Source organism: Euleptes europaea, chromosome 8, assembly GCF_029931775.1.
Source record: "Euleptes europaea isolate rEulEur1 chromosome 8, rEulEur1.hap1, whole genome shotgun sequence".
NCBI classification, from domain to species: Eukaryota; Metazoa; Chordata; class Lepidosauria; order Squamata; family Sphaerodactylidae; genus Euleptes; species Euleptes europaea.
Window position 1 is genome coordinate 50,326,773 of NC_079319.1, and position 144,179 is coordinate 50,470,951.

The following is a 144,179-nucleotide window of genomic DNA, read 5'->3' on the forward strand; positions in this document are numbered from 1 at the left end:
TGTGGTCACAGAGTGGGGGATTTAGGAAACCAGCGCGACAGAAGACAGATTGAGAGTCAGATATACACTCATGCCAAATGCAAGGCAACTTGCGAAAGGGCACTTTGCTTCCTCACATCAAAAAGGCTCAGGAGGCATCAAACAAATCCTGGGGAGGCAACCAGGCAACACATTTTATTCTGCCTTCCTGTAAAGTGATTGCCCAAACCTACCAACCAACCAACTGCCAATTTGCTGTGTGGTTGCAGAATCCATATTCTAGGTCAATTAATTCTATTAGTTTGAATTAGGGTTGCCAGGTCCCTCTTCACCACCGGTGGGAGGTTTTGGGGGCGGAGCCTGAGGAGGATGGGGTTTGGGAAGGGCAGGGACTTCAATGCCATAGAGTCCAATTGCCAAAGCCGCCATTTTCTCCAGGTGAACTGATCTCTATCGGCTGGAGATTAGTTGTAATAGCAGGAGATCTCCAGCTAGTACCTAGAGGTTGGCAACTCTAGTTTGAATGGGAGGCACTTGCTTTTAATTTCTTGCAGCACCATCATCATCCAAACAGTGTGTATTTTATAGCATTATGACTGAAATACATTTGACACTGATCTTTTAAAACTGTCTGAAACCAATCCTAAACTAACCTGCTGCGGAATAAAGTTCCAACTCTCTTTCTCTGCAGATATATGTGCTAATCTAGTAAATCCTTGAAATTATAGGGACACTGATTTCATAGAGACAGCAAATGAGGACATTGAATCCCCCTGCAATTGCTTCACCATTAATTTTAACAGAAGAGACAGCTCTGCACATGCAAAGGTCTGTGCATATGTACAGCATACATACAGTACAGAATTTATTTGGGTGGATCAGAGATTAACTGATCACATCATCATCTATTAAAAACATGCCACAGCTCCAGTTGAGATGTATGCTAAACTCCCCTTACCCTGTGGCTGCAACTTACTGACACATGGCTAGAATTTATCTGCTGTTTTAAAACTGTGACTCCATAATAAGATGTCATCTATTTCCGCCTCAAGAACTGGAAACTGTTCCCGTATTGCATAAGGAGAAGGCCCTAGTGCGACTCACTAGTCCCATTTAAAGTCAAGGGATTTCATTTAGTTATGACTATTTTGCTCAACTGATTCCAGTAGAACTTAATCACAACTAATTTCAGCAAGTGGCTTTTTATGCAGGTCTCATGATTCCCATCATAGCCTTTTTTGTGGTCAAAGTGGACCCCTTCTCACTTTTTCACCAGCAGAAACACTGGTTGGATTCAACCTATGTTTCCTCTAGAAGAGCCATCAATTAATCTAATCACAAAATTGTTTTGATAACTACTTCCTTTTATTCCCCTTTTCTTTTCAACTGAAGCATTCGGTCATAATCCATCACTCTGACATCAAATCAGTGGACTGTAACTTTTGTGACATCGGAGCAATTGATTATGACTTTTTTATGCAGCTCACCATGCAATTATTGTTTTCATCCATTTATTACAACCTCTTAAACCAGCTCTGGAGATAAAATAAAAATACCACTATGGAGGGCAGTCATAAAACTGTCATAAAAACTGTGAAATAAAAATGCCTTTGTATATGGCCAGCTGCTTATTAATGATGCCTCATGGATGGCCTTTCAACACAGGTGGAGGATTCTCATGTAGTCTTTAAGCGGATCCAAACACCACAAGCTTTTCTTTGTTGTTACCCTTTATGCTATGAGCCCCGTGGCGCAGAGTGGTAAGCTGCAGTACTGCAGTCCAAGCTCTGCTCACGACCTGAGTTCGATCCTAACAGAAGTTGGTTTTAGGAAGCTGGCTCAAGGTTGACTCAGCCCTCCATCCTTTCGAGGTCGGTAAAATGAGTACCCAGCTTGCTGGGGGTAAAGGGAAGATGACTGGGGAAGGCACTGGCAAACCACCCCGTAAACACAGTCTGCCTAGTAAATGTCGGGATGTGACATCACCTGATGGGTCAGGAATGACCCGGTGCTTGCACAGGGGACCTTTACCTTTTTTACTCTGTATGCTGCTGCAGTAGTCTGTTGCTTTTTCTCCTCTAGCCACATCTTCAGCACACCCTGTTCTGTCTTTCAGCCATACTGCAGATTAGTGGAATCATGATATCAATATAAATGGAACTGAATGCACAGCAGTGATTGACACAGGTTCCTCCACACCCTTATAGTTCCCCAGGGACTTGATCCACCCTTCCTGACCTAACCCCAAGCAGCAGCTAGGAACTTTAGGAAGCTTCTATACAAATAGATGCTACTTTTGACAGCATCTTTCTTTCTTTCTTTCTTTCTTTCTTTCTTTCTTTCTTTCTTTCTTTCTTTCTTTCTTTCTTTCTTTCTTTCTTTCTTTCTTTCTTCCTTTCTTCCTTTCTTCCTTTCTTCCTTTCCTTCCCTTTCCTTCCCTTTCCTTCCCTTTCCTTTCCTTTCCTTTCTTGCAGCATAGTTTACCCCTCCTCCATTTTATTTTCTCAAGAACCCTGGGAGATAAATTATGCTGAAAGAGTGTGACTGGAATAAGGTCATCCAGTGAATTTCATGGCAGAATAGGGAATTGTGGCTGGGTCTTCCAAATCATAATCTGGCACTCTAACCAGTTCACCACACTGTCCCCTGTTTTCTGTGACATCTAGTTAAACCTGGGTTTTGGCTCTTTCAAGGAGATAGCTTAACAAAATCAATAGGTTTTCAAGAATGGGACTGCAAATCCATTCTTCTCATATTATATTCTAGTACTTTCCAAAAAACACAGTGCAATCCTATGGAGAGTTGTTCCAAAGTCCATTGACCTCAATGGGCTTAGTCTAAAGTAACTCACCATAGGATTGCACTGACAAGGTGCTTTTTAAACAAATGAAAAGAAAACCTACAATAAAGTACAGAATGTAATTCACCACATTCCTAAAATGAGACAGATTCTCGCTCCCTATTATTCAAAATATAACATCACAGAAAATACATCATTAATCCTGGCCTTTCTTCACTGTATACGTCAGCGGTTGGCAAGAGGAAACCTATGGACTTTTTCAGGCAATACACTTACCATTAAATAAACAAGGTGTGAATACAATATTCCAGTTATGTTACTTCTTTGTTTGCATGTATACATCCTGGGGGACGACGACGTTGGGTTCGCTCCTATTTTGCTTGGTTACCACTGGTAGCATGTACCTGCCCACGAACTCTCTGTCTTTACAATGCCTTCCTTTCCCATGTCCATAATATCATATACCCTTGACCGAAGAACGGTACACTCTCTCCATCTGGGATGGCTGCCTTCCTCCACCAAGTGAGCAGCTCCAGGAGGGATGCACACGAAGTGGTGAGGGAGGCAGGGGACAATCGCCCAGCCATCCAGACCAGCTGAACCAACCCCAGCGATTAACGGGGAGACAGATGTCACAGCCAGGTCGCACTCACATCTATGTCCATAATATCAGATCGCTATATTACCGCTGAATAGAAAGAACATCTGCACAAATGGCTATATGGGCACAGGACTTTACTATGGAAAAGAATGTTTTTTGGATTATAGCTCCCACCACATTTCTTCTCAGAATCATGTGAACAAAACACATTTGGAAAGTAAGCATAAGAATTTAATTACAATTATTAAGTACCTAATCCCTATTTGTCACTACAGGAAGAATGTTGACAGGAGAGGAGGTATTATTGTGAATGTTATAACCTCAAGCCAAAGAGGGACTCTACAAAGATCAAAATTTGTGGAATATATTTACAGTTTGGACCTTTAAAAAGATTTGGGATTCACTGCAAGGGGAACTGCTCTGAGTTCAACCGTCACCATAAGGCAATGTCTGATGCTACTTGGGACCATTGAACCAGGTTCTTGGCAAAACCTAATTTATACATTGTCCACTAATCCAAATTATTTCACAACAAGCTTTCAAATTATATCTTATGTTTTATGCTACTGAAATTATAAATATGTTAAGATTTTGGCTTGGATCCTGCAGAAGTTTTCAATTTCATCTGCTACAAATGAATCCTTGCATTTAAAAAAAACTGAATCAGAACTGAAAACATTTAAAGACTAAAATCCAAAACCTGAAGCTTCATTACAGAGCAGCCCATCTTTTGACAGAAGGATGAAATGGTTGACTTGCATTTCAACCATGCTATACATTTTAAGGAGTAATTCAGATCAATAACAGCCAGGTTTTTTAAAAGGTTGATGGCAGACTTAATTCCAGTAATAATTAATAAAGGTTGATGGCAGACTTAATTCCAGGCAGTTTATTAGAGTTGCCAACCTCAAGGTACCAGCTGGAGAGCTCCTGCTACTACAACGTATCTCCAGCCAATAGAGATCAGTTCACCTGGAGAAAATGGCCACTTTGGCCATTGGACTCTATGGCACTGAAGTCCCTCCCCTCCCTAAAACCTGCCCTCCTCAGGCTGTGCGCCCAAAACCTCCAGGTATTTCCTAACCCAGAGCTGGCAACCTTACAGTTTGTACAGGGGGGAAGTGTATGTCTTCACATTTGAATGACAATTTCACTTTGTTGCTGTTCAAAATGATCAATGGCCAGAATATATCTTTGCTATGATAACGTAGATTTGTTGCCAGCCAGGAAACTGGCAAGTGCCCTTTTCCAGCTCAAGGTTGATTGCTGGGGAAGGTGAAGGCACAACCAGCCACGAAGAGAAACACAGCCTAGCTTTGAGACCACCTTTTGTCTCATTCATATGCAGGCCAAGCAGCGCCATTATTGTTCAGCTGGGGGCATATTTAATTGCTGAATATTCTGCAGATGTCTGCCAGGCTGTACCGATAAAGGCAGTGAACTTGCAGGCTTACGACGACACATCTTTTCTTAACATCTAAATTTCTCACTGTTTAAGGATTTTTCTTTTCTTTTTTTTTAAGCTGAAAAATAGTGTGCTCTTTGTTCCAGGTCTCTACGAGGATTTTAACTCTGTTGAACTTTTAAAATCACAGTGACTTTTACTTCCAAAGACAAGTTTTGTTCTGGTACCTAAGCAGCATTTTCAAGCGTTATGAAAATAAGGCAAGGTTATCCACTGTTAAAGGTTTTCATTCAGCATGCTTGTACAGATTTCTATACAGAGATTATCATAGCCCACTCATTCTTATTCTGTTTCCTGCCATTATAAAGCATCCAAGTATGCTACATTCCTCCAGAAATGTGCTGAGGGGTGAGATGCAAAGTCTGGATTTGTAACAACTTGATTACTGAAATGGAAAGAGGTGTAGGAGTGGTTCAACGCCGGTGTACAAAGCTTTGTAAAGAGCACAAAACCAGAAATTAGAGTCCACAGATGATACAGAACTGAAAAATAAAGAAACTTTCTACCCCAAACTATCCTGAATTTTATGCAGATTTTTTCTGAGTTTTGAAGGGTTGGCAACAGTGCTTTTTTTGGGGGCGGGGGTCTTTTTCTACAGCCATGATTACCAGAAATCTGTTATTTTAATTTTTGAGACTAGAAGTCTAATTTCTATTATTTGTGGCCTGATCCTATTACATGGATACATCAGGAATTACCCTGTGTCCCGATGTGTGTGCTTTTTAATGTGATCCACCACTGTAACTCGCGAAAGAAGAAGGCACAGGCCACACTAAGTACCATGATTGATCACTCATTAACTTGCACTGAAGAGACCGCTGTTTGAAAAGGGCTCTAGTGTTCTCTTTAATATCGCCTGGGTCTTACTCCAACACCTGGACCTGGATGGCTCAGCCTAGCCCATTTAAGTCAGATTTCGGAAGCTAAGTAGGGTCAGCTCTGGTTAGTACATGGAAGGGAGACCACCAAGAAAATGCAGGAATTGCTATTCAGAGGCAAGCAATGGCAAACCACCTCAGGTTGTCTCTTGCCTTGAAAACTCTGTGGGGTCACCATAGGTCAGCTGTGCCTGGACAGCACTTTCCACCATTACCTAATTGCAACATAAAATCCTAATCAACTAGTACAGTACTCTATTCTCAGCCAGTGTCCCATTGTGCCTGATTCATAACTATGGCATTTTTTAAAAAAAGAAATGCTGAATATACATTAGGTGGGTCAGGTATGTTTGTTGGATCACACCTCTGCACAATATAAGCATAGGGCAGAGAGTGTATTAGCCGGAATACTCTCTTGTTAGTACACAGGCTTGATGGGAATGACTGCAGGACCCGCATAAATTGCCAAATCTGCCTGGTCTCCTATGGAGGTACTCTTGGAACCAGCTTTTTTCTGGAGCTCCCCTTCATTCCAAACTATCACGGCAATTTTTGTTCAATTAGAAATGTGGGCAGTAACAGTCTGTGCTTACTTTTTGGTTGCTGAATGTCTTGCACCCAAACTTTGGGCTAGAAATTACTTGGAAGATGACTGCCTCAGCATTGCAGCTAAGAGTGTTCACCGGGAACTGGGAAGTTCTTGGTTAAGATTTCACCTCAGTCGCAAGCTAATTAGATGGCTTTAAACAAGTCATTGTTCTTTCAGCCGCTGTCCATACCCTACCACAATATGGGGGTGATATTACAGATCTGCTGTAAAGGGGTGCTGTAAAAATTTCTGAGTTATCTGTGAAGACATTTGAACATTTGCAATGTGCTAGATAAAATGATATTATTGCTTCATTTGCAGTTTTCATTTGCAATACCGATCACTAAATTAAAAACAAACACACACCTCAGCCTCACTTAGTTTTTGATAAATAAGGAATGCTAACATTTGATAAACATCTGTGATACACATGAACCTGCCTTCTACTGAATCAGACCCTTGGTCCATCAAAGTCAGTATTGTCTACTCAGACCGGCAGCGTCTCTCCAGGGTCCCAGGCAGGGGTCTTTCACATCACCTACTTGCCTAGTCCCTTTAACTGGACTAAACCTGGGACCTTCTGCATGCCAAGCAGATGCTCTACCACTGAGCCACAGCCCCTCCCTAAATAGCACACCGGATAGGACACCGGATAAATCCTGATGTATCTATGTGATAGGATCAGGCCATGAATAATAGAAATGAGACTTCTAGTCTCAAAAATCAGAGTGTTAAAATAACAAATTTTAGTAATCATGGCTGAAGAGAGTGTGGTATTGAGAAAATACTAACATGCGGTTAGCTTTGCTGTGAGGACCTACTGAAAGCAATGCCTTTTTTCATTTCTGTTCCATGCGTACGTTACACTTACATCAGGACACTTCCATTATGGCTACTTAGGTGTCTGACGGTTTGTAAGAAAGCTGGCCATAACTTAGGCAGGAAACTGGACCCCATTAAAAAACATAAAAGCTAGGAGGGAGCCAAGCTGATGTGGCATGGCTCCTGGCAACGAGAAAGCATGAGTGTATGCTGAAGCTTCGAAATAGAAAGTGATGTACTCATAAAAATATGGCTCTAGGCTGGTGTGCCACTAGAAATTCTTCTGTCAGTTTAGAATATTTAGCTCTAAGGGATCTCTACTTTCAAATGTATCTTTTGATGCAAAATAGGCTGCGCAGAGTGAGATAGTGTTCAAGATGGGGGAGAGGCCTTTGCTCCCACTTGCCGTTTGGTAAACTGAAGGTTTTTTTTCTTTTCAGATCGTGAAGCGTCGAGAGGGCAGGTGGATTACCTTACTGGTGTTATACAGGTCTCCAGGCCTTTGCAGCATAGCAAAGTGTTACTGATATCAAGACAGCTAAATAATATTGAAAGCTTCCAACACTGCTGGTTATCAGGGGAGCCTCTTAGCCTAATTTGAAAGCTTAAAGCTTCAGGCAACTACATTTTCCCCCTCAGTCCCAGGCTGTGTGTGTGTGTATGTGTATGTGTGTCTGCACACGTTCCATTTCAATGCAGTATATCCGATCACTGATGGAACATCACACACTGTGCCGTTTGCATAGTTGTTTATTCTCTCCCTCTTTCTACTTCGGCCACGTGTTTGGTATTTGACTTGTTAAACTGCAAAAGAAATTGGAGAAACAAAACAAACAAAAAACCTGGGTGGGAGGAGAGCAAAACACCTCAGGTCCTGGCTGCCAAAATTTCAAACAAGAAAACACACAAGCGTCGGTGCTCAGAGAGAAATGAAAGCAGCAGAAAGCAAGAAATGCATACATATGCATAGACATGAACAAAAATACAAGCTGCCGTCATGGCAATCTGGGCTCTGATGTGCCAAACAAAAGGAGTTATTACTGCAAGCAATTTTTGTGCCATGAATTTAGGGCATAACAAGTCTGAATTCTGATCATCTTTGCAGATTTTGCTGTTTAGCTGTACAGTAGCAGTACAGTAGATTCAACTGGGGGACAAGCGCAGAAGACACAGCTTCTTTCTTTTGGACAGCAGGACTGAGGAAAGATCTCAATTTAAAAGAGTCAGACGTAACAACAACAATAGCCCAGAAGTTTCTCAGCAATACTCATTTTCTACAAGGTATCCCCCATTGAATTTAATGAGGTTCTCTTAATCTTATACTCAGATCCTGCACATCATTGGGGCATTTGCCATTTTTCTTCAGGCAAGTGATTTGAAACAAAGACATCTTGAAAGGGAGGGAGTGAAGAAAATGTACAGGAAAAAATTCACAGGAAAAATTTTCTCTCCCAATGCTAAAATGTACAACAGATATTGTTCTTAAAACATTTGGATTTTTTTTGTTCCCATCAGCTGTATGATCCAAAAAAGCAAGTTTGAGAGTAAAGAAAATGACCGTAAGTCACATATACAGCTGGTGTAAACCAGACTGTCTGACTTCATAATACCTAACAACTTCATGTTAATTATTGCTGTAAAAGGTGTTCTTCAGCCTGAGGATAAAACAACGAGATGAATCAAGCTTACATCTTAAGTTTAAAAACAATCATTATTTGATAGTTGGGGCATATCTTGCAAAAATAATGGTGCGTGTAACATTTCCATCTTCTTGTGAGATGTTTCATCTTTTGAGAATGTGCTTATACAAATCTGAAAAGGGAGAGGCTTCAGTGCCATAGAGTCCAATTGCCAAAGCGGCCATTTTCTCCAGGTGAACTGATCTGTATCGGCTGGAGATCAGTTGTAATAGCAGGAGATCTCCAGCTAGTACCTGGAGAGGCAACCCTACACAAAAAAGGTCTGAACCTGCATCCGTAGGCCCAGATTTACTAACTCCCCTAAATTGCAAACCTATGGGGACTGCATTCCCATCTAACACAGGTTGACTCCTCAGTCCCTGGTTCACCATACAGCACCTCAGTCTAGATTAAGCTTCAGTTTATTGGATCTCATTCAGCCCATTATCACTTCCAGATATCTGTTCAGGACACAGACTCCCTCACCTGATTCTGTTGAAAAAGAGAACAGAGTTGTTGTTTTTTTATCAGCATACTGGTTGCATTGCACTCCAAATCTCTGAATGATAGCTCCTCACACAGTTTCATATGGGAAGAGCTATCAGCATGGGAGACAAAACTGAAAAGTTGTTGGACCCCACAGCATAAACTATGAACAGCTACCCTGTAGAACTACCTCTTGACCCCAGTCAGCTAGACTGGAATGGAACAAGCAGACTATGGAACAGGGTTGTCAACCTCCAGGTACTAGGCAAGAAAAAAACAGCACACAAATTGCAAGTATACAGAATAATCACTTATATTGAAAAGAAAATGCAAATTTGTGAAAATGAAACCAACACCTAAGAAAGCATACAAATAGACAAACATACAATGTATCAAATTTCCAACCTATTGTAAAAAAATATTCACTACAGAAGTAATTCATACGCAAAGTCCATACGAAGAATCCACAAATAGAAAGAAGTGTTGAGTTCTGTTGTGCTGTGAAATTGACCAGTTCTGGCGCAAATGTGAACTAAGAGAGATATATACAACCTTGTCTTCCAATTCAAGGTAACAATAGGTTGGAAGAAAATGGGGACGGTACGTGTTGTCTAGATCCTTGTGATACACGTTTCACTGTAGGCTTCTTCAGCCGCAATATCTCAAGATTGATATTCCATAATAGGGAATTGAAAATACAGGACCAACAGGTTCTCCAACAAAATTCTCAAAACAGCTGGAGATCTCCTGCTAGTACAACTGATCTCCAGCCGATAGAGACCACTTCACCTGGAGAAAATGGTCACTTTGGCAATTGGAGTCTATGGCATTGAAATCCCTCCCCTACCAAACCCCGCCCCCTTAGTCTCCACCTCAAAAACCTCCCATCGGTTGCGAAGAGGGACCTGGCTACCCTACTATGGAAGACATCCTAAGTGGGTCTACTCAGAAGTGAGTCCCATTTTATTCATTATGTCTTATTCCCAGGAAAGTGTTCTCATGCTTGCAGTTTATATGTCCTCAATTCCAATCTTGTCAAGCTGGCCAAACAAAATATAATACGAAATTATCAAAAGCTGCAGAGGGGCTCAGGAGAATATTAACAACTACTCTGTGTCTGTTTTCCACCAAAGATTTCCATCAGGGCAACCAAGACAGTTTCACCTTCCGTTTTTCAGCATCTGTTGCTGTCACTATGCCACTAGAGTGGTGCCAGCAATGCTAATGGCCACACATGCCTGATCCCATGACTACAAGGAAACAAAGTGTGAAATCCATTCTCACTAACTGAACAATTACGAGCGTGTACATTGCAATGTGAACAGCATCAGTCCTTCTCCAGTCAACATACCCCATTGTCAAGCTATCATTCTATCTTTTTGTTTGTTTCAATATGATAAATCATACGCTTCCTTGAATCCATTTGCAAATAGATAATTGCTACAAATAAACTAATGACTGTAATCAGACATTAAAATGTCACTGAAAGAATACATGGAAAGTACAATAAAAACAACACAGTATGGAAATTGTTTAAAGAAAAACAGTAAAATGCAGTGCTGCTGATAACAGATAATTTTAGCACCTTGAGACCACTGTAATGCTGGCAGGTCATCGCTGTGTGTTTTTTAGAATCACTTTCTTGACATCTCTCCCAGTACTTCTGCTCTCTGAAAATGCTGGAATTTCCGGCATTTGCCCTGCAGGCTAGATTCTTCCTGATGTTTGTGCACTAAAACAACTGTAGTCCTGGAGGAATTAATATGCTTCCATTGTCAGGTTTGCTGCTGTTCTCTTCATTACCCTTCTCAGAGTCAACCTTACCTGCAGGCAAATCTTAACACCAGCACTTTTGCTGCAGTAGATGTCCCCACTTCAGATTCTGATGCTTAGGTACAGAAATGAGAGGTCAAAGAAGGATGGTATGGCCAAATCTAAGGGAAGAAGTGTTAGCACTGGGCAAGTGATCACTTCACTTGGAGAAAATGGCCGCTTTGGTATTTAAGTCCCTCTCCTCTCCAAACCTCGCCCTCCTCAGGCTCCACCCCCCAAAACTCCAGCTATTCCCAACCCAGAGCTGGTAACCCTATTACACCCCTGACCTGCACTTTGAAAAGTGGTCTGAACATTTTTTAAAATTTATATGAAATTGTTTTATACTGAGTCAGAACTCTGATCTACCTAGTCCGGTATTATCCATGTTCTCAGGCAGTTTTTCCCAGCTGTGTATCATTTAATTGGAGATGCCTAGGGTGATCCTGTGCATGCAGAGCATGTGTTTTACTTGATCTATTAACAATGAACTGAGCTTGCTAATCAATACACCCCCCCCCCCCACACACACACACAGCTCCCTTCCCATTGCTCAAATTTCTTTTGCTGGTATAAAGTTATGACTACAAAATAGGCAGCATAACTTAAAGGACTCCTATTTGAAGGGCTCAGATGCTGATTCTACCTCCACCTTCCCGTCCCCTAGCTACTGAGGAGTTGGTCAGAAAGAATCGCAGCATGGGAAAACAGAACGTATACTAGGACATGTGGTGTTAGGGCTACATCATGCTGCCTTGTGTCTCTAGAACCATGAGTATACAAGAGCACAAGTAAGAACTTGAGGTGAAAGGACATAGAGCTCTGTCTGAGCTCTATGCTTTGCCTGAGGATTCCAGACACAACTACTCACTAGGAAACTCAACTCCAGTGCTGCAAGTGAAGAGTAAGGACTCTAAGCAAGAGAGGGGTTACCAAGAAGGGGAAGCCTTGTGCCTAATGGGGAATAGATAGGAATACCCAGAACAATCTAAGAACATAAGAATATAAGAAAAGCCATGTTGGATCAGACCAAGGCCCATCAAGACCAGCAGTCTGTTCACACAGTGGCCAATCAGGTGCCTCTAGGAAGCCCCCAAACAAGATGACTGCAGCAGCATCCCGCCTGTGTTTCATAGCACCTAATATAATAGGCACAATCCTCTGATACTGTAGAGAATAGGTATGCATCATGACTAGTAGCCATTTTGACTAGTAGCCATGGATAGCCCTATCCTCCATGAACATGTCCACTCCCCTATTAACGTCTTCCAAGCTGGCAGCCATCACCACATCCTGGGGCAGGGAGTTCCACAATTTCTCCCTTTATGAGATTGGAGGCAAGAATAAATTTACAGAGTTGCCTAATTATTAACATCAATAGGAATTTTTGTTCTGGAGTTCAGAGTAAATAAGTTCTGTGCCCTTAAAGATCAAGCTTTAGAAAAGAGCAAATTAGTTAGCAATCTCAAGGGCAAAGTGTAAAAAAAGAAGTTAAATCCACACATTCTGCCTGCAGCTATTTAAGAGCACCATATTAAAGGAGCAGATGGTTGGTATACCTCTGTACAAAATAAAATAAAATACAAGTAAGGAATAAATCCCAAACTGTTAAGCAGGAAAAAGCTGTCAGGTTATCAGAGAGAAGAACAAACATGCTTTAAAAATAGGGGTGAAAGCCTTTGGAAGAAAAGATATAGAAGCAAAAGGATCATAGTTCAATGCTGAAGCATATGCTTGCATGTATAGTGTTCCAGACTTGATTCTTGGTATCTCCACTTAAAGAAATGCAAGTAGGCAAGCTGGAAAAGACCAGAGCAACTGCCTCTCAGACAGACCGTAATGACCTAGATGGACCAGTGGTGTGATTCATTATTAGGTAGCTCATAATTTCCAGATCTTCCCAATGACATGCCATGAAGGGGAAAAAAGCAAAATATTCCAGTGGTTATTTAAGCAAGAGAAATCTAGGAAGATGCTAAAGCATTCATGTCTCCCAGTATCTCCTTAGCTACTCCACCACACATGCATACATACACACACACACACACAAGTTGGGCACCGCCATGCACCATCTGGCCTGGGAAAGAGAAGGCCGACCATCTACAAATAGTTACAGTTCATGTTGCTTGGCAGAACCCTTGGGGGAGGAGATTCTCCAGGGCTTGCTACAGGTCTTTTAAGGACAGAACAGCAGACAGATGACCAGAAAGCTGGACAGAGATTTTAACATTTAATTCCCCACTCCCCAAAGCTGCTTCACTGCCAAGAGATAAGCCAGAAGCCACAATCCATCTGGAGCTCCATTCCTTCTACTGTTTTAGTCTTTTATGAACTATTTTGGAGATCGTTTGATTGAAAAGTGAAGTATAAATAAAATAAACATAAACATTTTAGATTTTTTAAATGGAGTGCACATAGTATATCAAAATCTAAGGAGTCAAATTAGGGGACTTCTCATTTTTATTCTTTTAAAAACCCTAAAAACCATCCATAGAAAATATTTTACATTAACATTGCACACTTAATCACATAAAAGGCACAAAATAAGAAAATTAAGACTGAATGCATAATCTTAAGGCTGTCCTAATGCATACATGTATCTAGAGATGATTGCAGGTGTCATGTGCCACAGTGATTAACATCGTATAAAAATCAGAACAACACAGACTAAAACTCTTTACTTACCTGGGCACACATTCCACTGCAACAGTCACCACAGTCAGTTGTCCAACCTTAAGGAATTCAACGCATGAATTAACTTAAACAACCCCAGCTCAATTCAACAAACGATACTATCCTAGATTCAAGGCCGGTAACGCCTTGAAGACCAACAGGATTTCCAGGATATAAGCTTTCTAGTCAAAGCTCCCTTCATCTGTCTCTCGAAAGCTTATACCATGGAAATTCTTGGTCTTTAAGATGCTACTGTGCTTGAATATAGTTCTTCTGCTGCTGACCAACATAGCTACCCACCTGATGGGCCAATACCAGCATTGACTACTTATCTCACAACTGTATACCAGGGACATCCCAGCCCAGGGTTGCAAATGACTGCTTACATAAGTGGCACACTAGAAAACTCTGTCACATCGTGGCTTTAAAAATGGACACGTACTTCCTTAGGAAGGAATATTTGTGCCCATATGTACTGACTTTGCTACCATCTGCGAGAGACAGGTTTGAGGTGGGGTTTGGATACAGAGTGTGGGAACAAGAACAGAGATAGATATGCTAGAGTACCACACCCTAGTTTGATCTGAGGGATCCATTTCCGCCTGCTCTTCCTGCTGCTGCAAAAAGGGGGCACAATACGGTGGGTGAGTTTGCAACCTGGAGTTTGCCACCCTAACCTTAGAAGGCAGAATTATCCAGAGAGGCTTAATGTGAAAACTATTGAACATTGGGAGAAGGCTGTCCTTTTTAGATACCAAGGATGTTTCAATTAACACCAGCACTTTTACACTGAGTTGGAGTCAAACTGTGAGCCACTGGAGATATTTTGACAAAGGGGCACTATGTTTACAAAGGTCAGTGAAAATCAGTTAACAATCCAGCTGCCACATTTCACACAGTTGATGTTTCTGAACACTTTTTAAGGGTAGTCTCACATACAGTACATTTCAGTAATCTAATCTGGATCTAAACAGAACAGGGCTGGGGCCATATATCATTGCATATTGCACTATAGAAATTATTTGCACCTGGACTGGCTTGTCCACACAGTTGTGAATGACTGCTATAGTGCAACAAAAGCACGATATCCAATCTTGTACAGATGCAGGCCAGGAATGATGGTGACCAAGTTATGTCTCTCCGAGAGGAGGCACAATAGGTGCACCAATCCCAGATGGCGAATGGCACTATGAGCTCGATGCAGCAAAAACAGAGAATGCCACATTTGCAATAGGTCTTCTACACACCCTCCCCAATATGTTATCCATTGAATCTCACTAACTGAGTAAAACAATCTGCTTGATGAATATGCTTTTAAAACATCTCTTTTAATATTTATCTGATTCTTAGGAAGCTTGTTATAAATACTGTGTTTATCCAACCAACTGTAACTGCTCACGGAACAGAACTTTCTCTTTCTGCTGCAGTCCATTGTGACACCCCCACCCCCCAGATACAGCGCTGGGCAAAGTGCTTGTAGGTGTAGAAAGGGAGAATCAGCAAAAACTTTCCCCTCTTCCCCAAATGAAAGTGCCTTTCCACTGGCAGAAAATGAATGTTGGACAAAACCCATTATTTGTTTATTTGTTACATTTTCCCTGCTCTTCATGGATGGCCTGAGATTTTTGGGCACCTAAGACAGAAACCCCCAAATGGCAGTTCCCATCTGTAGTCAAAGCATAATAACAAATGGAATAACTGACCACTTACCAGGCTCTTGTAGAACCCCAAATGTGCTTTCTGAGGCAGGTTCCGCACTCCGCCTTGTGGTAAAGTTGGCCCTACTGCCTTTGCTCCAAACAACTTACTCAGGAAGTGTCTAACTTCAGCTCTTTAGCTACAATATATGCCTTCATTGTCTTAATAATTTATTTAAATTTAAAGTGTTTCTTGTGCCTTTCCCACAAGTGGACTCAAAGCAGCTAACATAATAATAAAGGTATACTTTTTCATTATCAGTAGCACTACAAATTGACTACCTTATTTCTCATACTGGTCCATATTAATATGGTGGACCAAACTCCATTCATTGCAGAAAATGGAAGCTTCTGATATAGACAGACATCTCTTTTTAATGCGAGCAGTACATGATCAATCTTCACTTAGAGTGAGATGTAGCTCGAGAGGCCATCTTAGCAATCAAATAAAAACTTCTAGGGGTGTTAGGCAAGAATGTCTTTTAGCACCCCTGTTATTCAATTATTACATAGTAAAGATAATGAGAGAGGCTAACTTACATCCACCTAAATTGGCTGGCCGACACTTACCAATTCTGCTGTATGCAGATGATGCTGTAGTGTTATCCAGAACACCAGTTGGGTTGAGAAGAGTGATGGATAGGTTTGCAACCTTTTGCGAAAAGATTAATTAGATCTGTATGATCTTGTATTTCAAGCCGTACAAAAATATAGGGCGTTTATGGCTATAGGTGGAACATATGAGGCTGGTCTCTATTTATGTGCACTTTCCATCGAACTGTTAGCTCAGTTACAACAGAATGCCCTTTCACTAGGGATTCACGTGTCTGATTTGAACATTTGCTCTTAATTGTTGTGATGTCTTATGCTTCTTTGGAAATATATTATAACCCTGCATGCCCAGTCTTCAACAAATGAAGAAAATTAACAACAAAGCTACAATATCTAATTGAGATAACATTGTTTAAAAACCTAGGGTCTTAAAAAAAAACTTCCTTTAATCTGCACCGATTTTTCTGGTTAAGCTAAGAGAGTCTAACACCCAAAGGATGCACAAAGAGATATACTTACATAAATTTATATAGTTCCCTGAAAACATCCCTGTGGGCTTATTGGGTATCTCACGAACAGTTCTGTTTCAGGCAATAGGACAGTGAAGCGAAGCTAAGTGGTTCTATACCAGACGAACTGCAAGCAAGACAGATTGCACTACAAACAGAACTGCCTTCAGATACAACAACCTTTCTTTTAATACACTGGAGCACAAAATGTTTTTTAAAATGAAATATATAATTTACAAGGGGGGACCAGCAAGAAACTTGCGGGAGCAGCAATCCTATTTTCCCCACCTTTCTTTTCTCCCCTCTCCCACTACTTCTCTCAGTCTCTCACCCTTTCTCCTTTCTGTCACCCCTTTTCTTTCTCTCTCTTCCCTGCCTATCTCCAGACCTCACCTGAAGGTTGGCAACACTAATTCCCCTGGAGGAAATGGCTGCTTCAAATCTATAGGATTATACACTTTTGAGATCCCTCCCCTCCTCAAACCCTGCCCTCCCCAGGCTCCACCCCTCAAATCTCCAGGAATTTCTCAACCTGGAGTTGGCAACCCTACCTCTTTCCCACCCAACAGCCAACCTACCTTTATCTGTCCCTCTTTCTGAAGCTTTCCATCTCCTCCACCTTGGAAAACTATGGTCTTTCTCTACAGTACTATGGCCTTTCTCTACATTCGTCTCATATTTTCCTTTTTATCCACACAACAACCCTGTGAGGTAAGTTAGGCTGGAAGTATGTGACTTGTCCTTAATCACCCAGTGGGCTTCCATACCAAAATGGGGATTCGAATCTGGGTCTCACAGATCCTGCTCTACACCATACTGGCTTTCATCAGGTGGCTGCTGTTAAACAGGCCTAATTTAGTCATGCAAGTTGGGTGGTATCAGTTAACCCAGAGGTTGCTGCCAGGCCTAGTTTTTCAACCTCCAGATAAAACCTGGTGACCCTCAGAATTACAACTGAACTCCAGACAACAAAGATCTGTCTCCCTGAAGAAAATGGCTGCTCTGGATGGTGGACTCTATGGCATTATACCCTGCTGAGGCTTCTTCCCTCCCCAAACCCTGCCCTCAGAATCAACCACAAAATCTCCCGTAATTTCCCAACCTGGAGCTGGCAACTCTAGACAGGCCTGGCCCCAATGAGTCCTCCTACAATAGCCAAAACAGCACTGGAAAAGGCTCTGCCCCTCCCCCTGCCTTTTACTCACAGAAGCGAGCCTTGGCTAGCTATGATTGCCTAGCTACAGCCATTGAATCTGTTGCTTAAAGCTACAGGTGCTCCTTTTATCATTTTGGGGTTTTTAAAACCACCCAATGTGTGTGTATGTAGATAGATAGATAGATAGATAGATAGATAGATAGATAGATAGATAGATATCACATTTTTCTGCAAACCTGAAGCTCTTCAGGTTTGTGGAAAGATCTGTCTTGCCTGTGCACAGTTCCCATCACCAGATTTAAGTATCCAAAGGTTTGGCCAATTTTGATATTATTATTATGGGGTAGCCATGAGTCAGTTGTGAATTGATAGCACACAATACTTATTATTATATATTTATATATCTAAGTATTGTGTGCCATCGATTCACAACTGACTTATGGCGACCCCAGGACCATGGGGTTTTCAAGGCAAGAGATGAGCAGAGGTGGTTTGCCATTGCCTTCCTCAGCATAACAACCCTGGTCTTCCTCAGTGGTCTCCCATCCAGGTACTAACCATGGCCATCACCGCTTAGCTTCCAAGCTCCGATGAAATCAGGCTACTCAGGGCTATTCAGGCTGCTATGATTTACATAACTGAATTAGTATAATTTACAAAAAGCACCCTTCCAAATCTGACTCTACCAAAGATGAACAAAGTTTTTACAGCAAACTCATCATCGTTTCCAGGACTGACCCAATGGATCTGAACATGCTAGACAAGGCCCCAGAACTCAGCCCTTCCAAGACCTTTTGTTTTTTAATGGCTCTTGGCTCTCCACCGGATCATTACCTTTTCCCACTTGGCCCTGCATTTCAAAACCAGGACAAAACCAGAACAAACTTCAGTTGGTGGCTATTTTGGGGGGCTGACTTGTTAACTGAAGAATATCAGTGTGTGGGGTCACCACTGCCAGTTGAGAAACCACTGAGACACTCCAAGTTGCTCCTGTTGAAGCCCGAGGGCAGTAGCAAAATTTATGTTGCCTGTGAGGCCAGCTAAGCGAGGGCCAGCCCTGATTGCGGTCTTTAATTAGAACCATCTGTCATACAAATCCCAAGTATGTAAGAGCCTTTGAACCAAACGTGAGACACAGTAAACTCATGCAGAATCAGAAGGCTACGATTTCAATCAAGACCAGATTGAAAGAACTGCTATTTGGCAACATGTCCACACAATGTTGTAACCTAGCCAATTTTAAATTTGCCTAACCATCCCTACTTTGGGATGGTTGTTCAGGGATTTGGGGGAGGAGCAGCAGCAGTTGGTTTGCCTCCCAACCAGTCGTTAGCAACAGTTGTTAACAGGCATTTTAATATTTGCATGGATTCTAATAAATAAATATATGAAATTGCAAACACTTGCCTACTGTTGCCAACAACCTGGTGAAAAAAATATCCTGTCCCTTTCACAGAGGTTTGATGTGTGGAAATGAGCAGCGGAAGCTTTTCATGGCACGGAGGTAAAACTAACTTCACCTGGTAAATGACATCTCATCAGGCATCTATGAACAGGGACAGGTTTTTTTTTTCCTCCAGGCAGTTTGCAACCATATTTCCCCCCTCTTCCTATCTGCCTCTGTAATCACTGATTCACTCACAGATCATTTGTGGAATAATTACCAAGACTAGTATGTTTATTCTCACCCTCGAGACTTGGGCTGCATCCACACATTATGGGATATTGCACAGTTGTGCTATAGCAATTGTTTGCAACTGGGTTTTCCCTGTGTGAACAAAACCTTCCAGTTACAATGACGGCTATAGCACAAGACCCCCTGATTTGTGGATGCAGACTTGCAATTCAAATTCCCACTCACAAGGTGGGTTTTCTGGGCACATCTCTCTCTCTCTCTCTCTCTCTCTCAGTTTATTGCATAGGGATATCCCTGCCAGGTGTAATCTCAGTTCCTTAGAAGAAAAACAGTATACAATGTGACTAATAATAGCATCACTTGCAATTTCTCTAGAGAAGAAGGACATTGGCAATGAAAGGCAACCATTTGGTCAGTATTCAAGCCAGTCATTGACATATTTTCAGCCAGTCAACCAAAAAAAGGTGTCTGTGTGCTCATGGCCTTAATGTGTATATGCTATGCCACCTCCAAACTTGTTTACCGGCCACCAAAAGGCTTTAAAAAGCCTTTCTTTGGCTTTTAAAATTTAAATGGGGCAAAATGCCCCACTGAGAACAGTGAAGCTGCGCCTGCAAAACAGCAGGCGCAGCAATGCTATTTGTCCCACTGGCGGGCCATGCCAAAAGGGGACAAGAAGCTGCCTATCAGCAGCTCCACCCCCAACACCCCCCGGGAACACTCCCCAGGATGCCGGTGCAGGCCTTTGCGCCAGTGGGATGTTGGCAGAAGGCCCAGCCAGCATCCCTGGGTGGCGCTGCTATGGCAGCGCCAGGAGGACGGCTTCCAGGCCTCCCCGCCAGCATTGGGCCCATTCTGACTGGCGCAAGTAATGCCGATGCTGGCGCAGGGGGCCTGAACTCCGGAGCGACCCCTTCCTGACCCCCAGAGGACTTTCGTCCTGGAGGCTCAGGAATGGGCTGTAAAGCCACCAGTGATGTATACAATGTTGTACATTGTGTAACAACTGTGGGGCAGAATACAGTTGAAAAGACACCAACATTCACTATTAAACTATGAATATCAATACAGGATAATAGGGCACATTTGCTGTCTTCTGAACTGCTCCATAGCTCAGAGGAAGAGCACATGTAGAAAATCACCTATACAATACCAAGCAGCTCTTATTAAAAGTATCTCAGGCAGAGGGTTCTCATAGCCCTGCTAGAGAGACTACCTATCATGGTAGACAACACTGAGCTAGATGAACCAATGAGGTATGTATGAAGCAGTTCCATATGCCCAAGAGCAATCAAGGCTAGCTTACTTTGATATAGCAGGTGATCTGGACTTGTGTTCAACAGCCCACACCATTAATAGGAATTCATGCTGTACTTCTAAATGTGTTTACACTAGTCATGATGCATACCTATTCTCTCTAGTATCAGAGGAGCATGCCTATTATTTTGGGTGCGGTGGAACACAGGCAGGATGGTGCTGCTGCACGCATCTTGTTTGTGGCTTCCTAGAGGCACCTGGTTGGCCACTGTGTGAACAGACTGCTGGACTTGATGGGCCTTGGTCTGATCCAGCAGGGCCTTTTTTATGTTCTTATGTTCTTATGATCCCGGTTTCCAGGTGTTCTAAGTAGCACAATAAACTTGCCCTTCTAACGAAAACATCTTTTCCTGTAAAGTGTGAAGCGGCATGAAGGCAGTTTTCACATATTTTCAGACAACTTATTGGGGTGAAGATGACATGGAAGTCAGGCAAAGTGCAACTCTCTTTAATTCTCTCTCCTTGAAACACAGTAGTGACTTTGGGGCATCCCTTCACTCCCTGGCCCCACCCAGAGGAAATTGTGATACTCTCTCCATACCTAATCTAACCCCAACTTCCACATGATTGCCCTTTTAAGGCCTCTTTCAGGCATATGCCACGGTCCAGTCCCTCTGCTCCTTGAGTTGTGGGCTCTCTTCTCTGGCCAGGGGTCTGTTTCCACATGCTAAGGGGCACCCCCAAGCTAACCACCCTGATCCAGGCCCTTCATACATGGCCAAACCCACACAATTGGTATTTCCTTTTCCTTCCCCACACAGCTCAGGAGTTTGGACCTCCATCAGGAGGAATTCTGTCTGCTTTTGTCAGCTCCAGCAGATGTCTGGCCAGGTAGCACCACACTGGGTCACTTACACAGGTGTCATTTGGCTAAGTTTGAAAACTTTTACAAAGCGGGGTTTTCCCACTTCCCCAAAGCCTATTGTTGCATTGTGGGTTTCCTTTTTCTCTGATCTTTCCCAAACTTGTTTAAGCCTAACATTTTGGAAAAAATCACAGAAAAGTCAGGCTGTCCACTTTGTGGGTGGGAAAGTCCAGATTTTCCCAGTCCCGCACAAACCGCAGCTATTTTCCCTTTGTTAATTCCAGGACAGACAGACACAAAGATACACAGAGTATTATGAGAGGGGGGGGACTTTTAACTTTTAAAAAATCCATAATTGACATATTGCTGTAGTGGTACCTTTGCATGTGAATTACTGGTTAAAACTCAGTGCCCTGTGTGGTGCAGGGGGTGGTCACTGCAGGGGCTGATGCAGGGAAAGCCACCACCTTGAAGCCCTGTTGCTGCTGCCCTGCGTGGGCAACCAAAGCCATGCAGAGGTAGGATTGTGCAAAATCCAGTAAATTTCGGGTGCGGGCTTATTAGGCCCGATTCTTTTCAGTAAACTCGAAATAAGCCGAATACCCATTCCAATACATTTCAGTATTCAGCTTATTTCCGGTTTTACAGAAAAATTCAGGCCCATTATAGTCTATGGGGATTTTTTTGAAGCTCCTGGGGGGTATTTTTAGAGGTAGAGGCCCCAAATTTGCAGCATGGCTGCAAGGGACTCTCCTTGGATGGTCACCGAAGATAGGTGGACTTTGGGACAGGGGGTCCAATTTTATGGGCCCATAAAGGGGTCGCCCCCATCCTCCAGGCATTTGCCAGCTGAGCTGTCCATCAGTTTTCAGGTTCATAAGTTCTGCATTGCCGAGGACTAGTGGACAAAGCCAATTGACAGGCCGGTGCCTCAAAGTTTGGGGGCTCCGTTCGAATCTTAGGTGCATGGCATGATGTCCAAGCAAATTAGCTTCCAAACTGAGGGGAAAGGCTTAGATGCAAGAAAAATAAGGCATGGAAAACATTTCTTTTAGGTGCAAATGACATCCTGTGAACAGTCCTTTATTATGGTCATCAAATATCTGATTTCAAGGGTGGTCACAGTGCGGGGAAATGAAGCCTCTACTCAGGGTGACCTTCAATTTCAGAGCAGGTTTTCAGAGGTGTGTGTGATAGCCGGTTCTTTTTAGTTGGAGGGTATATCCCTCCGGGTGGGACTTGCTGAGACCTGTCTTTTAAAAAACCATTATGCTTGATCTAGATCAACCCATCGAAAGGTTGGTCAGACAAAGTTGGTTCTGATTACACTACCCCAACCTCAAAAGGGCCCCTACTATGGGCCCCTAACAAAACCAGTCAAAAAAAGAAAGAAAAGGGAGAAAGCACAGAGCCATACCTCTGAGCAAAGGCAATACCCAAACTTGAAAAAGCAAAATAATTGTTCAGCTTTTTCGGGAATTGCCTATTCGGCTTCGGGCAGACCCCTAAGTTTTGGTGTTCGGTAAACCCAAAGCCTAAAAATTACCGAAATGGCTAATTTCGGGTTTATTTTCGGTTCAGTTTTATCGATATGCACAACCCTACACAGAGGCTTCTACAGGAAAGGGAGACTATTGGGACAGTCCTTCTGGTTGTACCTTGTGCAATTTTAATAATGCAGCACAGATTGCAACAAAGAGCCATTTTTATTCCTATGTACGTTCATTCTCGCCCACGTACATTTTATATCACTTACAGATTGATTTAAGCCTCCTCCATTAAAATATCATTAACACTAGAGTAGTTCCACTTGAATCAATAAGACTACTCTTAAGCAGTAAGTGCATCCACAAACTTACCAGCCTGATCAATTTGATGACCAGGGCTGGAGCCCTTACTTTAATTAACCAATTGGGGGAAGTCAGCCCCCAAAAGGATAAATTCACCTGATCCCAAATAGTAGGTTTAGAGGGATTTTGTTTTCTTTGTAATTTTGCTTTCGTTAAAAAAAAAAAAATGCAGTGGAAACCCTTCAATCTTTTTTGCAATTCTGCATGGTTGAACATTTGAAATGAGTTTGTGTATCACCCCCGGGGCACTGATTCAGTCTTGATTGGGGCAAAGCAGGCTCCATGTGCTTATTTTTACACACGTCATTTGGAAAGTTATATAGCCAAAGGAACAGAAAATGTATTCTTCCCCTGCCAGATTATCAGGTATCCCTGACTTAAATCGGGAGGGCATCCTAATCAACAAGTTGGGCCACCTCATCACAATGGCAATGTCAGATCAACTCGGGAAAGTGCAGAAACAGATCTAAATACATTTTATTTTATTTTTAAAAAAGGAAAGGAAACAACCAACAATCCTTATAATTATCATCATCTGCTGCTTTCCCCTCTTCTGGCAAAGAAACACGCCATCCATTTGCAGAAATCGCCTGCGGAAACGTTACATCAAAACTAATCACAACGATTAAAATCAGCTTTTCTGTGCAAGAGGAGAGTAAAACGCAAGTTGGAGGCTGGAATTGAGAGTGTGCGCGCGTGTGTTTTTTTCCACCCCCCAAAAAAATCTGAGGGGGGGGGAAATTACATGCTATTATATATATATTTGTATGCACGTTGCGAAGGAGATCAATTTTATGCCCGTGTGAATCCGTTAATTTAATTTAACTTTTATTTCGGAGATTGATTTGGACTGGAGGTAGAGACATGAGCTAATTGTATCCTGATCCTTGCCTTGAGGGGTTTCAAAGCCCCTGGAGCCACTATTCTCTGTATTTTGCTCTGTCTACCTTAGCCAAGCGATTGCATTTCTCTCTGGTATAGCGAGGAGAACAGATCGCTGCTGGGAGAGAGAAATATCGGAAGTGGGGAGGCAAAAAGAGAGAGAGAGGGAGCGAGAGAGAGAGAGGGACTTGGATAAAAGAGGGAGACGCAGACTTTGTGGCTTCGATGTTTCAGGTAAGATCTGGCGGGGTTTGTGATTATTTGCTACGGAGGGTACGGCTGGGACTGTGGGCGCCGCTCGCTTTTACGCATGTGCCAGGCGATGGGGGAGCGCCGTCGCCTCCTCGAGACCCAGACAAGGAGAGGCGCCGAGCTGGCCGGCCTCCCGCCTCCCGGTTCTCCGGCACGGGGAGGGCCGGGCTGCAGCCGGAGCGCCGCTGCCGCCCCCCCCCCGTGCCTCCCTCGCGCCGCTCCCCGCGCGCGCCTCGCCCTCGCGCCTCTCCGGCCCCCGCCGCCCCTCGCGCCGCTCCACGCCGCCCCTTTTCCAGGGGTGCAGCCCATCCAGCCCGCTGCGTCGGCGCCGCCAGGAGCTGCGAGGCGCGCAATAAGCCGGGACGCGCGCCGACGTGCCCGCTGCCCTTGGTTTTTTGGCCTCCCCCGGCGGGCTCGGGAGCTGTCTGCGCTTTTTCTTTCCGAAGAGACATGGAGGCGGGGAAGGGGGGTGGGGGGTCGCCCTGCTCGCTGCAAGCTCGGCTTGTATTGTTCGTCGTGCTGGCCCTCTCTCTCTCTCTCTGTCTCTCTCCGCCCCAGCTGGCTGCAAGAGAGGCGCCATTGTGTGTCGTGCGTGAGAGCGCGCGCGCTCGTGTTCAGAGTTTTGCCCCCAGGGTCACTTGGCTTCCCTGTTGGAGGAGGAATCTTCCCAGCTGGCGGGCGCGCGCGTACGAAGGGAAAGGCTGGCCCCGGGTTTACTCCCCCCCCCTTCGTGCTCCCGCCCCCTTTCCATTTCCCTCTTTCTCCCTCCTTGGGTTGTTTTTTTCGCCCCTTCCAAGTTGGGGACTGCGCTGCTCCCTCTGCTGGCGAAGGGGAAAGCAGCCGGGAACGGCCGGGGCTTTACCCCGAGCAGCCTCGTCGGGTTTCTTAAAGGGCCAGAGCAGCAGCCGCTTTGCCCGCGGACGGCAAGGAGGCGTCCGTTCCCTTCCGTCCCTTCCGCTTGGGCGCGCCGCTCGAGGCCGCCCTCCGCTGGCCAGGTGCCTCCAAGGGCCTCCGAGCTCCCTCCTCCTCCTCTTCCTCCTCCTGCTTCTCTCCAGGGCGCCGCAGGGCTTCTTGACCGTCGGCCGAGCTGTGCGCCTGGCTCCTTAAAGGGCCAGAGCACCGCCGTGGGAGCCGCCATCTCTCGTCTTTGCCAGCCGCAGCCTGAGTAACTGGCGCCGCTGCTCCTGCTACTCTGTTTTCAATTGTGGTTCTGGAAGGCTGGTGAAGAATTTGAAAAACTCGTTTCAAAATCAGTGGTAGAAATACGACAGCATGTAAAGAGGCCGAGACATTATTATTATTATTATTGCTGTTGTTGTTATTGTTACTGTTACTATTATTACTATTGCCGTGGCTGGAGCAGAAAGCGTACATTGGCAGTTAGTCATCAGTCTAGGGTTGCCAACCTCCAGGTAATAGCAGATGATCTCCTGCTATTACAACTGATCTCCAGACGACAGAGATCAGTTCCCCTGGAGAAAATGGTCGCTTTGGCAATTGGACTCTATGGCATTGAAGTCCCTCCCCTCCCCAAACCCCGCCCTCCTCAGGCTCCACCCCAAAAATCTCCCACCGGTGTCGAAGAGGGACCTAGCAACCCTACATCAGTCTGTTGCAGCCTCAATCTCACCGAGTTCAGTGGGAGTTAGGAAATACTTCCATTGAATTTGGTCTGTATGAGGGGAGTACTTATGAGCAGGCATAAGTTAGGCTACTGGCACGTTGAAACATTAAGGAGCTGGGGAGCATGTGCAGAGTCAACCTCCCTTGCTACGAATGAAACTTCCTTGGGTCCAGTCAGAGTGTTATTTATTGACTGGCAGCCGCTCTCCATGGTCTCTCGACCTTATTATCAGAGATCCTTTAGTTGGAGATGCCAGGGAGGAATTTGGGACTTTCTGTGTACCTATCACGCCATTATTTTGCCCTTCCTTAGGGCATATATGGTCCTCTATTTTATTCTCACAACAACCCTGTAAGGTAGGTTAATTTGGGAAAGGAATTAGCCCAAGGCCACCTACTGAGCATTGTGGTTAAGATTTGAACCTGGCTTGTCCTAGTCCTACACCGCATGCACCCTGACCTGGATGGCCCAGGCTAGCCCAGTCTCAGAAGCTAAGCAGGGCTGATCCTGGTTGGTATTTGGATGGGAGACCTCCATGAAAGTCCTTGGTCTCTGTGCGGAAGCAATGGTAAACCAACTCTGAACACCTCTTGCCTTGAAAATCCCACGAGGGGTGTCTATAAATCAGTTGCAACCTGGCAGCACTTTACCCACATTCACACACTCCGCATTCCATTAAGTGATGGTGAAGTCAGACCGTCAGAGGATGTAGTTTCAAGAAGCTTTAACTGCACGCCCCCAAAATTTGTGGATTTAGAAATTAGCTGTTGCATGGGAGCCAGCATGGTGCAGTGGTTAAGAGCGGCGGCTTGGAGCAGTGGACTCTAATCAGGAGAACCGTGCTTGATTCCCCACTCCTCCACATGAGTGACGGAGGCTAATCTGGTGAACTGGATTTGTTCCCCTGCTCCTACACACAAAGCCAGCTGGGTGACCTTGGGCTAGTCACAGCTCTGTTAAGAGCTCTCTCAGCCCCACCAACTTCACAGGGTGTCTGTTGTCTGTTGTGGGGAGGGGAAGGGAAGGTGATTGTAAGCCGATTTGTTTCTTCCTTAAGTGGTGGAGAAAGTCAGCATATAAAAACAACTCTCCTTCTTCTGCTCTTTCTCCTTCCACTAATTTAATAGTTTTTCCTTTGTTTGACTGGGAGTGAGGCTGAGGCACCAACAAAAACAAAACATGCAAGATGGATTCCCTTTATTTTAGAATTTAGTCACTTAAATGTAGGGGACAGTTCTCGATTCAGATGTGGTCTAACCTTTGAAGTAGTCATGCATGGCAGTATGAGTTTTAGGGATACCATCAGTGAAGCAGCATGAGATTTTTTAATTTACATCATTTATAGTCCATCTTTCTCACTTGGACTCAGGCTGGATTACACTGTGTGAGTTAATACAACCAACATGAAGGGGTATTCAATAAACAATACAATAGAATTAGGGTTGTAGAACCAGTCAGAAATCTAAAAATAGGACTGAAGCAAAGAATAAGTCTTAACATGACACATTAAATGATACAAAATTAAATAGTATGATCCTAGCTTCAATATTGTAAACACAGTAGCATAGACCACAGACCATAATAACGTATCAAAGTAACTTTGTGAACAATTTAGCGCAACTCAGATTTTTTTTGGGGTGGCGTCACATCCCGACGTTTACTAGACAGACTATGTTTATGGGGTGGTTTGCCATTGCCTTCCCAGTCATCTACACTTCCAGTAAGCTGGGTACTCATTTGACCGACCTCGGAAGGATGGAAGGCTGAGTCAACCTTGAGCCGGCTACCTGAAACCGACTTCCGTCGGGATTGAACTCGGGTCGTGAGCAGAGCTTGGGCTGCAGTACTGCAGCTTACCACTCTGTGCCATGGGGCTCATATTCTGTACCAACTGGAATTTCCTAATTGATTTAGAGGGAAGGCCAATGTACAGTGCATTACAGTATGGATGTCATTGCGGTGCGGATTCAGGTGGCCAGATCAGCTGTATCAAGGCAAGGGGCCATCTTATGGGCAGAGTAGGGAGGAGGCCTTTTTTGCAGCTGCATTAACTTGCTTCTCCATCAATACCATTGGGTCCAGTATAACCCCAGGCCCTTAACTGAGGCAGCAAGGGTCAGCTGAATTCCATCAGAAGTGGGAGCACAGTGTTCTTTGCCTTCCCAACCAACATTACTTCTGCCTTTTCAGGGTTTAGTTTCAGTTTGTTCACTCTTTGAGGTGTGTTGTATACTCCATTGGAATGTCTCAAAGAATACTTAGGAAAGCCCTCTTGGATTAAGCAGTTGAGGTGCTTTAGAAGTAAAATGACCTGGCCTGGCCCTGTATGGTTTGAGGCTTGCAGCTAAGATTTCTGACTCCATCTTGAGACATTCCTGGAGATTTGGGGGTGGTAGCTGAGGAGGGGGGAGTTTCAGGAGGGGAGGGAACACAGTGATAGCACAGAGTCCACCCTTCAGAGCTGCCATTTCTTCCGGTGGAATTGATCTCTGTAATCTGGAGACTTGTTGAAATTCCTGTAGGACTCCAGGCTCTACATGGAGGCTGGCGACCCTACTCGCCGGCCTTCTGCAGGAGTAAGAAGTGGGTGTTTTATTGTCTCACAATAAAAGTCCCTCCGTTGCAAATGGAGGGTGTTGTTTGAAGAAAACAAGAGGAGCAGTAAGGCAGGAAGAGTGCCCAATACCCCCTGGCTTTGGCTTCTCTCTCCAGTCTCAGCGGCCCAGAGCAGTGGGACAAAAGTTAATTAGCACAAATACTGATATAGTCAAAGTGGCCCCCTCCCCGCACTGCCTCTTCTGAATTCATGCAAACTAGCTACTTTCAAATAAGACCTGGATTGTTTGCTTTTTTCCCCTCATTAGCTTACTAGTGAAAGAAAGAGAACAGTTTTAACATTACCATTCTCTAAGAAATGTTCGCCTTCTGGTTTCAATCAGTGAAGCTGGCAGACACATACAAGTTTATTTGAGCATACCCTCTGGGTGCCAAGCATGCTTGGATTGTTTGAGCAAATTAAAAATGGGGAAAATGGCTTTTACCTTCTCAGCAGTTAGACTTCTTAAGAGTCCTCCTACTTTGAAAGCAGAAAAAAAATGAGTTGGGGGAACGAAGAAGGGGATTTCGTACTGTGTTTCAAATATGTTTCCCCCTCCCTAAAAATGCACATCAAGCATTTGTTTACATACATGCACTATGCAAGAGTAGCTTTCAATTGCACATTATCTGCACACTTACTTGGAAGCAAGTTTCAGTGAACTAAGTGAGGTTTACCTTTGAGTAAGCCCGCAAAGATCATGTAAGTAGCTAAATTCAATTCATTGCTATCTAATGCAACATTGTAGGCCATTCATATGGTGCCATATATTTATATTTTTGTATGTTGCAGGGAAGTAGGGTTAGTTCACACACTAGGGTGCCAGATGTCTCTTATTTTGCTTTAAAGCATTAGTCGTTACAAAGGAAAAGGGTTTAACTGAAGCTAGGACTCAGTCCTGGGAATCCTTCTTCAATGGGTCGGCTCAACCTCCTATATGTGAAATAATATATAAGAAACTGCCTCTATACATGCCTCCCCTTATAGCCACAGCAACTAGACCCTAAATAACTAAGCAGAAAACTAACATGTAGGCCGGGGTGGGGAACCTTTTTCCTGCCAAGGGCCATTTGCTCATTTATAACATCATTCGAGGGCCATAACCAGGTGTAGATCTCCCGGCGCGGGGGGGGGGGGAAGAGGCTAGGGCTGCCAGGTCTCCAGCCACCACCTGGAGGTTGGCAACCACAGGGGAGGCCACGCAGAGAAGGCCTGGAGGGCACCCCCGCTCCCCCCTCCCAGGCGGGAGGGCAGCCAGCGGTGGGCCCCCAGCAAACGAGGCGCCAGGGGGGTGCAGCCCGCAGCCGATCCTCAGGGAAGGAAGGAAAACAGAAATGGAGGGGGAGAAAAGGACAGAAGAAGACAAAGAAAGAGACGGGAGAGAGAGGGAGAAAGGAGAAAGAGTGCCAGAAAAAGAGGAAGAGAGAAAAGCCTTCCCCCCCACACACACATATCCGCACATGCCAGCCCCACGCAACCAGGCCCCAGGCTCCCCGCCTCCCCCAACACACACACACACAAGCAAGCACACGCAGCCCCGCGTGACCGGGCCCCAGCTGCGCTGTGCTGTGCCTCCATGGCTGGGCCCTGGAGCTCCCTAGGGCCACTGAAAATGTCATGTGGCCCCCAGGCCAGACGTTCCCCATCCCTGATGTAGGCTATGCCTTTTTTGATTTTAGAAATCAGACACAGATTTCATAAGAAATTGAAACAGGCTGTTTATTTCAGAAATCTTGTACTCATGGTGTTACTTAATGGGAAAAAATACTGTGTCTTTGGACAGAGCTTCACTTTAGAAATATTGATCTAGCAGGCATTCAAGAATCTGTTAGGCAAGCCCTTTGTGATGATGGATGTAAAGATCTGTACACAAGAATTAGAACATCAGTGACCTTTTCATGATTCAGCTATAAAATCGAATCACTGAAACTGATCAAACATAATGCAGGAGCTTTGGAAATGCAGGCGAGTTGGTTTCTGTCCAGTCTCTGCTCAGTTTGAAACTGATGCCAATTGAGTTAAACCGCACACTTAGGACATTTAAAACTAATTCACTCTGAGAGACACTTACTGAAATTTAATATCACATATTCAGAACGACTGCGGTGATTTTGGGTGTATTAATTATGCCTGAGGCACAGCACAAAATGTTCTAGCACACACTAGAGGTCTCTCTCGTAGCTAAGATGTATCTGTGTTTACAGTTCTTTCTAATCTCAGAGTTTGAATAACGCTTAACTAGGGCTGCAACCTTTAAAATTTTACTTCAGTGCTGCTGCTTACACTACTGGGTGCAGGATTGTACCTACACTTGTTGATTCAATGCATTTTTATTAAAACAGTGAAAAAGCACTGCACGATTTTTGTTCTTTTTGAACAGAATCATCATATACAAATTGGTGACTTCTGAGTCCAGCCATGTAGGAGAGATGTGACAGCATGTATGGAGAGCCAGTGTGATGTAATGGTTAAGAGCGGTGGTTTGGAGCGGTAGACTCTATTCTGGAGAACTGGGCTTGATTCCCCACTCCTCCACATGAGCTGCAGTCGCCAATCTGGTGAACTGGGCTGGTTCCCCCACTCCTACAAATGAACCCTTGAGCTAGTCACAGCTCTCTTAGTTTTACCCACCTCACAGGGTGTCTGTTGTGGGGAAGGGAAGGTGATTGTAATCCGGTTTGATTCTTCCTGAAGTGGTGGAGAAAGTCAGCATATAAAAACCAATTCTTCTTAAAAATCTGTTCATATGGATTAGGTATCCTTAAAAAAAATTGCTGAGTTTTTGTGTGTACAAACTATCAGATATCAGGGAAAGGTAAAAAGGTTTTTTAAAAGGTATTTGTATCTTGATGTGTGAAATGAAGTGTTTGTGTGTAAAGTGCCTTCAAGTCGCAGCCGACTTATGGCGACCCCTTTGAGGTTTTCAAGGCAAGAGACTAACAGAGGTGATTTGCCAGTGCCTTCCTCTGCACAGCAACCCTGGTATTCCTGGGTGGTCTCCCTTCCAAATACTAACCAGGGCTGACCCTGCTTAGCTTCTGAGATCTGACGAGATCAGGCTAGCCTGGGCCATCCAGGTCAGGGTGATTCTAAACCAGGGGTGTCAAACTCATTTGTTATGAGGGCCTGATGTGACATAAATGTCTCTTGTTGAGTCCTGGCAATGCGAACCATAAAATTTAATGCCATGTACTGGAGATACAAACTTTGTAGAAGACACAGGCAAGGCCAGTTAACATTATTATTTTTATTTTATTTTTTTACTTAAAATACAAACATGCTTAAAACAATAACAGTCTTACAGTATTTTCTTTTATTTAACCATCTTTCATAATTGAGTACCTTGGGAGCGGGGTGGGGATGGCTTCCCCAGCTGATGAGCCTGCAGTGGGCTCGCCAGCCCAGATCCGGATGGGGTGGGGGGTAGCTGCTTCGCCTGTCTCGTGGGCCAGATAAGAGCTCTCAAGGGGCCGGATTGTATGATATGATGCTTTAGCTATCACTTCTAAGTATATGTGGGTTAGGCTAAAGATGCCACTCGCACCTTTCTATAAAGGTTGTTCTGATTTCTTCTGTTAAGCAGCAATTTGGGCAGCTGACTGCATGTGGACAGTAGCAGGGCCAGCCTCAGGAGCACACAGGTGCCTGGAGTGTGTATGTGTGCGCACACACGCACGTGAGAGACACTACATAGCTGGTCTGATGACGATGCCTAAAACATGTGAGCAGGCCTTGATTTCGTTGAATGAGCCCTTCTGTTTCAGGGTGGGTCTCTTCAAAAAAACCATTTTTATGCAATGAAGTCTCCCATTCATGAAAAATACGTGAATGCAGAATGGAAAACTTGTATGACTATTATGTAGGAGAAAAAGAAAGAAGACCTTATTTCCTTCTCATTCACAAAGGAAGTGCTACATGCATGATCATCAGCAGGATTAAGTTGATCTCGAAAGGGAAAGAATCTTTTATAGTTATAAATATGTTACCTCTACTTGGCTCTCACTGGCCTTGGTTCTAAACTGTCTACAAGTATATAATTATTAGGGTTGCCAGGTCCCTCTTTGCCACTGGCAGGAGGTTTTTGGGGTAGAGCCTGAGGAGGGCGGGGTTTGGGGAGGGGAGGAACTTCAGTGCCATAAGAGCCCAATTGCCAAAGCGGCCATTTTCTCCAGGTGAACTGATCTTTGTCAGCTGGAGATCAGTTGTAATAGCAGGAGATCTCCAGCTACTACCTGGAGGTTGTAAATAAGGAAAGAAAACAGCACGCTGGCTCAAAGAATGCAAAGCTTATATTAGACACTTAAAATGAAATCTATCACGGTATATAATTTGCAAAAACTACAATCTATTAATCTCTAACAATCCTACAACCCACAAGTCTACCCAACCACCATAAGACACCACTAAACCAATAGCACTCTGGCTCAAGTCCAAATTGTGCAAGCAGCAACCTGCGCTGTACGACCAACAGTTGGCCAACTTGACAATGATACGGAAAAGCAAATGAATCCTCAGTCCATCGGAAGATCCGTGGAGCAGAAACGGTGATTATTGCTGGAACACAGTCCACTGGGTCCGAGGGCAGTACCCCAGTAATGACAGAATCCACTGGGTCCGCAAGCAGTACACCGGTACGGAGGAGGAAGCTGGCAAGAACACGACCCAGGTAGGTCCAGGTTTCAGAGCTTCATCAGCTTGCCAGTCTTCCAAATCCCAAATAAAGTTGTCCGCTGAAGATGACAAATGTTTCTTCTTCTGAAAGTTTCTATGACACTAGTTGTATTCAATATGGACACCACAGCCTCTAACAGGATTTCATGGCTAACTACCTGGAGGTTGGCAACCCTAGTAATCATGGTAAAGTCACTGAGATAGGCACATGGACATTTTTTTCAAGGCTACCTGAATAAAAAAGTAAGAGAAATGTTATTGCTTCCTAAATCAACAACTGTATTTCTCTTGCTATATGTTCAGCTCTCCGCTCTGCTTTTGAAGGGGGGAAATGTCAATCAAAAGAAAATTCCCTCTGAGATTCCTGCTGCTATTTAGTTTGGATGGCTTTTTTTAAATCACTGCAATAGAATCAAACTGGATCACTTTCTAGGGAGGAACATAGCCCTTGTTTTTACAAAGAGAAACATAATTATTTACTTTTTAATGTTTTTAGATTTGAATGTTATGTTGTACTCTGGCCAATGGTTTATCTTTATATTCTGGATCTCAGTCCTCATGCAACTCAGTTGCTAATATACCAAGAATGAATTTGCCTATCTCTATTAAAATGCATTATTCCCTTGTCCTACTTTTCATAGACTATGATCACATCTTGCCACTTTGAAAGGAATTCATCTAAAAGGAACATTCTAATTTCATCTACCTACCTTTGCTGTGCACAAGCACAGAGTACCTACTTTTGTTCTTAAATGCAAAAACTTGCAGTGATTTAAGAAACCTTATGAAGCCCCGTTATAAAAGCATCTCAAGCATTTTGCATACTGTGTTCCTGTTAATATGAAGCTGGCATGATTGCATTCATTGAATTTTAATTGTGCTTTAGACCAAAGTGCAGTTCATGCCATTTTATATTGAACTGTCCAGTTAAACCCACCTCATATAAAACTGACCCAGATATTTTAATGCTTATTAAAGCTATTGTAAATAAATATAATTTAGGTAAATCCCTGGAAATGCTGTGGATGTAGGATTATTATTTTTCCTTTCATGTATATTTTCCAAGGTATTTCTCATAAGATTCTACATAATGGTAGATTCTAAAGTCTGGGACCTTCATATCTATGGGACCGCCTGTCCTGCTATATCCCCCAGAGGGGGTTACACTCCTGGTGGTCCCTGGCCCTAAAGATATCTGGCTACGGTTTTATATCAATACTGGCCTCCCTACCACCACCACCCCAATACCAACTGATTATTCTAATTAAAAGAGAGCCCTGACTGCTTCCAGGCCTAAAGTGGGTTACTACTCCCTAATGTGTGCTGTCTACTTATTCATCGGTGAGTTGGCAGAATCTTAATGCCAAATGTTAATTGTTTTATTTATATTGTATTTTATATTGTTTATTGGTTTTATGTATCGAGAACTGCTGTTAGCTGCGGATTGAGGGTGGGTTAAAAATCTAAATAAATAAACACATAAGACATGCTCTACTGCAGAAAAAAATAATTCCACTGAAGTTGAAAACTTGTCACAAAGTAAGTTCTATTAAACTAAGCGGAACTTACTTGCGAGCAAATCTACTTATGTTTGTCACATTTTTATCCCACCATTCCTCCAAGGCACTCGTGGTGTACATGATTCTCCCTTCCCCATCATTGCAACACCAACCTTGTGGGGTAAGTTAGGCTGGGAGAGAGAGGCAGCAAGTTTCATTACAGAACAGGAAGTTGGTTGGTTCCACAACCCTAATCCTATTGTATTGTTCATTGACTATCCCATCCTGTCTGTAGTATTGATTTACTCTGTATAATCCTCGAGTTCAAGTGAGAAAGATGGACTATAAATAACGCAAATAAAATAAAATAATGAAACTAAAACTAGCCCTATTACAGTTGCCTCAATTTGTGTCAATGGAAAACACATTTCCCGGTATAATTCTTCTCTTGCTTGCCCAATTGGATTGAAAGTTTTGAGGATTTTGTACCTCACTCAAAAGATCCTCAATGCCAAGCTGCAGGCAGATGGGTGGGGGGAAGACAAATTTTAGAATAAATTACAGTTCTGCCTTTCAGGGATGGCATGACAACGTTGATGTGTTTCCTTTTTTCCTGTATACTAAAATGGTGGGGTGGGAAGAAGGATTGTTCTTTACAGAAATGAAGTGCACAGAAGAGGGGAATTAAATTCTTGGAACTCCTCCCCATTGCTTGTCTCCCAATACTCCCAAGCATTATTCTTCTAGCTTGCTTGTTAAAATGAGAGTCAGCTGGAAGAATGGTTAACCCTGGTTTCTTTACACTTGAATGGATGTCACTTGACTTTTCCCCTACCAGAGTTGACAGCAACTGGGGGGGAAAGGAAGATTTGTATTGGGGGAAAGGGTGTGGCAGCAGGCTTTAATGCTTTAAAAAGGTAAAGGTTCCCTGTGCAAGCACCGGGTTATTCCTGACCCATGGGGTGACATCACATCCCGACGTTTACTAGGCAGACTTTGTTTATGGGGTGGTTTGCCATTGTCTTCCCCAGTCATCTTCCCTTTACTCCCAGCAAGCTGGGTACTCTTTTTACCGACCTCGGAAGGATGGAAGGTTGAGTCAACCTTGAGCCGGCTACCGGAAACTGACTTCCGTCGGGATTGAACTCAGGTCGTGAGCAGAGCTTTTGACTGCAGTACTGTAGCTTACCACTCTGCGCCACTGGGCTCCTTTTAATGCTTTACCATGAAAAAAAAAAGACATCGAAATTAAGGTCTCTGAAACTTGATCCTCATCACTGCGCTTTGATCTAAAGAAGAGTTGGTTTTTATATGCCGACTTTCTCTACTACTTAAGGAAGAATCAAACTGTTTTACAATCACCGTCCCTTCCCCTCCCCACAACAGACACCCTGTGAGGTAGGTGGAGCTGAGAGAGATCTAAGAGAGCTGTGACTAGCCCAAGATCACCCAGCTGGCTTCGTGTGGAGGAGTGAGGAAACCAACCCAGTTCACCAGATTAGCGTCCGCAGCTCATGTGGAGGAGTGGGGAATCAAACCTGGTTCTCCAGATTAGAGTCCAGCGCTCCAAACCATTGCTCTTAACCACTACACCAAGCTGGCTTGGGTGCTTCTTCACCCCAGCTTGCTCATGTTTCCCCCCCCTTCCTATTATTATGGGAGGGAAGCATTGTTCTAGATTGTTAACTATTTGTGAGCTGCTTGAATGCTTTGGTGGAGAGGGTGAGGTAACAGAAACCTTTAAATTAAACTGTTTTTTCCTGCCCATCTGCAGCATGCCAGCCCCCCCCCCAGCAGAACAAAGTATAAGCAACACCTTTGTCTCTCTCTCTCTCCTGCAGGTGCACTGCCTTGCCTATCATGGGTTGGGGTGACGTGTAGCTTGGCTAGTCTCTGCCTTTGTCCCTCCTCTGTCTGTAAAGCAGGCAGCCTCCCCAAGAGGCAGCCTGAATGTGTGCCTCAAGCTCTTGCCTGCCTCCCAGCCATGCAGCCCTGCTTGCCTGCCAGTGGGTACAAGCAAAGCTGCTTAGCAATGCACGCACTGCCGTGGATAATGAAACACAGTCTCTCGCATAGACAGGCCCCATACTTACATAGAATTTAAAAAAAAAATTCTCCCAAAGCCTTTGATGGTGCAAAAATGACGGAAGTGGAAAACTGCTCTGAAACAGCGATAGGAACAATCCTGTTCAGCAGGAACCTGTCGTAATTGGACAATCTATCCCATTCATACATGAACATCCATGCTGAGTTACTCTGTCTTCCTGTTGCTCCTCCCATTTACCCACAGAAAACTGAACCAGTGAGGCACCAGAATAATTGGATTTTTTTTCAGATTTAATTAATGCCTCACCTTTCTGCCAAATGGGGACCCAAAGTGGTTTACATCCTTCTCCTGCCCTCCATTTTGTCCTGGCTGGATCCAGCCAGTGTTTCTGTGGTAACAAAAAGGAGGAGCACATCCCCTTTAGGAATCAAAAAGGCTATGCTGGGGATCACGGGACCTACATGGACAAACGGGGCCTGGTAGTGAGGGGAATGTAATGAAAGTGAATGAAAAAGATGGCTGGTGCTGACACATAGTTGGGTCATAAATTTTATGTCTGTATTAAAAGAGCCCCATGGTGCAGAGTGGTAAGCTGCAGTACTGCAGTCAAAATCTCATGACCTGAGTATGATCCCGACAGAAGTTGGTTTCAGGTAGCCGGTTCAAGGTTGACTCAGCCTTCTATCCTTCCAAGGTTGGTAAAATGAGTACCCAGCTTGCTGCGGTAAAGGGTAGACGACTGGGGAAGGCAATGGCAAACCACCCCATAAACAGTCTATGAGTAAAAGTAGGGATGTGACTTCACCCCATGGGTCAGTAATGACCCGGTGCTTCCACAGGGGACTGCCTTTACTTTTATATGATTGTTGGATATAGATCTTGTTCAGATTCAGAGTTTTTACATGGCTGTGATTTGGGCTGGGTCTTGATTAGTTAAGCTCCAACTGCACATTCCTGTCCAAAGCTGTGAGTTATCTCAAAGAACTGTGGCCAACTAGTAGTGTACAATATGAGATACATGCTACGAATCTAAAATATAAGTAGCTCTAAAAAGAAAGAATTTGTTTGAACTACTGAGTGATAGAGGCCAAGAGGACTTTAGATCTCCACATCAGCTCCCTTCTGGCATTTTGACAAATCCTTTCACTCAGGAGTCTTTCACTATAGGTGAAGCTGCTGGGGGGTAAAACCTTAGCTGCAAATCGATGGAGTCTCTCAGATTTTCAAACTTTAGAAATAGGGGTTCTCTTTGGGCATCTTGCCTCAAAGTATTTGGGTGAATATTTTATAAATTTAGAATGGACTTCATTTGCTCTTTCACCCAAGCAGTTATCTCTCTCATACACACATTTACCTAATACTTTAAAGTGCTTTTCTGATCTAAAGTTAAAAGGGATCTGTTACAGAAAGTGAGATTCCCCACCTCAAGCCCTAACTCCTTGCAAATGTATTTTCCTTTCTGTTTCTGATCATTTTGAACTCTTTTCAACAGGCAGTCAAGGGTTAGTATATCATGAAATATACATTCGTAAAGCTACTTGTTAAAAAGGGTTTCTGGTGTATGCCATTGCCTTGCAAACATAATGGAGGAGGACCAAATGACACGTATTTTGGTACTGATTTTGTACATTAATTGTACTAAAATTAAAGTCCAACTGCGTAAATCCTGATACTTATACATATCTCCTTTCTTTAAAGGAACTGCAGAATCAAGTCTTTGAAAATTTATATATGCAAGTGCCATCAAATTGCAACCACTTATAGTGACCCCAGCAAGGGGCTTTCAAGGCAAGTGAGAAGCAGAGATGGTTTGATATTGCCTTCCTCTGCAGAGTCTTCCTTGGTGGTCTCGCATCCAAGTACTGGCCCTACTTAGCTTCTGCGATCTGACAAGATTGGGCTACACCATGCCACTTTGTCTCCCTTTGGAACTTTACCCAGTTAGTAAATTATCCACCTTCCACATACTCTGATACAGACGCTTTGGACGCAATGGGTCTATACACTGCTGGGGAGCAGCCAGCAAGATCTACTAGGTGATGGCATAGGGAAGGCACTTGTATTTACACGGAACTACTTCCATCCCAGTACAAAATTACAGTATTGGTTCAAGTGCTTTCTTAAAAGACTACTTTTCTCAAATAAGGGGGGCGGGGAACCCAGTTATTTCTTGGTGGGATTTCATTTCAGTATGTTTCACCTATTCAGAAAATGCAGAGATTCAAAATATCCCTATTTCTCTGGTGGAGCAGAAATCCAGATTGGGACCTTGTTGTTAATAACATGCTTGTGTTTCTATTGGTATTGCAGGTAGTGTGAACAGATCCGTTACACTGATACAGTGCCATTATTTGTGACCCATGCTGTAGGTATTCTGCCACTGTAAGAACTGAGAACCCTGTGTATAGAAGGGTTGCTGCTAGCTTACTATGTGACAATATTGGGGGGGGGAGTATTCCCTAGAAGCTCAAGCAGTGCCCTCTGCTAAAGGCTGCTGAGTTTTGTTGTTGTTGTGCCAGAGGCATTGAAGTCCCTCCCCTCCCAAACCCTGCCCTCCTCAAGTTCCGCCCCCAAAACCCCTAAGTTGCAGGGAGCTGTGAGAAGACCCCATCACACTCATGAGTGGTTGCTTTTTTTATTCCCCTCCCCCATTGAAGCAACATTCCCACATATCACTGGGCAGCAGCAGGCTTTGTTACTAGCCAATGTGCCAAAATTCCTCCTCCCCCCAGACACACATCTACATCCACCCCCTCACGGGATACTTAACCTTGTGGTGCCTTGTGTTCTGGCCTCCCCTCCTCCAGGGATGGATGGGAAGGGTGCTATCAGCCAAGTAAGGTTGCCAACCTCCAGGAGCAGCAAACAGAAGAGATGCTGGCAGACTGTACCGCCATCCTCTGATCAGCAATGGATGCAAATGAGACCCTCTCTTTGCTGAGAGGGAATTGCTGAATGCCAAGCTCCTCTTCGGCCTGCTCCTTTCTGTCTGAGCTGTGTGCCAGCAACAAGCCTGCAGGCCATAATAGGTCTGTGGGCCACACCCATTCCATGATGGGCTGACTTCTGGGGTAGGCTGCAGGAAGCTGCTTGAGAGCTGACTGGCTGACAGCTGGTGCTGGGTCCAGTTGCTCCAAATCAGTATTAAAAAGGTTGGTGAACAAATCCCAACCCTACAAAACGTTTGACTAATGTTTAGAATGGATTAGAGAAAGATAAGATGTCTTGTGGATAGTGAAATGTAGCCCAACAAACACTTTGAATTTGGGGGAGGGGGAAAAGGAGGAAATTAAAATCCTTAGACTCAGCATGGGACTACTTAAAAGTCTACCATAATGTGTCACAGAATAATGAGTCACAGAAGGTACGCACACTGCTAAACCAACAATGCAGTAGGAAAGCAAGACCTGAATAAACTGAACTAGAAATTTTCAGGAAATGGAAATCCAGATTTCGGGCAACCAGTTAAAAAGAGGCAGAAAAGAGGGAAAGAAGGGTGCTCACAGGATATTTGGATGTCTACAACAGAGTTCAGTAATTTGCTCAACAAAGAGGAGCCGAATTATTCTTTTTAAACATTGATATGCACCAAAGCTGATATTTTGTATCCTGCTTTATTTCTATTGGCCCCAGGTCACCCAGTAAGTTTCATAGCAGAGCGGTGATCTGAACCAGGCTCATCCCAGCATTAATCACTATACCTCACTGGCTCTCTGGTGACCATGGCCAAATTGACAAGTACTAGACAACCTTTTCGGCCAAGGAGAATAGTAATGGACATGTGTGCTTTGCCAGTCATTACATGTTTCCATACAATGTATTTTTTTCATAGAGCATCTTTTTTATTTCTTCAATGGTTACTGCTGCAAAAGAGGAGACCAACTATTTCTTAAATGCTGGCTTGGGGCAATATAATGTATGAATGAAATTTGCCTACATAGCAGGTAGAACTGGGTATATCCTGACTGGTATTATTTGAAAATGTATTTGCTTTCCAAGGAAGTAGCTTCCATTACTACCACCCCTCACACACAACAGCAATTGTCCTGGGTGTACATGCCTTCAGAAATTGAACCGTTGACAAGTACCAACACAACTGCGGAATTAATCTTTCAAATAGCCCACTTCGTAGGGACAGAGAACCAGGAGATAGTGAATAATTGCATTCTCATTTTAAAAGTGGGCTTTGAGGAAGCAGGAAAACTAATCGAATGGACAATGAAGTATAAATAAGGTCGATGAACATGAGTTTAACAAACAAAAATAATCCAGAATACACTTGCAATTCAAGCATCTTAACTGGATTGTAGTTTATGGAGGATTCTTTTTACTGAACAGAATGCAAATTTCAAAGAGGTTCACAAAATATTGTTAGCTATAGGTGTGGAAGGGTAAGAAATCTAGGACTACTATTAAAAAGGCAAAGGGGCAAATTGGCAGAAGCTAGTTTGTTTATTCTGTGAGTATTAGCTAAGGCAAAGATTATGTCCAGGATATTTTAAATGCAGTTCTGGTTGACAAATACAAGGCAATATGAGTCAATTAAATAATTTTAATTTCCATGTTGCAGTACAGTGCTGGTCTCCAAATACTAAGAAAAAGAACTGGACCTCATTCCATCCTAATTTTAAATGAATACAGATCCCGTAGTATACTAGATGTTTAAAATACAGACTCACCTCATAAACTGCTGTGGTAGAAAAGTGCAAATAAATAGTGGTGTCCCACTCCAAGCAGATTAGTTTTGCTAGTGATTTGGGAGATACACTTTCCATTTAAGATTGCAGGTAGCTGTGTTTGTCCAAAGAAAGATGCAAAAACAAAAGATCATTAATATTAGGAATAACAAATATAACACAAAACACTGTGCAAGTTTTTTAGTTCTCCAGAACTCTTCCTCAAGACATCCAAAAGAAATCAAATGGTATTTGCTTTTGCTTGTTTAAATAGCGTTGGTTGCAGTCCAGCACATAATTAGGCAAGCGTACAGAAAGATGCGCCAGTGAACAAAGTAGGGCATATTTCAACTGGATATTCACAAAGGTAAAGGTGCAAGCTTTACAAGGTGATGTTTACTAGGCAGGCTATGTTTACGGTGTGGTTTGCCATTGCCTTCCCCAGTCGTCTACCCTTTACCCCCAGCAAGCTGGGTACTCATTTTACTGACCTCGGAAGGATGGAAGGCTGAGTCAACCTTGAGCTGGCTACCTGAAACTGACTTCCATTGGGTTTGAACTCAGGTCGTAAGCAGAGCTTTGAAGTACTGCAGCTTACCACTCTGCCATGGGGCAACTTGGATATTCATAGTGCTGGGCTATACATCTTATAGATTTTTTTTGTGTGTGTGTAAAGTGCCATCAAGTCGCAGCCGACTTATGGCGACCCCTTTTTGGGGTTTTCATGTCAAGAGACTAACAGAGGTGGTTTGCCAGTGCCTTCCTCTGCACAGCAACCCTGGTATTCCTTGGTGGTCTCCCATCCAAATACTAACCAGGGCTGACCCTGCTTAACCAGGGCTGACCCTGCTTAACTTCTGAGATCTGACGAGATCAGGCTAGCCTGGGACGTCTAGGTCAGGGCCTTATAGACTTTACCTCCACAATAATAGTGTAGGTTGTGATTAACATCATTTGTTCACTCTTATTTCATGGAGAATCCAGACAATGAGGTTGGTAAACTGTTTTATTTCCTGTTCCCCTTTCAGTTTTTTCAGGCCTGATTTGTGGTGATTTTTAAAGTGCAACTGAAATTTCTCAAGGCTACTGTTCCTACATTTTGTTCCTGCCCTCCTGCTTTAGTCTTAATTAATTACACCCTTTTCTCTGTCGTTCACTTTGTAGCAATTGCACAAGTACAATAATAAATAAAATAAATAATAATGACCAATTGTATTGTTTCAAAGACAAAAACAGCACTTAAGCCTGTCACCTGAACAAGAATGGCTAATTATTTATTGATTCACAAATGCCACGTAAACACTGCATAAATAAAGTAGAATGAGGAACAAAAGAAAAATTATGGGGGAAGTGGAATCTTGGCTGAATGGGAATAACTTCCAAGTAAACATAACAGATGGAAACTGTTGGATTTTTATGCAGAATATAGCTCTTCTGCCATATGAATCCACAGTTTTAATTCTCCTTGGAGCTCACTGTGGAAAAGCATACTTAAGTAAATAGGACTTAAGCTAGTTTAATTGTGTGTTGGTTTGTACCCAGTGAGTATCTACACAGACCAAAAGGGTGAATTCTCAAGCTCCCACACTCTGAGTAACATTTTTATGGAGGGAGCAGCTCCTATAAGCTTCCTGCCAATGGAGATGGATCTTTCCCCACCTTCCCTTTCCTCCAGCAGCCCCCAGAAAATCCTCTGGAGGGGGTGCTCATAAATAAAATGCACTGTAGCATGGAGGCCTGCAAGGACAAGGAATCAGATGAAATCACCCACCATCCCCGGGTGCAAACAGAAAGCACATAGTACCTTTTAAGAAGTTTTCTGAGTTTCAACATAGTCCATTGAGTACACAGGCAGACATTTTTACCTCTTGCCCTTGGATGTATTGCTTGCTGCTTTATATTGCTCTCAATTTATTTGCAAATAAACACGCTCTTTAGGATTGACAGAAAAATCTGAAAGACAAAGGTTCAAGTCTGGTTCATGTTAGGAGAGAGATTGGTGAGATTAGTTCCATCTCTCTTCACATGCCCGCTGGGCAGCCTTAGCAGATCTCTGGCTAGTGCCTGAAAGTTGACAACCCTAATAAGGCTAATAACTCTTAATTGCCAAAGCAGCCATTTTCTCCAGATGAACTGATCTCTATCGGCTGGAGATCAGTTGTAATAGCAGGAGATCTCCAGCTAGTACCTGGAAGTTGGCAACCCTAATATTACAACTGATCTCAATAGATCAGTTCACCTGGAGAAAATGGCTGCTTTGGCAATTGGACTCTGTGGCATTGAAGTCCCTCCCACCCTTGGCAAAGAGGGATCTGGCAACCCTAAGCCTTATCCTGTCTATGTTTGCTCAGATGTAAATCCCATTGTAAGAGAGCCAGCGTGGTGTAGCGGTTAAGAGCGGTGTTTGATTCCCCAGTACTCCACATGAAACCTGCTGGGTGACCTTGGGCCAGTCAGTTTTTTTTCAGAACTCTCTCAGCCTACACAGAGGCTGAGAGACTAACAGAGGTGTTTGCCCTTGCCTTCCTCTGCATAGTGATCCTGGTATTCCTTGGCGGTCTCCCATCCAAGTACTAACCAAGTACTAACTGACCCTGCTTAGCTTCTGAGATCTGATGAGATCAGGCTAGCCTGGGCCATCCAAGTCAGGGACAATTCAGGAATAAACCCCCAAGGGTTCAGAAGAATTATTCTGTTTCTCTCATCCTTCATCTTATGCTTCCTCAGGCCACATGGGCTATATACGTTCATTGGCTCTGCTGCATTATCATCACTGGTTTTTGTACTGCAGAAGAAGACATTTGCTAAAAACACAAATCAGAATCCTCATAAGGGCAACCAACACTGCTGAAATGAAGTGTGGCTCCTGCCGTTTCAAGGTCCTGTTAGAAGGCTGTTTTTCCTTGAAGTATGTGCCCATCTTCTGCACTATGCACCTATGCAGTTCTGCACTCAGGATTGACCAGGGTCATACATCTGTTTTGATAGTAGCTTCTTGCACTGCTGGTTTAGCACACGCGTACTGAACCAAGTACGGGATTCTGATATCTGGATAACCTTGTATCCTGATAATAACGTTTCCACAATCTTGCTTGGGAGTGCATATGCTTTTTAAGACAAAAGATGTTTATGGGGGAGGGGTTTTCTTTCTATTCTCCGTAGCTCAAATGGCACTAATTTCTTTTGATCTTTTTTATGGCCCGTTCAGACAAAAATGTGCTTGTGGTGTGTGTCTTCTGATATCTGACTAATGATGGCAACAGAAGTGCTGATGCCAGGCCCAAGAGCTGTACTTAAAACCCACAGTTTTCTTGCCTTCAAGCTCAGAGCTAACCTAATTTTCTGTAAGAGGGAAAGATGCAATCGTTTGGCTCCTTGTCCACATATCATTGTTCAGATGACCTTTTCCCTCCGAAACTGACGGGCAGTAAGGCAAAATGGAAGACTGCTGCAAGCTATTCTTGTTACTCCTTCTCTTTCGTCTTGCACTTCAAATGTTTGCCCCAGACTGCTGCTCAGATCTTCCTGGCTGGTTCCCTTCTTCTCGCACTTTCATGTGCACACAAATGCAGCTTCAGCCCATGAAAGAAATGTGAGTCTTGCAATACTTCCAAATTATACTTTTGGTTTGGGATTAAGTGTGCTGTTCTCCGGAAAGGATTTACAGATTGTATTGCTTAGAAAAATAAAATAGAAGTCCAAAGATAAACAAAATTTATTCCAGCATAAACTGGAATACCACTGGACTCCTGTTTTATTTTGCTGCTACAGACTAACATGACTACTCATCTGGAATTATTAAGAAACATTCTCAGACAATCTTAGAGAAATTTTATTTTGTATTTATTTATTTTGTATTTTGTACCCCATTTCTCTCATAAATTCAGCTTTCAGTAAATAATGTACATATAGAATTTCCGCTATAAATTGCTGCTTTAATACTCTTCGTTGTTTGACATTGATACTGATTAGTTATCTTTTTCTATGATGCTGCTGTTAGCTTTGTTAGATTTTATTTGAATGCCATTTTCATCGATGGCAGGAGTCACAATATAATTCCTCAAATGCTTCCCAAATGGCCACTGGCTGAAGGCAGCATCTCACAGGGCATTGCTCTTTTATGATGGTCTTCTCATGGCTCACTGGGAAGTTTGGTAGAAACAGATGAGACCTATGATAGGTGGACAGATTCAGAGGTGGACAGATTCAGGCTAATCTTTGCCCTTCTTCCATCACAATCATGCACACACACCATATGGAATTAGCTCCTAGCTCGTTTTTTCTTTGCAACGTGAAAAGGAAGACACAGAGGATGATAATGTTCTAAGTTCTTCATCCAAGATCTCTGGTGTTCCAAATGCTGATGCTACTCCCTGATCAACCTCTTATGACTTGATTAAGTGTTGTTCTCCTGACAGGCTGAGCATGTTTCTGCAAAAAACCAGTTGCACTGAGTTCAATAGTTCCAATAAGGGTGCACAATTTTGCTTTTAAGTAGCCCATCGAGGAGTACACAGAATCAGAATCAGTTAGGAGTCGCTTTTAATGTTTTAACTACCTCTGAAACACATGCTACCACTATGATGGTAAGTAAAAAGATGCTATGATGATGAAATATGAATGCTATGATGATGAAAAAGATGCTATGATGATGAAATAGCTGTCCTTTCTCACAGATAAGATAAAGCTTGGAACGCTCTGTCTGTCCCAAGCTAATCTTGCTCTGCCACTAAAATCTTTATTCACAGTCGGGATTGGCTGCTTGTGGTGAGTCATTTCCAGCCTCCACACCTTCTTCTTAAAAAAACCTTTTAATTACTTCTTATATATTAGGAAAATGATAAAATCTTGCTTAAGTGTAGTGCACAAATTTTCACACAGCAGAAATAGTGACATTAACAGTTACTACAAGTGTATGCTGTTTCCCAAAATAAGAGACAGCAGTTTAGCCCTGACTGTACCAAACAAACTAGAATCCTACCTTTCTCCTGTCTGATAATAAATTTCATCTTCAAGACATCAGTGTTGCCAGCCTTTTCTAGCTTGGCTTTTGTGTCTTTAACTCCAAGCAAAATTACATACACATCTTGTTCAGTATTGCCTGTTCTGAATGTGGGGACTCTTCAGGATCACCGGCAAAGCTGCCAAGGATTGAACCTAAAACTTTTCACATGCAAAGTTTCTACACTACCATTGAACCATGGCCCTTTCCAATGGCAGGTAAAGTTTTTCTGGATGGCGGATATAGTGATGGAAAGATCTATTGAATTTCCTGCTGTCAAAGAGCTATTAATGCACAAGAGCCTTGCCAGAAAGTTTTGCAGCTCTAGTGTGTATTGCAATATGATGGATGGCTTCTGGATGGCTGGAAGGACATCCTGTTGGAAACCCTTTGGGTGGAAAACTGCTCATAATCTAGTATAAGAATGGCATATTGAGAAGGTACAAAACAAAACTTTTAGACTCTGTGCAATTTCCCCCTCCCATATGAAATGCAGAATCTTGCATCTCTTAATGGACAAGTTTATATTATATTTTTCATGTTTAGTATTGACTGCAATATAGTATCACTGAGCAGCAGGTGGCATCTCATGGCCATTTTGCACATTCTGTAAATTTGCCATTGAACCTCATGCAGCTTCCTCAGCCAGCTTACCCTGTTTCACTTCCTATCTCCTGGCCTCACAACACACCTGTGAGAGGCCAGTGTGACTCACTTTTGGGGTCTGACTAACAATTTGACAGCCACTGGGCTACTCTATGCCAGTGACAGCAGCAAAGAAAAGCAGCTTGTCTGCAACCATTGTGTTATCTAGCAAAGCTTATCTGAGAGGTTACATATTTCTTGTACAAGTATTCTTTGAAAGATTAATTAGACTCACTGGTGGCCTGCTGTGATTTATACAGTGCTTTGTCCATCTGTGCCAACTTGGACTCTAGCTAATGCAGACAGGTGCTGGATGTTTACTTAGCACCATAAAATTTCTTTTGCTTGAATGAATATCAGTTATTGCAACTCAAGGATGTGGACAGCATAGTTGGAAAGCTCAGATTTCTCCAACTTACATGGCTGATCTTTGACCATTGTGGCTGATTACATCTAGCTAAGGGTGAGTAGCCACACAAGTCCACAAAACGGTAAATGCTTCAGAAATATAAAAGGTAGACCTGGCTATCCTGAAAGACACTGCTGCTAAAAAGAAGTCCTCCTTCAACCTTTACAGTGTGTCTCAGTATAAACTTGTGGCCAATATTCTCTGTTTAGTCAAAATACCTGAGCAAGTGGCAGTAGCTGAACTCCAGGTATTTCTGCTTGATACTGATTTTCTAGACCCATTTCAATCAGGCTTCTGGTCCAGCTTTGACAAGCAAACAGCCTAGCTGACAATCTTGGATCTTTCAGTGGGTTTTGATATAATCCAACATGAAATCTTTCTTAATCTCCTGGTGGGATTGGAAGTGAGAGGAACAATACTCCAGTGCTTCCACTCTTACTTGACAGGTTGTTTCCAGAATGTTCTGCTGGGGAACTATAGCTCTGAACCCGTTTGTGCTACCCCACAGCACTCTATTTTGTCCCCCATTCTATGGAACATCTACATGGATCTCCAGGAAACATGATCTGAAGTAAAAAGTGTCAAAAATACAGATAGATTCGAGTTCAGTAGCACCTCAGAGACCAACAAGATATTTGATGAAGGGTGCTTTGACGTCCAAAAGCTCATACTCAGAAAATCTTGTTGGCCTCTAAGGTGTTACTGCACTTGAATCTAGCTGTTCTACTGCAGACCAACATGGCTACTCTCTGAAAATATATAGATGACACACAACACTGTTTCTTCCTTCCACCCAGTCCAAGTGTATCTGCGGATGTTCTCACTGGGTGCCCTGAGTCAGTAATGGGCTGGTGACAGCTTATAATAATACAGATAAGGGTGTGTGTGTGATTGGAACATAGATGGTACTCAACTGGTTCTGGATGAGGTTGCACTCCCACTTAAATAGCAGGTTTACAACTTGGGGATGGTTTTGGATCTAGTTTTGCATATGGATGCTTAAGTCATCTGTGTTGCAAGAAGTATCTTTCACCAGCACTTGAGTCAGTTGCTGCCCTTTCTGAGCAAAGGTTGACCACAGATTAGTCATATCTAGGCTTGATTATTTGGATGTGTTATTCATGGGCTGCACTTCAATATTTTTACAAATTCCAACAGATCCAGAATGCAGAGATAAGCTTGTTGACCAGTGCAGGATGAAGTGCCAATATTGAAATACCCTTATGCTAGGAACAATTCAATCTAAATAGTTTGAGACCAGCATATCAATTGGATGCTTCCTTCCATATTAATCTGATGGAAAACTGAGACCTTCAGAGTCCATCTGGTGTGTGTCCGGCCTTCTGGTGTTGGGCAAGGGAATATGTCTGAGATGAGTTACTTTGTGGCGGACTCTCTGTTTCTAGAACACCAACTGAAAGACTTTTACTTAATGCCATATCTGCTATCATTTAGGTGTCCAGCTTTGTCTGGCTGTTCGGGATGCTGGCTGATACAAGGGCCAGAGGCAGATAGCGTAATCAGAAGTCAGTCCAAGGTCAGGCACCATTTTATTCCAATCCAAATGCAAGGCATCAGTATCAAAGGTGCAATCCAAATTCAGGGTCAGGGCTAAGGCAGTCCAGATAAGTTCAGGGGATCAAAGAAGCCCATGGTACATGACATGGCTGCGAACAAGTTGCTCCCGCTCAGAGCTTGTTTTGCTTCCTGCTTAGATCTTGTTCAGATAGCAGGCCAGCTGTTGCTCATTAAGCAAGCACAGTGGAGCATATAACTCTTCATTATCACTGATGGCTAGAGTTCTACACTGGCTAGTTAACCTCTTGCTTCGCCTTCGGCCTTGCATTGCCACTCTGAGCCTTTGACACCTCCTTTCCAGAAGCTTTGGTGACCCATTTGATCCATTCGGTGGTAGCACTGGCTGTGCCTGGGCCTCAGGCACAGCTGAATCCCCCGAGCCAGAAGGCTGGGAACACTGTGAAGTCTCTTCGGCTTGTGGCTGTTCTGCAGCCTGCCGCTGCTCCTCTGTTCTCACCATGCTTTCTGCCTCCCATCTCTACCTCATCTGATGGGTCTCCACAGGCTGACCCATGGCACTGGCCTTTTTGCCCAATCTGCTGCTGCTAAGACATTTAAAAAATGTTTACTAGATTTTATGTTGACATTTTTATTCCTCAATGCTCAATTGTTGTATACTTAGTTTTAAACCCTGTAAAAACCATGTTGAGGACTGCTGATGACAGCCAACTCTACTTTTCAAGCGTGGTGAAATGGTTAAGAGCGGTGAACTCTAATCTGGAGAACCAGGTTTGATTCCCCACTCCTCCACATGAGTGGTGGACTCTAATCTGGTGAACCGGATTGGTTTCACCACTCCTACACATGAAGCGTACTGGGTGAATCTCAGCTTGGGCTAGTCACAGTTCTCTCTGAACTCTCTCAGCCCCACCTACCTCACAAGGTATCTGTTGTGGGGTGGGGAAGGGAATTGTAAGCCAGTTTGAGACTCCTTAAAGACAAAGCAAATTGAGGTATAAAAACCAACTCTTTTTCTTCTTCCTTTCCATCTGATCCAAGTGAGGTTGTAAAGATTTTGAACCTGTGCCTGAAGCAGAGATGGGCTGCATGAGGGGGGATACATTGAAATTCAATCCAAATAAGGCTAAATTGATTATAGAGGGTGACTCAACAGACAGGCTGACTGAGGGGAAACGCTTGTTCTAGGGGGAACTATAATCGATGGAACAGATTTGGCGCTTCTTGACCCAGGCTTGCATCTGAAAGCCCAGTTAGCACCAAGAGCAGAAGTGTGTTTTATCAGGTTTAACTGATTCATCAACTCCCCCATATCCTGTTAGAACACAAGAGAGCTGGCCAATAGCCATCCAGATTTACTTTCAGATTAGACTATTGAGATATATTATATATGGAATTGTCCTATAAGTGTGTCTGGAAACTTTGATTGGTCCAAAAGGCTGCTATCTTTGGATGGGTATGAACAGGAAGGAGTACATTTCATCAGTACTTCAATGACTTGTTTGATTACCAGTCTTTTCATGGGTTAGGGTTACCCTGCTCTGGGTACCATCACAGGTAAATGTCAAACTGGAATCTGCTAGAAAGCAAGACATTATTGGTTGTCACTGCAGCACCATGCAACTCCTTCAATTCTGTTTTTTTTATAAGACAGATAAAGATGCGATTCTTCTACCAGGCTTTTAATTACACATTTTATTTTGATTGATTTTATTGCTGTCTCTTACAGTGCAGCCTTAAACATTGTTAAGCCCTTCTAAGACTATTGTCTTCAATTTGATGGGTTGTTTATGATTGTATGAATCTGTACTGTGTCTTTTAATTATGATTTATTTATACTGGTTATTTTTATTTGTTTCATTTTGTACACAACTTAAAATACTTTAAGTACAAAAGCAGCCTAGAACACTAGGATATAACCATCTTAATAAATAGCTCTAAACTCTGGTGCCGATAGTATTACTACAGGTCTCTGTTCTACCTAGGAAAGACACAAAATCTAATGAAAATGACAGCCCTCGAACATTTTACTGGATCCATGTTCATATACTAGAGAGGCTAACAGTATTGCAAACAATAGGATGAAGTGCTCCTCAATGGATTAATTCTTTCTGTAGATTGGAGTAAACCACTTGAAATAACCTAACTTGAAATAACTCTTCCAGGTTGTGTTAATGGAGGAAATGTGCACCTGCAAATTTTAATTGCAACACTGTGTTTTTCCAAGACTGAGAGAGTGATAATTGTTGTTTGCATGTTTAACAATGTGCTTGCAACTCCTGTGAACTCAAAAGTTGTAATCAAATAATTCTGTAACAGTTTCAGCCCAGGCATTTGTGGAACTGATAGCAGTGAAGCAGAAAAAATTTATTCTATGTAGCAGAGTTGCCAGATGATAATTTTTAAAAGGATAATGATGGAAGAATAATGATGAAAGGGATAATGATAAAAAGGATCGTGATTAATTCTGTTTTTTTTTTTAAAAAACGATGAGCTTAAATAAGGTAGGATTGCCAATTTTTCCTGGCTAGCCTCTTATACTTTAAAGGGTTGTGAGACTACAACAGCAAAGTAGGTGAAGCTGACTCTTCCATGTATCTACAAGCCAGGGGAGAATTTTTGCTTGTCACACACAGGAGTAGCTCCCTTCCTAAAACGAGAAACCCTGAAAAATATGCTAAGGCTATTGTATAGGGTTGCCAAATTTTCAGCTGATTCCTACAGGTGTACCTGTTTTCTGCTGTTATCAGTGAGTGATAATATTTACCTCTGTGCCATGAAAGATATCAGACTATCAAGGTGCTGTTAAGAGGTACAGGAGGCAGCGGAGCCAACATTTTTTTCTGATCAGTTTGTATCCATAGTCCTGCACAACTCTGTGGAAGTCACAAATTTTAAAATTACTAGATACACATATTTTGCACTTCCATTTATAAGTATTTCCGCTTCCAAAGCTCTAAGTTGTCTTTCCTTAAGGAGACCACAAGCTAAACCAAATCCCTGCAGTAGCTGTGCCACTCAGCTGTAGCAAAAGGGACAAAAGGAATCTTGTGTCACCATAAAGACTTAGGGTGCTTTCACATGTCCTGAATAATGCACTTTCGATCCACTTTCAGTGCACTTTAATGATCGTTTGCAAGTGGATTTTTCCATTTCACAAATTAATATCCAGATGCGAAGTGCGTTGAAAGTCGATCGAAAGTGAATTATTCAGCATGTGTGAAAGCACCCTTATTTATTGTATGACATAAGATTTGGTGGATTAGAGCCCACCAAGCAAAGGGACAGATCAGGGATCAAGATTCCAAAACTACACACAGAGACCTTGACTGCATATGTATTATGAGTATCTCCGTAGATTCTTCTGCCACCACAGTTGGCAGAACTGGAAGCGTAAGGGTGTGTGGCTTCTTTGCTTTCAATAGCTTTGAGACAATCGTTTCAGTAGAGGAAACTTCAGTCATGAAGATGTAGTGATAGAAAACTTCACATGTTGAGTAATTATGCTATGTAAGATTGTTGTTGCTTAACTTTTTAAAAAAGCAATTAAATATGTAATTACAGCCTATCTAATTGAAACATATAGGCAACATTTTTTTGTTGTCAGTACACAAATAATAAAATGTTGCAACTTCTTAACCTTTAATTCATTTTATTTTTGTTATCTTTAATGTCCAGCTTTGTAACTTTACTACACACTTGTTTTACTCCTGATTTTCTTGGAAGTTGACCACAAGTATTGGAATTGGTTTGGGCAAGGTTCTTCCACACATTTGCTCTCCCTGTGCATTTTTACAGTTGTTGAGTTAGCTTATTTTGATCCACACATGCTTTAAATAATCAGGATTTTGGAGGGTGCTGTCATCAATAGCATTATTGGTGGCTTCACAGCATCCTCCTTTATTTTTGGCACATGTTTCTATTGATACATTGATATCATGGCTGCATTATTTCTTTAAAGGCACTACAATATCAATATATTTGTATACCTATATATATCTATAAATCAGCTTTGCTGCGGCAGGCAGGATACAATACTAATAAAATAAATAAATACCATTGTAATGATAGCTTAAGCAGGTTCTCTGAATTCACAGCTTCTATTTTTTGAAGTAAGTTTCTATCCCCTTTCCTTGCAGAGATATACCTTTTTCCTTATGTCTCCAAAAGGGAAAGGGCTAGACTTACTTTTTAAAAAAATGAAAGCTTGAAATTCAGAGAACCTGCTTAGCCTATCATTACAATGGTATATCAATATACTGGTATTTTAGTGATTTTTTACACACAACCCCCCCCCCCCGGAATCACTTAACTTCAGGGTGGGGGGGAGTGGTTTGACCTCGATAGTCCACTCATCAAAATGTGGGCTGGAGGATGGTGGGAGTTGTTGGGACAAAGAAAACTGACAGAAACATTATACACGAGGGAAAAGGGTGACTTAAAATTAGCTTCCAGAAAAAGATCAGCGTAAAACCAGTCTCAAAAGAACTGGGGGGAAACCGGGTGGGGGGGACTAAAGGCACAAAACTGCATGCAGAAATCAGGGGATGAATGAAAGCCATAACTGATGAGAAAACCCATGCAGAAAAAGCCCATTATAGTTTGTTTTTAAATTGCATCTATTTGAAGAATAACATTCTTAATTATTTGTAGTAACAGGTAAAAACTACTATTTCAATATGATGTAAGTGGGCAATGTGTTGAGTAAGAATGAAAGTTTTTATTGGCAAGGTTCTAACAAGTGGTAGGTTAGAGTAAGAGATTTTTACAGTGCAATCCTAAGCAGAGTGACACCCTTTTAACCATGCAATTCTGAAGGGGGGCAGAGCCACTTAGGAGCCGGTGTGACCCCAGCACCGGCGTCCGTGCCACTAGCTCCGTCCAAAGTGGTATGGATGCTGGCGCAGGGTGATTTACACTGGCTCTAGGGAGCGATGCGGCAGCATGAATCTTGTGCCCTGGTACTGCTTCCCCAGCAGTGTTTTTCTTGTGTGAGTGCTTGTGCTGGCATCCTCGGGGGTGTTCCCAGGGGGCGGAGCTGCCTTTAGGCAGCTTTCACAGCCCTTTTGCCCCAGGAACGTGCCATTTTGCAGGCACTGAGTTATGCCTGCGAAATAGATGGAGTAGCCCTGTGAAACTCAATGGGAGAGTTTCATGCGTTTTCCTAAAAGTAGAGTTTTTACTTTTATTTATGGCCCATGAAGCCTCTCAGAAGACTGCGCCATCCCTGGCCGTCACTCAACTACCTCCCTTCAGGATTGCTCTGCAAAGTCCATTGAAGTCAATAGGCTTAACAGGGTGTGCCATTGTTTAGGATTGTACTTATAGCATTTATATTCCCTTTCACCAAGGGATTCGAGGTAGGATACCTAGGGTTCCCCGGGAGGAATCCCTTCTAAGCACTGACCACATCTATACCCCCTTAGCTTCTGCAAAGTTGCTGCGCAGGTGCCATCAGACTATAAACGGGAACATGCTGATTTATCCCTCAAAACCGCATCTTTGCTTGCAACTGAAACTTCTGCTTATAAGGCAAAGCCAGTTATATGGGAGAACCAGATTTGTTGTTAATTGTAAAACAACCCCAGGGGCTACAAGTGTACAATGACATCTAATTATTTTCCCTACACTATCTTCACAATCTAAATCCCCACCATGGGGATAGCAGCAACTATATTAAGAAAATATTACAATAAGAAGGGTTTAACACCTCCTCTCCACTATTCCAGTCATTTTGGAACCCCTCGTCTTCAATATAAAAAAAAATACATAGGAGATCTGAAACTTTCACACGGTTCCGTATTATCTCCCACTGGGAGAGATCATCCAGGGACGGAGATGTTTCCATCGAGACCTAGGGAACCTTTGGATAATCTAAACTGTTGTATGGAAGCCACAGGTACTGGATGAGGGTCAACAAACTGAAATTAAATCTGTATAAAATTACAGGTCCTGTGGGTTGGCCCTAGTGCTGATCTAGGAATAGGTGTTCAATTTGCACTGGGTGAAGGAGTAAGTTTGCAGCTTGAACATGCTTTTATATGCCTCCTTGACCCTTGGCTGCCCATGCGAATGCCCGTTTATTTGAAACATTTATTAGTTGCCTTTCTTCCTTACAGAGCTCAAAGTAGCTTACAACATAGGTAAAATGCATAAAATAAAATGTTTTATTAAAACAAAAATTTAAAAATCACAACTCAGGACTACTAGTAAAATTAACCAAATATGGTCCTTAAAAACCTGTCTTCAATTACCTCCTAAATATTGAAAGTGAGGGGGCCAGGTGCACCTCCCTGTAGAGGTTGTTCCATAATCATGGAGCTGTCTCTGAAAAGGGCCTCTCGTGTATCCTGTAAACAAGCTTCTTTGATTGATGGAACAGTCAGGAGGGCCTCTCCCTGTTTTCTTAATTCCCAGGCAGGAACATATGGGAAAAATGGTCCTTCAGACACCCTGGTCCCAAGCCATGTAGGGCTTTAAAGGTCAAAACCAACACCTTGAATTGGGCTCAGGAGAAATAAACCGACATGTCTGCAACCATACCTTCCTGGGCAACTGTTATGCACTCTGCGTGAGGCTGCCTTTCAAGATGGTTTGGCAGCTTGAGTTGGTTCAGAAGGTAGCAGCCAGAATACTTAACAGGGACTGGGCTTGGTGAGCAAATTACTCCAATCTTGCGCCAACTGTTTGCTAGTGTACTTCCAGGTGCCAATACAAAAGTCTCTAAATTGCTTGGCTGCAAGGTAGCTGGCAGACTGCCTCCACGGGAGGGGGTAATGTCCCATCCCTTTAATAGAGGCTTAATAGGCTATTATTTACCAAGTGATATTACTTACCACCAAACCATGAAAAGCTTCAGCTGCCCAATTTCACCCATTGAGCCAGTATTAAAAGAGCAGGATCTCAACAAAGATGGTGAGGGGTCTGGAAACCAAGTCCTATGAGGAAAGGTTGAAGGAGCTGGGTATGTTTAGCCTGAAGAGGAGAAGACTGAGAGGTGATACGATAACCATCTTTAAGTACTTGAAGGACTATCATATAGAGAAGGGTGCCACAGCCAAGTTGTTTTCTGTTGCCCCAGAAGGTTGGACCAGAACCAATGGGTTGAAATTAAATCAAAAGAGTTTCCGTCTAGACATTAGAAAGAATTTTCTAACAGTCATAGCAGTTCCTCAGTGCAACAGGCTTCCTCGGGAGGTGGTAAGCTCTCCTCCCCTAGAGGTTTTAAAGAAGAGGTTAGATGGCCATCTGTCAGCAACGCTGATTCTATTACCTTAAGCAGATGACGAGAGGGAAGGCACCTTGGCCATCTTCTGGGCATAGAGTGGGGGTCACTGGGGTGCGGCGGGGGGAGGTAGTTGTGAGTTTCCCGCATTGTGCAGGGGGTTGGACTAGATGATCCTGGTGGTCCCTCCCAACCCTTCTATGATCTTTTCCTCCAGACATGTTGGCAACCCTACCTCCACCCATTCCAACACTGCCCTCTGTTGTTTGGCACTCACTGTCCCTTTACCTGTGAATGGTTTCTTCTTACAGGCCTTCAGCAACAGCTGAAAATATTTTTTCTCCTCTGTAATAAATTTGAAGCCATGGCTTTATTGTGGTTTTGCAGGCTTAGTGGTCCCCTCTCGCTGAAGTGACCTTTCTAAGAACTCAGGGCAGTCACGTTAGGCATTTGGACTCCTTAATAAGCGCCATAAGCTTAATGGAGAATTTCACTCTATGGGCAGGAGGGACTAGTCCTTCCCTTCCTGCCCCAAATCCCAATTACTCAGGAATGGCATTTGCTCATTCTGGAGGGAAATTGTCACCAATCTTTAGGAACCATATAAAACTCTTCTCCCTAAAAGCTCATTGTACATTCCCTATAGTTGCTGGGAATGGGAAACTGGACCTTCATGCAGGGAGTGTGGGTTTGTTGGCCCAGGGTTTAGACCGAGGACAGTACGTGATGTATTGACTAGTTTAAAGTAGTCATGTTAGGGATTAACTTGTTATTTTCTTGCGTGGCTTCCCTGTACTGCTAGCCCAAGGGAATATTTTTCTGTGACCAAAGTTCAGGCAAACAGTTCATTGTTTTGAGAACTGTTACTGAGAACTGTAACTGTTATTAAGCACTATTGCACTTTTTTGCTTTGTCTTAAATGCAACCTTTTAGTAAACGTTTTTAAGCTCTGGGGGGATTTTACATCTCAGGCTTGGTTGCATATCTCCCTTGGAGAAGGAGCCCTGTCCTAGGAAGCAGAGGGGAGTAACCTTATTCAGTGAGACCTCACAGACAGGAGTCAATGATAATTCCTACTACTGTAGGCTTTCTATTGAAGTGTGCCAGAAAATTTATAAACAATGGACTTCCTTTAACATTTATTTCACATAATATATATATATGCATGTGAATATTTACACTCTCAAAACATGTCATAAAATACATTATGATATATGCAAGCAGTTTCAAACAATCTTTATAAGCACTTTCTATGTTTCTTTATATTTCTCTCTATGAGAGTTCAAACCTTGAACTTGTAACTTCATTTCATTCAAGAATATAACAGTTACAGAAATCCTGTTAAAATATGATTAGTACAATGGGAAGAGACCTATTATAGTTAAAAGCATCTTAATTCAGAGTACCTAGAATATAAAACATAAATTGTATTAAACCAAGTACAACCTTATACTATTTCCAAATCTCTCCAGCTCATATGCTTAGCTTAGGGAGATTTGTAAAGGACCTAACTCATGTTTCTATGTCTTGACCATATCTTTGATTCTCTGGTTTTTAGTTTATTTGAGAGCTATAGTCCAAAATACTTAATGAGCTTTTGGTTCATTGGAATACTGTTCTATATTAGAGACAGCGGATTCTTGTAAAGCTGAAGTCAGTAATTTACAAGACTATATGTAGCTTTAAATTCAATATGTAGAGAGAACCTGTATGAACCTTAGTTCCAGGTAAGAGCTCTATAGCTCTCTCTATATAATGTAATCTGTGTATGCATACTGTGTATGCCACTTATTGTCACTGAGTGTAGAAGCTTCCCCTGTGTTGTTGAGGAAACCTCTGACTCTTTACCCTGAGAGATATCTCTGGTTGCTTAGAGGAATCTCTAAGTATCTAAGAATCCTGTTTCTGATTCTGAGAACTGAAGAGACCAGTTCTGTAACTTAAGTTTCACTACTTCCATGTTTCTCAAGGAAAGCCAAGTCAGACCATTTAGATCACTCAGTGAGAACCCATCAATCCTTGCTAGGATTAATGAGATGTCAGTGTTTCCAAATATGGAACTGATCCAATACTCCTAGACCCCACAATAAGGTTAGTAGGAATACTAAGAGCCTCCACCATATGGAATAGTCCACAAGCATTCATTCCAGACATCCAGCCTTAGCAGGTCATCTGGACATGAATCCCTCTCAAAGAGAGTCTTTCCCATTCTCACAAAAAGCTTGTGAAATGGTAGAGTTCCATATCACGCAAGATATGAAATAGAATGAGCAAATGGCCAGACAACAGTGTTGCCCTCCAAGAACTCACTCGCAAGAGATGATAAGAGTGAAGCTTGACAACCAGAGTCGTGTTCCTTCAATCTCCTTAGGTTTTACATCTTTCAAGATGGAGAGAGCAAGGCTAAACAGCTTCAGCTGTTCTCCAGTTACTCCCTTTTAGTCTCACGCAAGAGACAGAGAAAGATTGATAGCCAGACAATAGCATTGTCCCCTACCAACATTTCTTTCCAAGTTTTACATCTTTGAAGATGTGGAGAGTGAGGTCAGACAGCCTAAGCCATCTTCCGTCAACTCCTTCTTCCAATTTTTACATCTTTGGGGATGTGGGGAGAGCAAGGCCAGACAGCTTTCAGCTGTCCTCCTTCTCTCTGCCTTCTGGCAGTTTGGTTCTGGCTTTTATTCTCTCAGACCAGTGGTCATCTGAGATGAGAGGCTAGAAGCTTCTGCCCTGGGTTGCCCATATCCCTGCACTTGGTCACACATGATGGTGGTGTGCTATTGTCACTTGGTCTGTGAAGAAAAGCACTACCATATTCCTGGCATTAAGTCACAAGTGCAAGGTCACCATCTGTTATACTATTTGAAGACTAGGTCTGAGTCATTAGGTTAGCATTATTCCCTCCTCACACGGCAGCTTTTCAGAGGGACTAAACTTCCAGGCAGAAATGACCTTCTTGTTAAGAAGGGGTAAAAGCACCTCGGATAAGCGATGCTGATATTATTCCAGACTCAACCATCAAGCAGGCGACATTGCATATCTTAACCTTGTAGTTTTGCAGTTTTATTCATCTCCGAATAGTTTTAACCAGCATGACCTTTACTCCACTTTACTTTTACATCAATTCGGTTCAGAGAAATAAGCCTCTTACTTCTATGCTTTACCCATAAGATTCATAGGAATACCACAGGGACAGGCTATCGCTCAAGCCCATGACACTTGTCCCCAGCTCTTGCAAGTTTTTCACAGATGTTCTCTAGTTTTAACCATTTTGTTTGGATTTTAATAGTTTAATATTGTAAACGGTCTTGAGTATTTGTTTTTAAATAGAAAGATGGGGTATAAATACTCAAATAATGATAAAGTGTTCCTGTACTGATCTGGATGGCCCAGGCTAGCCTGATCTTGAAAGCTAATCAGGGTCGGCCCTAGTCAGTATTTGGATGGGAAACCACCAAGGAATACCAGGGTCACTATGCAGAGGCAAACCACCTCTGAACGCCTCTTGCCTATAAAACCCTAAGGGTTTGCCATAAGTCCACTGCAACTTGATGTGGAAAAAATAAAAAAATAAAGTGTTGCTATTACATAAAATTGCAGGAATTGATCTGAAACTTTATTAGTTTTCCTTGGGATGACCCGCAGTGGGAACTTGATTATGGAAACATTCATTGACGGACAGCCCATACCTGAGGGAAGGGGCTGCACTGGTGGCTGGAGGCAGCGCCGCCACGCTGCCTCCAAAGGAGGATTCACCCCCCACACACACAATGAAGCAAAATCCTGCCCTTACCTTTGAGTCCTGTGGAACAGCTCCATTGGGTTCCATGGGGATACGCCACCTAAAAAAGGTGGCTATCTTGAGGTAAGGGCAAAGGGGGTGTTCCTGGCCAGTAAGGGCTTAGGAGGCCGCCTAAAGGCTCCTCCTCCCGTGGACCGCCCCAGGAATGCCCCCCCCCGAGGACGCCAGCACGAGGCTATGCTGGTGTCCCTGGGCTGCACTGCCGCAGCAGCGCCCGGATGATGGCATGAGCGCCCCAACACTGGCATCCATGGCTCAAGTGGCCCGGACACCAGCGCAGCCTCTTGCGTGCCTCCTGAGCTCTTTCAGCCCCAGCCAGAGCTCAGGAATTGGCTGTTATCCATGGCTTTTGATAGCATCAATCATAGTATCCTTCTGGGCCACCTTGTCAGCCTGGGACTAGTAAAATACAGTGTTGCAGTGGTTTGTCTGGTTTCTATGTTATGGATTGGTTGGGATTATGTTGTTGTTCTGAATTTTCAGACGGTGTGCATATAGGAAATGCAGCATCAGGGCTTCCTTTTGTTGGTCCTTTTTTCAAAATGTTATCAAAGTCCCATTGAACCCACTAAGAATTCTGAGGAAACACGCTTTAATTTATGGGGCTCCCCACCCCCAGCAGCATGTTTAGTATAACTGTGTGTTTTTTTCCTTTAAACTCAGCATTCAAAGTTTGCTCCTTGAGATAGACTTCAGTTCTTTTCCCTTCCTGGTGCTACACAAATTATGTTGTTAGTTTGATTTTAGAATATTACAGTTAGGTAATTTTCTTGGATTTCTGAAGACTTCAAAAATGAAGTTCTGCTTTTGGTCTGTTTTGAGCTGTCATGTGGTTTTCCCAAAATGTCTTGCATACTTTGAGTTGTTGTTGGGCTGTTGTTTGTTTTGAACAACATTTCCTTTCTGTCAAATAACCTCTCAACCATTTTAGGGATCAGACCAGCAATAAACTGTCATCTCTGGCCTTATCTGTGAATCATAGCTGGGGTGTTACGATTGCTGGTTGTGACTTGTCAGTAGCTTGACAGGATTTCCCCACAATTTTGTTCCAGGTGAAAGAACACTACTAAAAAAAGGGGGGGCTGAGTTAACACTTAATGTGAGCTACAATGCAAAGAAACGATGTTGATAGTTTAGTACAGTGGTTCCCAAACTTTTCCGGCCACTGCCCCCTTGGTTCCATAAAGTCAACCCCACCGCCCCCTACCCTATCCAACAACACAGTTGAAGGGGCCCACCTATAGCACCCCCCTGCTGCTCCCTTGCCTCTTAGTGCCCCCCTAGGTATTCCCCCCCCCAGGGAGTGCTATTGCCCACTTTGGGAACCACTGGTTTAGTGTAACCAAATAGGAGAGGAAACTGTATTTGTGTTTGTGTGTGAGGGGGTGGGGGCAGGTATATTCACAGAACATTCCCTGGTAACAGTATTCCATTGCTGGATATCTACATGCACACGGCTTGCTTCTCTTAGCATCAATCTGCTTTTGTTGTGAATGAAATTGCCCCCGGTACCCTATCCTCCTTTTGAAATAAAGGGGGTAAAGCATTGGGAAGTGTTAACAGGAGCCGGTTGAAAGAACCAGTGCCTCAGCAGTAGCTTCAAGTTAAGGAAGCATTTGTGGCATCTGGAAGTGTTTGTGGAAATGAACTTAAAAGGGGGGGAGAGAAAGGGGGGAAATTGGTGATTCCAGCGGGTACTAACTTCAGGGCGGTTTTCAGCAGCGCCAGGGCTTGCAGAGTCCCGTATTGCCTGAGGGGGTAGATGCCTGCTTGAAAACCTAGAAATTGGCTTGAGGATGGGGGGGGGGCACAGGAGAGAACGGGGAGGGAGTAAATGAGCCTGTGTATGTGGGAGAGAGAGAGAGAGAGCGGCAGAGAATGTTGATGGCTATGCTCTGCAGGGCTAGGGCTGTGCCTTGTGTGTGTGCGCGTTGCAGCTGCTTGTCCCCGCAGGCTGGGAATAGCTCTAGATTTGCCTCTTGGCTGCAGACTGTGTGGGTTTTACTAGCCCTGGCGGCTTCCAGTGCTACTTGCTGCTAGCTTCCTACGGCTTATTCGCGCCAGACAGAAAACAAGCTGGCTTCCTTCTTTGGTACACAGCCTGCCTGGAGTCCTCTAAGGCTCCCAATACTCAGGGACGGCGACGGAAACCTCTTTCGGGCGCCGCTTTGCATCTCCTCCTGGGCCCCGCTTTCAGAGGAGCCGGCTCGCAGCCCGGCCAGCTTCGCCGCCTCTCGGTTCCAGCCGCATCCTAACGTGTCTGCCTCCCTTAAGGCTGCCCGATGTCTTTGCCGTGAAGCCAAGGAGGAGCAAAATCGACGCGCCTGGTATGCAACCAGTGTGGCTTTTTTTAATGGGGGGGGTGGGGGGTGGGATGGTAGGTGGGACGGCCGGGTAGTAGGAGACAAGGGAGGGGGCCCCGAGCGAGTCACTCAAAAGTGCTGACAATCTGAGAAGTTTTCTCTCCTGCCAGAGCGAACTCAGCGCCGTGCCAGCTGCGGAGTGGGGGCTGCGATGCCGCCTTTCCGCGTCGGGCTGCCAGATTTCAGTGGGGAGGAGCTGCCTGGTGCGATAAGCCGCCTGCCCCCTCGCTCTTCACCTGCCGCTGTCACAGCTGCTGCCGCCGCCGCCGCCGTCCCCTCGTTCTCGCCCCCCACCCCCATTCCTTCAGTGGCCACCAGCAGCGAGGGGGCAGAATCTCCCATCCTCCCGTGAGCCATGAAAGACTGGGGGCTGGCGGGCCGCTCTTCGGGCATCACTTAGCGGACGGCAGCTGGCACCACGCTGGGTAAGTGCAACCGGTCCTGCTCCGGCCGCCCTTCCTACCGGGCAGCATGCACGGGCCAATGTCAACTACCCCTTTTGCACGGCGTTAGCGCTCGGCCGGGGAGGGGGAAGCCTCCCAAGCGGCAGTGCCAGCCCGCGGGGCCGTCTCTCTCTACCCCCGCCGCCCTATCCCTCGCACAGCAGCCACTGGGAGCGCGGCCCCTTTAAGAGCCCAGCTTTGCCTCCCGGTAGCTGAAGGTCATTAAACACAAAAGCGCTCCAGCGCTGCGGTCCAATATAGCGCATGCGCCCTGCCCGAGGACTGGCAGGGAGACGGCAATATGGCGAGAATGCCTGGCAGCGGCGGCGGGGAGTGGAGCACCGGGGGCGGCGGCGGCAGCAGCAGCAGCAGCAGCGCAGGAAGCGGCGGCGGCGGCGGGGAGAACAATGCGGGGGTCCGGCCGGGCGGCAGGGGTGGCCCCCACCGGGCCCTGCACTATTGCAGCGCCGGGGAGGAAGAGGACGGGGAGGACGAGGACGAGATCCAGGAGGTGCAGATAACGGGGGACGAGGAGGCGGCCGATGGGGGGATCCTGTTGCTGGACGACGAGGAAGAGGAGGAGGAGGAGGAGGTGATGATGGGGCTGGAGTGGGACGCCGAGGAGCAGCCGGGCCGTAGGATCCGTATGGACCGGGGCACCGGAGCGCTGCTGGACTCCCCCCCGGCCGCCGGCTGCGGCGCCAGGGGCCGCCGGGGCGGCGGCCGCGGCGTCGGGGCTCCGGCGGGGGGCGTCCCCTCGGCGCCCCTCAGCACCCGCGGCGGGGCGGGCAACGTGGCGGCGGCGGCGGAGGACTCGGACCCCGAGGCGGAGCTGCAGCTGCAGCAGCAGCAGCAGCCGCGTCCCGAGCGGGCCCGCCTGAGCGAGAACACGCGTCTGGCCACCCGCTACGCGGTGCGCATCTTCCGCGAGTACCTGAGCGAGAAGGCGCACAGCCCGGACTTCGAGAGCCTGGACAAGGCGGCGCTGTGCCGGGTGCTGCGCTCCTTCTACGCCGAGGCGCGCTCCAAGAGCGGGCAGCTCTACTCCAAGTCGTCGCTCATCAGCATCCGCAGCTCGCTCAACCGCTACCTCAACGAGCCGCCCTACTGCCGCACCCTCGACCTCACCAAGGACCCCGAGCTGCGCGCCGCCAACCTCACGCTGGCCGCCGTCATCCGCAAGCTGGAGGAGCAGGGCGCCGGGCCCGTGGTGCAGAAGCAGGCCATCACGCGCGCCGACCTGCGCCGCCTCTACACCTGCAGCGTCTTCAGCGCGCGCAGCCCCTTCGGCCTCCTCAACAAGGTCTGGTTCGAGACCTGCATGTACTTCTGCACGCGCGGCCGCGAGAACCAGCGCGAGCTGGAGGAGGACTCCTTCGGGCTGGCCGTGGACGAGGACGGCCGCCGCTTCGTCTACTTCAAGGCCCTGGGGCCCTACCACAAGTCGCGCTCGTCGGCCTGGAGCAAGAAGCGCGCCGAGGGCGGCGGCGGCGGCGGCGGCGCCGACGAGGAGAACCTGCCGCGCATGTACGAGACCGGCACCGAGTTCTGCCCCTACGCCAGCTTCGTCAAGTACCTGGCCAAGCGCAACCCGCTCTGCAGGGCCTTCTTCCAGCGGCCCCGCGACCACTGCAGCGAGGGCGACGTCACGTGGTACGAGAACAAGGCCATCGGCAAGAACCTGCTCGGCACCCGCATGCAGATGCTCTCCAAGGCCGCCAAGCTCTCCAAGACCTACACCAACCACTGCATCGGCGCCGTCTCCGTCGCCACCCTCAACAGCATCGCCGGCATCGGCACCAGGCTGCCCCCAGCAGCAGGAGGAGGGGGCGGCTGCTACGCCCTCAACGGCCGGGCCCGCCCCTCGCCCCTGCCCGCCGACTCCTACCTCCTCCCCACGGCGGCGGCGGCGGCGGCGGCGGCGGCGGCGGCGGGCCCCCTCCTCACGTCAAGGCCGAGACGGCCGCCCCCGTCGTCGCCGCGCCCTCCAAGCGCTCCCTCTACGAGGCCATGCACGCGGCGGGGGGCGGGGCCGCGGCCGGGGGGGACGCCTGCGGCCCCTCCGCCTCCCCCAAAAGACGCTGCCTGAGGCCCGACGAGCCTTTGGACGCCGCCGCCTCGGTGGTGGTGGTCTCAGTGAAGCACGACCCCTTGCCTCTCCTCGTCCCCGAAGCCAATGGGCACAGAAGCACCAACTCTCCCACTCTCAGTCCACCTGCTATTGTTTCCCCCACACAGGTAACAACCCCCCCCCCCAAAAAAAACCGCCAATCCTTACCCTCCCTTTTTGTCGTATACACACCATTTCTTTACCTTTTCCAGTTGCTCCGCTCAGCATAACGGGATCACCTACCGAAAGGTTGGTGCGTGTTGCTGTCCTGACAGGCAAACAGCGGCTGTTGCTGAGCCCTCGGTGGACTTTTAGAGCAACTTTGGCTGCTCAGTAGGCATGAAGCTATCCTGATGCGGGCTTGGGACATTTTGCTAGTTTCCCCCCCCCCCCGCACCCCTTGAGACAACAACTTCCTGTTTTCTGGTTTTTAGTGTTGTACTTTCTAGGAGAAAGTAAAAATTTGTCACAATCACCATCCCACCCTGTGCAATCTGTGAAGTTCCAGGTCTCTGCTAGAGTGAGGCATGCACTTGTGTATGTGTGTGTGTTTCCAAATACAGGGTTAATAGCTGTTGGGGAATGCTGGTTGCTTCCTTGCTTAAAGAGACACAAATAATTTAGAAGTTGCTTAGATGAATATTTCAAGGGTCATATTATTGAGCCAACGAGGTGTTTAATCTCAAAAGTGCAGGAAACCGATCAGATCCACGTCAGTAGAGAAAGGTGCATTTTTTTTTTGGCAAATGGTCCTTTTGTTTCCAGAGCTGCTTCAATTTACTTGATTTTAATCACGCACTGTCCGTTCCTGTTGCATCAGTACCTACAGCAAGATGGGCTGCTTGCTGTGTTGCACCCCCAAAGTCTTAAGACTGTGGGGGCAACAGTTTTAGTCCAACCTAAACTGCAGTTGACTTTGAAACCTCCTGGTGTTCTGGTCTCCGGCATTAACAATGATTTCAGTCTAAGCTCTGAAAGAGCTCTGTTCTTTGAATACAGGTATATGACATGCCTGAGCAGTTTCCAAAGTAGAAATACCAGTTTTGTACAAACTGACCCTTTCAGAAGAGTTTGTCAGCTAATCAGCCAGCCTGAAGGCTGATTGAAGAAGTGGTCTATTTGTGAATGGCTGCACAAGCATGTGTCTTCTCTAAAATACTTATGACCTCCCTTTTACTGTTTGGAGTTTGGGGCCACTGGAGTAGAGAGAGTATTGTACTTTGGTCTCCTGCTGTGTGTATCTTACAGCCCTGAATAACTAGTGATCTGCTGATGTGTAGATAATGTCTTTATTCTGGTGTGTTGATGAAAGAAACTACCTCCTCAGTATATTTCTAGCATGAAATAACCACCCATCCCAACTTTGGGAACAAAGTAAAAACATATTTCAGAGTAGTATAGACTTGCATTGCATGTCTGTAAGCAAGAAGAAATAAGACAGTCCACCTTAAATTTGTATGCATGTGTGGTTGGTGCCAGTGAGTGAGAGGATCTGCTCTTCCAACTGAGTATAATCTAATGTTTTCCCCAGTAACCAATTAAACCCAATAATTTATCATTATATTCCCTGAACTGCATGGGAAGCTTACCTAAGGTGAACTTCATTTATATAGTAGTTTTAAATGTTAATGACTGTTAAGTCAGACACTTCAGATAGAGGGGAAAACAGACAGCTGAGAAAATTACATATGCAGTAGATAGAATAAAGACATCTGTTGTTTCTTCACTGTTGACTATTTTTTCCTCCCCAAAATGAGCAGTCAGTGGCAGACTACTAGATGTTAAAGGTAGTTTAATATACTAATGTCTTTCAATTTTAATCGGATTCTTGATTAGATGGGATAATTTGACTCTCCATTTCTACAGGGGGAAGAAAAAGTGTTCTTTGGATTTGCATAAAAAATGTACCTTTTTATTTAGCAGAGGAAAAAGTTTGCTCCTTTTACTAGCTATCTTAACAGCAATTAATTTTCCTCCAATAATCACAACATCCTTTATTCGCAGATTATTTTGTGTAAGTTAGAATGAACTTTTTTAAATGGGGGGGTATATTGGACATGTATTTAAAAAGAGTATCATAAGAATGATAAAATCTCAGCATGTTCAGAAAAATGAATGACTGTTGGGCTTAATAGCCCCAAAGTGTTGACGTGGGCACTCTACTCTTGCAGCTGATTATTAATTCCTAGGAAGTGACCTGACCCACAGTAGTTACTGCTTAATTATAAACATAGACTTTCAAGGCCTTGTTACCCAGTTGATTTCATGAAGTGGCATGCCCTTGAATTCCTTGATTGACAAATACTGCTGCTTTCAGGATAGTTTCAAGATCATGAAGGTCACACAGACTAGACTGAGTTTTATTGACTGCTGGTGCTAAAAGGATGTATATAACGCTACCCATATGGCTCTAAAAATGAACAGAGCGCTCAAGTTTTAGGTGAAGATCAAGGATGAAATATTAACCTCATCTCAGATTAGAAAGGAAAAGGGTTACTTGATAAATCTATTCGATGTCACTCTGTATCACTTATTGTAACATTGGCATCCTATGTTTATAATGTTTTAAAATGTGCACTAAAATGGTGGCCTAATGCTATGATCTTAAATACATTAGTCACAACCCCAATATTTCCTGCATGAAATTTAAATGCACCTGCATTTCTAATGCCTCATGTGGGTCATTCAGAGAAAAGAATTTTTCTGCTTGTTACAATTGTCATTTTAGCAAAGCTTTCAAAGTAGCATGTTTTGTTTCCCAGATAATTTCCCATCCATGTTCTGACCAGGTCCAGACCTGTTTAGCTTTTGCAATGCAAATACACTGAGCTCATTCTTTGAGCACAGAGAAACCATATATGCATATACTGAACCCATTGGAGCTCAGGTACTGCATGTAAGCAAGGGCACCTCCACACTATATACAACAGCCTAATCGCTGTGTGGATATTGGTGTTAACACTAGTGTTTTCCACAACAATCATGCAAATATGTTATCCACATTTTACTGCTTTAAAAGATCTGTATGCAAATGGTGTTTATAGCTGGATGAAGGAAATACTGATACAGCACCAGGATATGCCTAACAATTCTGCTTGCCCTTCATAGTATGAAACCACCTTAAGCAAGATATCCTTGGAGCTTATGTTTTATGTGTTGGAGTTTATGCTTTTATAATTGAGATACCATTATGGGAGATCGAAGTGAAGAGTTAGAATATTTTGAACATTTGGGAATTTAATGAATACTGCATTGTGGATCTCTGTTGTTCCTATGTCCACTTTTTTCTTTTTCTTTTTGCTTGAAGATGTATACTAAGGACAGAAGCACTGTAAGAGATAATAGGAGTGAGGGGGAGGCATATTAAATGTTTCTTTGATTCAGGTATCGCTTTAGGTAGTGGATCCAGGAGGCACAACCGTATTTTAATCACCCAGGGATGACCCTGCATGACCTTGACTTCCGTTCTTACAGCTCATGAGGTGTAATGGTGTTCATGCAGTGGTATAGTGGTTACTGCTGAGGCTAAACAGGGAGATTTGTTAGATGGCTATTAGTCTCTTACATAGTTTTAATACATTAATTAAAATATTATACCGCACTTTGTCTGCCATCCACAGTGTCGCCAAGTGGCTTGTGTGTTAATTTCTCAGAAATGTTCAAGATCAAATATTGCAGTACCACAACCGTCATGATTTCTAAAAGCAACACTTTTAAAGTTTAGTCAGAGAGTATAGAAATCTTCTCACAGGGCTGTTGTGAGGGTAAAAAGGAGGAGAGGTGAATGATGTAAGCTGCTTTGGGTGGGTATAAAATGAATAAGTAAATGGCATGTAACTGTGAAACCATGGTGAGACAACTGTGCACATCCAGCAGCGGACACAGGTGTGACTTTTTATTTGCTGCTTGGTAGTGTGTCAACAATTGAGTTGAAATCCCACACTTGTGGATAGATTCTGATTACCTTCTTTACTGTTGGATCACTTGACTGAAAGTTGGGACAGGGGCTTGGTTCCCCCCCCCCCCGCCCCGAGACAGCACACTCTGAGATGGCTGTTAGAACGGGCCCTAAACTGTAAAATTGACTTAACATGGACTTAAAATTAATGGACCTCTATTGGTCTTTTGTTCAACTTTTCTGTTCTTGTAGCAGCCTGCTTTCTGTAGTTCTTAAAAACAGGCATTTAATAGCCCAGAGAAGTCTAGTATTATTTACTGAAACAGGGTGTAAATAAGATACTGCTATAAGTGCTCCAAGGATCCTGAAAGAATGAGGCTCTTGTTGGGACTGTAATATGTCTTCATCCCCATTGTAAAAGGGTACAGTAGCATCCCAGCACCCAGCAGGTATGGCCAGGCCACCTGTGAGATTGAATTTGTACTGATTTGTTTGTTAAACTTTTCCAGATTAGTATGTATACGAAGGTGTTTTGGAAAGTTTCAAAATACAGTAGGAACAGCCATTTTGTTATTACTCTTTTGGCCCTGTATTGTCTTATTTACCATAATGTATCACTTGTCTTCTCCCCAATAGAATAATGCAATTGCTATTAATTACCTGTTGGAATTGGTGTGTGTGAGGGGGGGAAGGGGTCCAGAGATGATAAGGGAAGGGTTTGCAGACCTCACTGTTTACATGAGTTATAGGTGAAGGTACATGCTGTTTCAAGATGCTTATCCATGAGTTCTGTATTAGTTGAAAGTAGGAAGCCACCAAATTGTTTGGTGGTAATGACCCTGCAATATAAAATCTGCTACCTAATTAATCTTTCACATTCTTTCATCTATGTGATCCTTTCCATAAGCCCATTTTGTACTGATTTCCAATGCAACATTTCAACTGGAACTCCCCCCCCCCGTCTTCAACGGTTCTTTTAAAAAGAAGCAGAGAAAGTTTTAATATTTTGTGTCTATTAGACTTAAGTGAACTTCATGTTACCATCAGGAAAGGAAATTGAGTGCTGAAGCGACACCTCACAAATCCCCTCTCTTCAAATAGTTAAATAATTCACTGTCCTTAGTATAGGAACATCAAAGTCCTAATGCACAGACTAGAGTGGTAGGTGCCTGAAAGCATTTTCTTTATTAAATGAAGCGTCTGTGCTTTTTTTTCCTGTGAAAAAGGCTTCTCTTTGCTTACTGTTCTCCTTGCAGAGACCCAGAGATCAGAAAATCCTCAGTTTTAATTGATGAATCTGTATGACAGTGAGAGGCCTTATTTTATGTATGGTCTAGAAATAAATGAGCGGTTAAACCCTTTGAAATATACCACTGCTGCAAAAGCCATGGGCTGTAATTAAATTGAATGTAGGGTTGTATTGTCTGCTGCCTTTAGCTATAAACTTGATAATAGACCTTAGTACACCAACTATTGTGTTAGAAGTTGGATCCTAATTAGTTATGTTGTAGATTTGTCAGCCATGTTGGAAGACCTGTCCCCCCCCCCTCCTTTTCGTTGTGTCAGAAGCATGTGCAGTTTTTTTCCTCTTCAAAAGAAGCAAGAAATGAGTGTGGTTCTGAACTCTCAGTGTGCCAGTTACTGCTTATGTGCCATATGCTGTAGATTCTGCCGAGGTGATTTCAGTTCACTTTGGATTCAGTATCATTTGCAGAACCCTGTAAAGTGTGTGCCTGAGGGAAGGCTGTTATAAACTCTGACTTTTGGGCACCGGTTTTCTAAAAGAAAATGGTAGCTGTGTATCATACTTGATGTTGCCCAGTTGTAACTCTTTAGGTTTTAGTGGGCAATATGTCGAAAAACAAGGCTTAAATATGAGCTACTTTCTTTCTTCCCTAACACCCCCAGGAAGGTTAAATAAAAACTTAGAAAGATGTACCAAGCATTCAAATCCTGGGGCATACATAATCTGTTAAACGCTTTTGTTAATGTAATTTGTATTTAATTTGATTTTATGCAGAGATGGCACAATGGATTTGGAAGAATGCAGACGGTCATTTACCACCTGGTGACTTACCAGTGGAGCATGTGAGAGCAGTTGCCTAAAGTATCAGTCTAAGTGCTGAGAATTCTACTATGTATCCCAGGGAACCAAGGGAGTGGTAAATTCTCCGTGCAGTGTAAAACAGGGGTGGGGAACCTTTTTTCCGCCAAGGGCCATTTGGATATTTATAACATCATTTGTGGGCCATACAAAATTATCAGCGTAAAAATTAGCCGACCAAGCCCCAAGCAGGCAGCTGCCCCAGATAACCCCCCCCCACATGCGGGAAAGCAGACAGGCATCCAACCAGTGGCACACTCACCAACCTGGTAGCACAGGATGGTCAGTTGCACCAGCTGGGCGTAGCCGTTCAGCCGCACTCCGGAGTTGCTCCTGCTCCGCATGGTCGGGGCCGGATTCTGCAGCCGGCTCCTGCTAATTCTGCCTGCAGGGATGAATTGAGGACATATTGGCTAAGAACTCTCCCCACCCACGCATTCTGGCCCTGCCTCTTTAACCCTTTCATTGTCACCACTTCCGCCCTTAGCCCTCTTGTAGTACAGAGGGAATACGTTTCTCCATGGCCCGGGTGAGAAAGAGTTAACAGTTTCTTGGGCGGTCCTAGCATATCTTTAGCTAACGACTCTTCTGCAAGGGGGAAAAAGGTTCCTTTTCTCGGCAAAACAAACTCACATCTGCCTTGAATAGAGGCTGTTCCTGTCCGCGGGAGGGGGCAGATCACCAGTCTTAGATCCTTCTGAGCTAGAGATCTGCCAGGACCCACAAAGGGCCAGACCAAATGGTTTCGCAGGCCTTAAACGGGCCCCAGGCCTGACGTTCCCCACTCCTGGTGAAAAAGGATGCTTACAAGTGACCAACTCCCCACAAAGTGTTGTGCCCACTATGACAACTGACTGCATACCAAAAAATTCACCATCTGGTTGTGAAGTTGTGTGATGACTGTTAAACATTAGAGTGAGAGTTAACATTTGGCCTTATGCTGAGATTTTCAGGAAACACTGTTTCTGCAGTCCATTGAAAACATCAAATATACTACACAGCACTGGGACTGAGATCTCATGCTAGCACAAAATAGGATCAGCTTTGGCTAACAGTGCAAACAGCAAGTAGTGTGACACTGTTAATGAAGTAGCCTCACTAGCCTTACAGTGCAATCCTGAGGGGGGGTTAGGAAGCGTCCGGGGGCTGCACAGCTCCGCTGCCTCCTGAGCAGCTTTCTGCCAGGTGCAGCAAGTCAAAAAGACTACTTTGCAGAAACAGCCATGAAACCACTTCATGCCAGGCGCAGCAAGCCGAAAAGGCTGTTTTGTAGAAACCCCCCATGAAACTACTCCATAGGGTTTCACAGGGCTATGCCAGCAATTTTGCAAGCACAAGATGGTGCCTGCAAAAGGGGTCTTTCCTGGGGTGAAAGGGCTTAGGAAACTGATTAAAGTCAGCTCTGCCCCAGGAACGCCCCCTCGAGCCCTTGTGCTGGGGAAACGCTGTTGGTGAGGTTGCCCCAGCACCCAATCTTTGTTCTGCTCCCCAGAGCCAGCATAAGTGGCCCTGCGCCTGCTCCTATCCCCTTCCCCCCCCCCCTTGTGGATTGCTCTGCCCTAGTGCCTGGTTCCAGTTGCAAGCCACTTATTAAATAAATAATGTTAGTTAATAATGTTAGGGAAGCTAAGTACAGCAATGTCCAGTGGCACCTAAAATTTATTCCCACGTAATAAGCTGTCATGAGTTAGAACTCACTTCATCATAAATTATTTGCATTTGATACAGTGATATAGTGAGCACTGACTAATGAAAGATTATGATACAATACATGTTTTTAGTCTTTTAGGTGTCGCTGGACACCTGTCATATTTTGCTGCTACAGACTAACTTTATACCAATGTGTTTAAAGGATTTCCCTCCTAGTTTAGAAGTGCATATTTTTGTTGTACTTAACTAACAGGATTACCCATCTGAAATTAAGTACAACAAAAACAGGCACTTCCAATCTAGGAGGGAAATCCTTTATATTTATCGGTATGAAGTTAAGATGTAGCACTACAGAGATTATTAACCTTTTTGTAATAATTGGTAATTAATTGGTAAGCCATTTTTACTCCAAGGTTTTTTTCATCTGTCTCTTCTGAGAAGCCTCTGGCTTTTAGCCTTTAATCGATTGAATCCTCTATTGTAAATCATGCTAGCATTAAACCCCATATATCAAGCAAAGAACTATTCTGAAGATCCATTACACCATATTGTGTTTCATTATGCAAGTGTAATTGAGACAAGGTTTTTATTTATTGTTTGCAGTAAATTATACAGTGTATATTAGCTAGTAGCTAGCTATGAATGATGTGGATGATCTTGTAAAAATAGCATGGCTATGTTCTAGGAAGAAACTAGACCATCAATAGGGGAAAAATTCTACTTGTCCTCCATCGAAAATAAGAAGTCCTGTTAACACATTTGGTAAAATTTGTAACTAAAAGCGAAATGGGGAGAGGCAGATTGCATCTGGCTCTGGCTACCTCATTTCCAACCTCCACTTTTTGGCATAATGTCTGGGTAGCCTGTAAGTACAATATTTTGAGCAGTAAACTTCTCACGTTATCAGTTCGGCCAGAATTTCTGTGCATATGCACCATTCAAAATATTGTCAAATGAACAGATTTTTAAATGAGGGGAGGAGGACAGGCATGATTCCCCACTCTGCCCCTGGTTTCTGAGTTTGGGTCTAAGTTTCTCAAATATCTGAGTATTCAAAGGAGAATAGGGCAATTTTATATACTAGTCCTTATTTCCATGTTCTTCTGGTGCAAACCCATTGTGTGGGAGTAAAAGTGTTAGTTTTCATTGCTATATCTGGCAGCTGCCAGCTAAAACTTCTTAGGCATCACATAACATTTTTGAGACAACGGGCCACCCCTGTAGCACTTCTGTGTTCCTCAGTACAATTTTTTAATCAACTCAGTAGCTGAAGTGCAGATCAGAAGCTGTAACGAATTGTCCCTCCCTCCTTTTTATTTTTAAACAAATGGGTCATAATTAGACCACTTATGCCTTGTTTTACTTCTGCAGGATTTTACTGTCATTGTTCTGAACTGGGATAAGGTCTGATGTTCTCTATGAATGTGTATACATACACAATGGATAGTTTGGAACATTTGTCATTTGGTCATGCAGAATTTCTTCTGTACATTAATCTTCTGGATACCTACTGTGCTTTGGATTTTTAAAAAAGCCAAAATCAGATCCAGTGTGGCCAGGGACTTAAAGTATCAAATTGCCTTCACTAATAATATCTCCCCATCTCTCTTTGCCCATTTTATTGTGTGTGTTTGTACGTACCAGGTAGGAGTAAAATTGGGTTCCCCCCACCAAACAAGCTGTGTGTTATATCTTTTTCCTTATTTCTATACTTTATGCCTTCAAATTTCATTGATTTCTGTTAATAAAAAATAATAGACAAGTATTACTAAAGAGAGGTAATGTATGACCATATATTTTCCCTTGTACCACTTAAGTTGTTTCCTCATTTACCTGTATAGGTGATTTTTATTCACTGTCAAATATATGATCTACAAAGGACTCACAGCCCATAGTGCTTATAAAGTATCACCTTTCCCTTCTTTTAGTTTTAAAATTTGACGGTTAAGAAATTATAGGCATGACACACTTTGCCTGTGTTCAATGTATAATCTCTTCAAAGCAAACAAAAGTATGTTATTAATATTGCCAATACATTTTTATCCTTGAGCTCAAGCAATTATTTGGCTTAGGTTACTTCCTTATTTTCACAGGGGTTCTTGCATGCATGAGTGCTCATACTGCTCTCAGAACATAGGATCAGTTCATCATTCTTTGTTGAGATGTTCGGTGAAAGCATTTACTTGATATTAATGAATGGAGCAGAGGTGCCTCTGTATAACTTCATTACTGCAGCTCATCTTTTAGAATCTGGGTGTGAATTTTGCTAGCATCCTAGTTTTGAAGCCAGCTGAGTAACACATATACCTTCAGATGAATATTGTCTATGTCAAAGGTGTCAAGCTCATTTGTTAGGGGGGATGGATATGACATAAATATCACGTGGTCGGGCCATGCCATGTGTGCCATAAAATTTAACGCCAGGTATGGAAGATACAAACTTTTTTACACAGGCAGAGCCAATGAATGATATTCTTTTTAACTTAATTTTTTTACTTAACATACAAACATTCTTAAAATAATAACGCTTTTACAGTATTTTCTTTTATTTAACAGTCTTTGATCATTGACACCTCGGGACTGGGGGAATGGCTGCCTCAACTGGTGGGCTGCTGTGGGCTCACCAGCCCAGATCAGGACCGGTGGAGGGGGTTGCCAGATGTGGGGGGGAGAGCCTGCAGTGGGCTCGCCAGCCCTGATCAGAGGCGGGGAGGTGGCTGCCTCGGCTAGGTCACGGGCTGAATAAGAGCTCTCAAGGGGCCAGATCCAGCCCACAGGCCGTATGTTTGACACCCCTGGTCTATGTGTTTGCTGTCTACTTTATTGCGAAATTAGATTCAACTCATGCCATAGTGATCACAGAAGTAAAGACTAGCAACAACATTTACATTGATCCAGGGTGTTTCACATACCAATCTTTTCAGAGAGAAGAGGACGCACCAGTGCATATGGAGTGCAACAGTATTTGAATGATCAAGGGTGTTTTAATATCAAAATTTTCAATTATGGAGCTACTAAAGCATTGGATTTTCTTTTAGTCCTATGCATTTCTTACAGAGTGGACTAGCATGCTTTCTTACCTCTTTAAAAAATAGGATGGCTTGATATAGTTTAAATGTTGCCTTGTGTACTACTTAAACTATTTGTGTGTGTGTGTGAGTGTGTGTGCTGCTTTCAGGAAAGCTTCACTTGCTTTCATCTGTGGTCATGGTGGTTTATTTATAACACTGTATTGGTCTAGCAGGATGAATTAAACTGGTTCGGTTGCCTAGCCAAAAATAGTTGGTTTTAAAACACTGTTCCATTATTGCAGATAAGCTACATTCATAGTTCACTGAAGCAAGGGAACCCTACTAATATCTTCACAAGTACCTGAGCACTGAAGGAGAGAAGGCAGCATGGTTATAGCCTGATGAATTTGGATGAGAGACCTCCACGGAATACCAGGGTTGCTATGCAGAGGAAGGCATTGGCACACCTCCTCTGTTAGTCTCTTGCCTTGAAAACCCTATAAGGGGTCACCGTGAGTCAGCTGCAACTTGACAGCACTTCACACACATATTTGTGCATTATTTTATGTCCAATGGATATTTCAAATTTTACAATATCTTAAGTCATCCACTGAAAACCCACAAATACTGCTTTGTGTTTAAGTGAAACTTATGCCTGCATAAATTGTAATCCACCTGCATAAATTGTAATCCACCAAGTCCAACACCGCCCACTAGCTATGTATGGTGACCACTGGGGGCTCAGTGGATGTTCAGTTTTTGTTGTCCATCTGGACTGCAGAAACAGGGAGGTTGTCAAGCTCCTGGCACAGTATGTGGCTGAAGGGCAGTTCCAACTTGATAGAGTACAAGCTGCAAACCCCTGCTATAAATCCCTGTCCCCTGTCTTGGAGCTATCTCAAGAAACATTAAACTATCCCATGTAAACTGCTGTTTGGCTTACTTGTATTAGTTATCTGGAGCCATTCGCTGCACACAAAGTCCCAAGGGTACTTGTAAATATCTTTAATATAATTTCTCTTTAAACATTCAACATATTTCAAATCCTCACAGGCTGTTCCTCAGGGAATTCCAAAATTGCTACAAGGGGAGCTAGTATACTTTTTCTTCTAAACTTTTGAATGGTGCTGAACGTTTACAAAGCACCTTTGGGATTTTCCTGTTTGCCTTTTGTAGTGTATAGGTGCATTCCTCCTTGTCTTTGTGTTGTCTGCAGTGTAAGCACCTTTGGTGCTGCTTGAGGAATGTGGGATAATATAGCTGGAGGGTCTTTTCTTTGATGGGGACAGTTCTAGAAAGACCCTTGTTTCAATTGTGTGAGTCTTTGTGAAATGATACTTCAGGTTAAGTAAAATGTGATGGTGAATCCTTGGGCTCTGCCACAACAGTTGGTGCACCACATTGTAGGAATTCATTTGCAGTCAGAGGAATATGTATTGTTGACTCAAAAAACAGGTATTTCAAATTGATGGATCTTCAGGCTGGCTGGCAGCAGTCAATACTGATGCCTTACACAGGAATTTATTTTCTGAGATTAGGACCGATACATAGGAATTTCATAGTAAAATATTTGCAAACCCATTGTTTGAAATAATGGATAGTGGAATGTTAATATTCTCCTTTATAAAGGTATCTATGCATAATTCTACTTTTAAAGTAATTCTTCCATGCAGAATTTACTAGCCTGTCCGAGATGACAGTGATGAATGTGAATACCTACAAAATATAAACACTCTTTTATGATAAAGATGTGTGCCTAACTGTGAGATAGGAACTATTTTTAAAGTTGTTAAGAAAACTAAGAAAAATTGCAAATATACCCAATCCTTGAGAGACAATTGCAAACTCTATGTTAACATAGCACATTTATCTTCATTTATGACATCTGAGAAGTAAGAAAAAATAAAAGTGGAAAGTAGAAAACAAAGTCTATAGTAAACAAAAGAAATGGTATTATTTGGTAAGAAACATTCTTAAGTAGGACTACCAGAATATTGGGATATCAAATGAAACTTTGTAACATTGAAATCACAGAACTCTTTAAAATGTATTATAAAACTTACTATAGCATATTAATTGTTGCCAAATTATTCACATTTAAACAATAAACATTTTGAAAATATATTGCATATATCAAAGTATACATAGAAATTATCTTATATTCTAATAGCAAAAAAGACTAACAAAAATATTTTCTGGTAGGGTATGAGCTTTCGTGAGCCACAAAAGCTCATACCCTACCAGAAAATATTTTTGTTAGTCTTGAAGGTGCTACTGGACTCTTGCCCTTTTCTACTACTGCAGACAGACTAACACGGCGACCCACTGTGAATTATCTAATTATCAAATAGCAAAGTTGGCCAAACCTTTGGATACTTAAATGTGGTGACAGGAGCTGTGAACGGGCAAGACAGATCTCCACAAACTTGAAAAGAATCCCAGATTTGCAGAAAAATGTGAAATCTCAAAAAAAAAAAAACATTGGACGGTTTTAAAAACTTGAAAATGATAAAAAGCTTTAAGCAACAGTTTCCCTGTAGCTTTAAGTAACAAATTATCTCAGTAGCTGTTGCTAGGCTACCACAGCTTTCCAAGGCTAGATTATGTGAGCAAAAGGCATGGGGAGGGGGAAGAGCCCTTTCCAGGCCTTTGTGGGAGGACTCATTGGGGCTAGGCATGTCTAAGGCTGTCAGCTCCAGGTTGGGAAATTTGTGGAGATTTTGTGGTGGAGTCTGATGAGAGGGCAGAGTTTGGGTAGGGAAGAGGCATCAGCAGAGTATAATGCCATGGAGTCCACCCTCCAAAACTCATTTTCTCCAGGGGTACAGATCTCTGTTGTCTAGAGTTCAGTTGTAACTCCGGGGTATCTCCAGGTCTCATCTGGAGGTTGACAAAACTAGGCCTGGCAGCAACCTCTGGGTAACTTGATACCACTCGACTTGCATGACTCAAATAGGCCTGGCTGCTTGCTTCTGTTTAACAGCAGCCGCTCTATGAAAGCCAGTGTGGTGTAACAGTTAGAGCTTCTGAGCTGGGTCTGGGAGACCTAGGTTTGAATTTGCTGTGGAAGCTTACTGGGTGACTATGGACCAGTCACACATTTTCAGCCTAACCTACCTCACAGGGTTGTTGTGTGGATAAAAACGAGTAGATGAGACTAATGTAGGCTGCTTTGGTCCCCACTGTGGTGGAAAAGTGTAATTTTTAAAGGCAGAGGCTGCAGGCAGGGAGGAGACAGAAAATGTAAGACGGGCAGATAAAGTAGGTTGGCTGTTGGGTGGGAAGGAGATAAGGTTGCCTATGTCATCTTGGGAAATTCATGGAGATTTGAGTTGTGGATCCTGGGGAGGGTGGGGTTTGAGGAGGGGAGGGACCTCAGCAGGGTATAGTGCCATAGAGTCCACCCTCCAAAGCAGCCATTTCCTCTAGGGAAACTGGTGTTGCCAATCTCCAGGTGAGTGCTGGAGATCATCTGTTATTACAACTGCTCTCCATATGACAGTGATCAGTTCCCCTGGATAAAATGGCTGCTTTGGAGGGTGGAGTCTGTGGCACTATACCCTGCTGAGGTTGCTCCCCTCCCCAAACCTCACCCTTACCTGCCCAGTCGCCAGGAATTTCTCAACCTGGAGCTGGCGACCCTAACAGGAACGGATCTCTGTAATAGGGAGATCTGTTGTGATTCCGGGAGACCTGCTGCTACTTCTGCTTTGGAGGTGGGGAGGAAGTAGATGGGTGGCTTGGAGCTCTGTCACCACCTCTGCTGCTAAGGGAGGGGGAAAAGAAGCAAGTGGGAGGGTGTTGGGGGAAGAAAGAGGGAGTGATGGGGTGGGGGACAGAAAGAGAGAAGTGTCAGGCATGGAGGAGTGAGAGAGTAAGAAGAGGGGTGGCAGGAGGGAGAAACAGCGAGAGACTGAGAGAAGTAGGGGGAGAGGGGAGGAAGCACGGGTGGGGGGAATGGGATAGCCACCTGCAGGTTTCTTGCAGATCCTCACTTATCATCATCTAATGCCATTCATTGTCTTACATAAAAGTTTTCATATGGCAACATTGAGTAAAAACGTTTTACTCATTCTAAAGAGAAACATTTCATAGTGTTTTCAGTTCCCTCCAAATTTACCAAGTTTCCCATTGCAAAAATTGAAAATGTCCTCAGACTTTTTCATGCTATGTATTTGAGTGTGAAAACATTATCTTAAGAAGCATTTCATTAATTCCAAAGGAGAATATATTTCACAGGAGTTTTTCCCCCAGTACAATCCTGAATTTTCCTATCTTCTCATTTTTTCCTAGGCCTTTACGTCACTGGAGCAGCAGCAACAACATCAGGGCTTAACTGACATAATTTCATTTATAGCCCATCTTTTCTTACTGAGGCTCAAGACAGATTACACGGTGTAAAGACAATGCAGTCCAAATAGCATGAGACATCCAGCAAACAATGCAGTAGCACTAGGATCTCAAAAATTAGTAACCATGCACAGAAAATATATGAGACAAAATATGTCCTAAAGAGTGCAAAAAACTGACAAAAAATAGAAAGCATTATAGTACCAGAGTTAAACCAGCTAGACAGTATTCCCTGGCTATTTCTGGACTCAATAATAATAACAATAATAGTTGGTTTTTATATGCCAACTTTATCACTTAAGGGAGACTCAAACCGGCTTACAATCACCTTCCCTTCCCCTCCCCGCAACAGACACCCTGTGAGGTAGGTGAAGCTGAGAGAATATGACTTGCTCAAGGTCACCCAGCTGGCTTCCTGTGGAGGAGTGGGGAAACAAATCCAGTTCACCAGATTAGCGTCCGCCGCTCATGTGGAGGAGTGGGGAATCCAACCCGGTTTTCCAGATCAGACTCCACCACTCCAAACCACCGCTCTTAACCACTACACCATGCTGGCTTCTTGCTTGTTTGTTTTTAACCTTTAAAACCTTCAATGGCTTAGGCCCAGCATACCTGAAGGACTACCTACACCTGTATCTAGAGTTGCCAGATCCCTCTTTGCCACCAGCGGGAGGTTTTTGGGGCAGAGCCTGAGGAGGGCGCGGTTTGGGGAGGGGAGGGACTTCAATGCCATAGAGCCCAATTGCCAAAACGGCCATTTTCTCCAGGTGAACTGATCTCTGTTGGCTGGAGATCACTTGTAATAGCAGGAGATCTCCAGCTAGTACCTGGAGGTTGGCAACTTTACTTGTATCACCCAACTCAAGACTGGAAGTCAGCCCAGCGGTAGCAGAAGTTCAGTTGGTGGGAACCCAGCTTTTTCACCTGTCCCCCCAGACTTTTATACTCCCTCACAAATTGAGAACAGCTACTTCCCTAAAGACTTTCCAGATGGGGTTAAAAGACCTGCCTTTTCCAGAGGGTCTTAGATCAGTAAGTATGTACAGTGGGAGTGCCTCTGTTGGAAAACCTGGTTGTAACCGAAGTTCTTACCGTATATACTCGGGTATAAGCCGACCCCCCCAAACTTGAGGCCAGAAAAGGGAATTTCTTATTGACCCGCGTATAAGCCGAGGGTCAATAAGAAATTCCCTTTTCTGGTAAAGCTGCGCTCTAAAATGGCGGCCGCCATTTTAGAGCGCAGGGATGATGTCGCCCCTGCCCCAGGTCGCCCTCCCGCCGGCCTCCCGGGCCCGCCCAACCCACCCCAACCCCAGTGCCATCCAAGGGGGGGAGGGGGAAGATCCCCTGAACCCCCTACTCACCAGGAGACGCGGCGAATCGGCGGCGGCGGCGGAGCGGCCTTCCTGTGCCTGCAGGAGGCCCCCCCAGGCTGCTGCCGGCTGCAGGGAGCGGCGGCAGCGCGGCCTGGAGGGGCCTGGAGCGGCCTCTCTCCGGCCCTGGAAGGCTGCTGCCGGCTGCTGGGAGCGGCCCGGGCGCGGCAGCGGCGGAGGTGCGGCCTGGAGGGGCCTCTCTCCGGCCCTGGAAGGCTGCTGCCGGCCGCTGGGAGTGGCCTGGGCGCGGCAGCGGCGGAGGCGCGGCCTGGAGGGGCCTCTCTCCGGCCCTGGAAGGCTGCTGCTGGCCGGGGAAAGGTGCGCGGGCCTGGCGGCGATGGCGGCGGTGACGGCGGTAAGTTCCCCCCTCTACCGTATTGACTCGCGTATAAGCCGAGGCCGGCTTTTTCAGCCCTTTTTTTGGACTGAAAAACTCGGCTTATACGCGAGTATATACGGTATTATATTTTAGTGTTGTTTACTGTGCTGTAAATCACCTTGAGGACTTTTTTAGTTGAACAGAGGAGTTCTGCAATTGTTTATTATTCCTTCTTTAACTAGCATGCAATGTGATGCAGCTTTCACATGACAAGTTTCTTCAATCAGCTAAATTAAAAAAGAATCTCAGTTTCAATTAAAAAAGAATCTCAGCTTCTGAAATGCCCTTTTGTTTGGACACGCAAATATACTGTTATAATGGGGGCTCAGGAATTCAGCAGGAGGTCATAGTTTGGTGGTATTGAGTTCACTGACTGCATTTTGCTTCTGGCAGTCCCAGCTGTGGCCCCTTTACACAGGTCATCCCCATGCTAACCCCATTCATTACCACTCCTCAGTCTATTTAACATAGTTCAAAACGAGAACCCAAACCACAAAAATTCTAATTACCAGAGCATCAACAAACTGCAGAACAAAGCAATATAGTTTCTAGAGGTTGGTTTTAAAAAGTGTCCCCAGATTTCAGTTTAATAGATTCATGTGTTTTGAGGACTTCTTCATGGATCATGTAAGGTAGTATAAGGTGTGGTAGATTCTGTGGAGCACAATTTACTTGGAAGTATTCCTAGGCAAGCCTTACTGAAAGTTACTCATCTCACTGGGACTTGTGCAGGAAAGTGTTCAGAATGAGCTTGGACTCTGGACCTTCTAAGTTTCAAGCTGAAGAAGCTTACATCTGTATTGCATTATCTACATGTGTATTCCATTATCTGCTGTAGGCTTAGAACAATGCCATTGGTAATCACACTTAAGTACTATTTGTTCTTTACTTTTAAAACGTATATGTTTTAATTTATAAGTGCTAAAGTTACTCTTTCCCCATGTTCTGTAATGTAGAGTGTTCTCACAGATGGGATTTTGACAAGATTTAAAGGATTGAACGTAAATTGAGGGCTCAGACTTGCATCTCTGGGAGGTGGCAACCTTCTTATCAGGCATAAATGAACTCTGCCTCCATTGCTTACTTACCAGCGATTGATGGGACAGAGCAGGCTGGTTTGGATTGGTGGAAGGCTTGTGACAGTGCAACGCTGCCTCCTATTCTTTGCTGGGGGAGGGCATTCTCTGAAGAAGATAATTGGGAACGCCATTGCAGTTGCGGGCATGAAGAGGGCGGGAATTCTTCTCTTCATCACAGCGATTGCTTCTTTCACCTTGTCCAGTTTTTGGCTTAATAGTTTGCCAAGGAACAGCTTTGAACCTAGCAGTGATGATTTCATGAGCCGACCATGGCTATGCCGTACCTTTTTCTCCTGATACCAGAGTGAGCTGCAGGGTCTTGTGCTTGCTCTCCTTGTGACCTTGGTATTAGTATCTACATGCTATTCTGAGTGTGTGCTGCCCTGTTGTTGTTGTGGCTTTAAATTTTGAGGGAAGGGAGGGCCTTTTTGTCCTCTTGCTATTTTTATGCAAGGGTAAGTCGAATAAGTCTCTGGTTTTTTGCTCTGCATCCGCATGTGCGCACCTCGAACTATATAGTGACTTCATGATGTTGAAGTCATTTATTTCCAACAGAGTTTGTGAACACTGAAAAGGCATAATTTCTCTGTTATTGTATGCAAGATTCTCTGTTATTGCATATATGCATTTAGCAGATTGATTTTAAAATGTTTTTAATACAAGTTTAACACTCTGTCACTGCAGTCCTAAACAGAGATGCACCCTTCTAAGCCCATTGACTTCAATGGACTTAGAAGGATGTTACTCTGTTTAACCTTGCACTGATAGCCTTGCTGTTTTCCACTTGTATGGTTTTTTCCGCTGTTGTTTGGGGAAGTATATATATGAAGCCCATAATGACGCATTAGGTATCACAAGCTAAGCAGGGTTGGCCCTGGTTAATATTTGGATGGGAGGCCACCAAGGAATACCAGGGTCACTAGGCAGAGGAAGGCAATGGCAAACCACCTCTGTTAGTCTGTTGTCTGAAAACCCTACAGGGTTGCCATAAGTCGGCTGTGACTTGACGGCACTTTATACACACACCATAGGTACCAGATTGTAAGTTGGAAGCAGCGGCAGTCAGAAATGTAGATGTTTGCAGAATTCAATCTTTATTTACCGGTACTAGTTTGTGGTACTATGTGTGTGCTGCGTATATACCGGTACTTATTTAAAAATGCTGCAGCTGAACTTAATATTTTTTGCTGCTGGGAACATGTAAATTAGTAAGAGCCAAGAAAAGAAGAGGGTGGTTGTTTCAAAGGGAGAGGCTTTTTTAAAAAAATCTGTATTCTTTTAGCGTCTGTGATTCAAAAGAGCCCGTGCATTGCGAAGGCAAGGCCTCTGTCACCCCAGAAGCTTCCAAATCAGCAACTTTCTCAGGGTGAAATTATCTTTTGATGCTTTCTCAGCAGAGATGGCAACTGGCAGTGTTTGTTCCATTTCTGAGGGTGAAATTGCCAAGGGAGAAATAAGCATCTAATATGCCTCTGGAAGTTTTGTGATGGGTGTAAACTTTTTTGCTATTGGGATTGTTCCAGACAATCTTCCTAAGAGGATGTGCTTGTGAAGATCCAAAATAAATCGTCTTGGGTATTTTTATGCTTCATAGATGTAGGCACAAAAGATAACACTTTTGTGAAAGTTTGGGAGTGTTAACTGGTTGTTACAAGACAACAGGTAGGCCTCCTGTCACAAGGTCAACCTGTATTTTCTACAGCAGAGCAGAGCGGGAGGGACTCAAGAGTCACAAACATTTATTTATTTATTTATTTATTTAGATTTCTACCCTGCCCACTCCCTATGTTCAGCGAGTTTGTGGTGCATTCAAAAGAACATGAAAGTGTTCAGGGGAAGGAGCAGGAGTGAGTGTGTTTATCAGTTGCAGTAACAACTGGGAAGAAACTTCTTGGGTTTGCCATTTGACAGCAATGAAAACCTTTGCATCATCGTAAAACAGGAGCATTGGCCGAGATGCAGATCGGAATGCACACTCAACCCTTGTATATCATTGCTTTCCATGGAATGTGTACTTAGAATACACATTCCAGAGCGCCACAAGCTCAGAGTGAGCATGATGATGCTTTGAACTTCTTGATGTTCCTGTATAGCCCAAGCTATAACCTGTGGAAGACAGGTTATCTTAGGGTTTTAAGCAAGCTCAGTGTAGACAAATAACCACATATTTGTTTTAAACACCAGCATTTTCTAAGGCTATTACTCATTTCTATCTGACTAAGTACCACATGACATATTTAAAGGTTTGCACCATTCGGTTTCTATGTCATGAGTCTTTCACTGATGACAGCAGTTAAACTTTTTTTTTTTTTTTTGCCATCAAGTCACAGCTAACTTATGGCAACTCCATAAGGTTTTCAAGACAAGAGACGTTCAGAGTTGGTTTGCCATTTCCTGCCTCCGTGTCACGTCCCTGGTATTCCTTGGAAGTCTTCCATTCAAATACATGCCAGGGTCAAGGCTAAGAGTGTGTTTCCGGCCCAGGGTCACCCAGCATTCGAACCTGGGTTTCCCAGATTCTAGTCCGACACTGTAACCACTACACCATGCTGGCTCTCAAGATAGACTTACTTCCATACAAAACAAATGACTGATTACAACTTGGTTCATCCTCTGAAATGAGCTTCCCTAACAATTTTCCACAAAATTCAGGACCTCCACAAAATTCAGGAATTGCATTCTCAAATTCTGAGAAGTTTATTATTTACAAAATGCGAAGCTTAAAATGTTATGCTGAAAATCAAATTTGTTTCAATGTTAACTACAGAGGCACTAATATAAATTTATCCAGAGTTGGGGCCATAGCTCAGTGGTAGACAATTTGTTCTGCATACAGAAGGTCCAGTTTGTGTTCCAGTTTTATCTCAGGAGGTGGGGAGAACCTTACACTAACAAAAGCATGTTGAATGTATATGAGGTGAAGACTTAGTAGGCAGCATTATTGTGCAACAGGATTCTAATAATAATTGTGGAAGTAAGTAGAGCATCCCATATCAACTCTTGGATCTTAATCCTTGGGTTGGATCCCACAGTGTACAAACGGGGGGGGGGGAATTATTGAACATAATTCCACTTGCAAAAGGGAGAAGCCCAAGCAAAACCAAGGTATAGGATCCTAGCCCAAGGAAACAACAAAATGTTTTTGAGCACCATGTTATACCTGCAGCATTGAGTTAAACTGGGGGAAGAAGCATGACATTTGACAGTTGAATATAATTTGGGATCGAAATCTTGGTTTGTGTCCCAGTCATATATACAATAAACCATTGTTTGTGCTACTTGCCTCCTTTCCTACCTCCTCTTCTGCTAAACCATGCCCCTCCTTTTCACATTGGCTATGTTCTCCCAGTAAAGTTTTTTGAGGATTTTCTTTAATATGAGAGATGAAACATATATGCTGTTGCAGGTCATTGATCAAATCTCCATTAGTGGGGGTGGATTCAAGTGTGTAGCCAGTTGGTGGAGAAATATTTTGAGAAACTAATGGTTACATTTTCTGTTTGTTCTGGACCAGTGATGGCGGACCTTTTAGAGACCAAGTACCCAAACTGCAACCCAAAACTCACTTATTTATCACAAAGTGCCAACACTGCAATTTAACCTGAATACTGAGGTTTTAGTTTAAAAAAAAGCTAGTAACCCGTGATGGACTTTTCCTCCAGAAATTTGTCCAATCCCCTCTTAAAGGCATCTAGGCTAGATGCCATCACCACCTCCTGTGGCAAGGAGTTCCACAGGTTAATTACATGCTGGGTAAGTGGGTGTTCCTCTTTTAGTAGGGAATTTCACTGTAAGGCGAGAGGCGCCGCAAAGCCCGCGCTGTGGCCCGAGTGCTCTGCTCCCCTCCAGCTATGCCACGCTGTGAGCTATGCTCCCCTCTAACCTAGCTCCTCTCCAACCCCACCACGGGAATCACCTTCGCCGCAGACTCAATAGGCTGCCATCCATTCCGCACCCTTACACCGCATGTGAGCCGCCCGGCATGTGAGCCGCCCTGCTGCATGTGACAGCGGAGGGAGGAAGCGCTCCCATTGGGCTGCTGGGCAGAGGGGCGGGTGAGCTGAGAAATGCCCTCAGGCACGCGTGGAGATGGGGAGGGGAGCAGCCCGGCCCTGTGTCCCTCTGGCTTTCTAGTAACGAACTCAGGTGAACTCTGTGCTGGGGCGACGGCGCGCGCGTGCCATAGGTTCACCATCACTGTTCTAGACTCCCTTGTCTGTGGTTAAGCACTCTCAAAGGATGGAACGATATATCAAATCATTCTTTGATTTAGCTGTAATGCAAAACCACAGTTTGTCCAGTTTGGTTTGATGATTGTTTACAAACTATGGTTTGTCTAAGCTGTGGTTTGCAAACTATCATCATACCAATTTCTCTTACACCATAGTCTGACAATGATAAAATATGCTCATTACCATGGCTTGCAAACCATGGTTTGTTCTCAGATCTGAGCCATTTCATAGTTACAGGTACAAACTTATATTATTGTATCATATATTTATCCTGCTTCCTCCAGTTAACTTGCCAGCCCTTTTTATCCTTTTAAATTAGGTTCAGTTGAGAAAGAATTTGACCCAAGATCACTGAGCTTTATCACAGAGCAAGGATTTGGACCTTAGTTTTTCTGATCTTAAATCCATCACGTTGCCTGCTGTATTATATTTTTAAACTGAACGAAGTGTCCAGATACATTGATATTGTAGAGAGTTACTACCAAGGTTAATTAATAATGAATTGGAAGTTAGTGTAGTAGTTAAGCTGTGAGCCACAAAGTTTCTTCAAACATGAATTCAGCCAGAAGTCTTTGCGAAGTCTCTATTTGCCAAGAAACACCCTCCCCATCTATATAACACTGAAGGCAAACCTCAGAAATGTTGTCAGCATTAATGAGAATTTACAGCATGCATTTAGAGAAAGTAGTATGTAAAATATAAAGTATCAGTATTATATGAGGGATTGGGAAGTACATGACAAATGTTAAAATATTAAAAAAGAGCATGGTAGATGTCTAGAAGCTAGTTTCTGCAGAGAAATATGAGGCCACAGTTGCATTTTAGAGTAAGTGGGGACTTCCTGGGTGGTAGGTATTTATCCTTGTTAGACCAGAGAGGATTTAACACAGTTTCAAAACTCTTCTGATAAAATCGTTTAATCCATTCACTCAGCAATGAACAGATTTCTCTGAGATTCAGGAAAGTGATGAAATTCATTGTAACTTGTTTGCATTACATAATATTTGCATGTAGGCACTGGAACGTGTTGTGTATATGCATATTTGCCTGAGGGCCCAGAACAGCATGGAATTTGTCATACTTTAAGATGTGGAAACATCACTTTTTTGCATATTTGTTGTATGTGCTTACTCAGTCAGGTTTTCAGGTTCACATACAATGTAGTTTTTAAGCTGTTCAAATCATTGTTACACAGAGGCATGCAGTATGGGATCTGAAAATAAACTGAGATGGTTTGGCATGGACAGTGTGCTAGAGAAAGAATAGATAAGAGTGTAGAATCAGACATAGTGAAACTCCATGGATCTGAATGACCAGTGAGTTTGGTGATAAAGCACTGCAAACTTTTTCTCTTAAAAAAATTGGAATAATAATAAGCATTTTGGCATCTCTGTAATCCTCCTTAATTTTGCTACTTGTAATTTTTGGCTTGAGTACCAATATAGTATTGTTTTAGGAGTTTCTTTTATGCAGCTAGTTCCATATACAGAGAGCCAGGTGCAGTTTTTAGATTCCATTGACTTCTGACCATTCATATTTGGCAATTACATTTAGCGTTGTAAATGGCATGTCTCTTACATAGTGCACTACATTATAAAATTTATTACACAAGGGGAAACGTGTACAGCTCAAAAACCCTATAAAGATTGCTTGCCACTAATGTGAAAGTTTAAGTAAAATTATCATTACTGAGGGGGGAAACTTCTCCTATTGCTGCTGTATATATTTGTAAATTGCTTTTTTAATGGTAATGGAAGCTGGAGTTACAAGCTACGTAAGTTTAGATTGTATATCTCAGAAGAGGGCATTCATGCTTTTTGCCCAGCTGCCCTTGTGGGAGACTGAATTTTTCTCTGTTTTTTTTTAAATAAATATTTTTATTAGTTTTAACTTATAAAAAAGAGTACAGAAGGGAAAAGGGGGTAGTGCTTAATAAAGTAAGTGGGTACACATAATGTTGTATAGTTTTAGTATAATTAATGTTACCACCTTGTAGGGCGGAGAGAAGAGTAACAAATAACAAATAAAGCTATATTTATATCATTCTGCTGATGTCTAGTATTCACTATTTACAGCATCTTATATCCTATATTTTTATTATTCAATTCGATTGAATCTTTTGTCTTGTGTTTTTCATAAATTCATAAAAGGGTCTCCATCTCTCGTGATTCCGTTCACGTGTGGTGTCTTTCAGACATTCCGTTAAGTGTGCCATAGTAATATATTCCATGGATTTATCGAACCATGTTTGAAGTGTTGGAATTTTGTTCGTTTTCCAGAGTGACGCCAAAACTACTCTTGCCGCTGTCACGAGATATTTAACTATAATCTGTTGATCCTCATTCATGGTATTTGGTGCTTTGTTCAGGAGAAAGAGTTTAGGATCGTATTGTATATTTTGTCCTATAATGCCTTCAAGATTCTTATGAATCTTTTTCCAGTATTTTTGGACGTACTCACAAGTCCACCAGCAATGAAAGAAAGTTCCTTTAGTTTTATGGCATTTCCAACATAATCCGGAAGCTTTGCTGTTTATGTTCTGGATGTCACTGGGTGTTATTTACCATCTATGCAACATCTTCAGACAGTTTTCTTGAATACTTTGGGATAAAGTAAACTTAAAATTTTTCTGAAAGATCTGTTCCCATTCGTCAGTTGTTATTATTTCGTTTAGGTTTTCCATCCACCTGATTTGACATACTTTAACTTGTTCTTCTTCTGTATCCATCGATATTAAGAGTCTGTAAATTTTTCCTAAGATATGCTGTGGCGATTTTTTCAGTAATAACTCAAAATCAGTCTCCCTTCTGATTTTACCTCTGATTGTACAGTCCTCTTTAAATCTCGATAATAGTTGATGATACGTCATCCAAGATATCTGTGGATGTTCTTCCTGAATTTCCGTTAGAGTTTTAAATGTTTCATCTTTTCTTATTATGTCACCATATCTTATGGATCCATACATTTTTCTATCTATTTTGGAGCCATAGACGCGAAATGGAGCCATCATTAGTGGAGGATTGGGACTTAATCTTAGTTTTACTCTTTTCCACACCGCAATCATGTTATCTACCGTTGGGTGAACTCTTTTTTTGATCAGTTGTTTTTTGGGAGCTTTTCCCCATAAGAGTTGGTGAGGATCAACTTGCCGATTGCTTAGTTCTAGTTTAATGCTCTTGCTGTTAGGATACAGTATCCAGTCCTTTATCCAAACAAGAGTTGCAGCCTGGTGGTATAATTTTAGATTCGGTAGAGCCATTCCTCCTCTTCTCTTGATGTCTGTCATAATTTTAAACTTAATCCTAGGGCGCTTTTTATCCCATATGAACTTGCTGATTTTTCGTTGCCAGCCAGCTAACACTGTATCAGAAATTTTTATTGGGATCGTTTGAAATAGGAAGTTTAATCTGGGTAGCACATTCATTTTTACAATTGCTATTTTGCCCAGCCAGGAGGTTCTTAATTTAGACCACGTAGAGATATTCTTTTCTATTTTATTCCAAACCACTTCGTAATTGTATTTGAATATATCTTGGTTATTTTTCGGAATAAATACTCCCAAATATTTTATCGGCTTTTTGGATATGATGCAACTAGTTTGTGCCGCTATATTTGTCTCTTCTTGTTGTGTTTTTTTCTCTGTTTTGTTCATTGGCTTTGACTGAGCTGTCACAGACTAAAGCAGAAAGTCCAGCACATTGCCATGGGCAAGTCCAGGGGCAATTTGCACTGCCTAGGTGCTGCCCTCTTTAGCCAGAGTGGTGCAGCTGAGGTGGCAACCTGTGCTGTGGTATTTATAGTATTGTTGCCGAGCGTAGTTAGAATCTTATGGCTGTTTTAAAGCTGGGTGTGTGTGGAATGGGCATGATCTTCTATGTGTTCTGGGGGTGGTTGTTCTCTTTGTGAGAGACATCTCCACCTGGGTCTGTGGATCAGTAGCATCAGAATATTAAAAGATCTCGTGAGGTATGATGGTGGGAAGAGTGATAGTACAGGGAGACACACAGATAGATATACTGACACGCTGCTCATCCAATCTCCATACTGACACGCTGCTCATCCAATCTCCATTCCATCCTTGAGATGAGGGAGTGATGACTCCCAACGATTCCCACACTTCAGCCTGGATGTTATGTAATGCCATGTCTGTAAAGAATAAGATCTTATTTGCATATAATCTCCTACAGGAAAACCGCATAGGCTTGGCATGATTGATGGAGATCTAGCTGAGTGAGACAGATAATGTGATTTTGATTCAGTTAACTCCAACTGTGTATGCTATCCATCAGTCTCAATCTATGGAACTACAGTGGGTCTCCCATAGTACTTTGGCTGTCTTTGCCTTCTGCTGGATCCCAATGTAACCTATTACCACCCTTGATTGTGTGTACTTTGCGTTGTGTTCCAGGGACAGATTGGCTATCTTGCTGGTGTACCACTTGCCTAGCTCCTCAATGAGTACTTTGTCTGGGGTTGCAAACATTATGTCTTCTCTGGTGTTGGAGATCCCAGGAATGGTGGTTCTTGAGGACTTCAATATCCATGTGGAAGTGGCCTTGTCAGGTCAAGCTCTGGACTTTTGGTATCACACCAGGGGAGGTTTTGGGCCTGAGACACAAGTGATGGTACGTATTGGATCTTCTTTTGTACTGGACTGGTATTATATGGCATAGTGAGTCAGATGTACAACCCGTGCCATAGTCTGACCATTTTCTCCTAAGAGCACAGGTGACTCCCCGCTCTTGTTGAACTGGTTAGGTTGATCCATCCCTGGGAGACAACTGGATCAAGTTGGCTTCCATAATGTTCTGGGGGGCTTGGTTGATGTCTTTATGTGGGCTTGGATAGATGCAGATTATGGGAGCATCATTGATACCAGGAGTTAAGCACCTTAGGTACATAACCTGAAATATTTACACTGACTGCCAGTTTGCTTCTGTGTTGAGTTCAAGGCATTGGTATTAACCTGTTGAGCCCTTCATGACCTATGACCCTCATATCTGAGGGGCTTTCTCCACTCATATTCATTCATATTGCAGTTCCAATTGTCATCCTGAAATTTGCTTCTAGTTCCAGCTTGTTGATTCTTGATTGAAAGCTAGCTATGCTGTAAGGTATTAGAGGGGCTGATTTTTATAAAGTTCTGTGTATTTTTGTGCATCATGGTTTTAAATTGTAACTTGGTCTGGCTTTGAGAATACTGTAGAAAAACATATTCCTGTTAATATGGTTTCTATTGGGAAGAAAGGTGAGGTGTTAATGAAATAAATAAGATCACAGAGCACAAGTGCACCACTGGGCCCTGCAAATTTATTCATTTTGTAGTGAAGAATCTTTGGAGAATGTGTCCAATTGAAAACAGTTCTAAATTATGATAGAGTTCTAAATTATGATAGAGTTGCATATATGGGAGAAGAAAACATTTCTGCAAAGCAAATAATGCAGAATGTTTCTCAAACAACAGAACTGTCACTTCAGTTTTGTTCTGATGTTCCTACTATGCAATAAATTGACCTTGAAGACAACAAGAAAAGATCCGTGGAGTGTTAAGCTTTTCTTATCCGTAGCATCTTCTAGTTACTATTTTGTTTTTCCTCTCCATTTATAAGCATTATATTAAGCATAGTGTGGCATGCCTTTTTATGACCATGCAGTTACCCAGGTTGTGGGATGCAGAGACCTGTTTTTGTAGATCTCCAAGTAGGTGCTCCAGCATTTCCACATTTTAAGATTATAATACCTTGTCAAGAGGCAGTAACAGAAATCATATATTAACTCTCTTTCAGTAGATTTTTCCTTTGCTTCTTGTCTTATCAGAAACCATTATCTCAGCTTTACATTTGGGAAAACTCAATACATAGTACATTTATGGCTCCCGGTCATAGTTTCGATTGCAAACCCTCTTGTCCATCTTATAAGAAGGTAGTATTGTGTAGTATTTTTCCTTTTAAATATTCTTTTATCTGTGGTGTAGTATAAACTGGACAGCTATGGTGCACGGTTTGCCCAGTATGTCCTGCTATCTCTTGTTCAGGGGGCTGGAGAAAGAGCAGCTGCCCTATGAGGATCAGTTAAAATGCTTTGAGCTGTTTAACCTAGAAAAAAGGTGAGTAAGGAGAGACATGATAGAAATTTATAAAAAATTATGCATGGCATGGAGAGAGTGGGCAGGGAGAAACTTTTCTCCCTTTCTCATAATACTAGAACCCAGGGTCATCCACTGAAGATGAAGGGTGGGAGATTCAGGACAGACAAAAGGAAGTATTTCTTCATACAGTGTATAGTTAATTTGTGGAAGTTGCTGCCACAGGATGTGGTCATGGCCACCAACTTGGAAGGCTTTAAAAGGGGAGTGGAAAATTTCATGGACGACTGGGCTATCAATGGCTACTAACCATGATGGAGCTCTACTCTCTCCGGTACCACAGGTAGCATGCCTCTTTAAATCAGTTGCTGGGGAGCACAAGCAGGATGATGCTATTGCAGTCTTCCTATTTCTGGGTTTCCTAGAGGTTGCTGGTTGGCCACTGTGTGAATACAGTGCTGGACTAGATGGGCGTTTGGTCTGATCCAGCATGGCTCTTCTTATGTTCTTATGTAGCCATGGATTATCCAAACAATGCATACTCGCTGGAAATATAGGCACATTTCCATACCTTTATTAATATTGCATAATTCTGGTGCAAGAATGTTTTAAATTGTGAGCCTACAGGAAGGAATTCATCTTTTAAAACGTTTATTGCACAAAGTCCATTAATTTTAGATACTTCACAAGTGAGACTTAATATAGTTTTAGGAGATAAAAATAAGGCCAAGGCTGATGGTGCAAAATAGGTTAAAATATATTTTATTACTCAGATAAAATTCCCTATGCGTTTTGCCCAAGAGACTTCTTCAGGGGAATCTGTTAGTCTTGCAGTGATTTTTCAAAGAAGAGTATAAGTTCAGTGTGACTGGTGCGGCCCTTTTATTTCTCCTTAATATGGTTTCATCCATTCCACAGTACCTGTAGTGTGCAAAGTGCTTTACAATTCTTACCTTTCTCACAGTGAAATCCTATGCATAGTTACTCCAGACTAAGCCCATTGATCAGACTGGAGTAATTGAATAGGATGGTATCTTCATTTTCCTAACTTTGTGAGGTTGTTCTCATTTTACAGTTGAAGAATAGAGTGACCATATTTGTAAAGATTTTGAACCCAAGTGCATGGACCAAATGTTCACCCATTGGATCATTAATCTTTTGGTTAAAACAGATCACAAGGTGAACATAGCGTATGTGATGAATTGGCATGTTTGAATTCATTTTTTGCTTACAGCCTAAATGGGGAAAATTTGGAAAGTGCTTGGTATCCTGAGCCAGCGTGTCCAAGTGACATTCGTGAGAGCATGTTTTGGGGGGAAGTGAGGTCACCTTAGAATTGTGGCCAGGTTTTGTTTGTTTACATTCCAGAACTTTGAAACTGGTCTGCCTTGCTGGCTTCAGCAGAGTACTTCGCTTCGCTCTGCCCCACCCTAACTTTGTGCACAGCTTTGGAGCTTGCAGTTTACTGACACTGCATTTCCAGTTTGACTGAAGAGTTTCTTTCACCTGCATCTGCTTGTGTTGCTCCCTTTCGGAGTTTGCTTTCTTGGAGAAACTGCTGGGAATAGCAGCCTGCCTAGTTGGGTGCAGAGGGTCATCTGTCACAACTTGCATAATACTTACATGGAAAATGTCTTTCTCAAAGGCTCTCGGTGCCTCGTGTTTTACAGTACATGAACAGTTGGCTAGTCCAGGTGTTTCCTCTTCTGTTTGCGTGATATGTGAATTGGAAATTCAAGAGAAGAGTTGGCAGAATGGAAGAGCCAAGGGTTTGTATTTACCTCTTCTAACTGCATAGCAAGTAGGAGGGTTTGGGGCATGGCAAAGTCTTATCTTTTCCCATCTCCTGTTAATAAATGTATTTGATCTCAGACGTAAAATAATCAGAATCATAATGATTTAACAAGTCTAAAAAAAGAAAAAATGTTGCTCAGTTCTTCATAATGAAAGCATGACAATACTGTCTTCCTAGAGTATAGATTGACGTGACACTCTTTACACTGCAAGAGGAAAATTCATGTCTTAAAAGCTAAACTTATAGCTGTAATGAAACTATATTTAAAGAATTAGAGTGAATTTTATGATGGCGATGTTTTATTTGTTCTGTGTCCCTTTCCCTGTCCGTGATGTTGTTGTAGCTTTTGTTTATAAAATCAAATTCCTAACAGTGTTTGTGTCTTTTCGCAGGACAGTCGGCCCAATATGTCAAGACCTCTGATCACTAGGTCCCCTGCGTCTCCTTTGAACAATCAAGGCATTCCCACGCCAGCACAGCTAACAAAATCCAATGCACCAGTACATATTGATGTGGGTGGGCACATGTACACCAGCAGCTTGGCTACTCTTACTAAGTACCCCGATTCAAGGTAATTCTAAGGACTGTGTTGCATGTTTCTGGTAGCTCTGTTACTTTACCCACTTGTCTCCTCTGTAATATACTCTTTACACAGTGTAAAACCTCTTTCTTTAAAGTAAGTCCCCTATTTCTAGGTGCCTTGAAGTAGTGATTTGAAAACATGTTAAATGAAGCACAGCGACCAAATTCTTTTATCTTTGCTCAGCGCCGCACACACCGGTCTAGGTGATCAGTCCTTCTTGTTTTTGCTTTTTGGCTAGCAGCTAGAGAGTCCCTCCACATGGCATGCAGCAGCTTGTGCTACGTGTAAATGCCCTGGAGACTGTGGTAGAAGGACTTTCTGAAACAGAAGAACAGCTTCAAGCGGGATAAAAAGCATAGAATTAAACAATTTACATATACTCTTAGAATGTGGTACTATTATTTGGGAAATTCCAAATATTATTTACTTATAGTCATCTACTGGAGGTTCAGGTGCGTCCTGAGTAATAAATTACTTAGAATCCACAAATTATTTTTTATCCAAAGCCATTATCAAAAATCCACAGAGATGTGCATACCTGCCAGTCATATTGTCAGCACTAATAACTTGTTCAGTGAGATGGAGGCTAGCAAAACGAGTGTGGATTCGGTCTCTCTCCACCCACCCACAGGTGATTTGGAAAGTGGTGACTGAAGCTGTGTGTACGGGGTATCCCTTTGCCTTCCACTTCCAGCTGAGGATCTGCGTGCAGAAGCCAACTTCTGCACAGTTGCGTAATCAGGTAGATGCATGTAGTCCAGAGCCGAGGAGAAAAAGAATCCAGTTAAAATAGGAAAGAGACACACCGTATTCTTACTGATCATAAAGAGCACCGTGTAGCCATTTTAATCTGTTTGGTATTGAATGGGCATCTAGAAGGACTGATACAGAACTTCGGATAAGAAAAAACTTTGGAGGCCTACATTTAAAGTGATATTCAAAATGACCTCATAAGTTTAGTATAGTACCCCTTGTTGTTGTTGTTGTTGTTGTTGTTTTGCTTACATCACAGTGAGTATCATTTGTGCTTGCCTGTACAGTAGCAGTAATTGAACTTGTCATAGTCTAAGTCAGCGGTTCTCAACCTGGGGGTCGGGACCCCCAAGGGGGTCGCGAAGTGTTTTCTGGGGGGTCGCCGCCACTGTCCTGGGACAGCCCCCATCCCGGGCTGTCCAGGACTAACCCAGACACCCTGTAACCCTGATCCGTCCGCGAGGGCAGGGAAGACCCCAAGCAGAGAGGTGAGGAACTGGCCGACTGACAGCCAGAAGGAGCCGGGCTGCAGAGACGTGGCGGCGTGCTGCCGCACACCAGCTGTAGCCCTGCTGCCCAGCTGAGAGGCGGACGGGCCAGCCCTGGGCGCGGTCGCACCTGCGCCGGGCGGATGATGCGGCAGGATGTGTGGGAGGCCGAGGAAGCTCCCCTGGCTCGGCCAGTTCAGGTCTCGGAGGAGAAGAGGGCGGTCCCCCTTGAGGCTGCTACAGCCATGTTGTTTTTACTTTTAGTCGCTCTCGGGTGGGGCGGGAGCTTCAGCCTGGAATCCAAGTGCGCATGTCTGTAGTGTGGCTTCGCTTTTCTGCCCTGAGTCATCAGTTCCACTCTGCCCTGAGTCATCAGTTCCACTCTGGCAAGGCCAAGGGGGAGAGAGTCGAGGTGCATGCGCAGTTCGGGATTTTCCCCTCGAGCGCGCAGGTTCGGTGAGGCGCAGAAGGAGTGGTGACTGGCAAAGGGGAGAAAAAGGCACGAAAAGTCCAAGCGGGATAAGCGGCCCTTGGCTCTTTCCTGGCCCTTCGCTCTCGTGAGGTGATTAAACGGAGCTCTGCTTTGAGGGATAACTGCAGTTCTGTGCACAAGCAGTGTCCCAGTCACAAGACAGGGGGTTTCCTCGCGAGAGCCCTAGCCTGCTTGGAAGAGTTTTTGGGGAGAGAGGGGAGGACAAGGAACGCAGTGCATGCTCAGAGGCACTCTTTCCTCCTTGCCAGGAAAGGTTGCCGCGCCACACAGTCACAGCCACTGCGCAACAGATGATAGTACCGTTTGCTTGTTTGTTTTAAACTTTAAAATTTAATTATATATAATTAATTATAATAATTAATTATAATTAATTATATATAAGTAATTATATATATGGATACCCTGGACTGCCAAAAAAACAAGTGTGTTTTCTTTATCCTATTGAAAATGTCATTTATGCAAATTTATGCAAATGTGACGAGGGTCGCAGGTTACTTGGCAATTGTAAAAGGGGGTCGCGACTCAAAAAAGGTTGAGAACCACTGGTCTAAGTGATTGTTGAAATATCTTTAATCTGGTTACAGCAATTGTATAAGTAAAGAAATTGACAGGTGAGATATTTTACTCTTTGATTCTGTACTGGGAGACAATAATTGGAATGATTCAGACTAATTGAGTAGGTCATTGTATTCTTGCCTCCCCAGCGTGGCACCTTCTGGTGTCAGGGCATCCCTCAGTATATTTCCTGGTTCCCACTTCCTTCTTCTCTAAAGCTTCTATTCCTCAAACCAAAAAGCCAAACCTGACTTTCCTCCATCTCATTGGAGCAGGAGGGGCTTCAGAAGACCCAGGAGGAATCCCCCTCATGTCTGCAGGGAGCACCCATTTGGAAACAGCTACTCCACCATAACAAGGCACTTAGCTTGGAACCTTCCAATGTTCTGTGATTGGCCCCATGGCAGTCATTTTTTGGTCAGCTGCACCCCACAGATCGCAGCCATTTTGTGGTGGTGCCCACTGCCTGTTTTTCAAAATCTAAAAGTGCTCACAGGCATAACAAAGAGCAAGAGTTCAGTGGCACCTTAAAGACTGACAAAATTTCTGGCAGGGTATGAACTTTTGTCAGCCACAGCTCACTTTTGTCCGCCGCAGCTCACAGGTGTAACACAGTTAGGAACCCCCTATTGTACAGAGTGGATTTTAAGGAAGCTTTTATAGAAGTCAGAACTGTTCAGGGTTTTTTTTTTATTTCAGGGGCTGCCCTCAGAATCAGACAGGCATATGTTAAAAATCTCCCTGGGGTTAAGTGTTAGCGGGGCTGTTGTTTATTAGTTTTGCCAAGGTGCCTCAGGGCACCCAAACACTCTGATTTTGAATCAGGAACAGGATTTCAGGGGAAATTGTGGTCTTTTATCATAAGATGTCATGAGATATTGCAGTACGCCAATATGTTTCACCTATACATACTTTCTAGAACAGTGGCATAGAATGTATAGGGAGGGTATGATAGTAAATGGGGAGACACACATCTACATTCCTTAGAAAAGGAAAGGCTTTAGGCATCAGAGTGTAGCAGTGATGGTACAAAAGAAATTGTCTTCATTTTTGCCAGGCTTAGGATACAGGTAAATTCTTTTCTCCTTTCAGAATATAGCGGAATTACAACAACGCCCTTTAGATTTTATGCTGTTCTGCTGCAACTCTTTTGCCAGCATGGCTTTGCCACTCAATCTAAAATGGCCAATTTGTCTTACATGTTCCAAAATTTTTAAAATTTATTCCTAGTCACTTCTTCCTATATTTAGCGATGTTTATATACTTTGTTACACAAGGGAGTAACAATAATAACTCGAAGGTGGGGAAGAAACGAAAAGGCATATTAAATACATGAAAACTTTTAAGAAAATCTCTTGAGGTGTTGTTTTTTGAAGAACAAAACTGGGTAGAACAACTTTACAACATGTATTTTTTAAAACTTCAGCATGTCACCAATTAGGTCGAAGATGTCATCAACATTAATAGTAACTTGAAGGATGCACATAAACCTTTGCTGTTCATCTTCGATCCTCTGTGCAGTCCCGCATTGGAACTTCACAGGTTCAGGCCAGCTGATCGGAAAAAATTTCTGGCAATTTCTAAGTCTATAGGCACTAAGGAGGGAGTTCCTCCCATCCAGAGTGCACAAAAGGCCATTTTCCCGCCCAAATGGTCATGTTCTCTGGGGAGGTGTGCGATCATCCCCTCACTTCATTGTTTGCTGCTGTGTCAGAAAGATCATTCTTCTAAGCGCTTGTGAGTTCGCTGCTTCGTTGCAGTTTTTTTGACATTTTTTTCATTTTTCCTCTTCAGTACTTCTTCTGAGATCTTTCTAATTATGTCTCAGAAATAGCTTTTAAAAAAATGTTTCTCCTGTGGAACCAAAATGACCAGGACTGGCAAGCATGCCCTATGTCATCTGCCTTGAGGAAGGGTATAACATTGTGACTTGAAAGCTTTGCTAGCAATTTACCCCCAAGAACCGCAGTGACCATGCATTCCGATATAAAGCTGCCTATGGGAGAGGGCTCTTTTCTAGTTCTGAGTACCTGGCAGCAAAGAAATCTGCCCCAGCACAATAAGGTCCGACTTCGGTTCCAAAGTCAGTTCTTCAGACAGTTCACTCATCACGACCAATTTGGTTCCATCGGCTCCAGCATTGGATCCACCCCATAGACATCTTCCGAACAGCGACTATCGAGGTCATAGATGGACCCACCCCTGAAAAAGGCCAAACATAAGACTCAGCACAAGGAGAGGCAACGTTCCATTCTGGCAGAGCCCAAGAGGCCTTCAGAACTGACTCTACTATTGGAACCAGAGGAATTTCCTCCGAAGCAGGGGAATCCTGCTGACGTCCCTCTTTCCAGGCCATTGGATCCGATGCCACAAACATCATGGCTTTCTTGGTTCCATAACATCAACATCCCTTCTTCTACCCCTCCCCTCAAGAATGGGGAGCTGATGGATGGCCATAGTTAAATTGTGGAACTCCCTGCCCCAGGATGTGGTGATGGCTGCTGATTTGGAAGGCTTTAAGAGGGGAGTGGACATGTTCATGGAGGAGAGGGTATTCATGGCTATTAGTTAAAATGGATACTAGTCATGCTGCATACCTATTCTCTCTGGTATCAGAGGAGCATGCCTATTATATTAGGTGCTGTGGAACACAGGCAGGATGGTGCTGTTGCAATCTTGTTTGTGGCTTCCTAGAGGCACCTGATTGGCCACTGTGTGAACAGACTGATGGACTTGATGGGCCTTAGTCTGATCCATCATGGCTTTTCTTATGTGTGGTTATCTTTTTTTGCCTTGAGTTAGGAAGTACATTAACTGGGACATAATGGCATGTGTTCAGTGTGGGGAACTAGTTTTTTTTAATGGATGATAAATATTTTTAAAAATTCTTGCATTAGTTTGTTATCCTATTAAAACTTTTTGTAGATTTAGTTTATCACCCTGGTTTTCTGTATTGAAGAAACATAAAATTCACATGTTAGGTGTTCCGAGGAATTAGCCCCACTACCTACATTTGCTTCCAAATGAAATGGCTTCTACTATGCTGGTATCCCCTAAACTGCTGTATAGTTGCTAAGGAGTTTAATATGCTGCACATGCATAATTGCAGGACCAAACAGACTCTGCTTCTAGCTTTGCAGCCAACACCCATGGCCACCCACGGGGCACGTTTGAAGCTTCAGGGTTTAGCTGCCAAGTTCTAGAATGTTTGTTGCTGGCTGTGTTCCATTTTTTTGCTGGCTTTGCATTTGGAAAGGTTTGCCATTTGTGGGATTCCTTTTCCAGTGACTTGTTTAAAGGAAAAGAATGAAGTGAGGAAGATATTTTTGGATCACCTAGCATATCGTCTTCAAACTCACGTTTTATGTAAGTCTATTTGGATAGCCAACAAAACCTGACCTGTTCACGGCATGCACGTATCATGAGGTTGCACATTTGTTATCCAGTAAAAGGGTATTCCATTTCTTATCTCTATTTTTGCATCCAGTATTTGGCTCCTTGTCTCATTTCCCATTCTATTCATATCTGCTCCTATGTTTTTTCATTATCTGTGTACACCCAGACTATCTCGGTTTTTGTCAGAGACATTTTTTTGAACTCCATGAGTATAATCCTGAGAGAAATATGATCATACGCATTTTCTAAGTCCCTTTGATTACATGGTGGTTAGATTTGAATTCTGCTTCATATACAAAGGCCACAAACTGGCTCATCGCAGTTTATTTATTTACTTTGTTACTTACTTGATAGTTGCCATAATTAGCGTCCCTTCCTGTTCTGGCATGTGCAAAGCTGAACATAGCTGGGATGAGCCTTTTCATGCTCAGAGTAGGGAGGAGGGCAGGGATGGTTCATCCAGTTACATTAACACTGTGGAGATATTCTGAGCTGTTATGAAGGTCCATGTGACATAGTAGACAAGGCCACATCAATAGTACACATAAACATTGGCTGGCAATCAAACCCAACTAAAAGCTGAAGACCTTTCATCGGCTACTAATGTTTTGTGAGAGTCCATAGAATCATAAAGTTGGGACCACCAGGGTCATCTAGTCCAACCCCCTGCACAATGCAGGAAATTCAAAACTACCTCCCCCTCACACCCCCAGTGACCCCTACTCCATACCCAGAAGATGGCCCTCCCTCTCATGATCTGCCTAAGGTCATAGAATCAGCATTGCATTATTTCTTTGTCATGAGTTAATGTTTTTGGCAGATTTTTTAAAATAGTATCTTAATTGCATCAGGTAGTTGACTTAAAGAATCAGTCCTAAACTATCATTCTGTCAAAAATCTGTCAACATTTATCATTTCCTTTCCATTCCTGCAGTTCTAATCATGACATCTTCCTGTGCCTTTCTTGCCTTTTTTTGCTTTGATATGTGGCCATTGCTTGCTCTTCATGTCTTTTGTCTGTTCCTCCCTTCTACCCCACCCCTAGTTTTATTCTGATCACTTCTTCACTTTTAATCATCCCCCCATATTTCAGAATAAAGGTAGTATTTTGTTAAATAAGAGCAGATTTTTCTTTTTAATAATGTTAAGCACTCAGATATTAAATGTTAACAAGCCTACTCTGTTGGTATATTGATGTAGGAAGGCATTTAAGGTGTACATTTTCTTGTCAAAGAGCTAAGGTAAACTTATGTGTACCTCGTGTTCAATATGTAATTTGACATATTATTCCTTTTTAATGACCTAGTCAAGGTGTGTTAACATTCTCCCAGAAATCTGTAATTAGAAAAATAGACCCCTTGGGGATTTGGTGTAACCACAAGAGATGGGTAACCTAAAAGTCTTTTATTTATTTAATTCTCAGAGTTCTTCCTTTACAAACAGAGAAAGTATTATAACAACTGTATAAACATATATAACCCAACCTGTGCTGACATCATAAGATGAGTTTGTTTTATTTATTAAATATATTAGCTTCCTTCCTGTTAGAAATAGCCAGTGTGCTTACAACAGTCCACAGTGAAGTATACTAAAATAAGAGTACATCAAATCTGAATCATACCGACTAAGGCTACAAACCTATATGGACATAGGAGCAAGATCCATTAATCTTGATCTATCTTTTTGCTCTTTCATCTTAGCAAAACATAGTTGAGGAGAGATGCTTGTTCACTGCTGTTAGATAGAAAAAGAAGAATTGGTTTTTATATGCCGACTTTCTCTACCTTTTAAGGAGAATCAAAGCAACTTACAATGTCCTTTCTTTTCTCCCCCCACAACAGACACCTTGTGAGGTAGTTGGGGCTGAGAGAGTTCAGCGAGAACTGTGACTAGCCCAAGGTCAGCCAGCTGGCTTCATGTGTAGGAGAGGGGAAACAGACCCAGTTCACCAGATAAGAGTCCGCAGCTCATGTGGGGAATCACACCCGGTTTTCCAGATTAGAGTCCACGGCTCTTAACCACTATACCACGCTGGCTCTTACAAGATACAAGAAGGCAGAGCAGAGAGCTATTTGTGCAAAAATAGCTGTATACAGTAGAGCAGGCCTTGACTAATCTTCTTTGCCTTCATGAACCACCCCAAAAATTTAGGAGCCATACTTATTTTTCAGCCTGCAGGTTTTATATTATAATTATCATACTTCCTAATTATTGCTGCCATAGAACCTAATCCTAAACGCTTCATAGTTTGTCATTTTTTAAAAAAAGCTTTGACATTGTAGTATATAAATATGGAGGAAATGCTGTTTGCCATCACAACAAAAAGCTAATTTCCATCCTTCGCCTAAATAAGTTTTGTACTTCTGTTGAGAATCACCAAAAGGCATTTAAAGTAAACAACTGCTGAAAATACTAGGTGCCACAATGGGCTCTATGGCACCCTGCTGCCTGGGATTTGTCAAGCCCTACTGTAGAGGATGTATAGTAACTGTAGTTGCTACAGCAGTTTCATACATTCTATAATCTATACCCTTCTGTAGCTAGAAGGTGTCTTTTTAGAAGCAGCCTGAATATCTTGCATCGGTGCACAACTTGAACAAGGTGATCTTTGGGAAATCCCTGTTCCGGATCCATGGAATGCTCTTATTTTATTTACATTATTTATAGTCCGCCTTTCTCACTGGGACTCAAGGGACTCTTATCTGTCACTTGGCATCCACTATGACAGCTGAGAGCTGTCAGCGCTTCAAAAAGATGGCACGGGAACGTTTTGTGTTCCTTCTCTTAGAAGTTGCCTTCAGTCATTGATATTGGGCAGAATGTCCTGTCAGAGACCCATCTCAGGAATAGGAGATTCTTTGTGCTTTCTGCACATCCTCGTAGCATGCATCCAGCTTTGCTTTTATAGAAGAATTTAAATTTTTAAAAGGTGTTTCATCCTCCAGAGAGCTTTTGGCTTCTCTGTGGACTAACCTGAATCGAATTGTTGCAGTACAGTAGATTATGTAACATGTTCACAAGTTAATGGTTTCCTCCCTTATACATAAGCATCCAATCTGGTTTGCATAGTAACTACCTTTCCTTTTATCCTCATTAGTGGTAACAATTAATTTGCACTCTTGTGCAACTAGATATTATGTCTCAAGTACACAGACATTAATTTATGGCTTTACTCAAGGAGCCGTAACCGCAAATTCTAAACAGTAGCAACAAACGTTTCCAGTCCACAGAGTTTCTGCGCTGAAAAATAGGTTTCTCAACTTGCCTGGCCTTGTTGCAATTCAAATTGAGTGAAGCCCAGACCTCCCTGCTCAAGTTCATTAAGACTCTTCTGGGCGCCTTTTACGCATCTGAAAAATTGATTTCTTTTTAAACTGTTTAAGAGGAAGCCTCAGGGCTTTGCAGCTTATATTAAAAAAATGAAATCTCTTCCTGTCTTGGAGCAGCACAAATAGTCAATACAAAATTGACAAATAATCCTTTAAGCATATCCATTGAATCCATTTTCTTCAGGCCCCCTATATGAGACACTTAATCAAAAACATCATCATCTTAATGATACATTTCTCCCCTCCCAAGTAATTTACTATTACAGAGTGCCATAATGATTGGGGTAAGCTGATAACAGCAAGAATATGTTAAGAGGAAAAGTTTGCTTTCTGCTCTTGCTGCTAACTCCATTACTTTTAACATATTTAAAATAGAAACACATGGGGTGAATCCAAAGTTTGTTTTCAGTGGTGGAAGGCATTTCCACAAGTCAAATTGACATTTTCTGCTTCTCCACTCCTTCTGCAAACTCTGGAAGTCACTAAAATGTTCTTTTAGGGGGAAATGGAATGCTTCAGAGCAGGGAAAAGGGGTTGCATTGGGAAGAGAGAACTAGCAAAAACTGTATGTATTTAAGACACTGTTAACACTTTCCAGACATCTAATTGGGAAATGAATGTTTTCCCCTTAAATCAGCCTTGAATTCAGCAATGTAAGTGTTTTGTATTACATGGGTGTGTTGCATAGTTGTAAAAGTCAGGCAGAAGGGAAGATAGTTTAATTCTTTCACATTGCTGTTTGCATGTCTCCTTTATAAATAAAGCACAGAATGGAAAAAATTGCAGGAAAGAGATCAACTATATTACTTTTTTGCTCTCAAGATGTGGTAGACAGAGATTATTATCTTGGTTAGGTTTCTGCCTTTGAATTTTTTAGTTGTCCTTCAAGTAAGTCAGCCTTCAAAAGAGAAAATTACATTAAACACTGTTTTAAAACATTGTATTCTACATAACATTAGCATGTTAATTTGATAAACTGTCTTTTTTGTTGAAAAAAATCATTTTTTACTTTCTTTTGCCTTGTAGTTTGGGTTATTGATGATCCTTTAAATGTTAAAAAATCTGTTTTCGTACCAGTTTTCCAAAAGGAAGATAGAAACCAGTAGTGCTTTAGTGCATGCTCACATGTCAAACTTAAACTCCTGGGCAATGATTAGGAAGGGCATTTAGGGGTTATTAATATAAACTCCCTTGATATATTACAAAACTCAAGAAGAGAGTAATTTTTAATTGAATCTTTCTATAGGAAAGAGCAGCAGAGGGGGGGACTCAGAGGGTGCATGCTACTGACATCCAGTACTAGACTAGGATAGAAACAGGGCGCCTAGCCTAGAAGTTCATTGGCGGCTGAAAGACTGAGCATGTAGGATTGATGAAGAAAATGTATCATTCTAATACCAGCGAGCCAAGCAACTACTTTCCTATTTGCCCTCACGTTAAGGCCCTGATGAAACCTGTTGTATCATCCTGAATGCTGAATTCTGACACAAAGTGGTTAGGAAACGAACTACTCATGTGAAATGAGTGATTGATACCACTCTATTTATTTATTCAAAATGCCCTCTTACAGGTTCAAGCCCAGCTGGCAATAAAACTGAAAATGACATGCGTAGTGATAGACAGATGGCATGTGAAGAGCACTAGCAGTCCCTCGCCACTCACAGATCCTCACTATATGGGCTTTTGTGCATTTTTTAAAAAGTCAATTCTGGCCCCATACTGCTTCGGGTTATCCCCTGATTTTCGCACGCATTTTTGTGTCTTTAGTTTTCACTTTGGTTTTTCTTTGTCTTACCCACCCTTTTTCCCCATAATGTTTGCATAATGTTTCTATCAGTTTTCTTTGGTCCCACCCACTCCCATCCATCTTCAGCCCACTTTTCAGTTATTGGACTGTTACCATTAAACAATTCCCTCTCCCCCACCCCCCAGGCAGTGATTTCAAGTTTTTTAAAGGCCCTAAAACGTTGATATAATGCTGTAGTGCTGCAATGATAGCTTAACCAGGTTTTATAAATTCCCAACTTTCATTTTTTTTTTTAAAGTAAGTTTCTAGTGCCATTTGTTGCAGAGATATACCTTTTTCCTTACATCTCCACGAGGGGAGGAGATAGAGATTTACTTAAAAAATTGAAATCTGGGAACTCAGAAAACCTGCTTAAACTATCATAAACTATCCTAGTGTTGTTACAACAGCGTTCTATTGATATTTTAGGACAATTTTTTTAATTAAATGGAGTGCTGTGATGCCACAGATAACTCCACCGATGACAACAGCACCCTCCTTTGAAAATCCTCATTATTTAAGCCACATGTGAAATAAAATGACACCACAACTGTAAAAATGCACAAGAGGTTTGTGGAAATGCTTAGGTTTTTGTCCCTGATTGCCTGGCCACAAGTCATACTGGGCTTTCCTCTGCCTTCTTCATGGTTACATGGAAATTTCATAGAGAAATGACCTTTAGAGTAGAAATCAAAATTGGTATAGAGGCTCATGCTTTCCCCCCTTTTCCATGTCTTCCGTGTATTTTATGTTAAATTAACAAAGCTGGGAATGGGGGAGGATATTGCTTTTAGAAAATCCTGGCAGCTGACGGATTTCTAGGAGATCTACACAGCTGGTTTCATTTTGAAATATTTCCTAACCCTTATTTATTATTTGTTCACTTATTTATTGGCTTTCTTCAAAGATAGCCTTCCCAATATAAATCTTTGATCTTGTTAAATCTGTGAGCAGTCATTTGCCTCTTGGGCTGCATTTTCAGTCTGGCACAGCTGCTTTCTGCCTTGAGCCATGATAAGTCTGACAAAAAATATCAGTTTCATTGTGCCGTTACTTGGAAGTTCAGAAGAAAATATTAAACCGGGTCAGATGCGTGTGAGAAAGTGACCTCTGGAGTAGAAGGATGGGGTGCAGAAAGAAGTAGAATGGAGGAAGGCGGCATCAGGAGCTACTTGAAGGTACCTGATCCTGCTTCTGTGATAGGGGTGAGGAAACAGAGTAGGGCTACAAAGAAATAAATAATAACATTAGGTCACTGAAGCTGACATAAAAGTGAGATCCCTCTTCCACAAAGGAAACCATTAAGAATCCCCCCTTGACCCAGAGTTAATATTGGGTCACTCTCTACTGCTTGCTATATCAGGCTGAGCTGTATGCTTAATAGCAAAGAAAATCACAAACCCACTGCCACCGGTGTTATCCACAAAGCTGTGATACTGTTGAGTTTAATGGTTTCTGCCTTCCAAATTTTAGACATTCCATTGCAAGAATTCATCTCAGTTTACAAACGGAAGAGAAATGAAATCTTAAGACTGGTATACTATGTGTCTCTGTTCAGTGTATCATCAGAAAGAGAAGTTGGGTTATATCCAAAGTACTTCAACTAAAGCACTGCTTGGAGACCAGAACTTTCCTTCATCTTCTCAAGTGCCCCTAACATGCTGTTTCTAAGGGTTGGGGGTAATGGAAGGGTGTGCAGTAGGAGAGGGAAATCAGCAAAAAAAAACACCTCTTCACCACAGGTGGAAGTGCCCTGCCATTGGTGGAAAACAAGGGTTGAATCCAACACGATTGAATGGATGTCCAGTGATGGTGTGAAATGAAAGAAGCAGGGATTAAGTTGTAAACCACAATTGTCTGCAATTTTACTATCACAATCCCATTTGAGCTATTTCTGTTTGTTTTGTTGTTCTACTAAAATTAGCGAAATTGATAAACAGCTGGGAGTAGTTCAGCAGCTTAATGAATACAGAAAGTAGTATAAATAGTAAATATAGTAACACAAGAGACCCAGTGTTGTGTACGGAAGACCCAAGTGCAAATCCCTGCTAATTCAGAAAGCTTGTTGGGTGGTTTGGGCAAGCCATTATTTCTCAGCCTAACCTTCTTACATGTTTCATCTGAGGATGAAATGAGGAAAATCCCATTTCTGGAAGCCTTAGAGTGAGGAAAGGATGCACATGTGACAAATAGATAAACAAAATTAATGTTGGTAATTTTTTTCTGTTTCTGTTAAGTGTAGAGACTCAAAAGAAAAGTCTAACCTTGCATCAGAATTAAACAAGTATTTAAAGCCAATAGAAAAGTATTTCTAATCCCTTCTGCTTATATGCAAACTGTTTTCATTGAATTAAAAGTAAAAGACCCTTAAGCATAGTTGCAGCTACGTTATCTGATCAAGTTTTGTCACATGTCTGATTTTAGTGCTGGTTCTATTTTTTTAATAGTTAAAATTATCAGTTAAAGTTATCAGTTTTTAAATGTATCAGAGAGAGGTGGTTAAATGCCAGTCTACAATCTATAAATGTTTACTAAGCTGCTTTCTTTCAGACAAAAGCATTATCATTTTAAAGGGTGGTTGTATTCTGATTTAGAACAATCTTTATTTCTTGACACATATTTTCCTCCATGGGAGCAGTGTGGATGTGAGTGAAAGAGCACAACCTCAAGAGCGGACACTTGCATATTCAGACTGTATGAACCAAACACAAATTGTTACCAGATCTCCCATGCTTGGATTACTTTGGTTCAGAGAGGAGGTCTGCAAAAATCTCAGCCTGGAGGGTTTATGTTGCAAGATGTTTTAAACAAGTTAAGATTCTCTGCATGGATGGGAGTGCTTAAAAATGATGCATTTTCATCCAGAATCACATAAAGCATGTTTTAATAAACTGTTGAAATGGAGATATATCTTGAAGTTATCTTCTCATTCCATATTACTGTGCTCTCACCATAGTTCTGGCTTTTTTATCCAGCATAAAATCTTTTTTTTAATTGACATTTTCCCCACTGTGCTGTGCTTCATTATAACAACATTGTCTTCTTTCACCAAACTCTCTCAATACTGAGCGTCATTTGGTGCATAACTGCGGCAGTGAGGTATTTGGGTGACCTTGGTCAGTGACTGGGAGTAGCCATTACAATTTCTTCCTGTTAACTAACTGCAAATTGATATTTGTGTTGACTTCTCTTTCATTTTCAGAATTGGGCGGCTTTTTGATGGCACAGAGCCAATTGTTTTGGACAGCCTAAAGCAGCACTACTTCATCGACAGAGATGGCCAAATGTTTAGATATATTTTGAACTTTCTACGAACGTCAAAACTTCTTATACCTGATGATTTCAAGGTGAAACTTCATGCATTCTAATAACTCTTTAAGCTATCTTCTGGGAAACCTTTGGGTCTTTGTAAGCTTACTGAGGGTTAATCTATGAAAACAGCAATTTGAAGCTTCTTGGCCATGACCACTGATCTTCCTCTGAAGTGCACAACTACAGAGGAACTTTGGGTCAGTACTTGGCTATGCTTTCAGTTTATAATGAGTGATGATGCTACTCAGCAGTACCCATGTGAGCACTCTAGAACATGCCCAAGAATTCTGGAGTGAAAAGTGTTTTCTGAAGATGAAGGCTGTGACATTCAGACATAAGCTTCAGTGATAAGAATGAAACAAACTATGGCTTAATCCTGATTAGTAAGCAAGACAAAAATTGTGTGGTTGATTGAACAATTCCTGGTTTGCCATTTTAGCCAGAAGACATTGGTTCACTCTCATTGCCAAGTTTTTGAAACCAGAAAATTTTAAAATGTTTTGATGCATTGGCTGTCATTTCTGTCAAGTGTAAAATACTATGTCAAATATTAAATACTGCAGAATTTGCCAGATATTAAAAATCAAATATCATTGTTAAACTCCGATACACCAATCTTAAAAATATGCGCGGGTAAAATCAAAGGTGGGTGTTTTTTTTTTGTGGCAGTAGATACATGCATTCCTGGCTAAATATTACACTGATTCGTTATTATGACTGTTCCCTATTTAAACAACTATCTTCTTTTTGATATGCTTTTCCACTTGTTAGGATTTTGTCCTATTGTTGTTCTTTCTCTGGCATTGAAGTAAGGCTTTGAATCTGAAACTTTCCATCTGTGCCTTAGAATGATGTGCCCTAACATGGTATTTGTTTGCATTTAGATGGGATGTGTTTAGAATATGGGATGGGGGAAGAACCATGAAAAGAGATGAAGAATTTCAAGATATTATGTAGTTGTCTTATTCCTGTTGCTTTTTAGCCAGTGGCACAGAGTAGTAAGCTGCAGTACTGCAGTCAAAGCTCTGCTCACGACCTGAGTTTGATCCTGACAGAAGTTGGTTTCAGGTAGCCGGCTCAAGGTTGACTCAGCCTTCCATCCTTCCGAAGTTGGTAAAATTAGTACCCAGCTTGGTGGGGGTAAAGTGTAGTCAACTTTGGAAGGCAATGGCAAACCATCCAGTAAACATAGTCTGCCTAGTAAACGTTGTGATGTGACATCACCCTGTGGGTCAGTAATGACCCGGTGCTTGCACAGGGGACTACCTTTACCTTTTCTTAAGGGCCATATTTTCAAAAAAGATCTTGTATGAGAATCCAAAAACCCAGCCCAGAGTTATTTGAAACATCTGGCCCTACTTACCTACACAGTTGGGAAACCTAAATACGTTTGACTGATGAAATGTGCTCATTCTCGCTCTGAGGGAGGAGGCCGTCTTCAGCTGGGGTTATTTCCATTTCTCTTAGGGAAGGCAGGAACAAAAATCTCTAACCTTCCTGTCTCCCCGGGGAAATAGCCCCTCCTCCCTCTGACGCTCCAGTTTGTTTCCTGACTTTGATAGGGAAGCAGGCTTTTTGCAGCACTCTGCTGTGCTTTTCTAGTTAAAGAATTCTGAGTCTAGTTTTTAGTAGTTTTTTATATTTAGGACTACTTTTTTGTCTTTTTTGTCTTAGTCTTAGTCTCCTTGTCTGTCTCCCCCATCCTCTTGTCAGCTGCTTGGCCTCAAGCTTTTAGCCAGGCCTTTTTTCCCACCGAAAAAAGATGGCGGCCGCCACTAACGATCCCTTCATTTCCAACGAGGATTTGGATCCGAGCCTTTTGAGGGCGGCAGATCAGATAGAATGCCAGCCTGACAAAGACAAGGACAGCCAATCTTCTAACAAAGGGGGGAAATGTAAAAAAGTCACTGAGACAGATAAGGGAACTAAGAAAGGAAAATTTTCTACGACGTCAACCAAGGGGACATTCAAAAACTAATGAGGCGAGGACTCCAAAATCCAGAACTAGCCGGTCTCTGGATCATAGCGGAGAGGGGACTGCGGAGAAGAGCGGCACAGATCGCGCGGAGGAAAGCAGCACGGCTCCTAGCCATGTTTTAGCGCCCCCGGCCACTCCGCTCCCAGTAGTGGTTCAGCTGTTGTTACAGACAGCCCCGCAGAACCTCGTTTTCACCCCTCCTCCTCCCAACTTGCAGCTGAACGGGGAACGGCAACCCATTCTGAACCTCAGATATGTCAACAGATTTATTGTCTACAGGAGGCTCAGAATGGAGACACTACGATCTATAACAAAGGCCCTCAGGCCGGGAGCATTCCTTACATCAGTAGACCTCTCCGAGGCTTACCTCCACATTCTGATCCACCCCAGTCACAGGAGGTTCCTGAGGTTCCGGATTGCAGACCAACACTACCAGTTCCAGGCTCTCCCGTTTGGCCTCACATCAGCTCCCCGGGTCTTCACCAAGATCCTAGTGACCCTGGTGGCCATTCCTCGCAGGCAGGGAGTCCAGGTACACCTGTACCTGAACGACATCCTCATCTGCTCCCCGTCCAGGAGTCTCAGCCTTTAACACACACAGTTTATCACCCAACTGCTCAAGATCCACGGCTTTTTGATCAATTGGGACAAGAGCATCCTGCAGCCTTCCCAGAGGCTAATCCACCATGGAGTTATAGTCGATACAATCCGAAACTCCCTGATACTACCTCCAGAGAAGATAGAGGACATAACATCCAAAACCAGGAAAATCCTATCGTCACGCTGTACGCATCTAATGACCCTGGCGAAACTCCAGGGTCACATGATTGCCTGCATTCCGGCAGTCCCGTGGGCCCGTTTCCACTCAAGAACCCTACAATGGTTTCTGAGCCCATACCAACAGGAAATAGCAAGAAAGAAGAACAAGCTCCTGGTCTTGTCCAGTCAGCTGCGGTCGGACCTTCAATGGTGGACCAACCCGGCCAATCTGTCGAAAGGCCTTGTCTTCTTTCATGACCCTCCGGCCCAACTCTTCACAGATGCGAGCGTTTCAGGCTGGGGGGTTACATTTCAGGACTAGCCGGCCCAAGGGATCTGGGGGCCATCAGAAAAGGGAAGAAGCATCAACTTCGTAGAGATCATAGCAGTCCTGAAAGCCCTGTTACATTTCCAGCCTCAATTGGAGGGCATTCATCTGCTCATCAGAACGGACAACGTGGCCACAAAGGCCCACGTCAACCAACAGGGTGGGTCCCGGTCCTCTTCTCTCCACAAACAAGTGTCGCTGATACTCACCTGGGCGGAGAAACATCTGGCTTTGATCTCAGCAGAAGATCCGAGGCGTGCTGAATGCTGAAGCGGATTGGCTGAGCATACAACATCTGGAGGAAGCGGAATGGGGCCTGAATCCGGAGGTCTTCTTGCAAATATCTGGGAAGTTCGGCAAACCTGTCATAGACTTGTTCGCCTCGCCCATCAACAACCAGCTCCCACACTTTTTCACTCGGTACAGACAACCGGGAGCGGAAGGGACCGATGCCCTGCTGTACCCTTAGCCAACAGGGCTGTTATATGCCTTTCCTCCATTGCCACTTCTTCCAAGGGTTCTAAGACGCATCCTCTCTCTCTGGGCCACGGTCCTGCTGGTGGCTCCCAATTGGCCTCATCGCCCATGGTACCCGGCGTTACACGAACTTTCGTTACAACCCCCGTGGCCACTACCAGCCAGACACGATCTGCTCCTCCAGGGACCAGTTTGTCATCCGGATCCCAACTGGTACAGACTGACTGTTTGGTTATTGAGAGGGCAAGGCTTCTAGACCTAGGATACGATTCAGACATCACCACTACGATTCTGGCGTCTAGGAGACCATCGACTCTCAGGATCTATGGTGTTACCTGGAGGTCTTTGATTCCTGGTGCCGTAAAAGATCTGTTGACCCTCTTAAGCCCAGGGTAGTCAACATTCTTGCCTTTTTACAGGACGGCCGCAGACTGGGCCTCAAGTCATCCACCATGAGAAGACATGAGAAGCTACATTGGTTCCTCATTTTGCTGGTTACGCGTTGCCTCATCATCCACATATCAAGGCATTCCTTCGCGGGGTCAAGTCTTCATCACCAGAAGTTATCCACCGTTTCCCGACCTGGAGTCTACACGTGGTCCTTAAAGCTCTTATGCGTCAGCCCTTCAAACCTCTTCGATCAGTAGACATGAAGTGGCTCTGGATGAAAACTCTGTTTTTGACGGCTATTACATCAGCCAAAAGAGTATCTGAACTAGGGGATCTTTCGATCAGACCAGGTCTATTCGAGGTACACAGGGACAAGGTTGTTCTTCAGCCTGATCCGGCCTTCATTCCAAAGATCAATACTCGTTTCCACAGAGAACAAGAGATCTCCTTGCCAACCTTCTTTCCAAACCCTTCCAATCAGCAGGAAAGGGAGTGGCATTCGTTAGACCTCAGGAGAGCTCTCAGGATTTATATTCGCCGCACTCAGGCCATAAGATCATTGGACTCACTGTTCATTAACCTAACTGCTCCCAACAAAGGGAGGGCCATGTCAAGAGCAGCTATCAGTAGTAACATCAAAGGATGTATAGCTCAGGCTTACAGTTCTAGTGGCATGCAGATTCCTACACACATTACCACCCATTCCATCAGGAGCGCGACCACCTCGGCAGCCCTCAATCGGAGAGTCTCGATTGAACAAATTTGGTCTTCAGTCTCTATTTTCGTTAGGCACTATCGAGTAGACACGTTTGTTGCTGAGGATACTGCCTTCGGCAGAGAGGTGCTGAAGACGGTGCTGGATAAATAGTAGGTCCTACCCTATTCGGAATTCAGCTCTTGTATGTCCCTAGCTGAAGACGGCCTCCTCCCTCAGAGCGAGAAAGAGCCTTGAATTAATTACCGTGAAGGCTCCTTCTGCTCTGAGGGACAGAGGCCATCTTCCCCTCCCGACAATACTTGCAGCTGTCAAAAATTTTAATAAATTCAAGAAAGCTGAAGTCATTGGACCAGACGGTACGCCACAGCAACATCGCTGATCTCAGCATACAGCTAAGAATTTCGAGATGGAAGAGATCTGTTTCATTCTACTCTGTTTAAAATCCGTTCCAAGGAGCCTGTCTATGTCTCCTGTTGTGTGTCCATAAGTGTTATACTGTTATATGGTTATGTTGTTATATGGTTGTTTGGAATCTCATTCATTGTCATTGCACAATGTTGTTAACTCACCTTCCATTACTTATCTTCCATTACAATCCTTCCAAATAACTCTACAAATACTGGAGCATCAGAGGGAGGAGGGGCTATTTCCCCGGGGAGACAGGAAGGTTAGAGATTTTTGTTCCTGCCTTCCCTGACAAAGAGAAATGGAAATAACCCGAGCTGAAGACAGCCTCCGTCCCTCAGAGCAGAAGGAGCCTTCACGGTAAGTAATTCAAGGCTCTAGTTCCAGTTGCAGAGCTAAACTGCAGCCTTTACAAAACTCTGTATTATCAACTTGCCCTTCACAAGCATTCTTAGGGCAGACTCTTCTGAATGGCACTTTGTTTCTAAAAATAGCTTATAAGCACATATGTCCACTTGAGACTCAGCATCTGTTTCTCCAATGACCCTAACAGTTTTCTTTCCCAGAGGTAGGGCAGTCATTGGGTTTCTTTTCAAGTGTCCCTCTGTGTTCAGCCATTCACATTTGGTTTTGAAGCTGGTAAAATAGAATGGAATCCTTCCTCTTTGGTTTGCAGTAATGTGAATACATAGAATAATATAAACTTAGAATAAACCTTTAGTGTTCTATAATGGCCAGAACTATTTAGACAAAAGGTATCCTTGGTATTTGATCATTGGAAAAAGTCTAGAGAATGATATTCTACAATGATTTCTATGCAGCATATTCCATATCCAGTCTGTTTTTAAGCAGTTAAAGGCAGTTGTCAGCCAGCTTCTGTTTTTGTTTATTCCACTTCCATCTTCATCTTGCTTTGTAAAGCTGCATTTTCCTGTTTTCTTTCATCATAAATATTGGGTTGGGTTGAATCAAAGGCAGTTTTCCTCCAATAGAGAGAAGACAAGTTGTTGTTTTTTCCATATACCTCTTCAATTGCATACCCCCGAGTTGTCTTTCACATTGCTCCTGAGAGCCCCCTCTACCCCAGGAACACCATTTGGGGGAGCACAATGAGCTGTAGTAGGGAATTACCTTTGGATCCAGCCTTGTTTGTTTGTTCGTTTGTTTATACCATTTCTGCACCACCTCTCCAGTGACCCTGTTCAAGGGAGCTTACGAACATAATAAAACACTATAAAAGTTGTAACGATTAAACCAGCATTAAAAACCCAACAAGTGCTTGAAGCAGCTTAAAACATATAGGAACTTAAAATGAGTCTTATAAAATACTTCTCAGGCTAGAAGCAGACTGTATTTTAAGCCCTTTATCTTCTGGCTGTTTTTGATTTTCCTCCAGTTTGCTATTATCTTCATTAAATGTAAACCAGATATTTGTTACAACTTAGAAATGTATTAACATTTGTATCCTTCTCTTTCTCCAACGAGTTCAGGATAGCATGCATGGTATCCTCAAGTATGTTAGGGCTACAAGATGGTGATTCATTCAAGGTCATCCAGGGAGCTTCTTGGGAGAGTAGGGGTTTGAACCCAATTCTTTCTGATTTAAGTCTGAAACTAGACCCAGGGCATAATCAGAGGCACATAATGGTACTGTCTAACTGAAGCTAAGCGGGGAATCTGGATGGTACCTGGATGGGAAAGCATCCCTCTTGATTTCCATGATGTAAGAAAGGCAGGATTTAAATGAAATTAATAATCATCAAACATACTGGCTCTCATTTCTAGCAGTTTCATCCACAGATCCCTAAACAGGAGAGTTTATAGACTTACTTGGACCTTATCTTGATTGTGCATGTCTCAATATGTCTGATGGCAGTTTTGACTGAATGTGTGTGTGTATTAAACATATATAACCATATATATATGATTCCTTTACCCCATAGATCAGGAATGGTCAGTGCGTTCAATGCCAAAGTAATATATTTAACTCTTCTTTTTAAAAAGATAATGTTGAATTTTGTTTATTTATATTTGTTACACTGTATCTAAAGATTGCTGAGGCAATGTACAAATCTTAAAAGTGGATGGGTATTAGCCTAGTGCTGAAATATTTGTTGATAAGAAAAGAAATGTAACTGTGCTGCATAGTGACAGTTTGCACTTTGAATTGCGTGTTTTTCAGGATTACAGTTTGTTATATGAAGAAGCAAAATATTTTCAGCTTCAGCCCATGCTAGGGGAAATGGAAAGGTGGAAACAGGATCGGGAAACAGGCCGATTTTCAAAGTCTTGTGAGTGCTTGGTTGTGCGAGTTGCTCCAGATCTTGGAGAAAGGATAACAATGAGTGGTGACAAGTCCTTGATAGAAGAGGTTTTCCCAGAAATCGGCGATGTGATGTGCAATTCTGTCAATGCAGGGTGGAATCATGATTCGACACATGTCATCAGATTTCCTTTAAATGGATATTGTCATCTTAATTCAGTTCAGGTAGGAAGTCATTTAATGTATCAGTATACGGGTAGACTGGTGAGTGTTTGAATTGGTATTTTTCCTTAACTTGTGTAATTTGTTGGTAAAACTTTTTAAATTATCCATTTACAGTTTTGTAATACAGGCTTTTGAAATACCTGCTGAAGGATTGTATTTCCCTAAAACATTTCTGAGGCACCTGAACTCTGACTTTACCTGAAATGGTAAACGTACATTTCAGAATTATCCAACTGACTTGAACCAGAAGTTGAAACCAGGTTTTCTGGTTACCATGCCCATTTCCACATTGAGGATTTTCTTACGGTAGTCAGCATATACAGTTAATAATAACAAAATCACTTTTATGTAAATAAGAAAATAACTTCAATTAAAATTCTAGGATTTTGTTTCTTCTTCATAATAGTATGGTGCCCCCAATGTTACTCAAATGTGGATCACAGATGGGATAAGAGTCAGAGACCTAAAAATGAATGACTGGGGTCATATTTATTTATTAGTGGGTCCAGCAAGAAAAGGAAAAAAGGAAGGGAGAGGGGGGAAAGGAGGTGGAAAGGAAGAAAAGGGAGAGAAACCAGCTTGTGTATGGACCATCGTTGTTCTCAACCCATAGGCCCAGCGGAACATCTCCGTCTTACAGGTCCTGCGGAACTGAGCTGAGTCTCGCAGGTCCTGGATCTCATTAGAGAGAGAGTTCCATCAGGCTGGAGCCAAAGCCGAAAAGGCCCTGGCCCTGGTTGAGGACAGCTGGATGACTCTGGAGCCAGGATCTACTAGGAGGTTTTCCCTTGGAGCATAATGCCCTCTGGGGGGGTATACCAGGATAGGTGGTCCCACAGATTCAATGATCCCAGACCATTTAGGGCTTTAAAGGTCAATACCAAAACCTTGAATCTGATCCAGTACTCAACACAGCTGGCAGAGCACAGGTTATATATTCTCTGTGGGGTCCCTGTAAGGACCCATGTTGCCACATTCTAGACCATTTGTAGTTTCCAGAGCAGCTTCAAGGGAAGCCCTACGTAGAGTGAGTTACAGTAGTCTCACCTGGAAGTGACTGTTGCGTGGATCACTGTGGCTAGATCAGAGCAGGCCAGACAGGGGGCCAACTGCCAAACCTGGCAAAGACAGAAAAATGGCATCCTGGCAGGTTTGGTGACCTGGGCCTCTAATGACAAGGAGGTATCCAGAGTCACCCCCAAACTCTTGACAGAGGAAGCTGGTATTAGTTCCACTCCATCAAGAGCAAGGAGTTGGACACCCTGATCCGGACCACCCCAACCCAGACACGGGACCTCTGTCTTGGCTGAGTTTAACTTCATGTTTTCTTCTCCCTGGATAATGTTTCTGTTTTATGACATAACAAGGGACCATCTACCATACCTTGGCTTAGTAAAAAAATCTGTTACAAATAATCACATGGGAGGCATATTGAAATAGTTAGACATTTAGGAAGCTAATGATTTATTGGCGTGCCTTGTAGTGATTTCTCCCAGATGTGTTTTGTTTGGCTACTGCATCCAGAACCACAATTGACACCCAGTAGGTCCATCAGTTGACGCCTGTTTTCCTGGGGAAAGAGGTGAAGCTTGCATATTATGCCTTGAAGGTCAACTAGATATTATAAAACTGCATACATAGCTTTGCAGTGACAGAATCCTGAACGAGATCTAGTCATGTCTGATTGATATTATCACCTATATTTTAAGCAGTTTCATTTTGAACAGGGTTTTTCTGGGCCTTTGTTTTATTTATTCTGTTTTTATCAATGTATTTTGATTACAGTGAACTCACAACATTAAATATTTAAACAAACCTACAGACCTTCTGGCCACGATTAAAACCTGCCCTAGATCATTTAACCTTGGCCACTAATGTTCCTCCAAACTAAAGAAATGGCAGACCGTAAATGGCTAGGGCCTCATGCTCCAGAGAATCTTAATGTGCCCACAGTAAAGGGTACGAGAAGAGTCTAACTCTGATTGAGGCATTATGGGTATCTGTACTACAGTTCACAGTATTAAAGTAAGAACTGGCCGCAATAAATCTACAGCTGAGGAAAGGAATTGTTAGGAGGTCTGGAAACAGAATGGGGTAATGGTAAGTAGCTAGCCCATAAAAGTATGTTCTCCATTTTCTGCCTTGTGTTAGGGCAAAAATGGACAGGGCAGTTATGGTTCCAGTAGCATTAGCCACTGAATCGAGAGCCGCTCTTCATATTTCATTACAGTCTAGTAGTGACTATTGGGGAGAAGTCTTTCCTTAGAAATAAGGAGGTAGAAAAAAGAGTAAAAAAGAGTAAATGAAAACAAATGTTAACTACACAGCAAATGGGTGTTAGCATGAGGCAAACAATTTACTGTGCGGTATGTGCCATTGTGCAAAGTGTAAAAAAAAAAAAAAAGCCTCTGTTAAACACGGATTTGAGGACTGTTTTTCCACTCCATATATCTCCTGTTAGAATTCAGAAGTGTGGCTACTACATTGTATAGAGATGGCTGGTAGACCACTCTTGTCTGTCTGTTCTAAAGATAGTGTTTTCCTTGTCCTGTTTTGCAGGTACTTGAGAGGTTGCAACAAAGAGGGTTTGAAATTGTAGGCTCGTGCGGAGGAGGAGTGGACTCTTCCCAGTTCAGTGAATATGTACTTAGACGAGAACTCAGACGGACATCTCGTTCATCCTCTGTCATTCGAATAAAACAAGAGCCTCTGGATTAAGGAAATTTTTGTTTTCTTATGCAACAACAAAAAAGAGGGACCTTTTCATGTGCAGTTGGGACACCAAAAGAGCCCTGGAAAGAAAAATTGAATAAAGACACATTTATATTGAATATAGAGATCATACCTGTATTCATATGGAGCATTTGGAATAGTAATAATAACCTCAAGGTGTAAAATATGTATATGTGAAAAGTTAGATAATGCAAAAAGAAAAAAATACCCTTAAAATGGTAGGTGAGGTTGGTGCTGTGATGGCCATTAAGTGTCCTGGGCCTTAGCTAGGCCTGATTTAACAATAAACAAGCCATTTCTGTTGGGGAAGACTCACAAGTCCTTTTCATTTTCCTTTGCCAGCTGGCAATCTGCTTTTCAGTGTATACACCTTGAATCAAGTTTGTTTGCAGATGTTTGTCATAGAGGTGACTGGGCACAACTTCAATCCATCCATGACATAGCAGAGTTCATCAGTGGGAATTTTAAATGTAGCTTGTACAGAAGTCATACTCTTCTGTTGACCTGACAGATGTGAACATTATTCTTGTTGGGTTTCCCCCACAAAGGAGCCAGAATTTATAACTACTTGGTAGAGTTGCTCTGGTTTGAGTCCAGTGCTTTTGTAAGTTTTATTCAAACTTTATAATACATAAAATACAATAATTTCTGTTAAAATGTTCTGTTTCAGCCAACACTAGCCAAAAAATGTAAAATAAAAAATCAAAGTTAGCTTTTAACTTGCTCTGTTATGCATTTGATATGTTCAGTGGACAATAAGTGATGTTGAGTTCTGTGTGCAACAAAAATATGAAGGCATAAGAAAGTTACGGGAAAATGATGTGCTTTATCTTTAGTATGTCATAGAAACAGTTCTGACGCACCTTATACTTTCTTTCCATCAGTGATTATTCCAGCCTTGTTTAATAATTCGACAAGTGGTCATTTTAGAGAAGCTTGAGTTCTGTACAATATTTTGTAACTGATTAAATTGCGATCTGTACAACTAATGTTTAACTGCTTCAAACACTAACATCCTTACCTAGGATATACTCAGCACTACTCATAAAATCAGGCCCCTGAAGTTCACACTGAAACTTTGCCAACCTCATTTTTTCAAGCTGTTTTACTTAGCACAGTTTCACCTCAGTTATTGTCTTGTGGTCAAACTAGATGTGACACTCAGTCTCACGTAATTCCTCTCCTTACTACAGTCTCTTTTCCATATGGCTTTTGTCCACGCATGTCCCAAGATCCTCAGCATAGATTTCTTTGGGGGTTATGAGGGCTTCCCTCTTCCCCTTTTCAACAATAGAAAAACTGGTTGGATTCAACCCATGCTTTTCAGCCACTAGGTGGTAATATCCAGTTTGGCTTCTATTGATTCTTTCATCTAGTGCTCCATCTGAGATTAACCTCCAGTTTTGCTAATATAAGGACTATCACCTCCTCCCCTGCCCTACTCCTTCTGCTCTCTGCCTTACCAGTGTTCAGTTACTGCTACAGAGAGATGCTTGGATAACAGCCGGGTTTTATATTTTTGAAGGAAAAGCAGCCATTAATTACTTGTCCCAGTACACCTTAGTGTAGCCTGTGATTTGATTTGATTTTGCACTGGTTGCAATCTAATCTAATTAATCTTCAGGAAGGTCCCTGAATTACCATCTAAAGACTATGACATATTTCAGATGGGTGTTCACCATGTTTTCTAACAGCAACGTCTTTCTCTCTCTCTCTTGCTTGGATCCTGGTAGTGGAGGCACTTTCATCCCCTAATCTTCCACTAACACAAAAACACCTTACTTGGGGAAATCCACCTACTGCTGAAAAGTAGCAGTTCTGCTAGCAGAATGGATCTGTGGGATCCTACCCTCTCATTTATTATTTTAGTTATTAGGAAGTCGTGCCATAAAATTTTGTATTCAGTTCAGGTTCAAAAGTTTGTTTGTTTTTAACTCTCCGGGTTAATTCTGGTCAGATACTAAATTTAAAAAAATGGTTTGGTAACTGGTTCAGAAACTTTGGACCAGTTAGTTACATCTTAGAAAGATCATGACACTGTTGGCTTGCAATATGACCTTGTATTCCTAAGAAGAGTTACTCCAGCCTAAGCCCATTGAAATGAATGGGCTTAGACTGGAGTAACTCTCCTTAGGAATGCACTGTTAAGTCTCTAAAATGGGCAGGAAAGGGAACTCATTTTCAACTAGAGGCCAGAATGAGATCATGATAAGCAGTTTGAACCTGATTATTTTATTAATCACTTGTAACTTTTCCTGAGGCTCTCCTGAGTGACTTGGACAAAAAATTTCACCTCTGGCCACTATTAATATAGACTTTCCACCCAGGAGAGAATCGTTGCCTAGTGCTTGCATGGGTTTTGTGTTTTTTGTACAATTTATAATTCCCTGGTACATAAACCTAGTTGTTGAACTATATGCAATATCAACATAATGTCATAGTTCCTTTTCTTCCCTGGGCCTTGTGTTTTTTTTACTAACATTACTTTGCCTAGACTGCATGTAGTAAAACAGCTTCTGCATCAGGAACCGTCAAGCCTTAATTTAAAAAAAAAGTAAAACAAGCAATATGCGATTATAGGTGGAAAGTCTCTCCTGAAGCCAGAGGTAATGTTTTAGGCCTAGCCAACCAAGGAGGCCTTGGGCAAAATAACAAAGAGGTTATTTTTATTAATCAGCTAAAACACCTAAACATCATCTTCCCCCCCATACACACCCTTTCCTCATCTTTTCGTAGCCTGCCTGCCTTTTAAAAAATATTCTCTTTTTTTACCCCCAGCTCCTTAGATCACTCTCTTTCCTATCAAGAAGCCCTGATTTGGCAAAAAGGGAAAGAACTTACCCTGCTTAGATATGGTAGAATGGCTGCAAGTAGGGTTGCCAACCGCCAGGTGATGGCTGATCTCCTGCTATTACAACTGATCTCCAGCTGATAGAGATCAGTTCACCTGGAGAAAACCCTAGATTTTAGGTTCCGTTTCATTTTACTGAAAAACCTCTCTGGACCAGTTTTTTTGTTCAGCTCCATGGTTGGTTTGAGTTCCTGGTCCTAACAAAGTAACTATGTTGTGTCTCCCCCCGCCCCCCACTGACGGGGGGGACCAGCATGGCAATTTATCTCCCTTTTGCCTAAATTATTCCAGTTGACCACCCACTTAATTTATCTCACCAAGAGATTACAGATTAAATGTTCTACATAGGGTTGCCAACCTTCAGGTACTAGCTGGAGATCTCCTGCTATTACAACTGATCTCCAGCCGATAGCAATCAGTTCGCCTGGAGAAAATGGCTACTTTGGTAATTGGACTCTATGGCATTAAAGTCCCTCCCCTTCCCAAATCCCGCCCTCTTCAGGCTCCGCCCCAAAAATATCCCACCAGTGGCAAAGTGGGACCTGGCAACCCTAGTTCTACAGGACGCTTAAATTGTTCATGGAAGGATGTTTTGATACATAACAATCAGTAACCCCCTCCCCTCATTATCCATTTTTTCAGATACCTTTTTATATGTAATATTGCATTCCTTGACTACACAAATTTTCTTTGTGGAACACTCCATTGAAACAATGGTGCAAACATTTCTTTCCGTCAGATTTTATTTGGGAAACGTTGAATATAGGGCTCCATGTCTGTATGATATACATCTAATCACAACAAGTTAACGGTTAAACTGTATTAAGTTAGTTCTCTATTTTCACAGAAAGTACATGATAAAAAACAAACGAACTGGAGAATAAACCCTCACATAGAACTATTTAGTGTGTTGATTGCAAAAGAGCTTAATTTGTTGTTGTCCCACAAGGTTTTGTTTATAAAATCAATGCAGTTCTGTTCATCCGGTGTAGTATCCACCCAACATGGGTAACAAAAAAATGGATAAATTTGCAGTGACAATGTAGTGTTGCATTGAGAAAGGGGCTTAAGTAAATTTGGACATTTACAGCTCTATTGAACATTTGATACATTTGGATCACTCTTAACTGCTTGGGGTTTTCAGTAATGCCAACTAGTCCTGATGAAATAAATGTATGTGCATTTTTATTCTTATTTTGCACTGAGGTGAAATGGAAGGAATCTAAATACTAGAAAATCAAATTTTAAAATATTGCTCTTAGCCAGTGGGAAAATTGCAAAATATTAGAGAAAAATATTGTTTTAATACTTTCTCTGTAACTAATATTGAGAGTTATACACTTTACACCCTTGTTTAAAAAAAATGGTACAGAGCTGGAACTAAGAGTGACAGAGGATCCTTGAAAAGCGCCCTAAATGTAGCATTCTTGTTGGGGGCCAGCAGGCTATGCCTGGTTTTGAACTCTGCATTGGGAGGCACACTGTGGCACAAACGTCGTCAGGATTGTGTTCTTTATAAATGCTGCAGCTTTAACATTATCGTTGCTTTTTGTGTGTTGAGTTTGATGGAGCCTTGAGGTCCTCGTTGGGTTGTTCATAATACGATTATATACCTGTTCAGTTACCGAAAGCAAAAGTAACATCTTTTCCATATCTCTAAATAGATAATCGTGTCACTGAATGTTCTTCCATGAATTCAATCAAAAATTGTGGAGGTCTGGAATGTACCATGCTGTACCTTAGGTCATTGTCATGGAATCTGAAGTCATGAACTGAATAAAAATGATAATGCAGGGGGTAAACAAAATGTAGACTTGTAGGTGAAGCAAATTAGCCCTATACAGAAAAAGCAGAATTTTTAACTATGTGTTAAATGTCATTTATTAAATCCTATCATTAGATTTGAGCAATAAATATATTGAATAAGAAAAACAAAAAAAGGCAAACAGGTCTCTTTTTACAGGTTAATAATATTGTGGTGCACAATAGTATTTTATCAAGGTTTTAAGAACACTTTGCATTTTATAAAATCAGTGGCTGCTGTATTTTGCTATGGCGCATGGAAACGTGAGAAGGAACGTTGAACGCCAACATTGTGGGTTTTGCTCACAGAATAAAGTGGTGGCGAAGGGATTGCTGGGAACATGCACTGGAATGGCATGTGACATGCCTTTCCCTGACAATAAAAATGCAGCTGTGGGTGTGAATAAAATTAGGTTCCAAATGCCAATGGAGGCACTGTTGCTTGTACCAATTATCAATGCATTTTTACCAATACAAATACCTCTTTCTAGCTCCGCGTGTGCTCTGATTTTTTCCCTCCGTACATATCAGATTGCTCTCCTAAATAGAAACGTTGAAATCCTAGTCCCAAATGAGGGCCTGACCACATTCTATTCCACAGATTTTGTTGTTGATGTTGTTGTCTGTGTGATAACCTAGCTCATAACCATTTGTTTTGGACGAAAGATACTTGGATAGCATGAATGGTGGGGACTGGGGATGGGGAAAGACAATGGCAAGGGACCAAGTGGAAAAGCTGGCGAACAGTTCTAGTTTGACAACAGGTGTGATAAAGAACAGCACTGCTGGACACTGACTAGAAGAGGGATAATCTCCATAGGCACTGGTTGGTAAGGGGGGCCTCCAGTCAGAGGGTATCAAAGTCTTCAATATTGTGCTCTTTTAGTAGTTGCTTTGCATTTTGTTGTTTGGTTCCTCATTACTTCTGTGCTGTATCAGCATCCTTGATACCTCCAATCGGCAAGATTATTAGGGCTGCCGACCTCCAGGTACTAGCTGGAGATCTCTTGCTATTAAAACTCATCTCTAGCCGATAGAGATCAGTTCACCTGGAGAAAATGGCTGCTTTGGTGATTGGACTCTATGGCATTGAAGTCCCTCCCCAAACCCCGCCCTCAGGCTCCGCCCCAAAAACCTTCCACCGGTGGCGAAGAGGGATCTGGCAAACCTAATGATTATTGTGTCAATCTTTGTGGGATTAGCATGGATCATATAGTCCAAATCATACCTGCTAACCCCCATGCAATTTTGTATTTCCCAAATTTTAAAATACCTCATCTCCCCATTTCCTGCCTGGTGCTGGTGGAGGCTGTTGCCCCAGCCACTTGGAAGCCAGGTGGATTGGGTTAAATCAGTTTTTCCAGTCTGTCTTAGCTACTTCATAAATAAAGATGAACAATATTTTGTCACTACAACTCTAGCTATAACTGAGCAGTTTATACAACTTCAGAAGATGCACAGTATGTTTCTTAACTATGTGACAATATTTTAACACTTTCTTGAACTTTTCCCTAAATGATTTTTGTTTTTGTTTTTTGGTTGAATCATCACTAGAAGGTGTTGCTTCTTCCCAAGGTTCCTTTCTGCTTTAATCTGGCCCCCTCCCAGTCCGCTTTGTCATAAAGCTGCCCTCCACAGATGTATATAATCCTAACCAGAAGAAAGGGTTGGTGGCAGATACAGGAATAAAAAGGGGCCCAGATTAATTAATTAGAACTAGCGAGTGACTGGGCCCGTTCCTGTTCCCTCTCATCATATCAGGTCATAATATAAGGACATGAACTATTGTCCTGTCTGGTGACTGATAACCTTTTCCCCACAGGTTATTTTTCCTGAAGAAAAGCTTTTTTATAAGTTCATAATAAGGTAATAAATACTGATTTAAGAAATGATTAAGGAGTTTGTTTAAAACTCTACTAGCACCAAAACTTTGAAATATATAATATATAACATTATATATAGGTAGGGTTGCCAGGTCCCTCTTTACCACCGATGAGAGGTTTTTGGGGCAGAGCCTGAGGAGGGCGGGGTTTGGGGAGGGGAGGGTCTTCAATGCCATAGAGTCCAATGGCCAAAGTGACCATTTTCTCCAGGTGAACTGATCTCCATCAGCTGGAGATCAGTTGTAATAGCAGGATGTCTCCTGCCACTACCTGAAGGTTGGCAACCCTATATATAGGGCTTAATGTCTTATGCCAAAATGGGATCTTGAAGTGTGAAGCCTCTAGTCTTATGATATCAGTATTTCCAAGAATCACAGCTAAACTGGTCAACACTAATTTGTTGCCTGATTGGGCTGGTGCAGTGGTTCCCAAACTTTTTGGGCCACCACCCCCTTGGTTCTACAAACTCAACCCCAGTGCCCCCTCCCCATCAAACAACACAGTTGAAGGGGCCCACCTCTAGTGCCCCCTGCTGCTTCCTTGCCTCTTAGCGCCCCCCTGGGTAATCCCCCCCAGGGGGTGGTACTGCCCACTTTGGGAACCATAGGGCTGGTGGTAGTTGGGACTAAGGTGTGTGTTCATTTGTTCTGCCTGATTCTGGAGCTTTGGAACAAAACAGATCGAACCTGCATTACAACCATTGTATCAATGGCCAGGAGGTAAACAGCCTGACTCCCCAAGTTAGTGTAGCTACTGCTGGTCTTATTTTAATGCTAAGCTGAGTCTGAGTTTTAATTGGCATGTAGCCACTAAACATCTCTGAACACGCCTTCCTAAAACTATTTCAATGTGTTTGTCTTATCCTGTCCAGCTTGCCAAAGATGCATTCTGTCAAACTGGAATAAAAGGGGGGGGGGGAAATCCCTCACTACTCTGCAATAATTCTCTCTCTCTCTCTCTCTCTCTCTCTCTCTCTCTCTCTCTCTCTCTCTCTCTCTCTCTCTCTCTCTGGTACTATTTGTTTAGAAAACTAAAACCAATTACTTGATTCTGTCATTCCTGTCCTGGAGAACTCTATGTTATGAATTATTTCTATTGGACAACTGGTATTTGAATGCAGACATTCTTGCTGCCTGAGGTTTATTTACAGTGGAAATGAAACCAAGAAACCTTCAAGCCCCTCCGGCCAGTTGATTTTCTCTGACTTCAATGTGAGTGGTTTATTATTTCTTGAGAGACTGGAGAGATCACCAGTACCAAGATCAATACTTTGCATTAAGGCTTTCTGTTATCTTTGGCTATTTCCTTACTGATCTGTTTACCCAAGGCCTCAGAACAAAGCGAAACAAAACTGGACTTGTTGGATCAGATGTTCTGTGTTTGAAACTGAAGAGTCTTCCAAGGCTAGTTCACTATGATGTTTATAATATCAAGTCATGGGGGAAATGCAGGTTTGCACGGAGGGTTGTTTCAAACTTCTATAAACCAACAGGTTGGAACTTCCCAGTTTTTCTGTTGGCAAAAATGGGAGAAGCAGTCCATTCGTTGGACCAATGAAAAGGGGATGCCAAGGATCATGTGACCCACAAGGGCAAAAGGGAACGTGGCAAAGAGGAGGAGAATCAGGCAAGATCAAGCAGAAAAGTTGGTAGGATTCAACCCGACGTGTTGGTTTATATACTGGCCACTTACCATCATCAACGTTTTGATCTCATAATATGCAAAATGTCCTGGCTTCTGAAAGAACTATTTGTGTTTTTAAATATAAAATGTTCCCAGTGAGAGAAAGACAGTGTGTGTGTGTGTGTGTGTGTGTACGTTAACACACTCTGGAACTGTGCGATAATGACACATTATACTGTAGAAATGAATTTGGTACAATACAAATAAAAAAAAAATTATGACCAATCTAGCAATATGCATGCAGTCATTTAGGTTGCAATGACTATGGGTTGTCAAAAATGTGCCTTCTCTCTTTAAAAAGTCTACTTCTACAAATCCCATGTCCTTAGCCATGAGAGCCATGAGAGCCAGTGTGGTGTAGTGGTTAAGAGCGGTGGTTTGGAGCGGTATATTCTAATCTAGAGAACCAGGTTTGATTCCCCACTCCTCCACATGAGCAGTGGAGGCTAATCTGGTGAACAGGGTTGGTTTCCCCACTTCCACACACAAAGCCAGCGGGGTGACCTTGGGCAAGTCATACTTTCTCAGCCCCACCTACCTCACAGGGCTGTTGTGGGGATGGGAAGGGAAGGCGATTGTAAGCCGGTTCGATTCTTCCTTAAGTGGCAGAGAAAGTCAGCATATAAAAACCAACTCTTCTTCTTAGGGTTGCCAATCTCCAGGTGGTGGCTGATCACCTGAGATTACGACTAATCTCCAGGTGACAGTGATCAGTTTCCATGGAGAAAACGGCCACTTTGGAAGGTGGACTCTGATATTATGCCCCATTGAAGCCCCTCCCCTCCCCAAATCCTGCCCTCCTCATGCTCCACCCCCTAAAATCTCCAAGTATTTCCCAGCCCAGAGCTGGAAAAAGTATATGTCCTGAGGTCACTGCTGCTAGCAGCAAAATGCACATTGTAACCAGTGATGTGAAGTGGGGGCAAGAAATACACATAGTGTGCCAGAACAAACAGTAAACTAGACTACTGTAATGCACTCTACACAGGTGTTCCTTCAAAGTCAACCTGGAAATTCCAGTAGGTGAAGAATGCTAAGCTTAGTTATCACGAGCCAGGCAGAACATGCATATTACACCCATTCTGCAGTCACTCCATTGGCTGTATGGTCAAAGTACCAGCCATCATAAAGCCCTTAATGGCTTTGGTTCCTTATATCTGCCAGACTGCCTCTCCCTCTATGCTCCACCACAGCAATTTCACTCATCTGAGCAGGGCCTTCTGCGTGTGTGTGTATTAAGTACTGTCAAGTCACTTCGGACTCATGGAAACCCTATGCATTAATGACCTCCGAAACGTCCTATTGTTAACAACCTTGCTCAGGTCTTGCAAACTGAGAGCTGTGGCTTCCTTTAGAGTCAATCCATGTCATGTTGGCTCTTCCTCTTTTCCTACTGCCTCCAGCTTTTCCTAGTATTGTCGTCTTTTCCAGTGACTCGTGTCTTCACAAAAAGTGACGAAAGTACAATAGCCTCTCAGTTTAGTCATTTTAGCTTCTAGGAGGTGTCCAGGCTTGATTTGATCTAGCACACACTTATTTGTCTTTTTGGCGGTCCACAGTATCCATAAAACTCTCCTCCAACACTATATTTCAAAGGAATCATCAATCTGTCAGCTTTCTTCATTGTCCAACTTTCACATTGCATAGTAATGAGAAATACTGTAGTATGAATTATCTTGATCTTGGTCACAAGCAACACTTCCTTACACTTAAGAATTTTTCCTAGCTCACTCATGGCTGCCCTTCCCAGTCTCAATCTTCTTCTTTCTTGGTTGTGGTCTCCCTTTTGATGATGGAGCGAAGGAATAGAAAATCTTGGAAAAATTCAATTTATTAATCAGTCTTAAAGTTGTATAATGCCCCAGTAGTCATTACTTTTGTTCAGCTGTAATCCTGCTTTCCTCTTTAACCTTCAGCGGTAGTTGTTTGAAGTGTTCATGATTTTCTGCCAGTAATATAGTGCTATCTGCATATCTCAATTTCTTAATGTTCCTTCTCCCAATTTTCACTCCATCTTCATCTAAATCTAATCCAGCTTCTGCATATTCTGCATATTCTGCATATTGATTGAAGAGATACAGACTCCTTTGTCTAATGGAAACCATTCTCTTTCTCCATATTCTGTCCTATCAGGAGCCTCTTGTCCAGAGTACAGGTTGTACAGCAAAACGATCAGATGTTGTGGCACACCCATTTCTTTTTAAACCAACATGTACCACCCTGCAAATGGGCAAGATCAACAACTGTCCATACACATGCATTCTGTGTAGTGGCCCTACCTTGTAGAATACTCTGCCTGAGGTGGTCAGGAAGACTTTTGGCATTCCTCATACTATGTAAAACCGAATTGCTCAGGAGGGGATTCTTATAAAGGTAACAGGGATTTATTAGAACCCCCAGGACGCAAAATATTATGCGGTAGCAATGAAGCTACGTTGCCTTAATATACATCCTTAATCTGTGGAAATATAAAATTGGGTGATTCCTAATTTTGTTGGCCTTGGTTGTAAACATCTACTCTGCATGGTCAGTTTCTGTTTTACCTGTTTTATCTGGCATACTAGCCGCAAATAAAATTTATTTATTTATTTATTTATTTATTTATTAGAACGGATTGGTTCAGGAAATGTTTTAATGAAGGGAACGGTTCTATTGACTTAACACACAAAATACACTGTAATAATCTGTTGCTGTACGTATTGTATTTCTACTTATATAATTCCATTTATTGCTTGTTTAGCATGTCATGTTTAATACTTCTGCTTTGTGCAAATTTGTGCTTTTTTTCAGATTTCTGCAATCCCAGTCCGATTATATTGCTTTTTAGATGTCTGATCCTATTGATTGCATTAATTCACACTGTGTAATCTGCCTGGAGTCTCAGTAAGAAAGGCAGGCTATAAATACATACATACGTACACTGAACTATTAAAGAGCAGGAAGGCATATTCTCTATGGGACTGAGTGGCAGCTTCATGTCCTAAAAATGATGCATACTTTTGCCCTATATTTTCTTCTAAGATTTAATACAATGGCTTGTAGTAAAGCTACGTATTAACAACCATACCGCTCCATGGTAAAAAAAAATATCTAAAGATCCGTGTTGCATTTTATTTCCTAGTTAAAAGATGGAGAATATTCCCACCATAAATCTCAATGGGGTTAAGATTTATGTAGTGTAAATATTGTATTCCTGAGATCCTTGTTAGGAAGCTGTTTAAAGACTAAAAAATGTTTGTGCTGAAGATTTGTCATTAAAATGTTGGTTTCCAACATGTGTGTCTATAGGCTACAGATATACTGGGCAAGTATATCACAGTATACCTTGGCTTGTTATCCTGGGCAGGAGTGAAATGGAACTAGAGAGCGACACACATAATCTGTCGCTGTCGTGTGAACTGGCACTGATGACAAATGAGTTCCTCTGTAATACAAAACAGGTACTATATTATGTCAGCAGTAGTTTTCTGCAGGAAAATATACACTACGGGGTTGCCAAATCTTGCCTAGTAAATGCTGGTACTAGCAGCTCATGATTTATAGATATGCAGCATGTTAATTGTCCTTACTTCACATGCATCCAGCAAATTTAAAGTTTACCTTGGAAATGGTTTCCAATACATGAATTATCTAGTGCATTCCTAGTAATTTGAGGTTGGGTTAGATAAACTGCCTGCATTTATGCTTGGTGAAACTGGATAGCCTGTTCTCATCAGATTTCAGAAGCTAAGCAAGATCAACCTTGGCAGGTATTTGGATGGGAGACCTCTTAGGAATACCAGAGTCGTAACATGGAGGCAGGCAATGGCAAAGCACCACTGAATAGGGCTGTTGAATTAAAAAAATTCGGTATAGTTCGGATTCGGCTGAATTCGGCCCGTTTAGATTTGGGATATGCCGAAGTCCGAACTCCCCCACTTCGGGTCCGTGCAATTCGGCAGGAATTCAAAGTTCGGGGGAAAAATTCGGCCGAATAAAGCCATTAAAAACACAACCGCGCCTTTCCACGGCTCTGGGGGGGCATTTTTGGGGGTAAAGGTCCCAAACTTTCAGAGGAGCTTCAAATGACACTTCTTGAAAGACCCCCCAAGTTTTGTAAAGATTGGGTCAGGGGGGGCTGAGATATGGGCCCCGAAAGGGGTCCCCCCACCCTTAATGTGTATCTCCGAGCAGAGCTTGCCGCCCACGCACAAAGCTCCCAGCCCCGACATACAGCTGAGAGCAAGGGCGGGGCAGGTGTGAAAAAATTTGCAAAGCAATACAACTGTAGAGCAACACAAGCACGCAATGCAGCACCTTTGCAACAGTGCAAAGCAACATCTGACACCTGGGAGTTTGCAAACCATGGAAAGGGACAGAGGCAGCTAGCTATGCATAATGAGCAGGAAGGGGTGGAATTTCTCCTTTTGCATTGGACTTGGGACCAGGCAGATGCATTCTTTAAGTCACCATTTGAAAACCAGTTTTGAGCAAGCATCAAAATAACCTAACTGATCTTATGAATGAGGAAAAACCTGAAGAATAAAAATGAAGCCCCCCCTCAAACCAGGGAGAGAGAGAGACTGGAGGGGAAACACACACCCCAGGCAGAACCGGCAAAAGCCCCCTTTGGCTTCCCCCACCCACCCACAGAAACTGCTCCCTCCCCACACACACACACAGACTCTGCTTTCCCACACACACACACACAGAAAAGAAAAATTATAGATTAAAGCCCCCAAAGGGGTCTTACTTTTGCTGTCTTCTGTTCCATCAGGAGGGGCTGGGAGGCTGGGTAATCCAATATGATTCCATTTGTATCCAATATGAGATCCATATGTATGCATCTCTCGAGGGTGATCCATTCATCCCAATAGGGAAAAGGGGAAAGCCCATATCTCGGGGGGCCCTGACCCAATGTTTACAAAACTTTGGTGGTCTCTTAAGAAGCCTTGTCTGAAGCTCCGCTGAAAGTTTGGGGTCGGCACACCCAAAAATGCGCCCCCTGCAGCCACGGAAAGAGAAAAGGGGGGAGCCGATATTTCTGCCCCCACTGAACCCATCTTTACAAAACTTGGGTGGTCTCTTAAGAAGGATTGTCTGAAGCTATGCTGAAAGTTTGGGGGCTGCACCCCCCAAAAAGCGCCCCCTGCAGCCACAGAAATGGAAAAGGGGGGAGAGGAATAAGGGGTGGAGCCCATGTCTCGGGGGGCCCTGACCCAATGTTTACAAAACTTGGGGGGGTCTCTTAAGAAGGCTCATCTGAAGCTCTGTTGAAAGTTTGGGGTCTGTACCACCAAAAATGCGTCCCCTGCAGCCATGGAAAGAAAAAAGGGGGGAGCCCATATCTCGGGACCCCCTGACCCAATGTTTACAAAACTTGGGTGGTCTCTTAAGAAGGCTTGTCTGAATCTCCGCTGAAAGTTTGGGGTCTGTACCCTCAAAAATGCACCCCCTGCAGCCACGGAAAGGAGCGAATGTGCACAAGCACCCCCCCACACACACACAGGAGGATTTCCCTCTCTCTCTCTTTCTCTCCCCAGCCGGGCCGCACATCAGCTGATTCCTCCAGTATTCAATCCTGACTGATTGGCCAGAAGGAGACCCAGCTTGGCCACCGATTGGCCGGGGGAGGAGAATGCTGCTTACTGACGGTTATGCTGCTTACTGACGCCCCGAATTTGCCGGATTTATTCGTGAACTCCCGAACTCGCTGAATTCAGCTCCCCGGTTGCCCGCCAGTTTTGAGTTCGGTTCGTCCTGAACTAAAAACCGCCAAATCATGGGAAATTCGGCTGATTTTCAGTTCGGGCCGAACCGAATCAACAGCCCTACCACTGAATGTCTCTTGTCTTGAAAATCCCACCGGGGTCACCATAAGTCATAGAATAGAATCATAGAGTTGGAAGGGACCACCAGAGTCATCTAGTCCAACCCCCTGCACAATACAGGAAATTCACATCTATCTCCCCCCCACACACATCCAGTGACCCCTACTCCATGTCCAGAAGATGGCCAAGACGCCCTCCCTCTCATCATCTGCTTAAGGTCATAGGAACAGCATTGCTGACAGATGGCTATCTAACCTCTTCTTAAAAACCTCCAGAGAAGGTGAGCTCACCACCTCCCGAGGAAGCCTGTTCCACCGAGGAACCGCTCTGTTAGAAATTCTTCCTAATGTCTAGACGGAAACTCTTTTGATTTAATTTAAGCCGTTGGTTGTGGTCCAACCTTCTGTGGCAACAGAAAACAACTTGGCACCATCCTCAGAAGTGACTTGACAGCAGAAACAACAAAAATTGTACTTGGTGACCTGCATTTTAGTATATTATTGCCCCAAATGGAACCAATTGGTATTACTGCCTCACACACATATTTTAGTGTTTCTTTTTTAAAAATTATACTCTTGGATGTATTGGGCAGCTCCATAACAATCAGTAAGAAATAGATTGTGCCTAGAGACAAGTTCTTTGCACCTTCAGAGAGATGTGCAAATAGCGGATTAAATGGAAACAACTGCAACTTATGGATGAAGCAGGCAAGTGACATTAAGGACATTTAGGGGAACATTAGGGGACATTTAGGGGAAATGGAAATTAAAGTGACTCACCGAAGTGGCAGAACTGCTTTGACAATCTTGATAATAGTTTTTAAACCATAAGTCAAATTCACATGAGCCACTTAATCTGCTGTTGGTGAAAACGTTTGTTTTAAGCTAAATGCATGACAATCAGGTGTCTGTTGTGTGAGGGGGAAAACATTTAAAATATATGACAATTTAATTTGAAGAGAGGTCAATTTTCAGTTGCATTTAAACTTTCCTGCAATTTACCATTTTGGTTATAGTCCTAACTTTAGAAAAAACATTTTTTGAAGTGCTGCAGTCTTGAAGCATTTACAGCCGTGCTTATTAGCATAGCTGAACACGTGTTAGCATTTTTGCTTCTATTCTTAGCATTATTGTTCATAAACTGTGACATCACAGCTCTCTAACACAGAATAACTAAAGGAAATAGGTTAAGAATTAGCATAAGTACAAGATATTTTTATACATCAGAAATGTAAGGATAATGTGCCATTAATAGGGGTGAGACTTAATGTTTGGTATTTGGGGAGGGGATAATTTCAGTGCAGAGTTAACTGTTCTCTAAGTAGCTCTTGCAGTATATGGTTCACTTTTATAACAACCCTGAAAGATATCTGTTATTCCTGTGTTTACAGATACTTTCATTCAACAGACTGAAACCTCTTTTTACAGATCAGAAACAAAGGCTGAGAGTGAATTGCTCAAAGCCAACCAGTAAGTATTCTTGTTTTTACCAGCTTTTTTGTTTGTTCTGGGTTTTTTTTGCTCCATTAATAGGTGGATGAGCAGTTTATATGAGATCCACTTTAAAAGTCTATTCAAGAAACGATTCAAACTGTGAACCATTTTGGCTCAGAGATAAGACTGCTACCACTGAAATATATGTGTGTGTGTGTATGCACACACACACATACTCTCCCTCTCCTGGTGCACTATTGATCATTAAAAGTTAAAGCCACAAAGCTTGCAGCGTTATCAAGCAATATCTACTAAATCCTGGAAGCATGGAAGATAACTGAAATGTAATCTACTGCATAGCTGCTCTGCCAGTGATGGATAGCGAAAGAGAAGCAGGACTAATGAAAAATTAATGAAAACAGTTAGTTCCATAAGAAAAATGATCTGTTTTCTTCCACCTTTGTATCGATTTTAACTGCCCCTGTAATTGGAAGAGTATAATTTTATCCTACGGTAAATCGGAGTGGGGGCGAGAAAGGCAGCATATCATTCTGGCTGTGTTGCTGACATAGTTTTAGCTACACAAACCAAGTCTTTTCCTTGGGATGCTAGGCCTCATGTGAATCTAGACTTCAAGTATTTTTGTTTCCTGTTTAGGCAAACTGCTATGAGTTCGCCTGCAGCCACTTACTGCATGAGCAGTAGAAACTGAAAATTTTGAGGATAAGTAGGCAGAACAAAATATTGGAGGCATTTATTTCACGCAGCATGGTGGGTTTCAACATGTGTGCACTCTAGGTGTTTTCTGATTGATCTTTATAATGCCATAAATATTCTCTCAGAACCATGCTTGCAAATGTGAACACAAGAGAGATGAATATACATAGTGGAAATGCATAGCCTCTTCAGGTAGGGTTGCCAACTTTAGTTTCCCTCCAACATTTGCACATGCTACAGAGCTGTCGATGTTGTCCCCTGAGGAAGAAGTTGTCGAAACAGGGCTATATCCAGATCCCTGTAGCACACTGGATGAGCTCGGGATACATCACTTCTGCTGGCTCGTATGAAGAGCTGGGGATGCTGAATTTTCACTGAAGATTTGAGGCACAACCTTTTGCACTTTAGGAGGACATTGTCTTCACTGTTGCTTCAGAAGATTACTGGTTTGAATGGAACTTTATGACCATAGAACTACTGGAATTTTTGTATATGTATTTGTGTATGGTGTAGTGGTTGTGTATGTTGACTTTTTCTGTCTTTGTGTATCCTTAGATTGTCCTGGTATGTTATATGGGAATACACTACAAGTTTAAGGTATTGATTTGGCACGTTTTTGACCCCTGTTTATTGTGTTGAACCTCCAGGTAGTAGCTGGAGATCTCCTGCTATTACAACTGATATCCAGCCAATAGAGATCAGTTCAGCTGGAGAAAATGGCCACTTTGGCAATTGGACTCTATGGCATTCAAGTCCCTCCCCTCCCCAAACCCCACCCTCCTTAGGCTCCGCCCCAAAAACCTCCAGGTATTTCCCAACCCAGAGCTGGCAACCCCATCTTCAAGGACCTTTCAGGACCACTCCAGTGTGGCCATTCAAGAGAAAGCAATCTTAACCAACATTGGTTGACCATTTCTGTATGAGATTAGCTTGGGCCACAGTAACATGACATTTGTAGTTTACTATCCCCACCATTTTTGTTGTGCCTTCCTATACTTGTGTCCCTCATTTTTGCCTTACTAACATGAGCCATTTTTTTTAACAGTCTGTTTAAAATTGTGCTTGCTTTTCCTGAAAATTAGGCTCTTTAGCACACATTCTTTACTCACTTCATCAGTGCAGCTATTGAATTGGGCTGCCTTGTCACAGAAATGGAGCAGAGCTTTGTTAGCATTCCAAGGCATTAAAGCACCTACTAGGAATGAGGGCTTGGGATTTTAACCCTACTTGTAAGTCAAAGAAATGTAGAGAGATCATCATTACAAATGGGGAGAGGTCATCTTCAGACTGTGTGTTTTTAACTGATTAAAAATTAATATTATCATTTCTAAATATGATGAAAATCAAGTTCAAATTCACAACAAATCTGTTATCAATTAATTCGTCCATCACACCAGACAATTAATGCTTTCATCCCCACTAGCTCATTGTACTTGTAACCCAGAAATCAACAAGCAGGATATACTTACATCTAAAACTATGTGATTTACCGAGCCTTCCTGAACAGTTACACCCTTCTAAACCCATTGAGTTCAACAGACTTAGAAGGGTGTAAATTGTTAGTGTCTAAACTACATTCTCATTCTTTGACCTTGATTTACTCTTCTACTGTAAGTCAACTATGAATTGTTTCCCTAATGTCACTTGAATCTCCTATCTGTCAAGGGCTGGTTTCATCCTTGAAATGTCACAAAATAAAGACTACTCTGTGTCCATTCAACAAGATACCAGTGTGGACACCAGTCTGACTCTGATCCATTTGTGCCTCGAAGCTCTGCTGACTATTATACCCTTGAGAATTTTCAGAGACAGAGATCCTGAAGGCCTCTGATACAGAAGTCCTTTCCCCTAACTCCAGATGTATGAGTTGTTTGTAGTTCTTGGAGAAATGCATCTCAGCTATGTTCACAGATGCTTTTTTATTTATATGACATTCATCTGAGCCACAGCATTGGTATTTGAATGAGTTCTGGTTCAAATTAAGCCCTGTCTTGGGAGGAAACAGTAGTAATAATTTGGAATGGATCTTCAGCAAAATGCTTTTGATTCCTCAAAATTACTATCAGGGTTGGAATAAAGTGGCAGTAGTGAAAAAGGCCATCCCTTAAAGTTAAATGAGAGAAGAGCACAGCTTTAAGCCTATAAATAGGGTCTGGTTAATATTTAGAATAAATCCTTAGAGGGTGTCTTTGTCTAGATTGTCTGCCCTATAACCCCTGCTAGACTCCCTTAAAATTCACAGAACATGGTATGGAAGCTGTGGCCTTATTTTTGCCTTATATTTTAAATCTTGGTAGTCTGTACAGCAGTGCTGCCAATGGGGCATCTCACACTCTCTGCATTTCCTAGTGCCCACTTACTTCTTCCTGAAAACTCTCTCCAAAGCAAAGTGCCAATCCTTATTGGCGCAGGAAGTGTTTCAGAAGATCCCAGGAGGCATCATGTTTTTTAATCTTCAGAGACCATTTGGAAATAGCTACCCCATATAACAGGATGCTTACCCTGGGACCTCCCAATCTTTTTGTAATCCCGTCCCCACAGTAGCCATTTTATGTGATGTCATTCCTCCCAAGGCAGCAGTTTGTGTGGGGGCATTTACAACCCTTTCGCAAAACTACAAAAATGCCCATGGCTAGGGTTGCCAGGTCCCTTTTCGCCACTGGCAGTTTTTTTGGGTGGAGCCTGAGGAGGGTGGGGTTTGGGGAGGGGAGGAACTTCAATGCCATAGAGTCCAATCACTACAGCAGCCACTGTAGCTGAGGTTCGCATAATTCACTTATGACATCTATATAGTTATCCTTAGCTTATTTATTCAATCAGGGTTTTTAGTTTTTGATTTTATACAGTTTTTCTCTTTTTTTAACAATTGTAATTTGTATATATGCTGGTCTTTCACTGTAACAATATTGATTTATTACCCACTTGCTTTGCAGGCAGATGGTCGCAGATTCCACCCCCAGTTAAAATATCTCAAATAGCAGACATCAGAGAAGGCCTTTCTCTGCCTGAGACTTTGGGGAGTGGCTGCCAGGCAAAGTAAGCAGTATGGAGCTAGAGGAACCAATGGGCTGTCTTGGTGTAAGATACCTGCACAGGTGCAGAACTCCAGGGCAGGAGATGAAGGGACAGAGACAGTTGCAAAGTTCTATCAGTGCCTAGAATATAGGGTTGACAACCTCCAGGTGGTGGCTGGAGATCTCCTGCTATTACAACTGATCTCCAGCCAACAGAGATCAATTCCCCTGGAGCAAATGGCTGCTTTGGAACTGGACTATATGGCATTGAAGACCCTCTAGGGTTGCCAGGTCCCTCTTTCCCACCAGCGGGAGGTTTCTTGGGAGGATCCTGAGGAGGGTGGGGTTTGGGAAGGGGAGGGACTTCAATGCCATAGAATCCAATTGCCAAAGAGGCTATTTTCTCCAGGTGATCTGATTTCTATCAGCTGGAGATCAGTTGTAATACCAGGAGCTCTCCAGCTATTACCTGGAGGTTGACAACCCTACAAGCAAGGCCAGGAACTGCCTTCTGTGAGCAAGCTGGGCCTTGTGCAAGCTGGGAACCACCTTCCCCAGGCCGCAGCTGTCTTCTCGGTTCTGGACAAGATTCACACAAGCCAGAAGCTGCCGTCCGTGGGCTGGGTGAGGCTCGCATCACTCAAGGGCACCTCTCCAGGCTGGTGTGGCTCTTCTACCTTGGGCTGGACCAGCCCAAGTGGAGGGGGCAGGCTGTCAACCCACCAGGAAATTCCCCAGTAGCTGTAATGACCAGTCTGCCCCCTAATGAAAGGTTGCTTAAAATCTTTGCTTGGAGAACAAGCCAGTCTCCCTTTTAAGCTCCCTGCTGCCAGCATAGACTTCCTGGTCACACCTTCATCTCAGCCTTGCATGCATCTCTAGTAGTACAAAAGCCTCACACGCCAGCCCTTCTTCCTTCGTTGCTCCATCTCTTTCTTCCCACTCTTGCCTTGGAGCTCTTTCCACACCACTCCCTGTGTGTGGTACGACCTGCCATTCAGCTCTACAAAGCCTCCATTTCCACAGCCACTCCTAAGGTACCTCCCAGCCTCCCCCTTCTTTTTCTTCTTTCTCCTGATTCTCTGTAATCATGACTCCTCACCATCTTTTAAAGAGATCTTGTCAGTCTTTAATGTCTAAACTATAAAGTATGATGCGATCTTACTCAGGCTTCACGGGCAGCCAATTATTTATGATAGTAGATAACATAATGTTTTCACACGCTACATAAGAAGAGCCCTTCTGGATCATACCAGTGGTCCATAAAGTCCAGTATCTTGTTTCACCTAGTGGCCAACTAGTTACTATACAGGGCCAATAACAGGCACAGAAGCTGAGGCCTTCTGCTGATGTTGCCTCCAGGCACTGGAATTCAGAGGTTTACTGTCTGTGAATGTGGAGGTTCCCTTTAGCCACCATGGCTAGTAGCTGCTGAGTGACCTATCTTCTGTGCATTTGTCTAATCCCTCTTCAAAGCCACCTGTACTTGTGGCTATCATGACATCCTCTTGCACGTTTTAATCATTTGTTGAGTAAAGTAGTACTTCCTTTTGTCCATCCTGAATCTATTGTCTATCAACTTCATTGGATGCCCCCAAGTTCTAGTATTTTAGGAGAGAAACTTGTCTCTAACCACTCTCTCTGCCCCATGCATACATTTTTATATCTCTGTCATGTCCCCTGGAGAAGACAATCATGCTAGGAAAAGTTGAGGGCAGCATGAAAAGAAGAAGACCCAACAAGAGATGGAGTGATTCAATAAAGGAAGCCACAGCCCTCAGTTTGCAAGATCTGAGCAAGGCTGTCAAAGATAGGACATTTTGGAAGACATTGATTCATAGGGTCACCATGAGTCGGAAGCGACTGGACAGCACTTAACACACACACACACACATCATGTCCCCTCCTCAATCATTTTACTTTGAAACTGAAAAGTTCCAGTCTCTTTAGCCTTTCCTCCAATCCCTTAATTGTCTTGGTTGCCCTCTTCTGTACTTTTTCCAGCTCTGCAATGTCCTTTCTGCGATACGTCAAGCAAAACTGCAATCTTATTTCAAATGAAGTTTCAGTGCAGGTGAGTGTAAGGTGATGCTCACTGGAACAAAAAACAAAAAACCCAGACTGAAAGTATATGCTGATTAGGTTTAAACCTGGTGAAAGCTGAGAGGGCTATCGAGACTTCATACATGCTGGCCTGCAAGGGTAAAGGAAAGATTGTGTGTTCCTGGTTGTTTATTTGCTGGTGTGAAGTACCAGTTCAGTGTATTTTGCTAGCTCCCGCAGGACTGCTGTTCAGTCAGTCTCCTTGCGTGGAAGCAAGCTAAGCCCCAGCAACACTAGCAGTAGCACAGTGGCACGTCAGTTATTTTTCCTCATTCTGGTATACCCAGTGGCTGCTTGGATGGAAAACCAGACCTACTCATGCTGCTTTCACAATTACCCCCCAAAACTTTGCAGATAGACATGCAAAGTGGTGTCCTGGTACTTTGCAGAATATCCAGTCTGCCTAGGGTTGCCAACTGCAGGTACTAGTTGGAGATCTCCTGCTAATACAACTGATCTCCAGCACATAGAGATCAGTTCCCCTGGAGAAAATGGCCACTTTGCCAATTGGACTCTATGGTATTGAAGTCCCTCCCCTCTCCAAACCCTGCCTTCCTCAGGCTCCGCCCTAAAAACCTCCCACCGGTGACAAAGAGGGACCTGGCAACCCTAAGTCTGCCAATCTGAGTGAAGAAAATGCAGTTAGAGATACCATGAATTTTGCAGTGAATACAGTTGATAGTCAATAGGGTTGCCAACCTCCAGGTACTAGCAGGAGATCTCCTGCTATTGCAACTGATCTCCAACCAATAGAGATCAGTTCTCCTGGAGAAAATGGCCGCTTTGGCAATTGGACTCTATGGCATTGAAGTCCCTCCTCAGGCTCTGCCCCAAAAACCTCTCATCAGTGGCAAAGAGGGACCTGGAAACCCTAAAAGTCAAACATACTTGACAGCTGTGACCATCTGTGAACTGCACATGCAATCTGTTCACCTATCAACCTCTTTGGATGGCTGCCAAATAGCTTTGCAATAGCTTTGGCGATGGAATTTAATTTCCTTACACTAGTGGAGTTTCATTTCTTTTCTTTATGAGGGCTTTTGCATCCAGGGTCATGGATGGTCAAGTAAGGTCATTAAATGATGTGTGTGGGGGTGGGTGGGGACTACACCTCCCATAAGGCTATGCAAAAATGCATGTGTGAAATAAAGTTGATAACACAGATTTAGACAAACACCAAATGGTAAGATTTTTTAAAAATGGAATGTTTAAAACATTAAACTTTGGTTGGCTGACAGACTTGCTCATTGTTTATTTATACCATTGTTGCTGAATGGCATACAGTGACAACAGGTTTGTGAGGGAAGGACTGCCATTGGGGTCCATACGAATGTGCATGCGTGAAGCACTAGGGATTTCTCTGTACTGTATTTCCTCATTGAATATTAATGAACAGGCTCAAACTGATTGCGATCAATGTACAATCAGCTCCCTGTTCACAACCTGTGAACAGATGGTGAGCTGAACTGGGTGTTCGAGCATCACTAATGTCATTACCAAATGGAGTTCTTTTATTTACCTTTCCAGAAGTGAATAGATGACCTGGGTAAAAACAACAACAACTAGACAAGCCATCAATCTTCAGTATTTGTTTGACTGCGTCCCTTAAGCACGTGTGCAGAAACCAATTTCAGGAGCTACAGTTCTGTATTATCCTTAATGACCATTTAAACTATTTAAAAGGCTAGGGCATTTCAACATGGGCCCACTTAAAGCAGCTTTTGCTTTAATTGATTCGTATTATAAAACCAACACTGGCCAGAATAATCCTTTACATCTGCCCCTTTCTCTTCTGTGGGAACACTGATCAGATGCTAACATCAATTGTTGTGAGATAGGCTCAAAGGCAATTGAAGTCACAAAGGAACACCATCAGATTTTCTAACTAATCATTTTTTTCCCTTCATACCGTTACTTAGATATGTAAACAGGGACTTTGTTCCAAAAATACTGCTCTCCTGTAAGTGCATGTCAGCATTTGAGAACACTTCTACCAATGAAAGCGCTGATATCTGAGTGTTGAACTGTACCTTCCTGAAGTATGGCAACCATTAGAAACAATTTCCCCACAGTAGAATTAGAATCTGTAAGTGGCTGTGATGGGGACAAGCCTGGCTAAGTTTCCCCTCCAATACCATAATTTAGAGAAATGACCAGTGCTAACATGATAGGACTTATCTTTGACAGATGTCTCTGTGGAGTTCCACCACAATGAATCATTTTGGTCTTCTATCTTGATGGCCTTAATTCTATAAAAGAACATCAGGAAAAGTTTCAGAGTGTGCCTTCAAGTGTCTGGCTCTGGATCCTCAGCCAAATATAAAAGAGAGACTATACAAATAGCTGACTTCTGGCGACCTCGTAGGGTTTTCAAGGCAATAGACCTTCCGAGGTGGTTTGCCATTGACTGCCTTCGCACGGGCTGAGAGAGTTCTGAGAGAACTGTGACTGGCCCAAAGTCACCCAGCAGGCTTCATGTGGAGGAGTAGGGAATCGAACCCAGTTCTCCAGATTAGAGTCCGCCACTCTTAACCAATACACCCTAATCTGAATAGGAATTCTTGCCTCCCCATCGTGCTGCTGCCTAAAATGCTGCTCTTGGAGGACAGGGGACAGTCTAGGAACAGCATAAGGGAAGAGCAGAAGGATGTGGTGATGACTGCCAACTTGGAAGGCTTTAAGAGGGGAGTGGACATGTTCATGGAGGAGAGGGCTATCCATGGCTACTAGACAAAATGAATACTAGTCGTGATGCGTACCTATTCTCTCCAGGATCAGAGGAGCATGCCTACTATATTAGGTGCTGTGGAACACAGGCAGGATGTTCCTGTTGGTGCCTACTAGGGCTGTTGAATTTAAAAAAATTC

General features: G+C 43.0%; 1 protein-coding gene across 3 annotated transcripts; it reads left to right on the plus strand.

The window, feature by feature from the left end:
- Positions 1 to 24,396: 24,396 nt before the first annotated feature.
- On the plus strand, positions 24,397 to 120,947 carry KCTD1 (potassium channel tetramerization domain containing 1). 3 transcript variants are annotated; one of them, XM_056853992.1, is made up of 5 exons: positions 24,397 to 24,422; positions 95,437 to 95,615; positions 109,630 to 109,774; positions 116,977 to 117,282; positions 119,842 to 120,947. In XM_056853992.1, exons 1-5 carry the CDS (start codon positions 24,414 to 24,416, stop codon positions 119,998 to 120,000), a joined length of 798 nt encoding a protein of 265 aa, XP_056709970.1. In that variant the 5' UTR covers positions 24,397 to 24,413; the 3' UTR covers positions 120,001 to 120,947. The 3 variants fall into 3 exon arrangements, with proteins under 3 accessions (XP_056709970.1, XP_056709971.1, XP_056709969.1); XM_056853993.1 differs by lacking the exon at positions 24,397 to 24,422 and adding an exon at positions 62,420 to 62,499; XM_056853991.1 differs by lacking the exon at positions 24,397 to 24,422 and adding an exon at positions 94,736 to 95,018.
- Positions 120,948 to 144,179: the final 23,232 nt, after the last annotated feature.

Excerpts from the sequence above, each read along its gene's own strand:
- KCTD1 (XM_056853991.1), top strand. Across the intron at positions 95,616-109,629 it reads ACTAAGTACCCCGATTCAAG|AATTGGGCGGCTTTTTGATG; the intron begins GTAATTCTAAGG and ends TTTCATTTTCAG. Across the intron at positions 117,283-119,841 it reads GTCATCTTAATTCAGTTCAG|GTACTTGAGAGGTTGCAACA; the intron begins GTAGGAAGTCAT and ends CCTGTTTTGCAG.